Source organism: Solanum dulcamara, chromosome 10 (assembly GCF_947179165.1).
Source record: "Solanum dulcamara chromosome 10, daSolDulc1.2, whole genome shotgun sequence".
NCBI lineage: Eukaryota > Viridiplantae > Streptophyta > Magnoliopsida > Solanales > Solanaceae > Solanum > Solanum dulcamara.
In genome coordinates, this window is record NC_077246.1 from 44,972,844 (window position 1) to 45,117,022 (window position 144,179).

General features: G+C 36.9%; 1 protein-coding gene across 1 annotated transcript; it reads right to left on the minus strand.

The window, feature by feature from the left end:
* Positions 1 to 47,580: 47,580 nt before the first annotated feature.
* Positions 47,581 to 48,550, minus strand: LOC129869767 (uncharacterized). Its single transcript, XM_055944387.1, has 4 exons — positions 48,438 to 48,550; positions 48,259 to 48,374; positions 47,984 to 48,093; positions 47,581 to 47,931 (listed from the first exon to the last, which is right to left on the minus strand). The coding sequence occupies exons 1-4, from the start codon at positions 48,548 to 48,550 to the stop codon at positions 47,581 to 47,583; spliced, it is 690 nt and encodes a 229-aa protein (XP_055800362.1).
* Positions 48,551 to 144,179: the final 95,629 nt, after the last annotated feature.

The window sequence follows — 144,179 nt, forward strand, 5'->3', positions numbered from 1 at the left end:
TGCGATTGCGAAGGGTAATTTTGGCTGCACGAGATATCAGCTAGAAGATAAGTTTTTCACCCAGTTCAAACACTTTGACGGGCTGCTCGAAATTCATCCAGAATCCCTTGCGCTAAAAATTCAATGTTTTGGACTCAATGGCGCAGTCAAAATTTCCATATGAGGTTATTACGACTAAAAATAGCCATTTTGAGATATATATCACCACGGGCTTCCAAATTAGATCAGAAGCTTAGGAAAGAGAATGAAGGTTCATTCAAGAACAAATTTGACATTTCATAATTAATCGTGCTGTCAAAATTTTCATCCGATCATATTTTATAAGAATGTTGACCAAAGTCAATTATAGGACAAATGTAGAGGCAAAAGTGCCAAATGGTCTTAAACTCATACCGATTACCTCAGTCCTCGTGCCGACTATGCTATTAGCCTAATTTTGCCACTCTGGAGATGATGAAACTGTCAGAATTTTATTCTAAGGTTGTTTTCCTGAATTTATGACCAAAGTAACCTTTTTAAGTTACAAAAGATCCAAAACAAGGAATCGGGCCTTAAACCCAAACTAACGACCAGGTGACCGAACAGTTGGTGCCAGCAAATCATAAATGACTTAGGGTCACTACAGGAATGCTCTAAACAATGGAATGAATGCTTAAATTCAAAAATGACTTGGAGGGTTATTACAACATCCACTACTATGAGAAATTTCATCTGCGAAAGTAAGAGTCAAGAAGTACCTAAAGTCTCAAATAAGCTAGAGAATTGTGCTCGTATCTCATGCTCGATTTCTAAGTAGCCTCCTCGACTAGACAATGCCTCCAACGGACCTTAACAACAGGAATAGCTCTGGAACACAACCGTCAGACATCTCTTGCCAAAATAGAAATTAGATCCTCAATATAGGTCGAACGATCATCAAAGTCAACCACATCATACTGAAGCACATGGGACTCGATTGGAACATACCGGTGCAATATCGAAACATAAAAAACTAGGTGAATAGCTTAGAAGTCTGGGGGAAAAGCTAAATGATATGCGACCTCACCAACTGTCCTCAATATCTCAAAATGACCAATATTCCTAGGGCTAAGCTTTGTTCACTTCCTATGTCACATCACACCCTTCATGGGCAACACACAAAGGAATACTCTATCACCCATGTCAAATCTCAATGGTCAATGTCTATGATTTGCATAACTTTGGTGTCTACTTTGAGTTGTGATGAGTCTATCCTAAATAACCCTCACATGATCTAAGGCCTCATGTCTCAAGTACATACCCCATGGATAGGGCTCCTAAACTCAAACTAACAAACTAGAATATGATAAGGCCTACCATATAAGGCCTTAACGGGGCCATATGAATACTAAAGTGGTAGCTTTTGTTATATGCAAACTCCACCAAAGGAAATAAATGATCCCACTGACCCCTAAAATCTATAACACAAGCCCACAACATGTCCTCGAGAACCTGTATAGTTCTCTCGCACTTATTATCAGTCTGTGGGTAAAAAGTTGTGCTAAGGTTGACATGAGTACCTAACTCCTCCTGAAAAGTCCTCCAAAAGATAGATGTGAACTATGAACCCTGGTCTGAGATGATAGAAACAGGCATACTATGAAGGCAAACCACTTCCAAAATATAAATACAATAAAACCTCTAACCACTATAGGAAGTATAAATATGAAGAAAGTGTTCTGACTTGGTCAATCGATCCACAATGACTTAAATACTATCAAGACCATAGGAACTGTGAGCCAACCCCACAATAAAATCCATAGTGATCCGCTCCTATTTCCACTTGGGAATGGGTAATCCCTAAAGCTCACCACCAAGCCTAAAATGCTCATCCTTAACCTGCCGACAACTCAAATAATGCAACATATAATCCATAATATCTCTCCTCATGCTACTCCACCAATAGTTCTACTGAGGATCATTGGCCTCGCTAAGGATCATCTAAATCGAACCCCCAACTCTCAGATAACAAAGTCGAGCACCAAACCTCAAAACTCCATCATAATATAAGGTAGCCAGTCAATCTTCACTTCTAAAAACACAATCTCGAATTGCAACTAACTCCTCATCCTCAAACCTATAGCTATAAATATGGTCCAACAGAGATGATTGAGCTTCTACATAAGCTAACACACATTAAGAATCAGAAATATCAAGTTGAAACATTCAGTTAGCTAAGGACTGGATATCCCAAGCTAAGGGTCTCCCCACAGTAGAAAGGAAGGCTAGACTACCCATACTTATCGCCTTTCGACTCAAGGCATCTACTACTATATTTATCTTGCCCGGATGGTAGAGAATAGAGAGGTAATAGTTCTTTAGGAGCTTAATCTAGCATCGCTACATCGAATTAAGATCCCTCTGGCTCATTATATACTAAAGGCTCTTATGATTAGTGTAAATCTTGCATCGAATTCCTTATAGGTAGCTCCTCCAAATCTTATATACAAAAACTACCGCCGCCAACTCTAAGTCATGAGTGGGTAGTTGCACTTATGCAGCTTAAGTTGCCTCGATGTATAAGCAATAACCCAATTCTATTACATCTGTACAAAACCCAAACCAATGCCGAATGCATCACAATATATGGTGAATCCCTTGCCCTCAACTGGAAGAGTCAATATAGGAGCGGTGGCCAGCAACTCCTTGAGCCTCAGAAATCTCCTCTCACAATCCTTTGACTACACAAATGGGATATTCTGGTGCGTCATCTAAGTTAGCGGCAATGCTATAATATAAAACCCCTCAATAAAATATCTGTAGTACCATGCCAACTTGATGAAGTTACAAATCTCAGTTACAGAGGTAGGGTCTATCCCAATCACGAATAGCCTCAATCTTTGTTGTATCTACCATAATGCTATCGTTGGACATCTTATGCCCCAAGAATGCTACAAACTCAAGCCAAAACTGGCACTTTGAGAACTTAGCATAAAGCCACTGACCTCTCAAAGTCTAGAGCACTATACGCAAATGTTGTTCATGTTTTTCCTGGCTCCGCGAGTATACCAGAATTTCATCGATGAAGACTACGACAAATGAAACCCAGTATGGCCTTAACAACTGGGTCATTAAATCTATAAAAATGGCATGGGATTTAGTCAACCCAAAAAGACATCACTAGGAACTTATAGTTGTCGTAATGAGTACTGAACGCAGTCTTAGGGATATTCGCTACCCTAACCCTCAATTGGTGGTAGGTGGATCTCAAATAGATCCTAGAAAATACCACAACACCTTAAAACTAGTAGAATAGGTTATCAATCCTAGGCATGGGGTAATGGCACTTCACCATCACCTTTTTTAACTGCCTGTAATCAATACACATCTGCATAGTACCGTCCTTATTCTTAATGAATAAGACTGGGGCACCCCAAGGTGATATACTAGGCCTAATAAATCCCTTATCCAAGAGATCCTGAAGCTGAATGTTGAGCTCCTTTATTTCTTCACGGCTATACGGTACGATGGGAATGAAATAAGATGAGTACCTAGCTCTAAATCAATAATGAAGTCAATATCACAGTTAGGAGGGAGGCCAGGCAGATTGAAAGGAAACACATCTGCAAACTCTCGGACTATAGGTACTAAATCAACTATAGCGCCCTCCCTACTCACAATTCTAACACAATCCAAGTATGCCAACCACCCACTAGCCACTAAGCTCCAGGCTCGAACAAAAAAGATCACCCTAACCGATGTGTGATTAATAGATCCCTATCATACCACTGGCGGGATACCAGGCATGAATAAGTTAATGGTCTTGGCATAGCAATCCAAGATCATACGGTGAGTGGATAACCATTCCATGCTAGAATCAAATAAAAATACACCATATTAAGAAAAATAAGATCAACTCCATTGCCATGCTCCTGAATAGTCAGTACACAGGATCTAAAAACCTAATCCACTACTAAAGAATCACCTACCAGGGTGGAAACACACAAGGGATCAACTAATGGCTCTGGGATTATACTCAACCGAGGGGTAGAATAAATAGATATATAAGAATATGTGGATCCTCGATCAAATAACGTAGATGTGGGCTGATGTCACAACCATGCCTTTGATCACATCGTCTGAGGCCTCAGCCTCTCCTCTAGCTAGATTATCATATATATAGGCCTAGGCTCCTCTACCCTGCACATCGACTCTACCTCCTGACCTGCCTTCCCAGGGAACACTTAGTGCAACCTGATTACCACCTCTATGGTATTGGCCCTATTCTCTACCTCTAATTAGAGTTGTTGGTGTTGGTGCGGGTCTACCTGCCTGTATAGTTGGTAAGTCTATCCTGCATTAAGGGAACTCCTGGGACAAATATTCTATCTCCATGCACTCATAGCAACCCTATGCATGTCGGCTGAAAGTTGGTGGTCGGCCAGCTCGACTTGAAGAACTCGTCTACGAACCACCTCAGTCTTAACTCAGATTGACACTAAAACCAATCTAACGGTGCTGATCATCCGCCGATATCAAAAGAGAGGGTTGGAAGGGGTGACTGGAGTAACCTGACTAAAAGTTATGGTGAGATCTATCATTGGACTCTCAGGGTCTAAAACGATGCCCATTATGGCTATCCTTTTGCCTTGCTCTTTTTCTACTTCCATTTTAGGCCTCGCGATGGATCTACTCAAGCATGCGGGCATGGTCTACCACCTCCAAAAAAGAGTGTCCTACTGAGACTAAAGCCTGAGTCTGAATCCATAGCTAGAGCCTCAACCCCCTGATGAAGCATTGAACTCTCTCCACTTAATAGGTAATATCATAGAGGCATTCCTGAAGAGCTTGGTGAATCGGGCCTCGTACTATGATACTTTCATGGAGCCCTGCTCCAACTATTTGAAATGATCCTAGAGTTGATATCTGACATTCTTGGGATAAATCAAGCCAAAAAGGCCTCTTAAAACTTAGCCCATAGGATCGGTGGAGACCCAGCTGGCCTAGTCTCTAAGTATGTATGACACCACTCCCTGGCATGACCTTCTAGCTAATAAGTAGTGAAATTTTATCCCTAGTTTATGCTGCAGCCCTGGCATGACCTCATGGTCGGCCTTTACCTCCAGCGCCCGTGTGAGCCATCCTGTAAAAGACTGGATCAAATGAGATATCCAGAAACCCACAAGACACACACTACATGAAAATGATACAAAAGAGACACACTCCTAAAGACATCCTGTAGCTTCCCAAAGATAAGTCACAAATGTTTCTGTGCTGATTCGCAAGACTCTAGTAGATGTTAGCTCTGTACAAGCGAGCTCGGTGAACCTAGGCTCTAATACAAACTTGTCACAACCCAATTTCTCAGGTCATGATGGTGTCTAAAATGACCCACCAGTAGGCAACATGACCCATAACCCAAAATTATAAGTAATGGGATGTAAGGGTACATGACCAATAATTTAATCTAAAATGGTAAGGAAAATAACAAAAGCATACATGAACAAGCTAAAACAACTAAATATATACAAACCAAAAAGAATCCATCTGAGAACATGGAAGTCACCTATACAGAGCTTCTAGTGAAAGAGTACAAGTGCCAAAAGTAGACCACGGAATCAAAGTTGTCTCAAAAAGAAAACCACAGACAAAATGTAAATACATAAGGAGATGGGTAAGTCCAGGACCCTATGTACTCACCCTCGCCTCCGCTTATAAGTACAACTGGCTTGAATCAACACTGATAGCTAGTACTTAGACCTGCTCACGAAAAAAGATTCAGAGTGTAGTGTGAGTACCCAAACAATAGTTACCCAGTAGGCATCATAGGCTGAATGAGCAGGATAAACAAAAGTAAACTTAAATGTGAGTGAGTAATCACAACCAAAGACAGGGCAAGAAATAAAGGCGGATATGTACATGAGCATACTAGAAAACAAAGAGAAATAATCTAACTAACTCCGTCGAGGTCCGATAAACCCGACAAGTATGCTCATGCATAAATAAAAAGTAACCACCTGTACGGACTCCTATAAGCCCAAAAGATGCAAGAATAGCTAAAAGAAACTAAACAGAACCAAAAGGATTTAACCTATTTCCAAAGTCTAACACCTCAACCCACAACTGAGAGTAGATGAAGACTTAACCGAATGTTTATCAGGGAATCAAAAATTTAACATGAGTAGGATTGACCACAGTAATTCAACAAAAATTGAATCATTATCTTGTTTGGCCTTAACGTCTGCCGCAAGTGACGATTTCGAACTATTATGTATAAGAATGTCTGCATCACTGGAATCAACCAAACACACACCTAAACATGCCAATCTATGGACCTTTTTAACCAATTCCCTTTTACCTTCTTCAACATGTTCAACACTACCCATAGACAACCGACTAAAAGCATCAGCGACAATATTTCTCATACCCGGATGGTACAATACGCTCATGTCATAGTCTTTTAGGAGTTCAAGCCACAACCTTTGCCTAAGGTTCAAGTCACTTTGAATAAACATATATTGCAAGCTTGCGTGGTTGGTAAATACATCAACATGCACCCCATAAAGATAATAGAGCCAAATTTTTAACGCAAACACAACCGCCGCAAATTCAAGGATAGTTCTTTTTATGCACTTTAAGTTGTCTAGAGGCATAGGCTATAACCTTACCATGATGCATCAAGACACAACCCAAACTAATATTCAAACCATAAAAATAAACAAAAAACCCATCAGAACATTCAGGAAATATCAAAATAGGAGCCGACGTAAGACGATCCTTCAATATTTGGAATTTTTTCTCACATTCTTCTGATCATTGGAATTTTTCCTTCTTTTATGTCAACTTAGTTAAAGGTGAAGCAATAGATGAGAACCCTTCAACAAACCTTTTGTAGTATCCGGTTAAGCCCAATAAGTTTCTAATGTCCGAAGGAGATAATGATCTAGGCAAATTCTTAACCGCCTCTGTTTTCTTTGGATCTACTTTAATCTCATCACCGAAAACCACATGGACAAGAAATACAACCTCCCTCAGCCGAAATTCGCACTTACAAAATTTAGCAAATAATTTCCTTTCTCTCAATGTTTGCAACACAATCCTTAAGTGACCCATATGATCTTCTTCATTTTGAAAATAAATCAAGATATCATCAGTGAATACAACTACAAACATGTCCAAATAGGGATTGAAAATACGATTCATCAATTCCATGAATATAGATGGGGCATTAGTCAAACCAAACGACATTAATACAAATTCAAAATGACCATACCTTGTCCGAAAAGCCAATTTTGGAATATCACACTCCCTTTCCCTTAATTGATGATAACTGGAACGAAGATCAATCTTAGAAAAGTAGCTTGCTCCTTGTAATTTATCAAACAAGTCATCTATCCCTTGAATTGGATATTTGTTCTTTATGGTGACCTTATTCAATTGTCTATAATCTATACATATTCAGAGTGACCCATCTTTCTTAATAATATATAACACAGGAGCACCCCATGCTGAAATACTCGGTCGTATAAAACCCTTATCCAATAAATCCTTCAATTGTTCTTTCAACTCTTTAAGTTCCACCGGAGCCATATGGTAAGGAGAAATAGAAATAAGTTAGGTATCAGGAAGGAGATCTAGGCCATAGTTAATTTCTCTTTCGGGAGGAATATCGGAACATCATTGGAAAACACATCAAAGAACTTATTCACTATAGCGACTGACTCAAGAGTAGGAGTTTTGGAAATGATGTCCCTAACTCGCACAATATGATAAATGTACCCTTTGGAAATCATTTTTTGGGCCTTAATATATGAGATGATCGACCCTTAACCACTGAATCATTGCCCTTCCATTTAAGAATAGGTTCATTAGGAAAGTGAAACTTTACCACACTAGTCCTACAACATATAGATGGTAAGGGGCATGTAACCAATCCATACCAAGAATGATGTGAAAATCAGTCATATCAAGTTTAATAAGATCACATGGAATAACTCTATGCAATATCCATACGGGATAATTTCTATAAGCTCTCTTGGTTAATACCGAATCACCAAAGGGAGTGTAAACCGAAAAGGTTTCTATTAACACTTTGGGGAACACATCAAATCTCATAAAAATGTAAGGAGTAACAAAAGACAAGTTGTCATCCGGATCAAACAATGCATACATATCAAAGTTAAAGACTCATAATATATCCGTAACCAAATTGGGAGCCTCATCAACCTCTTTTCTGGCATGAAGAGAATAGAATCAGTTATTGCATTAGCTACCCTTAGGTTGAGCTTGGGCGCCTTATTGCACTTGGCCTCTTAGAGAAAGACCTTTTCCACCGTTGTTGTCAATAAGAGGTCAGTCGGATCGCTTATGGCCTATCTTCCCACATCCATAGAAAGCACCCATTCCCATAAAACAATTTTCTCCATGATTCTTTCCACACTTTGCACACTTAGGAAAGGAAGGGTTACTAGCATTTATACGTCCTTCTCCTTGAGATTTAGGGTATGGTAACCTATTCTTAGCAAACTTCTTCCTCGAGATTTGGCCTTGTTGAGAGCGTCCACTACTACCAACGGTCCTAGCATTGGAAATCCCACCTTATTTCCTTGAGCTTTTCTCATTCAATTTGTTCGGCAAAAGTCATGAGCCAAGATATGTCCATCTCCTTAACAAGCATAGCGGTGCGACATTTATTAGCAACCAAGTCAGACACCTCTAATATGAATTTACTCATTTGGGCATGCGTATCGGTAACAAATAAATGAGCATACTTGGATAGCTTAGTAAACTTGAGGGCATAGTCCCTCATCCCCATATTGCCATGTCGAAGATTTATGAACTCCAACACTTTAGCCTCCCTTAACTCAAGAGGGAAAAAGTCATCAAGAAAAGTAAGTTTGAAAACTTCCCATTCAATAGGACCTTCATCCACCCTCTCTTACCTCCATTGAGTGTACAAAACTTAGGCAAAACCCTTAAGTTGGTAAGCTGCCAACTCTGGTTTTTTCTTTTAATGTCACCCCCATAATACGCACAATACTATAGACCTCATAAATGAACTCTTGAGGATCCTTATCAACTTTTGAGCCATGAAACTCCAGAGGATTCATTCTTGCAAAGTCCCTTTCTCTTAAGGCCAGAGTAGGAATATTAGAAGGAGTCACAATACCTTGATTGGTTACCACTCAGGCTAGCATAGTAATGGCGGTTCGAAACTCTACAATAGTCATTTGGTATGGCATGGGACCATTATCTTGAGGATCTGGGGGAGATTGGGCTTCATTAGCATTATTTCCCCATGGAAATGGTAGTCTTCTTGGAGCCATATTTTTGAAAATCACAAAGACAGACCATTAGGAAAAAAATATCTTATGGTAAACTCTATAGCACGACATGGATCATGAAGAAAGTGAGAATTCCTAAAACACCTTATAGCCACATACTCATAAGTGTGTCATTCTTTAAACCAATGAATAAGACTCTACTTAACGTGGTATGTTGGACACCCTAGGATACTTGAAAATAATAACATAGGGCTCCGGTACCAAGTTTTTCAAGACCCAACCTAGGGTCTAGTCGTAAGATGAAGATTGAAATCCCGAAAGGCTCCAACCAAGCCTCTTGTAGATATCATAAACATATATAAGGTAAAGAAAAAAAGGAAACATCATAAGAGAGTCTAAACTATTAATAGAAATTTAAGAACGTCACATTACAATATAAACTCGAAACATTTATCCAACTAGATGACTCTAATCATAAATATGGGCAAGGGACTAAGACATGTCCCTAGCTCACCCTCAATATGAAACATAGAGAAAGACTTTGAAAATAATAACCAAATTGATAACTAGTCCCCGATAAATGAGGACTCACAACAAACACCTCTGGATAGGAAAGCTTAACTAGCCACGTAGATAAGTATGATCTTAAACCTCAACCCCTACATTATGAGACAATGTAGGCAAAAAGTATGCATTAGTACATTAGAATATTCTAAGTATCAGAGAATGACATACAACGTAAATCATGGAATTCAAAAGTCAAGTAAATCACATGATAAGATGAGGTAAGTAAAGTCATGAGAAAATCATATTGACCAAAGCATTTAAAAAGCATAATTTAAAATCATAGCATACATAAGAGATCATACATATGTGAGATAGAAACCATAACCGACAATAAGACCATGCGAGCTATAAAACAGAATTCCATTATCTCCCCATACAACAAAGAAAAAGGGGAATCTACTTGCCAAGGTAGACTCTACCCCACTAGGCGGATAATACATACGCTATTTGTGGATCCAATATCTAGGCCATGAAGGCAACCTACAGTGACACGTAGTTTATAGGACATGAGGCTGCTACTAAGGCTTTTGGTAGGCCCCCCACCTCAAGTCCACTCAATGCTAAGTCAAATCCCAAGAAATACATGCATACCATAGAAATCATAATTTCATTTATCATAGTCCTGATCATAGGATTGAAATCGTAGAGTATCTTATTTTTATAACATACTTGTAATGTAAGAATTGTCAAATATAATTACAATTACATTTGAATAATTCACACCGTTAGGCCTTAGGTCACCACATAAGGCCCTAAGTCACCTTTTTGTGCCTTAGGTCACCACATAGGGATCTAAGTCACCTTAGTTCATAACTTGCATGAAATTCATACCTTGAACTTAGAGTAAAACTCAATTGCATAAGCAATTGACTTTGAAAATCATGTAATTGACTTTCAAACATGCATGATCATAAACTTTATATTAGCTCATACACAATTCATATAGATAATATTTCTTAGAAGTATAATTCAAAATACTCATAATTCAAATCATGAACCCTAGAGATCAAAATAGGCGAATTCATGGAAAAACTCTTCAATTTAATGTAATAACCATTAATTTATATCAAAATAGATTCATGATCATACTTTGAATCATAATTCATGCAATAGGAATGGAGATCATAAAACCCCTAAAATACCATATTTTAATTTGATAGAAACCTTGAGAAATTTATTGGGCTTTCTTGATGAAAGGATCCATGAATCAATACCAATATACCTTAAGTGAAAACGTCAAATAATTTGGAAGAACTTGAGAGTTTTGATGGAGAGCTTGAGTGAATTTACTTGAAGTCTTTAATGGAGCCCTTGAGAGTCTTTTGTAGAGAGATATATATTTGAGTAGGTCTTACGACTCATGATTACAATTAGGGAAAAGTCTAAAGTGTCCTTACTAAAACTAAATTACGCTAGAAAACCATTGGAAGGTCCGTGGAGCGGAGGCAAGAAAGTCATGATGCAGACTTGCAGCACACCTTACTGGTTTGCGCAATTTCTTTGAAAAAATATCTTTCGATCTACGGGTCCTAAAAATCCACCGAGACTATTTTCCATAGGTTTTAACCCCATAATCAATATTTCAAACTCGTATTTTTAAAAAGATTAAGAATAATGCATTACATGAGTGGCCTATTCCCAAGAATTCTTAAGACACTTATCAGCATTTTGAGAGATATTATACTCTACGACTCGTAAACAGTCCTACAACTAGTAGGAACGACTCGTGGAATGACCCTTAGCAACTGGATTATGACCAAACTCAAATAAAGGTCTTACGACTCATGATTACAACCCGTAATCTTCTTGATGACCCATAGACACAACCCGCAGGAAGAGCTCTGAGGCTAAGTTTCACGAGTTCCACAAAGTCAAGTATACCACTTGACAGGATGAGCCGTAGAAGTTGTTACAAATCGTAGGAATGACTAGTAACAAAACTTCAGAGACTCTTAGAAGTTGTAGGTTTTGGAACCTGCGAGACGAATCTAAATAACCCCTCATAGACAAGTTGATGGGTCATAGAAATGACCCATTTGTAAACTTCAAAGACTTCAAAAATAAGACTTTTTCTCAAAGCTACAAAACTAGTCATCATGATGATTCATCCTCTCTTTTACGACTCGTAGAGTTGATCCGTATGGTTTAAAGTTTGGATTTAATGAAGGTTAATTATGTCTTTTCCCATGTTTTTTTCTCAATAAACCTAGACACAGTTAGGGCCAAGTTCAACCCAATAAATATCCAATTCTTTGAAATTTCCTCATTCACAAGTTATTCTTCTAAAATTTTTGTAAGGCAAGGAACTCAATTCTATCAAGGGTTCTTCTACAAGCTACAAGCTAGGGTTTAAGATTTCTTCCAAGGTTCCTTCTCAATTCTAAGTGAAATCAATCAAGATATGTTGGGATTGATTCATGGGACTTTTTTACCCATGGAGTCCTAAGATTTTCTCAATGTTTCATTCATTTTCAATTGATTTTGAACCCTAGTTTTGATGAATTATATTGGGTTGATTAAATTCTATTTTTAGATGTTATCAATGATCACTATAATTATGTTTTTGTATGAATTGCATGATTTTAAGTTGAGTTGTGAATGCACATGCATAAATCTATTTTCAAGTTATGATTATGAAGGTTAATGATTATTTAATGAGTTGATAATTAGTTTAATGATTTTCAACGAAAGTTCTATTATTTAAAGTTGAAATTATGATTTTTATGATGAAAGTTATGACGATGATCAAAGTTAAGATCAAAGAAGTTATTATAGTGTGATAAGTCTAATTCTCATACAATCATGTAATCATAGTGATAACTACAATTCTCACTGAAGTTATGAATTCTTATGAATCACTAAAGTTAAAGAGCTATTCCTAGTATGTTTTTAAGAGGGATTGATTGGCAGTTATTATCTTTCCCTATTATGTTCTGATCATGTTTTATGAGTTTTCGTTGGAATATTAACTAAGCACCGAGAGGGCTTCTAGGTAGGGTTTGGTCCTATAACATAGTTAGTTACCCAAAAGAATCCTAGTAGCAATCTAAAGTCCCAAACTATGTTGCCCGCATAGGATTGCCTTCATGGCCTAGCTAATGGATCCACATATAGCACAGTTGAGTTGAGCTGAGATGAGTACCATGACAGAGTATACCCTGGTAAGGTAGCCTCCCTCTTCCCGATATGGAGAGCATTGAATTCCATGTAATAGCTCTCATGGTCATAGATATTTGTTAAAGTTTGTTATCCCACACAAGTCAAGTTTCAAAGCTATGAGTTTATGATGAAGTTTATGATATGCATTGACCATGAGTTTCATATGTTTTCAATATTTAAAGCCTTACTCATGCACATTATAAATGGTCATGCATCTTATGGAATATTGTTCACGTACCTTTACTTGTTAATGCATAACTCACATATTTGATACATTCAAAGTACTAATGCATATTTTTCCTACATTATCTTATAATATAGGGGAGACAATACTCATGGCCATCCTATTTATGGCTAAAGTTTCTCTATATTCTTAAAGGAGGTGATTCCTCATTCATTGAGAATGTGAATTTTATTGTTGTTGCTTACTTGAGTTTTTCATATGTTCGGGTGAACTAGGAGCTTGTCCTAAGTCCCTATTAAAACTAGACTAGAGGCATATTTAGATGATATTAAGATGTAGTCTGGTTGGACATCTTTGAGTTGTTATCCCTAAGACCCATTACGTTTAGTTGATTAATTTCTCTTATTTGTTATATGTTTCTTTACATTATGAACATGATGTTTTCTTATATGGCCTGGTTGGGGTCCCTCACACCCCGATCACCGTGTTGCTACTTGACCCTTGTTCAGCTTGTGACAAACACAGTATCAGAGCACAAAGTTTAGAAGATTCATACAAAGTCTAACATGTTATGTTACCTAGAGTCTTTTTCATTGGTGTGAAGAGCGCCACATCCATGAATAAGGGGCTATGAAATGTTATAGGAAAGTTTTACTTCTTTCATAATCTATGCCGTACGTTAGAGTGGTCATTATGTCTTTTCCCTCTAACACTTTTTATTTTGGATTTTGAGAATATTCCTCCATGAAGATACCCCACTATAAGGAATATGGTTGAAGAGGTGAAACAATCTCTGAATAACACTTTGAATGATCAAGTGTCCAATGCTGAGTTTTGAGCAGTTTTTCAAGTACTTCCACTAGCCGCAATGTCTTAAGCTAATCGTTAGGTGGTTTCTCTCGTGAAACCAAATATGGGTAAGATGACAAAAAGAGTTCATGATTTCATGAGGATGAATCCTCCAGAGTTTTGGGTTCTAAAGTTGATGAGGATTCACAAGAGTTTGTTGATAGCATCCATAATATTGTTGATATCCTAGGGATTAGCCTAGTTGAAAGGCCGGTGTTAGCCACTTACTAATTCAAGGGTGTCCCTCAAATTTTGTATGATCAATGCAAGAGTGAGAGGCGTAAAGAGGTGGATCCCATGACTTGGGATGAGTTCAAAAGGTATTTCTAGATTGATTTTTCCCAAACGAATTTAGGGAAGCCAAAGTGAATGAGTTCATCAACCTTAAGCATGGTGGTATGAGTGTGATGGAGTATACCCTCAAGTTTACTAAATTGTCAAAATATGCTCCATTCATGGTTGCCGACTCAAGAGACTGTATGAGTAAGTTTGTGTCGGTTGTATTAGATATGGTCTCAAAGGAGTGCAAGACGTCTATGTTGATTTGGTAGATGGACATATCTATACTTATTACCTATGCAGAGAAAATAGAGGGTAAAAAGCTAAAGGAGAAGTATAGGGAGTCAAAGAGGCCATGGACCGTTGGAGTTGATTTCTCTCATGGTAAGTCCGAAGGTGATAGACATCCTTATTTTTTCCAAAGGTATTCTGGTCAAGGTTCTTCCAATGCCACTACTCCAAGGTTTGACAAGGATAGGGTGACTAACCCTAATCCTCAAGGAGGTGCTCCTATTATCCAAGTTACTCCCGCATGCAAGAAGTATAGTAGGAACCACATGGGTGAATGTCTAGCCTATATTAATGTTTGTTACCAATGTGGTAAGCTGAGTCATCATGCTAAGGAATGCATGGTAAAAGATTATTATGACCCAGCCTAGGGCCTAGACATAACACGGCAATCGAGAACCCAAAGAGATCAAACAAAGCCTCTTGTACATATCATAAGCATACATAAGGTAAAATATAAAAGCTGAAACATCATAAGAGAGTCTAAAACATGAATAGAAATCTAAAAATGTTTTATGAGAACATAAACCCAAATATATGTCCAACTAGATGCCTCTAAACATGAGTATGGGCGGGTGCTAAGACATTTCCCTATATCACCCTCAATATACAACGTAAACAAAAGTATTTTGAAAAGAAAACAGTAACCAACTTAAAACAAGTCTCCGGTCAATGAGGACTCACCACAACACAGTCTGATAGAGAACACTCAGTAGTTACGTGGATGATTAGGATCTTTAACCTCAGCCCCTACATTATAAGACAATGTAGGCAAAAAGTATGCATTAGTACTAAGTATGTAGGTAATGCAATGCATGAAAAACCATATTTGTAAAAATGACCATTTAAAATAACATGTTATGAGAAATAGTGGAAAATCATAAATAGTGTTTAAGAAAGATCAATGCATAATAACCATAAGAGTATCATGTAAAATAAAAGATAGGATTAGTCATTTAAAACATAAAGAAATGTACATATGTGGGATAGGAACCATAATCGACAATAAGACCATGCGAGTTATAACATGGAATCTGATGATCCCTACATAGAGAATGAGGAGGTTACTTTGCCAAGGTAGACTCCTGGCCATGAACATGTGCTATTTGTGTATCCATTAGCTAGGCCATAAAGGCAATCTACGGTGGCACGTAGTTTATGGGACATACGGCTGCTACTAAGGCATTTGGTAGGCCCCCCACCTTAAGTCCACTCGGTGCTAAGTCAAATCTCATGGAATACATACATAACATAAGATCATGATTTCATATATTATAGTCATAATCATAGGTTTGAAATCATAGAGTAGCTCATTTTCATAACATTTTTGTAATGTGAGGATTGTCCTTTCATCATTACAATCATATGTTTATAATTCATATCATTAGGCCTTAGGTCACCACATAGGGCCCTAAGTCACCTTACTTCATACCTTGCATGAAATTCATACCTTGAACATAGAGTAAAACTCAATTTCATAATCAATTGACTTTGAAAATCATGTAATTCACGTGAAAATAGGCATGATCATCAACTATAGATTAGCCCATACATAATTCATATAGATAATATCCTTTGGCAGTATAATTCAAAATACTCATAATTTACATCATGAACCCTAAAGATCAAAATAGGAGAATTCATGGGAAAACGCTGCCAAAAAAGATTATCCTCCTTTGGGCTGGAAGCTTCAATTCAATGCAATAACCATCAATTTATATCAAAATAGACTAATAATCATACTTTAAATCATAATTCAAGCAATAGGAATAGAGATCATAAAACCCATAAAATACCATACTTTAATTTAATAGAAAACCTTGAAAAATTGACTGGGCTTCATAGATGAAATAATCCATAAATCAATACCCACATACCTTGAGTGAGGAAACCAAATAATTGGAAGAACTTGAGAGTTTGATGGAGAAATTGAGTAGATTACTTGAATTATTTAATGGAAACCCTTGAAAGCCTTTTTTGTAGAGAGAGAATTATTTGATAGATGAATTATAAGAGAATGAATAGAATTAGGGGCTTAGGTGAATTTATAAAATCGTATTAGGCCTTAAAAACATTAAATTTCATTGACAAATAATTTGGAAAAAGTCTAAATTGCTCTTAAAAAACTTCACTCGGCTAGAAAACTCTCCCAATTTTATGATGTGGACCTGTCGCAGACCCTACTATTTCATGAGTTTCTTCAAAAATCTATCCTCTCATATACGGGTCCTAAAAATTCACCGAGACTATTTTCCCGCAGGTTTTGGCCCCTTGATTGATATTTCGAACTCAGATTTTCCAAAAAGATTAAGGATAATGCATTACATGAGAGGCCTATTCCCAAGGCATTCTTAAGGTATTTGTGATAATTTTTTGAGAGATGTTACAAAGCTACTTATCCTCAAGGACAAGTTACACAAGGTTCTCAAGTGCAACCAAAGTGTGGTCAACACAATAATATGTTTTATGCTCTCCATGGTAGGAAAGAGGTGGACGAGACTCTAGATATTATAACGAGTATGTTACGGGTCTTTCACTATGATGTTTATGCCTTACTTGATCCTGGTGTAATTTTTTCTTTTGTTTCCCTTTATGTGGCCATGATATTTATTTTGAGTCCTGAAATATTGTTAGAGCCCTTTTCCTTTAATACTCCCACAGGTGAGTTAGGTGTGGCTAAAAGAGTTTATAGAAGTTATTCAGTTTTGATTTTCCATAAAGTTACCCTATGTGATCTAGTTGAGGTTGAGATGACCGATTTTAATGTTATTTTTGTTATGGATTCTCTATATGTGTGTTATGCTTCTATTCATTGTAGGACCTAAGTGGTTAAGTTCCAATTCCCAAATGAGCCGATCCTAGATTGGGAGGGTAGTAATTCTGTGTTCAAAGGTCAATTTACTTCGTACATTAAAGCTTGGAAAATAATTTCCAAGGGTTGTATTTACCATCATATTCTAGAGTTGGTCCCTATTGTTAATGAGTTTTTGGATATAATTCCCGATGATTTATCCGGTGTCCCTCCCAAAAGATAAATTGATTTTTGTATAGACCTTCTTTTGAGTACTCAATATATTTCTATTCCTGCTTACCTAATGGCCCCAACAAAATTAAAAGAGCTAAAAGATCAATTGAAAGATTTGTTAGACAAAGATTTTAATTAGACCAAGTATATCCCCATGGGGTGCTCCTACTTTGTTGTTAGAAAGAAGGATGGTTCACTAGGTATGTGCATTGACTACCGATAATTGAAAAAAGTAACCATCAAGAATAAATACCCAATTTTTGAGGATAGATAATTTATTGGATCGATTGCAAGGGGCAAGTTACTTCTCTAAGTTAATCTTCGTTCTAGTTATCACCAATTGAGGGTGAGGGAGTGTGATATTCCCAAGACAGCATTTCAGACAAGGTATAGCCATTATAAGTTCCTAGTTATGTTATTTGGTTTGACCAATGCCCAAACAACATTCATGGAATTGATAAATAGGGTTTCAGACATTATTTCAACATTTTTGTAATTATATTTATTGATGATATATTGGTTTACTTTCAGAATGAGGAAGAACATGCAAATCATATGAGGAATGTGTTACAAACTCTAAGAGACAAGTAGTTATTAGCGAAGATCAACAAATGTGAGTTTTGGTTAAGGGTTGTGTCTTTTCTTGGTCGCATTGTGTCCGGTGAAGGGATTATGGTTGATTCTAAGAAAACCAAAGCTTTTAGTAATTGACCTAGACCATTAACTCCTTTGGATATTAGATATTTCTATGGCCTACTCAGACACTATATGATATTTATGGAAAGATTTTCATCGATCTCATCACCTTTGACTAAGTTGACTCAAAAGAAGGTGAAGTTTCAATGGTCGGATGCTTGAAAAAAGAGTTTTTAAGAGTTGAAAGATCGTGTCACTACTGCTCCTATTTTGACTCTCTCAGAAGTGTAAGATGGTTTTGTGGTGTATTTTTATGCATCAAGGGTTGGTCTTGGTTGTGTTTTGATGAAATATTGGAAAGTAATAGCCTATTCTTCTAGGCAACTTAAAGTGCATAAATAGAATTATCCGATCCATGATCTTGAACTATCAATGGTTGTAACTTGAACCTTCAGCAAAAGAGATGACTTGAATTATTGAATGACTATGAGATGAGTGTGTTTTACCATCCGAGCAAAGCTAATGTGGTTGCCGACGCATAAAGTAGGTTGTCCATAAGTAGTGTTGCACATGTTAAGGAAGATAAGAAAGAAATGATCAAGGATGTTCATAGATCTATATGTTTAGGTGTCAGTCTGGTTGATTCTAATGATAGAGGTGTTCTTGTGCATAATAGGTTGGAATCATCTCTTGTAGAGGATGTTAAGTCTAAGAAATATCATGATCCGGTGTTAGTTGAGTTGAAGAAGTTGGTTTTCGAAAAAGCCATTGAGGCTTTCTCCCAAGAGGGAGATGGGGTGCTACGTTAACAAGGTCATTTATGTGTACCTTATGTGGATACGTTAATAGAGTTGATAATGAATAAGGCACATTATTCTTAATATTCAATTCATCTGGGTTCAACCAAAATGTATCGTGATTTGAGGAAAGTGTATTAGTGGAATTGAATGAAGAAGTAAATAGCGAGGTTTGTATCTAAGTGTCCAACTTGGCAACACATTAAAGTTGAACATCAAAGGCCAGGACGTCTAGCCCAAGACATTGAAATTCCTACTTGGAAGTGGGAAAATGTGAACATGGACTTTGTAATGGGTTTTCCTCATACTAACAAAAAACAAGATTCCATTTGGGTTGTTATAGGTTAGATGACTAAGTCGGCTTATTTTCTATCAATTAAGAATTCCTATGGCATCGAAGATTATGGTAAGTTATATGTTCGTGAGTCGGTAACACTGCATGGTGTGATGTTGTCCTTCATATCAGATCGAGGTAAACAATTTACTTTACACCTTTGGAAGTCATTTCAAAAGGGTCTCGGTTCAAAGGTTAAATTAAATACCGCCTTCCATCTTCAAACCGACGGTCAAGCTGAAAGAATAATCCAAACTTTAGAAGATATGTAGAGGGCGTGTGTTATTGATTTTAAAGGAAGTTCAGATGAATATTTGTTATTTATTGAGTTTGCCTATAATATTAGTTATCACTCTAGAATCCAAATGGCTCCTTTTGAAGCATTGTATGGGAGAAGATGTAGGTCCCTATTGGGATTGTTTGAAGTAGGTGAGATGGCCTAGATTGGTCCCGATTTGGTGATAGGTTCAATAGAGAAGGTAAGACTCATAAAGGAGAGGTTGGAGATTCAAAAAAGTCATCTGAAGTCCTATTCTGATGTTAGGAAAATGGACCTTGAATTTGAGGTGGATGATTGAGTCTATTTGAAGGTTTCACCCATGAAGGGTGTCATGCATTTTGGCAAGAAAGAGAAATTGATCCCTAGGTATGTTGGACCTTATAAGATATTGAGACGTACTTTCCAAGTGGCTTATGATTTAGATTTTCCACTTGAGATCGCTATGGTTCACTCAGTATTTCATGTATCTATGTTGAGAAAGTTTGTGAAGGGTCCAAACTCCATTTTACCATTGTAGAATATAAGTGTTGAAGAGAATTTGACTTACAAAGAGGTTACAGTAAAAATCTTAGACCAAAAATTTAAGAAGTTAAGGAACAGAGAAGTTGTGTCCGTTAAAGTGTTATGGAGGAATCCACAAGTAGAAAGTGCTACTTGGGAGGCGGAGGCGGATATGATGAAATGATACCCGTACCTCTTTCCCTCTACCCAAGTCTGAAGTAGTAAGTAATCCTTTTTCAAAGTTAATTGAACACTTACATATTCAGTTCCTTCTATGTCATTCATATGTTCATGAAAAAATGATTTTAAAGTAATAATTCATTCTGTATATGATTGGGTTGATAGTTATCTTTCTGTTTCCTTCCTATCATAAGTTAATCTCTTTTCAGGATGAATTTTCCCAAGGGGAAGATATTGTAAGACCCCAAAAGCCAGAGAATTGGGAACCAAAGAGAAATCTTTAAAATGATGATTGTACCCAAGTTTACTACTGTCTCTAGAGTCGTAAAGGTTTCTATGACCCGTAGAAACAAGTCTTTGAAGGAGTCTTAGTAGTTGATCATAAAAAACCTCAAAGAAAGGTCCCACGACCCAAGTTGATGATCCATAGTCCCTCAGACGACTCGTAGAAACAAGTCGTAAGCCAACATTAGAAGCTAAGTCCCAGAGGTCCCTTAAGGTCAAGTCTAGAAATGGCTCATAACCAAAGTCCTAAGGGTCTCAAAGTTATAGGTTTTAGAACCTACAAGACGGACCAAGTCTAGGACCCGTAGATGAGTTGATGAGTTTTAATAACGACCCGTTCTAAAACTTTAGAGACTAGAAAATAAAGACTTTTTTCAGACCTGCAGGATGAGTCATTTTGATGACTCATTAATACTTATACTACCCATAGAAAGGGCCCCGTAGGTCCAAAATATGAAGTTTAAAGAGAGGTAATTGTGTCTTTTCAAAAATTTGATTCAATGAACCTAAAAACTTTTATGGCCAAGTTGAAAACCTATATATGTTCAGTTCTTCAAATTTCCCTCGTATTCAATTCATTCTCCAAAAATTTCTCCAAGGAAAGAATAAACTCTCAAGGTTTTCTCTTAAAGTTCAAGCTAGGGTTCCATATTTGTTCAAGGTTTCTTCTTCAATTCTAAGTGAAATCAATCATGGTATGTGGAGATTGATTAATAGGTTCTTTTCATTCATGAAGTCCAAAGGTTTTCTCAAGTTTCTTTCAATTTCAATTGAATTATGAACCCTAGTTTTGATGAATTGCGTTGGGTCGATTAAATTCTATTTTTCGATGTTATCAATGATTATTATATGCATGTTTTCATATGCATTACATGATTTTAAGTTGAAATTTTAATGCCCATGCATGAAATTATTTATAAGTTAATAATATTAGGATAAAATAATTTTCATGAATAAATTATGAGTTCAATAATTTTCAAGTTAAGTTTTCATGATTTAAAGTTGAGATTATGATTTGTATGATAAAACTTATTATAATGATGAAAATTAAGACGAAAAAGTTATTATGATGTGATAAGTCCAATTCTCACATAATCATGTTATAAGATGGTGATAAGGACAATTCTCACCGAAGTAATGGATTCTTATTAATTACTAAGTTAATGAGTTATTCCTAATATATTTTATAAAGATTGATTGATAGGCAGTTGCTATCTTTCCCTATAATGTTATGATCATGTTTTATGAGTTTGCATTGGGATATTGACTAAGCACCTAGAGAACTTCTACAGTCCTAAACTACATTGTCCGCGTAGGATTTTCTTTATGGCCTAGCTAGTGGATCTACATATAGCACTGTTATGTTGAGTTGAGTATCATGACGAAGTATACCCTGGCAAGGTAGCCTTTTGCTTTCCGATAAGGTTTTCATCAGATTCCATATAATAGCTCGCATGGTCTAAGATGTCTGTGAAATTTCTCATCCTATAAAATTTGAAGTTAAGCTATGAGTTTATGATACACATTGACCATGAGTTACATATGTTTTCAAATTCTTTTGATCTCTATTCATGGTCATTATGATTGATCATGCATCCTATGTCATTCTGTTTACCTTTTTTTACTTGTTCAGGAACACCTTACATACTAAGTACATTCACACCTACTAACGCATATTTTGCCTACATTGTCTTATAATATAGGGGCGGACGACACTCACGACCATCCTATTCATGGCTAGAGTTGACTAGATATCAAGAGGGGTGAGTCCTCATCTTATTGAGGGAAATGACTTTGGTTCATGTAGCTATTATTTTTGACTTCTTCTTATTATTCGGGTGAGCTAGGAGGTTGTCCTATGACCCATCAAAGACTAGATTAGAGGCATGTTTAGATAGCTTATTATGTAGTCCGGTGTGGATATCTATTGAATTGTTTTCCATTAGTCCCTTTATCTTGAGTTGATTTCTTCTTCTTATTTGCTATGTTTCTTCACTTTATGTATGTGATAAATGCTAAGATGGTTTATGGTTGGGTTACCTCCCAACCCGATCTTCATATCACAGCTTGGACCTAGTTTGGGTTGTGATATGGATATGATGAAAAGATACCCACACCTCTTTCCCTCTACTTAATCCTAATGTAGTAAGTTGTTCTTGTAAAAATTTAATTGAGCTCTTACGTATTCATTCCCTCCTATGTCATTCATATGCATGCATGTTCATAAAAGTTGATTTTAAAAGTCATGATTTATGTTAAGTTGGAAGTTTTCATGTTCCATGCATTCTAAGATGTCATTATATTCATGTTAGGTTGCAAGTATTCTTTCCTTACCCTTCTTATTATAAGTTAACCTCATTCGAAGAAGAATGTTCCCAAGGGGGAGATATTCTAAGACCCCAGAAGTCGGAGAGTTGGAAACCAAAAGATATCATCAAAAATTTATCTGACTTCATCCTTATGAGTCACTCTACGACTAGTAGGAATGAGTTTTGGAATGACCCTTAGAAGTTTATCATGACCAAACTCAAAGGAAGGTGTTACGACTCGTGATTACAAATGGTAATTTTCCCGAAGTTATAGATTTTATGAATCACTAAAGTTAATGAGCTATTCCTAGTATGTTTTCAGGATGGATTGATAGGTTGCTACTATATTTCCCTATTATGTTATGGTTACGTTTTATGAGTTTCGGTTGGTATATTTTTTCACGAAACGACCTATGGCCTAGTCGTAACACAACGATTGAAACCCCAAAGGGTTTCAACCAAGCTGATTTAGTCATTTGGTCATTTGGTCCACAATGACCCTAATAGAATCATGTTATCTCCTAATACAAGTAGGAATCTCAAATTCTTGAACTAAACTTCCCAATTTTTTATGCTCAATTTTAACTTGTTGACAATTAGGAAACTTAGCCACAAACTCCGCTATGTCCTTCTTCATTTCATTCCACTAATACACTTCCCTCAAATTACGATACATAGTAAAGAAATGCCCAATATATCATACATTCACCCACATGTCATCAACACCACATTGAAGCCTAGTTCTATAACCATTCTAACACACTCACTTGAAGCCCTTTAACAAAAAATCATCAATATCCTACTACAATCACTCACATATTAACAACCACATAGTCAAAACTACAATTAGCATCTATACATCCGCATTTGCTTTACCTCCTACCAAAGGGCATACCAATATACTCTTTCCTATATATTGCACATAACAAGATCCCCTCTAGCTCCTCCTCCATATCTATAATCTTAAATGGAGTAATCATACTCCAATCATCACAATACGGGATACCCACTCTCTCCTCCTATCTTTTCTAACTCATTTGTCAAGAACTATGAGTTCCACTCAATACCATTTCTCTTATGAAATTTACATTTTAAACTCCTAATCAATCTTGGTAACAAAATACTCCATCTCCCCCTTGGGAGAAAGCTTCAATCTTCATATCAACCACAAATTTCTCATACACTACCAATCATAATTATGAATCATCTCAAACAAAAATACCACCTTCATTAGGATCACTCAATCTTACCCCTAAATACCAAATCACATTGTGGTATTTACCAAAAAAGTCCCTAGAAAGATTTCAGGGAATACATCCAAATAAATAATACATTAGATCTTTAAATTCAACTTAAAATTGGCCCCATGAGCATGCATGCATATGAAATTATATGGAAGATCTAAAACATAGGGGTGCATGAGGATGAACGTAGAAGACTAGCATCTTTATTGATACTACCACTCAACCACCAAGGTTATCCAGTAAATCATGGCATAACGAATATAAAACTGACACTTACCAATCATTACCACAACCAAAGGAAACTCATAACATACTGAATGAAGAAGCTCAAGCCATCTCCCTTCCTCTTCTAGTAGCCATTGGATAATCCCTCATCTTGTTCCCTATATCACCACACTTATACCAACCCTCCTTACTGGACATGTATTCTCATTGATGAGTCCTACCACACCTTTCATAAGAGGAAAAGGGACGTCTTTCTTGGTTAGGCCTAGACACTTGGGCATTAGCAAAAGATGAACCACTATTGATTCGAGCCCTCTTGGACATCTCTTTCAACTTCTCTTCCTCTATTTGTTCGACATATGCCATAAGCCTAAATATATCCATTCCCTTTAATAGCATGGACGTCTTACATTCTTTGACAACCAAATCCAAAACCCCCAATATAAACTTACTCATTTGGGCTCCAGAGTCGGATACCAAGGTCGGAGCATATTTAGACAACTTCATGAACTTGAGGGCATACTCCCTCACACTCATATCACCTTTCTTGAGATTTATGAAATCCAATACTATCGCCTCCCTTTAATTAGAAAGTACCGATCAGGAAATGCAACCTTTAAATTCTCCCATCCTATGGGGCCTCCTTCAATCCTTTTGTTCTTCCATTGGTCAAACCACACTCGAGCAACACCCCTAAGTTGATAGGATGCTATCTCCACCTTCTCCTCCAAATACATCCCCATAATGTCCATAATCTTATATACCTCATAAAAAAAGTCTTAGGGATCCTCGTCAGCCTCTGAACCATGGAACTCGACAGAGTTCATCCTTGTGAAGTCTCTAACTTGTAAAGATGGTGTGATCACATTTGGAGGATTTATTACTCCTTGGTTGGTAATCACCTGAGCTATCCTAGTGATAGTGATCCAAAACTCCTCACTAATTACTTGATCGAGAAGAGGACCATTTTATTGAGAGACTTGTTTCCTTGGAGACATTAACTGGAAATCGCAGAGAATAATCATTAAGAGGGAAGGAAATCTTAGAACCTACTCTACCGCGCAACATAGATCATGAAAGAAGTGAGAATTCCTAAAATGTATCATAGCCTCCTATTCATCGATGTGGTGTGCTTCATAACCATGAATAAGACTCTACTCTATGCGGCATGTTGGACACCCTAGGACACTTGAACCTTGTGCTCTGATACCATATTTGTCATGACTTGACCTAGGGCCTAGTCGTAACACGGTGATTGAAATCCCAAAGGACTCCAACCAACCCGTTTGTTAATATCATAAGCATACATAAGGTAAAGTAAAAGTGAAAACATCATAAGAGAGTCTAAACCATGAATTGTAAATGAAGAATTTCACATGACTACAGGTAGAGTTAGAGGTAGATTCTCAACTACTAATCAGGTGGTTACAACAAGAAGCAAAACCCCCTTGGTCAATAAAGGAGCTGCTGGACAATTTAAACAACATCATCAACCAATTCCAAACTTTCAGCTGTAAACATATCCTTAGAGAAGCAAATTACACAGCTGATGTCTTATCCAAACACAGCCACAAATGCAAATCTCCTGAACTCTATTTCACTATGCATGATCTCCCCAAACAAGCAAAGACATACCTTGAGATGGACAAGCTGGAAATGCCTTCTTTCAGAAGAAAGAAACTAAGGAGACTAAAGAAACCTCCCTAACTCATTCCACTTTTGGTTCTAGCTCAAACTTCAACATGCTTTTATCTATGCATAGCTATAAATACCTTGAAGATCTCACAGTTAGAACTCTTGACAAAAGGAAAATCTCCCTTCCTTATTACTATCTTTATTATTTTCTTAGAATAACCAGTCTAACCTTAGAGGTAAGAAGTAGAATAGTTTGTATTTTGTCTTCTCTTCCTTCTTGGCTTAACAGGTATAGGAATTCAAATGTTAGCAGACTTTGTACAAGCCACATTACAGAAGTAGAAGTGGCTCCAATTGATAAACAACAATAGCTTTCTAACAGCAGCACAAGAGACCAAAAGCAACCAGCAGTACTTAACAAATACATCAGGCATTACCAAAATGCCTCCATATTGTGCAGGATTACTGCAAATACACTTCTTGAAGATCCCATGGAGTTTCAACTCAAATGGATAATTGGAGACGTTAGTCGAGCAACCTTGAAAAAGTTATCAGACTTAAGTCCCCAAATGGAGCTTTTCACAACTTGGAGCCTCCAGCCTATCCAAATGACCTCCAAATGTTGCAAGAATACAGAAAATATAGTATTTGCTAATCCCAAGAAGTTTCACCTCCAACGGATAATTGGAGACGTTAGTCGAGCGACCTTGAAAAAGTTAGTCGACTTAAGTCTCCAACTGATGTACTTCACAACTTGGAGTCCCCATCTTGTACAAAAGACCCCCAAATGTTGCAGGAATACAACAAATATAGTAATTGCAAAGCCCAAGAAGTTTCACCTCAATCGGATAATTGGAGACGTTAGTCGAGCGGCCTTAAAAAAGTTAGCCGATTTAAAGCTAACAAGCTCCAAAACACTCTTTGTGGTCTGTTACTTTCAATGCTTTGTGTTTGTTTGTATGTGCAGGTGCTCTAAGGAACTGAGGAAAGGTCTTCTTCTGAAGGTAAATTGCAACAACAAACAACTGAGTTTTTCCACTATGGAGGCACCAGGAAGCTGGCTACAGGTTTGCAGCAGACTATACCCCCCCCCCCACATTCCTTTATTTCTTTGGTTACTTATTTGTGCAGGTATACAGAGATCCAAACAAAGGGAGACAAATTCTAGAGATGCAGGAGCATCACCAGCTTTCACCAACAATCCAACCATGCCAGATTCCATCCTTTACTACCTACATCAACACCATTACATCCAAGCTACTTGGAACTCCTTGTTTGATTATTTATTGGAGTGCAGACACATAATACAGCAGCAATGGAACCTTCCAAAAGGCAAGACTCCATTAGTTAAACACTCAAACCAAGGCTACTTCTCCTACAGGTTGCAATATACAACAGCAAAAGCATGGTGCAACAGGTACAACTGTTTTAACAACAATAACAACATGAGGAGCTACATCCACAGCAATTGGTCCATCCACAGCAGTTCTGTTTGTGGATCTTTTTTTTTGGTCTTGTTAGCTTGGTGTTATGTAGTTGCAGGTAGCTGGAGAACATTTGGGGATACAAGCCTCAATACACAACATCTCCAGCAACATGCAGCATCTAAGAAGCTTGCAGAACTGCAGCATAAATCAGCAGAATTGCACCTCTTAATGTGCAATTCTACTGCAGGATACTACAGTTTAGAAAGGCAACAGGAAGTTGAAGCCTCCCTTAAACCTACTACAAGATTGCAGCTGGATCCCCAATCCACAACATCTCCAAACATGCTGACTAATACAGATCCAAAGCGGCTGACTGATACACTTCCTTCCATTTTTCATCCTCCATAACTGCTATAATCATGATATTAAAGTTGATGCATCTGTCCATTTGGACTTACTTGGTATGACAAGACTAAAAAGGGCAAGATGAATAGAACTTTCTCATCCCATACGAGATACAAGTTTCGTATACTTGTTCTGCTTCAGTTTAACTATGTGAATCGTCGTGTAGTTGAAGAGGACTAGTGTAGGTTACTTTCTTGTTTTTTCTCATGGAAGGGGAGAGTCTCCCTCATTTATGCTTACTTAGTCGACTTGTACCGGGAGGAGTCCTCCCATAGGTTTAATGCTTTCTAGTTTTAGTTAGCCTTTATTTTGTAATGGGAATGAGTTAGCCAACCTTAGTAGGTTAGCCGACTTATGAACCAACATAGGATCGGAGGTAAGGTTTATGTCCCCCTCCGTGTATTTTTACTTTATTTATTTATGTTAAGGCTTGGGGGTGTTGCTCAACCCCTGACTGTGCACGAGAGGTGGGAGCCTCGTGTATGGTATGTTCCCCCCCTAAAAAAAAAGAATTTCACATGACAATATAGACTCGAAATATTTGTCCAACTAGATGCCTCTACTCATGAATATGGGGGGAGGCTAAGAAATGTCCCTATCTCACCCTAAAAATAAAACATAACATAAGTCTTTGGAAATAATAACCAAGTCGATAAATAGTCCCCGATAAAGGAGGACTCACTACATCTTTTCCGTATAGGAAAAAACTCAACTAGCCACGTGGATGGTTATAATCCTCAACCTCATCAAAGCAAATAAAAGCGGCTGATTTGATGCTCTCTGGAAAGAGCCAAAATCGCCCCCTACATTATGTGATAATATAGGCAACAATATGCATTAGTACGTTTGAATTTACTAAGTATGAGGGCATGACTTGCAACGTAGATAATGAAATACAATGGTCAAGTAATATACGTGATAAGATGAAATAAGTAAAATATGAGAAAATCATAATGACCAAAGTATTTGAAAATCATACTTGACATCATGAAGATACATAAGAGATCATACATATGTTGGATAGGAATCATAACTGATAATAAGACCATGCGAGCTATAACATGAAATATCGATGTTACCCCTACATTGGAAAAAGGGGAATCTACTTGCCAAAGTAGACTCTACCCCACTTGGTGGGTCATCACGTACGCTACATGTGGATCCAATAGGTAGTCAATTAAGGGAACCTATGGTGGCACATAGTTCAAGAAACATGAGGTTGCTACTAGGGCTTTTGGTAGGGCCCCCACCTCAACTCCACTCGGTGTTAAGTCAAATCTCATGAAATACATACTGCATAGTAATCATAGTTAACATATATCATAGACATGATCATAGGTTTGAAATAATATAGTACCTCATTTTTATAGCATAAGTTTAATGAGGATATTGTTGTTCCACATTATAATTCATATCATTTCTTTGGGCACCTCATTGGGACCTAAGTTACCTTTTCCATGATTTGCATGAAAATCTTGATTTGAAACATCCTTATAATTCATTATGATAATTGAAATACATAATAATGATTCATACTTAGAAATTAAGGTAAAACATGAATGCATCATCAATTGATTTGAAAATCATGAAATTGACTTAGAAACTTGCACGATCATATACTTTCTATCAACCCATACATAATTCATAAAGATAATATCATTTGGAAGTATAATTGAAAATACTCATAATCCCTATCATAAATCATAGATATCAATATAGGAGAATTCATGGAAAAAATCTTCAATTTAATGCAATAACCATAAATTTACATTAAAATTGATTCATAATCATAATTAGAATAATAATTGATGCAATTAGAATAGAGATCATAAAACCCATAAAATTTTGTACTTGAATTTAATAGAAATTTGAGAAATTGATTGGGATTCATTGATGAAATCAATAATTCAATACCCATATACCTTGAGTGAGTAGACAAAATAATTTTGAAGAATTTGAGAGTTTTGATGGAGAGATTGAGTAAATTTCTTGGAAGTTTTCAATAGAGTCATTTAGAACCTTTTGTAGAGAGAAAAATTTTTGAGTTGGTGAATTGTAGAAGAATGAATAAAATTAGAGGTGTAGGTTAATTTATTGAGCTTAATTAGGTCTGAAAAACATCTAGGTTCGTTAATTAATACTTAAGGAAAAGTCTAAAGTGCCCTTCCTTAAAAACTAAATTCGGATGACAAATTATGCCTAGGTCCTCTATGCGGGGCTGCTCCTGCTAGGCCAATTTTTAGCGAATGAGTGTTTGGCCAGATTTTGACTCAGGGAAAATTTACACTGAATAAGAATAAGTGGACGACTTGGAGCTGCCCCGCACCTCACTATTTTTTGCAATTTCTTGAAAAAATTAACTTTTGATACACTATCCTAAAAATCAACTGAGACCATTTTACCTCAGGGTTTGACCCCCTCATCGATAATCTAGATTCGGATTTGACAAAATAAATAAGGATAATACATTATGCTAGTGGCCTACTCTCAAGGCATTTTTAAAGAACTTATGGGCATTTTGTGGAATGTTACATATTTATTAAGCACGTAGAGGGCTTCTAGGTTCGGTTCGATCTGGTTAAGTAGATAGTTACCCAAGATAATCCTTGTAGTAACCTAAAATCCCAAACTACATTGCTCACATAGGATTGCCTTCATGGACTAACTAGTGGATGCACATATAGCATAGTTGAGTTGAGTTGAGATGAGTACCATGATCGAGTATACCCTGTCAAGGTAGCCTCCCCTTCTTGATGTTAGGTTCATCAAATTCCATGTAATAGCTTGCATGGTCTTAGATGTTGGTTAACGGTATTATCCCACACAAGTTAAGTGTCAAAGCTATAAGTTTATGATGAAGTTTATGATATGCATTGACCATGAGTCATATGTTTTCAATGTTTAAAGCCTTACTCATGCATATTATGAATAGCCATGCATCTTATGGCATATTGTTCACATTCCTTTACTTGTTCATGCATACCTCACATACTTGGTATATTCAAACGTGCTAATGTATATTATGCCTACATTGTCTCATAATGTAGGGATAAAAGACACTCGCGACCATCCTATTCATGGCTAGAGTTGCTCTAGATTCTCAAAGGAGTTGGTGAGTACTCATTCTATCGAGCAAATAACTTTTATTCTTGTTGTTTACTTCACTTTCTTCATATGTTTAGGTGACGTAGGAGCTTCTCCTAAGACACCATCAAAACTAGACTAGAGGCATGTTTAAACGATATTATGATGTAGTCTGGTTAGACATCTTTGAGTTGTTGTCCCTTAGACCCATTCCCTTGAGTTGATTACTTCCGCTTATTTCTTATATATTTATTTACCTTATGAATATTATGTATGATAAGAAGGATTGGTTGGGGTCCCCCACTCCCCGATCGCCATATCGTAGCTTGACCCTATTTTGGGTCATGACAGAGATGAATTAACCCTTAAATACGGAGTTACAACCTTTCAATTCTAGGACTAGCTCATTAGGAAACCAAACGTTCATGGCACGGGTTCTACATTAATAAAAGCATAATATGCATGGAGCTAATACATACGAAGAGTAACTTCAAAATCGGTCATATCAAGCTCTACAAGATCAACTGAGGTGATTTTATTGAATAATATGACTATATAATTTCTATAGACTCTTTTAGACAAGAATGAACCACCAACAGTAGTATACACTAAAAAAGGCTCTAACATGAAATGACGACTAATATCAAATTTCATGGCAAGATAAGGAGTAACAAAATTTAGAGTAGAACACAAAGCTAATATTTCATAAACATCAAACACAATGATGCGTAACATATTAGTTACCACATTAGGAGAATCCTCCAACTCCTGACGAGATTGTAGAATATAGAATCTGTTTTTGCACTGACCACCACCAGAACCTGAAGTAGTACCATGATGAGCCTGTCGGCCGGTAGTAGTAGTTTGAGTCTAAGGAAAACCATATCCACTTCTAGTATCAACTAAAACACAATATTTCACTTGGTATCCCATATTGACACACCTAAAACATGTACTGAAATATGTCAAGCTCTCTCCTCTATGGATCTTCGCACACTTCTTGCATATGTGGATAGTCTGACCACTCGGAGCTTCTCCTTAGGGCTTAAGGTTAGACACCCTATCACTTTTAAACTTTAGAGCTGGAGTGTTAGAAGAATTATGATCAAGGAACTTTTGGCAAAAGTGATAACTACCAATATTTTTAGATTTACCATGAGAATAATTATCACCACTAGTTCTAGCCTCTTGGACTCTCTCCTCTCTCTTTAATTTTCTCCTCCTCAAATTACTCGACATATGTCATCAATCTCGATATTTCCATTTTTTGATCAATATGGTGGTTATACATTCTTTGACAAACAAGTTTGACACATGCGAGATAAATTTTCTCATACGAGCTCTAGAATCAGCAACTATTAATGGAGCATATTTGGATATTTATGTGAATTTTAGTTCATATTCTTTGAAATTAGGTTTCACCAACTCTAATGGAATGAAACGAAAAACAAAAGCACCCTAAAGTCTTCCCAATCAACCAAACCCGCATGTCTAGCTCTTTCAACCTTCCATTGTCCATACCAAATCTAAGCAACTCCCTTAAATTGATATGCAACCAAGTTTACCTTCTCCGCCAAAATAATTTTCATGATGTCAACAATCTTGCAAATACTTTAGATGAACTCTTGTTGATCCTCATCCATCTTCGAACCATGAAACTTCGTAGGGTTCATAAGGGTGAAATCACGAACTCTTGTCACCACCGTACCCACATAAGGGTTTAGGGGAGAAACCACTTCTAGGTTGGCTTGTGCCACCGTATCTTGGGCAAGGACCTGAAAAATGCACTATAAACTTGGTATGAGATACTTGATCGACTAGAGGATCATTGGGAACCTATGGAGCTTCTTGCTCCTCATTTACATTAACGTTGGCATTCCTTCAGACATATGCTCTTTGTGGAGGCATGATTCTATAATCATAAAGAACAAGTGTTAGAAGGAATATTTAGAGAGTTTAACTCTACCACACGACAATTGAATGATGAAAGAAGTGAAACTTCATAATTTCCTCTGTAGTACCCCCCTTGGGAGAATGCCACTTATGAAATAAAAGGTAGTTTTTTTATTTTTTTAAATCATAAATAGTCAACACCATTGCGGGTCTATAAAATACATAAAACTCAAACTAGCAGTTATTACAAAACTATTATCTTTCTTTGTGCAAAACGACAAGCCAACATATAAACACAGTACAGGCATGACTTGATTTAAAAGCACACTCGAAAATAACAAAACTAGTCACCATGTTCAAGTTACAAGCATACAGTTTTGTTTCTACAAGCCTTCAAAATATCATGCATAAGTGCTACATGTATCCTGTACAAGTCACAAAATAATTTATAAAACTAGATGGATATCTAGATGTGATCTTCACAAGGGCTCCAAAAGTGTACTCTAAATGGACATCTTCACATCTTGTCCCACACATTACCTATGATAGAAAATAACTATCGCTAAGCATAAAAATTAGTGATGTATACACTTTGGACTTGGAGCCATTAAATTCTCCAACTCTCTGGTTCATCGCAGGTGGCTTAATAAGGTAAAAGTAAGCTCAAGTGAACAAGTATATCAAAGTATCAAATACAAACCTTGAAGAGTTTCAAAATCAACATCAATATTTGAAGGCTCAAGTATGAAGAAACTTATAATTCAATTCAAAGGAGTTGTAAAATAATCAAATTCCCCCAATAGGTATGCCATGTCTTCATAGTAAACACAATCAATATCATGATGGACCGAAGACCCAAAATCAAGAAGAACTAAAGCCCATATCAAGAAGGGTCGTCACCCAATATCAAGAGAATCAAGAACCATGTTGAAAATTGCTTTCCACTCATACTATAGAATTGGAGAAACTCCATCGTCAAGACAAAATATAAATCTAAAGTCAAGATGGGCAAGATCCAAATCGAGAGGCATGTCAATATTGATGACAAGTCACTTTTACAAGAAGGACAAAGTCCCATCAAGAATGCAAAATGATCAAGAAATTCGTACAAGTGGGCAGTTTAGCGACAGTTTTGCAATACTTGAGATAATAGTCATGCCAACATACAAAACAAGGAGCAACGAAACAACTCATCAAAATACTTCAAATTTCAAAAAATAAAATATTTTAAGTTCAAGTTTATACACAAATCTTGGTGTTTTAGCATACAATAGGTTCTACCACAACTCGAGGAGCTCAATTCCTCTCCGCCATAGACCAACCAAAATCCACTTCGTCAAATAGTTACTCTTAGCTTGTATAAGCACATATACAGCTTAAATATAAAATCAAATATCTAGTTAATTTTAAGAGTCTCATCATATCGAAACTAAATATGAAATTAATAAAAATGAGCCCTAACTATTCAAACTGGAATTCTGGACAACCTATTATGTTGTATTGTTGCTCAGTTTCGAAGGGGTAAATGGGGAAAATAGGCTTTACGACCTCAAAGAAAGTTAAAGACATGTATCTTAGGGTCGTATACAATTTCGAATCACTCCTACATAAATTCTGTACAAAACGATATGCCAAAAATATCAACAACTATCCATGTAGGATTTCCAAAACAAAATCTAGGAAGCACATCCCCTATACTTCATCACCCTTTTTTGAGCAGCTAAAATCAAAACTGGGTTTCCGAGCCTAAATGAAAGTTATATACCTATGAAATATCTTTGCAAAACATCTTGAATCACTTGAAATGAAGCTTAACACAAGGAGTTATACTAATATTACTAACAGTAGTCCCATTCAAAAACGGGTTTGTTACCTAGAAAAAGAACCTCCTCGCTGCCCCAACTATAAATTTTACGTTGCTAAACACCATTACTTAACCAAAGGATACCTTAGACAATTAATTTATGGAACAAAATCGAAGGACTTGCCCTATTTTTATTGCTGCCGTTGCTCTCTCTTGTTCTCTAAATTCTCTCAAAGTCTAAGTATAATTTGCTGAAGAAAATGACCTTTTAGTCATCTTAACATGTATATATTTGCTCCCTTAAATTATGACATGTGGCATCCCCTAGGGGTGATACATGTCCAGCCCCTAGGGCGTCACCTCATCCATGTGCCCAATCTAAAGCTGCCACGTGGCAGCATGGGATCCACCCCAAGTAGGTGCATCACCTACTTAGTCCAAGTAGGTGCTATGCCTCATTTTCCCTCTTCCATAGATTCGTAATCTCGTCTCACTTTAAGAACCTATGTAATCATTGCTACTTAAGTCGACGTGTACTCAAGTAGCTTTGTTATGTAAGACATCCCAATCAATAGCTTACGTAGAACTTCATCTTTAGTGTTGATCACCTAGCCATCCTTTAGAAAAACGATAACAAATGATTCCTCAAAACAAATGTGGATACTAAATTCGCATATCCTCTTCTCGCTCCCAGGTTGCTTCATTGTCAGAATGATTCCTCCAATGGACTTTTACTAAAGAAACTTTCTTGTTTCTAAGCTCTTTTGTCCCACGGGCCAAGATTTGGATAGGTTCCTCATTATATGTCAAGTTAGAACTTATCTCAATGGATTCGACAGGGAGAACATGAGATGGATCGGAGCGATATCTTCTAAGAATAGAAACATGGAAGACATTGTGGATTCTATCTAACTCTAGTGGAAGAACCAGTTTATATGCAAGTGGACCAACTCTCTCAAGTACTTCATATGGTCCAATAAATCGAGGACTAAGTTTTCCTTTTTGGCCAAATCTCATAATCTTCTTCCATGGAGAAACCTTTAGAAAGACCTTATCTCCTACTTGATATTCAATTTTACGCCTCTTAAGATCAGCATAAGACTTTTGTCTATCTGAAGCAATTTTTAGACGCTCCTTGATGACTTTTACCTTATCTTTCATTTATTGCACCATCTCAGGGCCAACCAGTTTCGTTCACCAACTTCACTCCAGCAAAGAGGAGTTCTACACTTTCTCCCATATAAGTCTTCATAGGAAGGCATGTCTATACTTTATTAGTAGCTATTATTATAAGCAAATTCTATCAAGGCTAGGTGTCTGTCCCAACTACCTTCAAATTCCATAATCCAAGCTCGAAGCATATCTTCCAATATTTGAATCACCCTCTCGGATTGACCATTTGTCTAAGGATGGAAAGATGTACTAAAGTTCAACCTAGTGCCCAAAGCTTCTTGCAATCTAGTCCAGAATCTAGATGTAAACCTTGGGTCTTAATCAAATATAATAGAAACAGAAACCCCATGTAACCTCATATTCTCCTCAACATACAATTCGGCTAGATATTCAAGTGGGTAGTCCACCTTGATGGCAAAGAAATGAGCATTTTTCATTAGCCTATCAACTATAACCCAAATTGCATCATGATTTCTTTGAGTGTGTGGAAGCCCAGAAACAAAGTCCATAGTTATTCTTTCCCATTTCCACTCAGTTATCGACAAGGGTTGTAACAAACTAGTCAGGACTTGATGCTCGACCTTTATCTATCGACAAACTAAGCATCTAGAAGTAAACTCCGCAATGTCCTTCTTCAAACCATTCTACCAGTAGTGTTCTTTAATGGTTTGGTACATTTTAGTACCTCCGGGATGCATTGCATATGGTGAAGTATGTACTTTATTCAAAATTTCCTTTCTCAAATTGTCATCTTTATGGACACATAACCTATTTTGATAAAGTAGGACACCATCCTCCCTTAATTTAAAATCAACCTTTTCTCCAATTTGAGCTTTTTTGATCAATTTCACTAGTTTCTCATCTAACTTCTATGCTTCTTTCACCTATCCAAGTAGAACTGGTTTGACTTGCAAACCGGCAGCAATATAGCCATCAAATTTAAATGCAAAACAAGCATTCATGGCTATTAATCTAAGAAACAAAGGAAAGTGGCTAAGCGATAAACTAGAAAGGGCTTTACAACTTAGCGCATCTGCTACCATATTGGCTTTACTCAGATGATAATCGATCATGCAATCATAATCTTTAATGACTTCAAACCATTATGTTGCGTCAAATTCAACTCTTTATGTGTACTCAAGTACTTCAAACTCTTGTAATCAGTAAATATGTGACACTTTTTGCCATATAAGTAATGCCTCTAAATTTTTAAGGCAAACACTATGGCACGGAGCTCAAGGTCATGAGTAGGATAGTTCAACTCATGTGGTTTCAATTTTCAAGAAGCGTACACAACCACTTTCCCTTCTTGCATAAAGACACAACCAAACCACGATGAGAGGCATCACTATATATCACATATTCCTTCTCTTCAGTTGGTGGAGTAAGTATAGGAGCTTGTGTTAATAAGGATTTGAGCTTCTCAAAACTCTCCTGGCATTTTTCATCCCATACAACCTTGACATCCTTCCTCAAGAGTTTAGTTAAAGAGGAGGCTATAATGGAGAAGCCTTTGACAAACCTTCTATAGTATCCCGCTACACCTAAGAAACTCCTTACTTCAGTTGGAATTTTAGGGGGTTTCCATTCAACAATAGCGTGAATTTTACTAGGATCCACTTTTACACCTGCCACCGACATAATATGTCCTAGAAAGGCCACTTCACCGAGCCAAAACTCACATTTAGAAAGCTTGGCATAAAGCTTCTTCCTGTAGAATTTGCAAACTAATTCAAAAATACTTTATATGATCTTTACTATCCTTGGAATATATTAAAATATCATCTATAAAAACCACTATAAATTGATCGAGATATGGTTTAAACACGTAATTCAGCAGATCCATAAATGCTGCAGAAGAATTTGTCAACCCAAATGGCATCACCAAAAATTTATAATGTCCATATCGAGTCCTAAAGGAAGTTTTAGGGATATCATTATCCTTTACCCTCAGTTGGTGATACCCATACCTAAAGTCAATTTTTGAGAACACACTAGCACTCTTTAACTGGTAAAATAAATCATCAATCCTATGAAGTGGGTGTTACACCCCACATTTTTGAGCTAGGAATGTCTCTTAAGTTCCTCAGACATTATTATGTGATTTGGATAAGCTACGACACTATCAAATGAATTTAAGGAAAGGAGAATGTGATACCCCATAATAGAGAAGGTTGGAAATAAAGTCATAAGAATCCAAAAGGAATTGGAGGCCAAGTAATGAGTCGTAGGACTCGATTTACCTATGTAAGCTACTAACTTAAAAGTCTTACATACTCAAGCTATTTGAGAACATACCAAGCTTACGTAGCACGGATTACATAGGCTCTTAAAATAGGATGAGATTACGAACCCACGAGGAAGAGGAGAAGACAACATGTGGTAGCCAATGGAGGAGCGAAACGCGGCAACACCTCAAGCAAGCAAGTGACCCACCAACTTAGGATCAAGTAGGTGACCCATTTACTTAGGGGTGGACCCCACTGCCATATGGCAGCATGTGATTGGTGGCATGTAATAACGTGGCTGCCTAAGATTGTGACATATGTCACCCTTAGAGGATGACATGTGTCACCTTCCAAAAGTGATATAAATACAAGTAATAAATAATCCATTACATATGCATCCATATTCACTTGGAAAACTTGAGAGAAAAACGTGAGGGAGCAAGAAAGGAGACTTATGGGTTTGCTTCAAAATGGTAAGCCTCCGACTTTTGATCCATAAATTAATTATTTGGGGTATACTATGGTTGTATAGAAGTGTTTAATAACATATAAATCCATTTTGGGGAAGCAATAATGAGCTACAAATAGTACGCAACTTCCAGCACGCGAAAGATGTTTTCGAGGCGCAATGTTTGCTAGTTTTGGCCAATTTTGGGTAAGGTAAGGTTTCCCCTTTAAATTTGGATTTTATAGGGTTTTTATGAAGGGTATTATGTACCTTGTATACTACTGGACGTATAAAAAAGTCGTGGATATTCTCAGTGAAAGAAACAATCTAAATTGAAGTTGTCGTACTTAAATTATAGTCGAAGTAAGCCATTGTGTTTTTGGAGGCGGCTGCTGGTTGTGTGGTGTGTGTTTCAGGGCCTATATGAGTTCTAAAAGATGTGTGGGAGATTCTGGTTTCATCCATACAACCCCCTCTTCATATGATTGAAGGTTTTGCAAAATGGAAACCAGAAACCTTATTTTGGTATCGTGGTTTCGAGCGAGTCGTTTGGAGTTTATGTAGTATAAGATTGATGTAAATTATATATATATATGTTGAAGGTTATTGTTGTTGGTTGGTTGTATCTATTAGGAGTATAATTTGAAATTGGCATATTATAGGGGAGATGCTGCCCAATTTTCGTTAACGCCTTAACTATCTAAAGGACTAGTTGAGAAGACGAGTGAGGAAATGAGTTCTATAAATACTCGTATGTATCTTAAGATGCTGGAAAGTCGAGGGCTGTTGTTTCTCGTTTTTCTTTCATGTTAAATAGGTTCAAGATACAATGAGGCAAACGTGTTAAGAGTAACCTGTAAGAGGTATGTAAAGCTAACGTTTCCTTTTTTTGGCATGTTTTGGCATATGTATGTAAGGCTTATACTTTCTATTAGCATGTCTTTGGCATAAGTATGTAAATATTATTACTTCTCTTAGCATGATTTGACATAAGTATATAAAGCTAATCTCCCTTTTTGTCTTGGTTTTTACGAAACAAGTATATGACTTTCATATGATTTCAAAGAAGTTCCTATACTTAAAGCCACTAGGATGGCCAATTTCTCGACTTTCAAAAGATATTTTGTTATGCCTTGATATGTGTATATGATTCTCAAAAGTTCTATTTTGATATAACTCATAGTGACTTTCAAAATGTACTTGATATGACTCTTGTCTCGATTTTGAACAAAAGCTCATTTTGATTATTCCGTCGAGTCTCAAATATGATTTAAATTGCATATAGTTTCTCACTACTCCATTCGTGGATACCTCAATGCTTCCTTCACCGAGCCCAGGCCAGGTTTTGTTATCATGCGTACTTCTTTGCATTGTTCGTCATACCCTACCGTGAAGGGGCATGTACGACCTATACATGGGAATTGTGGAGTTATGATGTTCCATGTACACATATAATATGATATGATCTGATATGACTATCTGATATGATATGATCTGTTACTGAGATATACTCTACTATGGAGTTATGATGTGCTGTGGTGCTAGTGACGGGGCGACGACCACGATTTATTCACCGAGTCCCATAATAGGGCCAGATATGACATATATTTTCTTGCATACCTTATCTGTGGTTATGATAAGCATGTTGATATTTCTGGATACTTTGCTCATTTTTGGACATTATTCTTTAGTAATGACTTTACTTATTACAGTCCAAGCTTTATATACTCAGTACATATATCGTACTAACCCCTCTTTCTTTGGGGGGCTGTGGTTCTTGCCCGCAGGTACAAATGTTCATTTTGGAGATCCGCCAGCTTAGGGTTTCCACTCAGCGATGTTGGAAGTGCTCAGTTGTTCTGGAGTCTAACTTTTGATACTAGTCATTTTATATATGTATATGTTTATTTATTCAAGGGTACGGTGGGGGCCCTTTCCCGCCATATGTTACCATTACTATTCTTAGGGGTTTTGTAGACATGTGTACATGGGTAATGTGTGAGTTTTGTGTGATTATGGTTGTATGATGAGTTGTAAATATTATTGTGCTATGGCAGCCTTGTCGGCTTTGTTTCCCTTTCATGACATGACGTAAATGAAAGAGGCTACACGTGCATGAAAATTTTATCACCTATTGGGGTTCATATGTATAGTTTTTATATTTGATAGATATGTATACGGGGTCCAAGTCGAACCCCAATCATCGCCCACGGGGTTGGGTCTTCAAAGAAGTGGAATTAGAGAAGTTCGTCCTTGGAGTATCTACAGACCGTGTCTAGTAGAATCTTGTCTATCGGTGTGTTGTGCACCACATATATAGACAGGACGCTACAGGACATTTAGGATGTTACTTTCTTTCAGATCTAAGATTGTGCGATAGAGCCAAGTCATAGGAAATAAAATTCATTATACTAACTTGTGATTTCAATAGGCGGACAATATCGATAGAAAAAGTGACTGACGATGTTGAAAGTTACAAAGCACACAGCTAAGCAAAGGAACGAAGGACGTATGTCAGGTAAGGTGTTGCAATACGATTGACTTATAAAGTTGAAAAATGAAAGGAAAAGTATACAAGAAAGTGCAACAGGTGCAGTTCGAGTGGACATACGAGGTAAGTCCATTTTTATTCTGCTAATTATGGGTGCCCTGTATGGCTGCGATATGAGATGATATGACTATATATGTGTGCCATGTGTGGATGTTATATGATATCATTTGAATATATATACATGCATGCCCTGTGAGGCACTGTTGGCTTTTTCTGCGTGCAGGTGTAGATATAGTAAGAAATACAGAGGAAACTATATCCAAATTCTCCTAGAAATAAGAAGAGAATGAGATACAGGGCTATAGTATGTCTTGAAAAGTTGTGCCCACAATAGTAATGAGATTTGATTAAACTACGATTATGGATGACCTCGAGAAATGAATTAATGGTTGAATTGATGGAAATAGAAACTAGGGGGTCGATATTGGTATAGTAGGACAAAGTTGGAAAAGACTTATAATCCAAAGAAGATGATTTAGAGAAGACTGACAGAGCTGGATAGAACGATATATTAAAGCACCGACGGAATTGATACACAGGGATAAACTATGATGAGTTATGGTTAAAAGAAGTAACAGTATGATTAAGACAAGAGTACAAGGCAAAATAATTGTGACAGATATAAAGTAGTAATAAGATAGCTTGTGAGACATTAAGGATAAGACTAACTAAGAAGGGTAAGTAGGCCATAGTAATGAAATAACTAAAAGTTATGGCGTGGTCCATTTGAATGGAATGTAAATATAGGTGTGAAACGGAAAAACAAGCTATGGATCAAATAAGGAAGATTTATCAAGTTCTGTAAGGAAAGTTTCGAATAAAAGGTATGTGACGATGAAAAAGATAGCTAGTGCAAGGAAATAAAGAGTAATATGGAATTCCTTGCGGACAACCAAAAATGGATATGAGCTAGAGGAATAATAGAGAAGTTCTATTAGAGGCACTCAAGATAGATGTGATTAATTAAGTATGAGTATCGAACAAAAAGGGAAATAGATAGTTACGAACTGAAGGTATAGTACGGTGAAAAGGTGATAAGACAAGGCCACTACTACAATGAAGTTTCTATGGCTTTAAGCAGGATTAGAAGTGAGCTTTAAGAACACGACAAAGATGAAAGCTCAGGGGGCATAAATAAGTATTGTGTATACGTGACTCCACCTTGATGATTAGTGAGATCTTGTAAGGAGGGAGAATGTCGATTTGCAGAACAACAACTGCATTACGAGGTTATTAGAAGAATAAGTGGTATCCACTGGAATAAGTCTAGTATAATGATGGAGCTTGAGACATAAATCATCAAAGTATAAGTGCTCCTGAGTGGAGAATTTGAACCAATTATGAGAACGAGCTAATCACTGATAGAGATGATTTAACAGAAAATGTAAATATGGTGCAGCACGTTAAGTATGTTTGAGTAGAACCATTCGTGTGTGAATAGCTGAAAATAAATGGAAGATTGACATGGGTACACCCTAAAAGGGGGGGAAGTGGACAAGAGAAGTACAAGCGTAAGAGAAAATCAACTGATGCTATCGTATGTAAATCAGAATGCTTAAACTTCAAACGAGACCCCATAAGGAATGGACGTGATCATATCCACACTAATGCACCGGATCTTATCAAAACACTAAAGTTAAGGGTGCTTAGGTGAGAGTAGCACTGAGATGGGTGACCCCTTGGGAAGTGAGAAAGGAAAAAAAACAAGTAGGACAAAAAGAGATTGTAAGCGCGTATTAGTACAATAACACATATAGAACAGAGTAACCCAAGAGAAGAAAAGATTATGATAAAATTGGAACGCACCTCGTGTAAATGGCACAAGAATAATTGTGCAGCCTACGAGCATTGGCATACTAAGAGTAAGATCAAGTGATTACTCGATAAAAAGAAGTCAGTAATAGCAATGTGATTGCCATATTCAGAATCTATTAAAGAAAAGTGTAAGATGGTTGGAGGAAGAACTATTAATACATAATTGGTATTAATGACAAAAGCCATAGTGGAGCCTGATCTCGACTGAAGAAGGTAAGAGACTAGTATAGCGACGCTAAGGCATTTTCTGAATTACTCAATGTACCTATACACGTTTGTGTAAGGATTACAATATAATGTATGGTAATAAAACTGGAAAGAAGATCTGAGTAAAGGCACAGTGGAATATACCTAGAGTATTACAAGTTGGCGTAAGAGAAATTATGAAATAACTTGAACAAGATAGAGTATCAGAAGTTGAATGACCAATTATAAGAGATAGAAATTTCGACTTGGAAATGGACAGGCCCAGATGTAATCCACTAAATTATCGATAAAGTGAAGCTTATTCAGGGATAAGCTATCGATTAGTAGCCTAGAGTCGACAAGAAGGGGATACATTGGTCCTTCTCAGGTCATTTGTAGGATAGATAAATCTGCCTAAGAGTCGGACCTACCGTCCGATTTAAAGCAATACATTGAGTTTTCACAGATCAATGCTCCGCGAATATATAAGCGACCCTCCCTGAATATTCTTTGTGGGTGAGGTCCACATGAAAGAAAAGTTATCCTATGAGGAGAAACCTATCGCCAACTTAGATCGGGAGAGTAAAAGGTTGCGAACTAAGGACGTAGCTTTTGTCAAGGTGCTGTGGTAGAATAAGAATCATGAAGAAATGACCTGGGAAGCTGAAGAGGACACGAAACACAGGTATCTGTACCTATCCCCGATGTCTACAGGTAACACCCACTCCTGGAACTCGTGTATTAATTACTTGGATGAAAATGTATGATATCGCAATAGAAAGGAATCTCCCTACAGTTTGTATAAAGTCTTAAGGGAAGTTTTATTCAACATTTGGGGACGAATGTTCTAAAGGGGGGAAGAATGTTACACCCCACACTCTCGAGCTTGGAATGTCTCTTAATTCCTTAGACACTATCATGTGAGCCGGATAAGCTACGACACTATCAAACGACTTTAAGAAAAGGAGAATGTAATACCCCATAGTAGAGAAGGTTGGAAATAAAGTCATAAGAATCCGAAAGGAATTGGAGGCCAAGTAATGAGTCGTAGGACTTGATTTACCTACGTAATCTACTAACTTAGAAGTCTTACATACTCAATCTATTTAAGTACATACCAAGCTTACGTAGCACAGATTACATAGGCTCTTAAAATAGGACGAGATTACGAACCCACGAGGAAGAGGAGAAGATAATACGTGGCAGCCAATGGAGGAGCAACACGTGGCATCACCTCAATAAAGCAGGTTACATACCTACTTAGGGTCAAGTAGGTGACCCATCTACTTGGGGGTGGACCCCACTTCCACATGGCAGCATGTGATTGGTGGCATCTAATGATGTGGCTGCCTAAGATTGTGACACGTGTCACCCTTAGATGATGACACGTGTCACCTTCCAGAAGGGATATATATATATATACAATTAATGACTAATCCATTACATATTCATCCATATTCACTTGGAAAACGCGAGAGAAAAATGTGAGGGAGCAAGAAAGGAGACCTACGACTTTGCTTCAAAAAGGTAAGCCTCCAACTTTCACTCTGTAAATTAATTATTTGGGGTATCATATGGTTGTATAGAAGTTTTTAATAACATATAAATCAATTTTGAGGCAGCAATAATGAGCTACAAACAGTCCGCAACTTCCAATACGCTAAAGAGGTTTCCGAGGCACAATTTTGGCTAGTTTTGGCCAATTTCGGGTAAGGTAAGGTTTCTCCTTTAAATTTGTAATTTATTGGGTTGTTATTAAGGGTATTATGTACCCTTTATACTTCTGTAAGTATAAAAAATTTGTGGAGATGCTCAGCGAAAGAAACAATCTAAATTGAAGTCGTTGTAGTTAAATTGTAGTCGAAGTAAGGCGTTATGTGTTTGGAGGCGGCTTCTGGTTGTGTGGTGTGTGTTTCAGGGAATAAATGTGTTCTAATAGATTTGGGGAGCTTCTGGTTGCATCCAAACGACCCCCGCTTCATACAGTTAAAGGTTTTGCAAAACGGAAACTAGAAACCTTATTTTGGTATCGTGGTTTCGAGCGAGTCGTTTGGAGTTTATGTAGTATAAGATTGATGTAAATTGTATATATATATATGCTTAAGTTTATTTTTGTTGGTTGGCTATATCTATTAGAAGTATAATTGGAAATTCGGATAGGTCTCATTATAGGGGAGATGCTACCCAATTTTCGTTAACGCCTTAGCTAAAGGACTAGTTGAGAAGACGAGCGAGAAAATGAGTTCTATGAATACTCATATGTAACTTAAGATGCTGGAAAGTCGAGGGTTTTTTATGCTCATATTACTTTCATGTTAAATAGGTTCAAGAGACAATGAGGTGAACAAGTTAAGAGTAACCTGTAAGAGGTATATAAAGCTAACGTTTCCCTCTTTTTGCATGTTTTGGCATACGTATGTAAGGCTTATACTTTCTGTTAGCATGTCTTTGACATAAGTATGTAAATATTATTCCTTCTCTTAGCATGATTTGACATAATTATATAAAGCTAATCTCCCTTTTTGGCTTGGTTTTTACGAAACAAGTATATGACTTTCATAAGATTCCAAAGAAGTTCCTATACTTAAAGCCACTAGGATGGCCAAATTATTGACTTCCAAAAGATATTTTGTTATGCCTTGATATGTGTATATGATTCTCAGAAGTTCTATTTTGATACAACTCATAGTGACTTTCAAAAGGTACTTGATATGACTCTTATCTTGATTTTGAACGAAAGCTCATTTTGATTATTCCGTCGAGTCTCAGATATGATTTAAATTGCATATAATTTCTCACTACTCCATTCGTGGATGCCTCAATGCTTCCTTTAACGAGCTTGGGCTAGGTTTTGTTATCATGCGTACTTCTCTGCATTATTCGTTGTGCCCCAACGTGAGGGGGCAGGTACGACCTGTACATAGGAATTGTGGAGTTATGATGTGACATTTACACATATGATATGATATGATCTGATATGACCATCTAATATGATATGATCTATTACAGAGATATTCTCTACTCTGGAGTTATGATGTGATGTGGCGCCAGTGATGGGGTGGCGACCACGATTTGTTCACTGAGTCGCATAATGGGTCTGATATGGCATATGTTTTTCTGCATACCTTATCTATGGTTATGATAAGCATTTTGATATTTCTAGATACTTTTCTCATTTTTGCACATTCTGCTCTGGTAATGACTTTACTTATTACAGTTCATGCTTTATATACTCAGTACATATATCATACTGACTCCTCTTTCTTCGGGGGACTGCATTTCATGCCTGCATGTACAGATGTTCATTTTAGAGATCTGCCAGCTTAGGGTTTCCACTCAGCAATATTGAAAGTGCTCCGTTGTTCCGGAGACTAATTTTTGATATTGGTCATTTATATATATATATATATATATATTTGTTTATTTAGGGGTACGGCGGGGGCCCTGTCCCTCCATATATTATCATTACTATTTTTAGGGGTCTGTAGACATGTGTACGCGGGTAATTGTGAGTTTTGTGCGATTATGGTTGTACGATGAGTTGTAAATATTATTGTGCCATGGAAGCCTTTTCGGCTTGCATGTCCTTTTATGACATGACGCAAATGAAAGAGGCTACACATGTATGAAAATGTTATCACCCGTTGGGGTTCATAAATATAGTTCTTATATCTGATAGATACGTATACGGAGGTCCAGGTTGGACCCTAGTTATGGCCCACGGGGTTGGGTCATGATAGTGGGTATTTATTCTTAATGGTTACCTTGTTCAGTTGCTGATAATCAACACAAAGCCTAGAAGTCCCATCTTTCTTTTTCACAAATAGCACAAGAGCTCCCAGGGAGAAACACTCAGGAAAATAAAACCTTTCTCAAGGAGTTCTTGCAATTGATTTTTCAACACTTTCAGTTCTGCTGGAGCCATTCGATAAGGCGTTATAGAGATAGAGGTGGTTCCAGGAACAACCTCTATGGGAAATTCAACCTCCCTTTTCTGGGGGCAGTCCAAAAATATTTTCAGGGAAGACATCAGGAAATTCACACACCACGGGTATATATTTAAGGCTTGGACCTTCCAGGCGTATATCAAATATATGAGCAAGATATACTTCACAACCTTGTTTAACAATCTTCCTTCCCACTACCACAGAGATGATATTAGACGTCAATGATCTTTCACGTTGAACAATGATGTGTGAAACTGGAGGAGCTCTAAAGTCACATGCTTTGACCTACAATCATTAACCGCATGGTATTTATAAAGCCAATCCATACCGATAATGACATCATAGTCTTGGAAAGGCATTTTAATTCAGGGAAGACTAGATTTTGAATCACCAAGGGACAACCTCAATAGATTTGATTACAAACAACTTTTTTCCCCAAAGGACTTTGGAAAAGCACCCCACAATCGAGTCTCACAGATTACATATTTTCAGGAAAATCCTATGATGAGCAAAATACGAATGTGTAGAACCAGGATTAAATAATGTAACAACACATAAGTCGAATAAGTGAAATTTACCAACAACCACATCAGCACCATCCTACTCATCCCTCTGTATCATCGCATAAGCTCGTGCTATAGCTCTTGACCCACCAGCTGGATTGGCTACACCTGCACCTGTTTCTTGTGTGTTTCTAGATCTTGCACCTCTATTCCCTTGAGAGGGAGTGGTAAAAGGTTTTTGAACCGAGCCTTCAGTACGCAGAGAACAAGTGGGATTAGGATTAGGATAATCCCTCACCTTACGATCGAAGCAACCATAATTAAAACAAGCACCAGAAGCTCTTCTACAAGTACCAAAGTGATTCCTTCCACATTGTGCACAAGTGGTTATATGAGTCTTGCCTTGTCTAGAGCTTGGAGTGCTAGCAGTAAAGGAACTTGATCTATTCTGCATATGTTGGGCTAACTTGCGAAAAATATTAGCTTAGGAACTGTCAAACCTCCCCCTTTTTTGATGGACCTCCCGAATCTGCATAAGCTTTCCTAAACTTATGTTCATTTCTACCAGATTGTTCCTTATCGATCCTTTCCCATGTAAGAGCAGCTGAAACTAATTTACAAAAGTTTTAATGTTGTAGGACCGCTATAGATTTTCTAATAGAATTATTCAAACCATCTTTGAATCTCCTACACTTATCTTTTTCGTTATTAATAATACCCCCAGCATAGCGGGACAACCTGAGAAACTTCTACTGATATTCAGCGATAGACATACTTCCTTGCTCTAAATTTAAGAACTGTTTTTTCTTTGCATCATGATAAGATGGTGGGACATACTTCTTATGAAATTCTTTCACAAAATTATTCCAAGTAAGAACAGGAGGTTTTGCCCTGGCATTTGGTAAACTTACCTACCAATCATAGGCATCTTTTTGTAATAATGAGACAACATACTTAAATTTGGCATCATCAGAACACTCTAACTGCTCGAACACTCTTTCAATTTGTTCCAACCAATGCTCGGCATATGTAGGGTCAACAATGCCTTCAAACTCAACTCCACCCATTTTTCTCATTTTTTGAAAATTCATTTCATCAGGGTTAGCCACTCTTCTATCCATGTGATGAAAGAAATTGGCCATTTGTTGAAAAGGGGGATCAACAACAGAAGCACTATGAATCATTTGCGGGTGTGGACCAACTCTTGTACTCTGATTACTTCCCGCTTTAGACCCCTTTGTACTAGGAGGATTAGAATTAAAATAATATCCTCCAACCCCTTCTTGTAGGTGAAGTTGGGCATTAGAGGAACTTAAATCCTCATGAGCGACTTCCATAAGTCTACTAGAAGTAGAAGATGCCACGACTTAATTCCTTCATAAGAGAAGATCACATTGCATTAGGGATATGTACATGATGCATATGTACTATATATAAAAACAACATGTAACAAAAACAAACAGTATACAAACAAGTTACAACAAAAGTCCTAGAATCAGAAACCTAGGCTTTGATACCAACACTTGTAGAACCCCCTTTCAGAGAATGCCACTTACAAAACAAAAGGTAGTTTTTTTATTTTTTTAAATCACAAATAGTCAACACCATTCAGGTCCATAAAATACATAAAACTCAAACCAACAGTTATTACAAAACTATTATCTTCCTTTGTGAAAAATAACAAGCCAACATATAAACACAATATAGGCATGACTTGAGTAAAAAGCACACTACAAAATAGCAAAACTAGTCACCCTATTCAAGTTACAAATATACAGTTTTGTTTCCACAAGCCTTCAAAATATAATGCATAAGTGCTACATGTATCCTGTACAAGTCCCCAAAATATTTACAAAACTAGATGTATATGTAGATGTGATATTTACAAGGGCTCCAAAAGTCTACTCAAATGGCCATCTTAACATCTCATCCCACACATTACCTACGATATAAAACAACTATCGATAAGCATAAAGCATAGTGATGTATATACTTTGGGCTTGGAGCCATTAAATTCTTCAACTCTATGGTTCGTCGCAGATGGCTCAATAAGGTAAAAGTAAGTCCAAGTGAACAATTATATCAAAGTATCGAATACAAACCTTGATGAGTTTCAAAATCATTATCAATATTCGAAGACTCAAGTATGAAGAAACTTATAATTCAATTCAAAAGAGTTGTAAAATAATCAAATTTGCCCAATAGGTATGTCATGCCTTCACACTAAACACAATCAATATCAAGATGGACTGAATCCCTTAAATCAATAAGGAACGAAGCCCATATCAAAAAGGGTCGTCACCCAATATCAAGAAAATCAAGAACCATGTTGAAAGTGGCTTTCCAATCATACTCGAGAATGGGCAAAACTCTATCGTCAAGATGAAATGTAAATACAAAGTCAAGATGGACAATATCTGAATCTAGAAGCATGCCAATATCGATGACAATTCACTATAACAAGAAGGACAAAGTCCCATCAAGAATGCAAAATGATCAAGCAATTCATACAAGTGGGCGGTTTAGCGGCAGTTTTGCAATACTTGAGTTAATAGTCATACCAACATACAAAACAAGGAGCAAGAAAACAACCCATCAAAATACTTCAAATTCCAAAAAAGAAAATATTTTAAGTTCAAGTTTATACACAAACCTTGGCGTTTTAGCATACAACAGGTTCTACCACAACTCGAGGAGCTCAATTCCTCTCCGACATTGACTAACCAAAATCCACTTCGTCAAATAGTTCCTCTTAGCTTGTATAAACACATATACACCTTAAATACACACTCAAATATATACTTAAGTTTAAGAGTCTCATCATATCAAAACTAAACATGAAATTAATAAAAATCAGCCCAAACTATTCTAACCGGAATTTTGGACAGCCTACTATCTTGTATTATTTCTCAGTTTCGAAGGGGTAAATGGAGAAAATAGGCTTTGTAGCCTTAATAAAAGTTATATACATATGTCGTAGGGTCATATACAATTTATAATTACCCCTAAAGAAATTATGTACAAAAGGATATGCCTAAAATACAAACAGATGTCCATATAGGATTTCCAAAACAAAATCTGAGCAGCACCTCCCTTATACTTCATCACCTTTTTTCGAGTAGCAAAAAGCAAAACTGGGTTTTCGATCCTAAATAAAAGTTACATCTCTATGAAATAACTTTCCAAAACATCTTGAATTACTCAAAACGAAGCTTTACACAAGGAGTTATACTAATATTACTAATAGTAGTCTCATTCAGAACCGGATTTGTTAACAAGAAAAAGAACTTCCTCATTGCCCCAACTATAAATTTTACGTTGCTAAACACCGTTACTTATCGAAGGATACCTTAGACAATTAATTTATGTTACAAAATTGGAGGACTTACCTTGTGCCGTCCTCGTTGCCCCAACTATAAATTATACGTTGCTAAACACCATTACTTATCGAAGGATACCTTAGACAATTAATTTATGTTACAAAATTGGAGGACTTACCTTGTTCTTGTTGCTGCCGTTAAATTCTTTCAAAGTCTATGTATAATTTGCTGAAGAAAATGACCTCTTAGTCATCTTAACATGTATATATATGCTCCCTTAAAGTGTGACACATGGCATCCCCTAGGGGTGATATATGTCCAGTCCCTAGGGTGCCACCTCATCCATGCGCCCAATCCAAAGCTGCCATGTGGCAGCATGAGGTCCACCCCAAGTAGGTGTGTCAACTACTTGGTCCAAGTAGGTGCGTCAACTAGTTGGTCCAAGTAGGTGCATCACCTACTTAGTCCAAGTAGGTGCATCACCTACTTAGTCTAAGTAGGTGCATCACCTACTTGTTTCAAGTAGGTGCTACGCCTCCTTTTCCCTCTTTCATGGGTTCCTAATCTCATCTCACTTTAAGAACCTATGTAATCCTTGCTGCTTAAGCTAGACATGTACTCAAGTAGCTTTACTAAGTAAGACATCCCAATCAATAGCTTACATAGAACTTCATAGATAAAGTGGATCACCTCGTAATCCTTTAGAAACACCATAAAAAGAAAATTGGGGTGTTACATCCTCATAGCCTCATATTCATAAATATGGAATACTTCACACCCATGAATAAGTATTTACTAGATGTAGGTTGTTAGATAACCTAAGACTCTTGAACCGTACTCTCATACCAAGTTTGTCATGACCCCATATAAGCCCTAGATGTGACATGATGAATAGAATCTTGATTGACTCCAACGAAGCCTTTTAGCATACATAGCATGACAATTCAAAGCTTAAGATAAATGATAAAATTAGATGTAGAATATAGGTCTCAGAACATAGAATCGCGAATATAAGAGAATTCAACATAAATCCAAATAACATAAACATGCTCATGTAGTCTAGACATGGCTCTACTAAAATTATGTGGGGCACATAACAATCTCCTAACTCATCAAAACAGAAGGAAAGAACACTAATATCATGAGACAATACAGGGAAAAGTATGCATTCATACATGGAATGTATTAAGTATGTGAGAAATATGCATAATCATGAATAAACGGACATAATAAGAAAGAATATGAGATTCATGACCAAGTATGATGAAAATTTTGAAGTAAAACATGAAAATATTTAATGAGGTCAATGAATAATAAAAAAAATCACTTAAGAGCTTATAGGAAACATAGTCATTTATGGGCAATTAACCTTAACCGACATGTAACACCATGTGAGCGATAACATGGAATCTGATGTAACTCTCACTTTTGGAAGAGAGAGGCTACTTTCCAAGGTAGACTCCATATCATAATCATCATCATGTGCTATATATGGATCTACTAGCTAGGCCAATTAATATAGCCTACAAGGGCAACATAGTTTGGAACTAGGGGCTTCTACTACAGACTTTGTTACCAAGTCTCCAGCACGAAGTCCTCTCCATGCTAAGTTAATCCCAAGATAATAGTAAATAATTAACATTAGGAAAGTAAAACATGTACCAATCCACATTCATAAAATATATCATAAGAATAACTCCTTAAAAATTATGATCATATTATATTCATATAGACACTTACCATTCTACACATCTAAATCATGATTTATTCATATTATGAGAAAACATTTCACAAATCATTCATCCTTACTTGAAAACATACTTTAAACCTAGTTCCATAACTTTTCATAAATCATTCGTAAATCATTAATAACTTCGTGATCATAAATTCATAGTTTGTATATGAAAATCATAGAATTAGGTATGTGTCAAAGTGAAATCCTTGTAAAATCATGTAGGAGTGTGAATTGATGCATAATCAAGTGGAAAAAATCAATTGAATTGAAGTAGAAAGGACCTACATGTTGCCTTTGATGAACTTGAGGAGAATGAAAGGGAATGGGGTTTGTTGAAAGGGTTTGGGTAGTTTTCAGTTTTCCAAAAATAGTTCCAAAATGATGTTGTTTCAATATTAAAAGAATGGGAAATATCCAGAGTACCCCTGAAATTAACTGCCTGCTAAGGTCTACGACTCCCTCTACGGACCTTAGAAATTTATATGGCCCATAGAGGCCATTCGTAGAAATGTTCATGGGTTTATGGGATTTGGGGTCCAAGGTCAATAGGTCCTTTCTACGGCTCGTAGAACCCTATATGACCCATAAAGGTCATTCATAGAAATTTTTTCACAGAAATGAGGCTATTTGAATTGGCTTAAATCCCTACGGGCTAGGTCTACGGATCGTAGAAAACTATATAGATGGTGGACCCATTCGTCATGTACAACCCTCCAAATCTACCCTCTAAATCTCCTTCTACGATTACTCCCATGGGCCGTAGGACCTCCTATGATCTATAAGTGGTCCCTTACAAAGACACTTCAACCCTGATTTCGTTAAAAATCTTAGAACCCTTTCCACGAGACTCTTCTACAGACATTGAAACTTTATACGGCCAATAGAGGGTCCCATATAAAACACTAATGACAAATTTTTCTATGTCTTGATTTCCGTTGTTTCCACGATTGCTTTTTATGGTCCGTATATTTTTGTATGGAATTTAAAAAGGCTCACACAACCTGGGACCAACAAATTTTTTTGAGATTTTTCTTTTGTTTGACTTTCCAACTTCTAAGGTCTTTACAAACCCATAGAATAATTTAAACAAGTCCTCAATATTGAGTGTTACCCAACTCCATTTTACTATCCCAAGACAAAATGAAATTAGCGAGCTTATTCAATGTTTGGAATAACTTATTTTAGATTAAAACTTTAGGACACTAATAGGTCTTTTAATATAATCAATTTTAAGGTTGATTAATCAAAACTTCTTCGGGTTTTACACCCCATAAAAACCCCTAGCTAATTATTTAACTACTCATAAAAAAACAAATAGAGACAATACCCATGTAGAAAATCTCCATCTTAAACTAATTTAATGAACAAAATTTGAAATCCAATATATGAGTGTTACAAATCTAAGGTTTTTTCCTCTACAAGATAAGAAGTTTTTCACTATTCTTTATGAATGTGTATTCACCAAAAAGAGGTATCTCCTCTCTATCCCTAACTGGGAAAATGATAAAGTTATATAATTGTAAAAATCTCCATTTGGTCATTCAAACTTTTCAAAAGGGAGAACTAATTTCCATAATTGCATTTTTCCCAACAACTTCTACTTTGAGAGTTGCGTTGGACCAGTAGAATACTGAAATGATATTTGTAGAGCACCAATAATTTTATAGGCTTGACCTTCAATTCTAATTAGGGATCCTGCATTGGGACTGGTGAACCACCGATCAGTCATTGTACCATGCTTATTGTAGCACCTATACTAACATAGCGTTGCCCTATTCAAGTCGATATTTAGTCCATGAGATGCATGTTGCTTCCTACGGGACACCAGTTCCTTTGTGGGCATACTTCAATGGTTTTCTACTTTAAATCCATTAAACTTGCTTTTCTAAGAAATGTCTGTATATAAGAGAACTAGTGTCACTCCCCGAGTCTACACACTAGGTGTGACCAATACTCAGAAATCATTAATGGTTTCAAAAAAAAACCTTAGACTGGATAACTACTTAGTGGAAGACTCAAATCAATAAATTTTAGTTTAATAAGGACGAGCATGAAAAAGAAAATAAATGCGACTTCTTAAATTTAGTCTGAAATACTAAGAATTTAGATAAAGGAATGGCTTAAAATATAGTCTCTAAAATGAGTCTGTCAATATCTAGTCTATGAAGCCTCTAACTGACTCTGAGTAGGTACCGAGACAGGCCCAACGCTACATCATAGGGCTAATAAGTATAAATGAAATAACGAAACTGATGGAGTTTCTTTGAATGTAAGGAGGTCTCACCAAAAGTTGGATGGAAATTGATCTTCAACGATGCGCTTGTTAAGGATCTCTAATACCTTTATCTACATCATTAAACTATACAGTGCTGAATGGCATCAATACATGTAATGTACGGTGTGTAAAATAGCTAAAGAGAAACTTACACAAGAATACTCAGTTAAACACAATACTGAAATAACTCAACTCAATTAAGCATGCAATATAAGAATAAGACAGTGCTTTGTGACATATAAATAATGAATGCAACTCAATATATAAATAATATTTTACTCTTTGGGGCATTTCTCTAACCAATAACTATCTCTATTATTCTTGTGATTATATAACGAACTATTATTGTTGCCAAAACCATCCAATGCCTTGCCAGGTTTAGGGATGTAAACTCATCTCATAGATCCAATAAAAGTCCGTATCAAGAACGGAAGTTAGGAGTCGCCTGAACCTATGGTATGATCCTATCATACGATGGCTATGTAGTTCATGGGGTTTGAGTTACCTAAACTTTTACCCAAGTAGATTTTCAATGCTACTCCCAAAATATATTATTATGCTCATGAACACAAGTGAGCGAAAATACTAAAAGTAATATCTCATTAGTCTCATTGGACTTTACTCAGTTTACTCAACTCTTCTCAAAACTCAAACTCCTGCTCAAACTTCTTTCTAAATTTAAGACATGAAATACATCATTCATTTATTTTAAGATAATGTATAGAAATAAGAAATTTCAACACTAAACTAGGAATCAAGTGAATGTTAGCATGGACCACACTTTCAGGATCTCAAAATATGGGAACTATCACAATAGACTTAAATACACAAAGAACTCAATAAGGAATTATATAGCTAACTCAAGAACTTAATTTAAAAGGATTGAAACTCAAATTGAATTCTTTAAATATGGAATTGAGATGTAGGGTGCGTGCCTTACATACTTGAAAGACCAATAATCTGAGTAAAACTTGAAGAACTTGGCTGAAACGCTCAAACCCTAGATTTTCACCTATTCAATCCTTGCTTTTAAATAATTTGAAGTGTTAATGGGAGAAAAGCATCGTTGGTTACAGATAAGGGAAATATTTTTGTCCAAAAAATCAATATTTTGGCTTGGAAAAAGATGATTTCACCCTTCACTCAAAACTAAACAAGGATGTCTGCGGGTTTTTTTACAGACCGCAAATCTTTCTACGGACCATAGAAGATCCTTCATAAAATCTGGGTTTGAATAATGGACATCACTATAGATTGGAATCTCTTTAGGTTAGTCTATTTTAGTATAGCTCAATCTAGATTAGTGATGTGTGGATTCTCATTGTTGATTTAGAACTTCTTAAGCTTGATTTCACTTGAGATTGCTCAATTGTGGTTAGAATTGAATTGTTTCTTTTTATGAATTCAAGTGTCTCTTCCCCAATTAGCCCTTCTTTATTCCTTTCTCATCCCTTATTTCTCATCTATCTTACTTTGTATTGTTTAAATTTTGCATTTGATTTTAATTGTCTTTATCCCTAATTGGAATCTTGTCATTTGGTATCAGAGCCTAGATTTAGGTTTGTTTTCACAAATCTAAGTCTTGGAATTTTATCTATTCAAAAATCCAAAAAAAAAGAAATCCAAAAATTCGTCAAAAAAGCAATCCAAAAATTAATTTGTTTTGATTTGTTTTTTTTGACACTAGATTCTTGTTACCTAGTGTTTTTTGAATCTAGGTTTCAAATTTCGTTCTATTTAGCATTGTAGAAGTTGATTTTCCATTGAAGAAATTTGAGCTTTTGAAACTTTTCAAAAATTGAAAGTGGGTCTTTTGTTTGAGGAGGAATTGTAGGTGGGCTTCCATATCAGCAAAAGCTTGCAAACGCAGCTGCCACGCATGTGCTAAGTCAGCACCACATCAGCACCCCATGCCTAGTCAGCTCTATCCCTCCAGATGCATGCCACATGGCGCGTGCTCGGCAGTTTAAGAGAGTCAAAAAGTGTGCAAGTTTTAGGGGCTTAAAAATAACTAAGTATGGAAAGTGTTTTAGACCTAAAAAATTTTCTGAGTGTCCAAAGTTCATGATTTTTTTTCTATACTCTTTCTCCTTCAATTTCTCAACTATTTAATAATTAATTAACATATTTAATTACTTGTTAACTAGTTTTAATCATCAAATCATTAAATCAAACTCTTTCAAGTGATGAACTTCTTTGAGGCTTCAAATTTTTCTAAGTGTTCGAATTCACTTTTTTCTTCTTCTACACTCATGTTTCTTCCACTTCTCAACTATTTAAAAACTAATTAACATATTTAAATAATTATTAAATAGTTTATAAATATGAAATCATCTCTTTGATTCTTCAAATTAAGTAACAACAAGTAATTTCTTCTACTTTTGTTACTTACTTTTTTTAGTCCATTTTTTCCCCTTATTTCTTCTACTTTTTTTCTATTAATTCAAATTCTTAAGCTTTATTTGATTCATTTTCTTATAAGAAACACAAAAATCCACTCCACCAAAAATAATTAGTGATCTTGTGAATTGATTGGGCAAAGGTAGTTCTCTATTAACTTTGGAAAGACATTCTAGGAAGGTGAGTTCTGAGTTCAAATATGAGATGCGTGAGGACTTTTTCCACTAACCTTGTTTGCTAAGTTTTGTAGGTTGGTAAAAGTTTATAACAAGGAATAATGTCATCCATAACTTCTGAATATTATGGAGATGACATTAGTGAATGCGCTTGTAGTACTGTGAGTTATGAACATGGTGAAAATGAGTATTTCAGGTCTATGATGGTACTTATGAGCATAGTGATGGTCCATGGGATAATAAAAAATATAGTGGGCAGAACAACTACTCCATAGACGATTATGAGTTGAATGGAGCATTTGACTCTTGTGATGATGTTGAATGGGTAGAAGGACCTTATTGTATATATCATTATGAAGATGAATATTCTCAAACTTCACACCATGGTTATGATGGATATGTGAGGTACAATACTTTCTCCCATAGATCTTATGAATACTTTGAGTGGAATCTAAATGAAAATTGACGTTGTTAGGTTGAATTCCCTTGCTCATCTTGTGCTACTCCCTATCCTAAGAAAGAAGGCATAGATGTATGGGCGGGACCATTTAAAAATCACTGTGTGGACCATAAAAGAGGTACATTCCCTACTTCTCAGAATATGATAACTTATTTTCTTCTTATCCTAGTTCCAATGTTTCTGGTTCTCCATATGGTGATGAGGTTGGAGGTAGAGTGGGAGGAACTCTAAGCCATGAAGTAGTAAAGTTAAGAGAATCCTATACCACATTAAGGGAAGATTTTGATGAATGATTGAAAATGATTGAAAGGGTCAAGTTCATGGTACAAGAGAGATAAGCTACTAATCATGAAGTTGAGCCTAAGGAGTTTCTATTGGAAACAAAGCAAGCCACTCCTTATGAAGATGAACCGAAGGAGTTGTGCATGGAAGTCAAAACCTCCACTTCTTGTGAATCAAAGTTGAAGCTAGACTTCAAGGGATTTTTTAACCCTTCACAAGGAATCCTTGGCATTTGTTGACAAAATATTGAGAGGAGTAAGTGTGTGAAAAGTGACAACTCTAGAGTGGAAAATGAGAGGTTGGGTGGAGTGATGTGAGAGGGTTGTCACAACCTTATCCTAACTCATGTAACTTTTCTGTCTCTAGTTATTTTAATGGTTTTGTAAGTGATAACATCGATGGAAGCTCAACAATATTTAAGAAAGCTTTGGAGTTTCTAAAAGGCCCCATGACAAGATTCCAAATAAGGAAATTTCAAAAAAATCTTGATAGGCTAGAATTAGCAATTAAAAATTGTTTTGTTGGGGAAGAAGAGCTAAAGCCCAAGGAAAATGAATTCTCCAAATGATACAACTATTTGGTGGCCAAAATTCATATCCAAGAGGATGAATATTAGGGCCAAATTTCGTGAAAACTAGGCCTAAATTAAAGTCCTAGATGAGAGGAAATATGGCCCTAATCAGCCCACAAATGAAGAGAAAATTTCAACACTTATTTAGTCTTTTATCTAGTTTCTAGAACTAGAATTTAATATTATTTTTCTTCTATGTTGACCTTATGGTAGCTATGTGTGTGGGGAGCCTTCTTGGACTTTAGGAGGTGTTATATTTTCTTATATTTTGACATTATAAGTCATATATGTGGGCAACCCACTAAGACTTTAGGAGCTATCATATTTTTCTTCTATTTTGACATTTTGTGTCATATGTGTGGGCAGCCATATAGGACTCTAGAAAATACAATTTTTTATTATTATTTTTTAATCTTGAACAACCCCTTCTTACAATAATATGAAGGGGAGCATTGTTACTTCAAAAGGTATATTTTGAAGAATAATATATTGAGCATTCTTTAGACCTTTGTGGCAAATTGCTTTTGAATTTATCTTTCAATCTAACTAGTTCATAGTTCAAGGTAGTAAAATAACTTCTTATTTGAAAACTTTGGTTTCTTCTTGGTATTTTTTAGAAGGCGGTTAGTACTTTTTCTAATTGTTGTCTAGCATTACTCACAAAGCGGTCAAGATCCGATTCTAAAACTTGATTATCTTCTCAAGTAAAGGCATTTGGTTCAACTATTAACCAATTTATTGTTACTTGGATCATGTCAAATCCATATTTTTAATTCTTGTTTAGTTTCTTTAATTAGTTTCCAGTTTTGCATTTTTTGGTTTTGGTACCGCACTTGTTTTAGTTAATACTCTCATTTGTTTCGGATACCATCCTTAGTATTATCAAGTAGTAGCAGAGCAGCTCTATCAAGATTTCGTTCTTGATGATCTTGAGAACTTTTTGAAGAAAGAGCAAACAAAAAAAAATCTCTGTAGCTGTAAATAGTACCACAAAATAAAAAAAAAGAATTGTTTCTCTTCAAGAAATCTTCTTCATCTAATTTTTTTTTTTTTTGGGAACAGACCCTACACGAGGTTCCCACCTCTCGTGCACAGTTAGGGGTTGAGCAGCACCCCCAAGCCTTAACATAAATAAAATAAAGTAAAAATACACGGAGGGGGACATAAACCTTACCTCCGATCCTATGTTGGTTCATAAGTCGGCTAACCTACTAAGGTCGGCTAACTCATTCCCGTTACAAAAAAGGCTAACTAAAACTAGAAAGCATTAAACCTATGGGAGGACTCCTCCCGGTACAAGTCGACTAAGTAAGCATAAATGAGGGAGACTCTACCCTTCCATGAGAAAACAAGAAAGTAACCTACACTAGTCCTATTCAACTACGCGACGAATCACATAGCTAAATTGAAGCAGAACAAGTATACGAAACTTCTATCTCGCATGGGATGAGAAAGTTCTATTCCTCTTTGCCCTTTTTAGTCTTGTCATACCAAATAAGTCTAAATGGAGAGATGCATCAACTTCAATATCATGATTATAGTAGCTATGGAGGATGAAAAATGGAAAAAAGTATATCAGTCAGCCGATTTGGAGCTGTATTAGTCAGCAGCTTTGGAGATGTTGTGGAGGATGACCTGGTCCTGAGCTGCTGTATGTTGCAGATGTAAGTGATGTAGCTGTGACTGAACTGCTGCTTGGAGATCCAGCTGCAATCTTGTAGGAGGTTTAAAGGAGGCTTCAACTTCCTGTTGCCTTTCTTTAGTGTGCAGCTGTGTAGAGTATCATGATTGTGCAAGCTGTAGTATCCTGCAGTAGAAATGCACATTAAGAGGTGCAATTCTGCTGATTCATGTTGTAGTTCTGCAAGCTTCTTGGATGCTGCATATTGTTGGAGGTGTTGTGTATTGAGGCTTGTATCCCTAAATATTACTTGATTTAGTGTATCTCCAGCTACCTGCAAATGCATAAAACTAAGCCAACAAGACCAAAAACAAGATCCACAAACAGAACTGGAAGTCCCCAAGTTGTTGTGGTTACTGTAGAATTGTTGTGGATGGACCAATTGCTATGACTGTAGCTCCTCATGTTGTTATTGTTGTTGAAGCAGTTGTACCTGTTGCACCATGCTTTTTCTGTTGTATATTGCAACCTGTAGGAGAAGTAGCCTTGGCTTGAGTGTTTAAATGATGGAGCCTTGCATTTTGGAAGGTTCCATTGCTGCTGTATTATGTGTCTGCACACCAATAAATAAACAAATAAGAAATTCCAAGTAGCTTGGATGTAATGGGGTTGATGCAGGTAATAAAGGATGGAATCTGGCATGGTTGGATTGTTGGTGAGGGCTGGTGATGCTCCTGCATCTCTAGCATTTGTCTCCCTTTGTTTGGATCTCTGTGGACCTGCACAAACAAGTAGCCAAAGAACCAAACGAATGTGGGAGAAGTATAGGCTGCTGCAAACCTGTAGCCAGCTTCCTGGTGCCTCCATAGTGGAAGTGCTCAGTTGTTTGTTATTGCAAGTTACCTTCAGGAGGAGACCTTTCCTCATGATCAGCTCCTTAGAGCACCTGAATATACAAACAAAAACAAAGCAAAGAAAGGAAAAGACCTCAAAGAGTGCTTTGGAGCTTGTTAGCTTTAAATCGGCTAACTTTTTCAAGGCCTCTCGACTAATGTCTCCAATTATCCGATTGAGGTGAAACTTCTTGGGCTTTGCAACTACTATATTTGCTATATTCCTGCAAAATTTGGGGGTCTTTTGGACAAGATGGAAACTCCAAGTTGTGAAGTGCACCAGTTGGAGACTTAAGTCGACTAACTTTTTCAAGGTCGCTCGACTAACGTCTCCAATTATCCGTTGGAGGTGAAACTTCTTGGGATTTGCAAATACTGTATTTTCTGTATTCTTGCAACATTTGGAGGTCATTTGGACAAGCTGGAGGCTCCAAGTTGTGAAATGCTCCATTTGGGGACTTAAGTCTGATAACGTTTTCAAGGTCGCTCAACTAACGTCACCAATTATTCATTTGAGCTGAAACTCTATGGAATCTTCAGGAATTGTATTCGCAGTAATCCTGCACAATATGGAGGCATTTTGGTGATGCAAGATGTATTTGTTAAGTACTGCTGGTTGCTTTTGGTCTCTGGTACTGCTGTTAGAATGCTGTTGTTTTTTATCAATTGGAGTCATTGCTGCTTCTGTAATGTGGCTTATGCAAAGTCTGCTAACATTTGAAGGCTTTCAATATTTGAAGGCTTTTTGCCCAAGTTGGAGCTTCCAAATAGCAAATTTCTCTATCTTTAGGCTTAAGACAGCTGATTGTGTCCCATGTGTGATCAGCCTGGGCTTCCAATCAAGATTTCTATTCCTGTTAAGACAAGAAGGAAGAGAAGACAAAATACAAACTACTCTACTCCTTACCTCTAAGGTTAGACTGGTTATTCTAAGAAAATAATAAATATAGTAATAAGGAAGGGAGATTTTCCTTTTGCCAGGAGTTCTAACTGTGAGATCTTCAAGGTATTTATAGCTATGCATAGACAAAACCCTGTTGAAGTTTTAGTTAGAACCAAAAATGGAATGAGTTAGGGATGTTTCTTTATTCTCCTGAGTTTCTTTCTTCTGAAAGAAGGCATTTCCAGCTTGTCCATCTCAAGGTATGCCTTAGCTTGTTTGGGGAGATCATGCACAGTGAAATAGAGTTCAGGAGATTTGCATTTGTGGCTGTGTTTGGATAAGACATCAGCTGTGTAGTTTGCTTCTCTAAGGATGTGTTTACAGCTGAAAGTTTGGAATTGGTTGATGATGTTGTTTAAATTGTCCAGTAGCTCCTTTATTGACCAAGGGGGTTTTGCTTCTTGTTGTAACCACCTGATTAGGAGTTGAGAATCTACCTCTAACTCTACCTGTAAATAACCAAGATGAATACACCAAGATAGACCAAAGATAGCAGCCCTGATTTCTGCTTGGTTGTTAGTTCCTTCCCCCAATGGAACTGCATAGGCAAAGATAAGGTCACTATGAGTATTTCTAAGTATTCCTCCTCCACCAATGTTGCCTGGGTTATTAAGAGCACTACCATCTGTATTTAGCTTTACCATGTGATCAGCTGGTTTGATCCAGTATACAGGGGTAATTTTGGTGTCATGGTAGCATTGTTCCACTGAAATGACTAGATCCTTCCAGTTATTTGTCCATTCAATATAAGGAAAAGCTGTGATGAGCAGGTTAGAGATGCCTTTGTAGACAAAAAATTTGACTCTTGAAAGGTTAGATTTCTTCCCACCATATTTGGAAGCACATCTATTCTTCCATAAGTTCCAATAAATGAAGATAGGGATTGCTTGTAACAGGAGTTTATGTGCTGCATTCTTGTATTTAGATGTCTACCATCTCATAAGCATATTTCTAAGAGGTGTGTAATCCTTTTTATGCCCAAAGAATCAGCAAACACCCTCCAAGTATTCTTGGCAAAGGTTCCTGCAACAAAGGTGTGATCAATGGTATCTTGGCCAGGTCTATCACAACAATGGCACTGAGAGGGGGCTTTGCCAAAGCTGGTTATTTTCTCATTGGTAGGTAATTTCCTTCTAAGAGCTCTCTAAACAAGAAAGAAGCATTTGAAAGGTATTAGTTGGTGCCAAGTACATGCATTCAGCATAGTATTTGTCCTCTTGTCTCTAATGAGCTCCCAGGCAGAAGAACAACTGAACTCCCCATTGGTGTTAGGAATCCAGCATGAATGGTCCTGTTTGAGGGGATGGTAGCTGAATTGAGTTGCTAAAATGTTAGGAACAAACTGAGGAGGGGCTTTTTGGATAATGAGATCAACATTCCATTGGCCATTAGTTAGAAAAGCTGAAACTTGGGTGTGGTTAAACCTACAGCTATTAGCAGAAAAATGAGCTAAAGGGCCAACACCTAGCCAGTTATCCCACCAAAAAAGGCAAGAGCCAGACTTAATTTGCCACTGAATGTGAGGCTCAATGTTGTGTTTGTTGTTCATGAGGTGCTTCCAAATTAAGGACTGACCAGTGTCCCACTTTTTTGTAATAATATTGGCCCTCTGACAGTATTTGGATTTAAGGAATTCTCCCCACAAGGTGTTCTTGGTTCTAAGGGTCCACCACTACTTATATTGAAAAGATTTGACCACATCAGTGATTTGTCTAAACCCTATGCCCCCTTCATCATAAGGATAGCTAAGGTTCTTCCATGAGGACCAATGGTACTTCCTCTTGTCATTTTTCCATCCCTAGAAGAAGTTAGCAGTGATGCTCTGAATCTGCTTAATGATGGTTGAGGAAGGGATGCTGGCTGAAAGCAAATGTATTGGCATGGCTTGAATAACATGCTTCACAGGAATAGCTCTACCCCCATAGCTCAGGATTTAAGCATGCCAACCAGTTATCCTGCTTACAACTTTTGCAATAAGATCAGAGTAGTAAATAACTCTTTGCCTACCAATATAAATAGGACATCCCAAGTATGTTATAGGACTACTCTTTTGGTTGAAACCAGTGATACTCTTGATTCTCAGTAGACTTGAAAGCATTGGAGGGAACCATGAAATGACTTTTTTGCTTGTTAATCAATTGTCCAGAAACTCTTTCATAGGTAGTTAATGTTTCCATAATGAGAGCTAAGGTGTGCCTTCTTCCAGAAGTAAAGATGATGATATCATCTGCAAAACTCAGATGATTGATCTGAGGTCTCTTTTTTGCCATAAAGAAACCATGGAATTAGGGATGCTGATGAAGATTATTCAGTAGTCTGGACAGCACTTTAGCACCTAGGACAAATAAAGCAGGGGAGAGAGAATCACCTTGTTTGAGACCCCTTGTGGAGTGAAAGAAACCATGTCTTAAACCATTGACTATAACATAGTACCAGTTATCAGCCATGATTCTCCAAACCATGTCAATGAAAGTTTCTTTAAACCCCATTCTTCTCATCACAAGACAAGTGTAATTCCAAGAGACCCTATCATAAGCCTTGGTCATGTCAAGTTTTATCACAACATTGCCTCCAACATTTGGTTTTTTGATCTGGTGGATTATTTCCTGGGCAAGCATTATATTTTCAGAGATGTTTCTATTCTTGACAAAGCCAGATTGGTTCAAGGAAATGAGGTTGGGGAGAATAGGAGCAAGTCTTAGGTAGAGGAGTTTGGAAATGATTTTGTTAGTGAAGTTGCTAAGGCTTATGGGTCTGAACTTAGAGATTTTTGTAGGATGGTTTACTTTTGGGAGTAGAACCAAACAAGTATGGGTGAAATATTTAGGCATAGTTTGTCCAAAAAAGAAGGATGTGATCACTTTAAGGAGGTCTTCTTTGATGATGTCCCAGCACACCTGAAAGAAAGTTCCATTCATCCCATCATGGCCAGCAGCAGAGTGAGGATTCATAGTAAAAACAACAGTTTTCACTTCTTCCATAGTAGGCATGGCTTGTAGATCATCATTGTCTTTGTCAGTCACTATTGTAGGGAAGCAATGGAGTGTCTGCTGTTGGATGTGCTCCTCCTTTCCAGTAAAAAATTGTTGGAAATATTCACAAGCAGCATCAGCTATCTCTTTATCACCTTGCACCCAAGAGCCTTCTTCATTTTGGATTCTGTGGATGTAAAGCTTTCTTTTCCTGCCTCTGATGAGAGCATGAAAGTAGCTAGAATTCCTATCACCTTCTTTGAACCGAGAAAGAAATGATTTTACTTTAAAAGTCATGCATCAATAATTTGAAAGATAGAATTTGCAGTTTCAAGAGATAAAGGATGCAATTGCTGAACAGAGACAATAGCTAAACTTAGGAGGAACCAACTTATTGTACCATCTTGAAATAATCCTAGGAATCATAATAGGACAAATGTACCTCATATTGCTGTTGTAAATCAAGAAAATTATATAAATTATTTTGTTGATGATCTTGATGTCAATCTAGATAGGATTTGGAGATATAGGACTGGACAACGAGGTAACTTAGAAGATGACAACATTAAGAGCATAAAGATGAAGATACCATCATTCAAGGGCATGAGATATCCATATTTGTACCTTAATTGGGAACGAAGAGTTGAGGCTATTTGTTATTGTCATAATTATTCAGAAAGTAAGAATGTTAGGCTTGTTGTTGTTGAATTATTTGACTACACTTCTATTTTATGGAAAAAGCTTACAAGGGATAGACAAAAAGATGGAGAACCACCCATTGCAACCTGTGCTGAGATCAAGAGAGTCATGAAGAAGAGGTTTGTGCATTCCTATTTTCAAAAAGATCTACAATGGCATCTTCACTTATTAGAGCAAGGATCCATAACTGTTGATGAATACTTTAATATTTGGATATGTCTATGATTCATGCTAATTGCAAGGAAGAAGAAGAAGCTACTATGGCTAGATTTCTTAATGGTCTAAATAGACAAATAACTGATGTAGTAGAAATACAACCATATGTAACTTTTGATGAATTGGTAGATTTAGCTATAAAAGTAGAAAAACAAATAATAAATAGGCAGCAAGCTAGCTCATGGAAGGGTAGACGTAACACCATCTCTAAGAAATGATGGTCAAAAGAAGAAGCAGCTTCTAAACCTCAGGAAGTCTAAGGCAAAGGGCAAAGGTAAAGTTGATGAAAAAGAGGGAGGTAAATCTTTTTTCCATAAGATTTATAAGCCTTCTAGTTCTATTCAATGTCATAAACGTCATGAAATAGATCATATAATGCATGAATGCTCAACTAGGAGGAACATTATCATGAGAGAAGATGGTAACTATGAGAGGGAAAAATGTGAGAAAGAAAAATAAGAGGGAGGTTGAGTGAAGATGATGTAGAGTTACCTAATAGTGGTTTTATTAGGGTAGCTAAGAGGGTACTTAACACAAGATCTGAAAGTGAAACAGTGAGAAAGAGGAAGAAGAAGGAGATGAGAGTGTAGATAATATAGAACTTCCCTTTAGTGATGGTTTGGTTGCTGTAATTAGGTGGCTTATATCTATCAATTTAGGAATCGATATTAAAAACAAAGGGAGAATATATTTCATACTAGGTGTAGGATAAAGGGGAGAACTTCTTCTATGATTATTGATAGTGTTAGTTGTTCGATTGTGGTGAGTTCACACTTGGTAGAGATTTTAGGACTTGATTGCATGAAACACCCTAAGCCTTAGAGACTCCAATGGTTAAATGATAGTGGTGAACTGAAAGTCAACAAATAATACATGATTTCATTCAATGTTAGTAGGTATGAGGATGATACCCTTTGTGATATGATTCCTATGCAAGCTTGCCATATCTTACTTGGTCATCCATGACAGTTGGATAGGCATACTTTTCATGATGGAAGAAAGAATAGATATTCTCTTGAGCTTAATGGAAAGAAGTATACTCTTGCACCTTTAACACCTTCTCAAGTGTTTAAAAATAAAAAGAGATTGAAGGAATCAATGGAAAAACAAAAAGGAGGAAAAAGTGAGCTTGAGGGAAAATAAAAGAGTTCTAGCCAAGAATTAGAAAAAAAGAGAGATGGCCAACAAAGACAAAAAGAGGGTTCGAGTGAAAAAAGAGAAAGTTGTGGTGAGAAGAAAGATGCTAAGAAAAAGAAAAAAGAGAGTTTCTTATAAAACCCAAAGAAATTTTGAGTGAAAGGAAAAAGGGACTGCCCATAATATTACTAACTTACAAAGACGTCTTGATTAGTTTTGAGCCATTAACATCTTCTTTGCCAAGTAGTGTTTCTTCTCTTTGATAAGATTTTAGTGATATATTTTCTAAGGATATTCCTAAAGGTCTACCACCTTTGCATGGCATGGAGTGTCAAATTAACTTTTAACCTAGTGCACAAATCCCAAATAGGCCAGCTAATAAGAGTAATCTTGAAGAGACAAAGGAGTTGGAAAAACAAGTTAAGATTTTCTTGAAAAGGGATTTGTGAGAGAGATCATGAGTCCTTGCTCTATTCCTGTTCTATTGGTCTCTAAAAAGGATAGATCTTAGAGGATGTGTGTAGATTGTCGAGCTATCAACAAAATTGTTGTAAAGTATCATCCTCCTGTTTCATGTCTTGATGATATGTTAGATCAATTGCATGGATCCAAAATATTTCTAAAATTGATCTTAAAAGTGGTTACCATCATATTCAAATAAATTTCGGAGATGAATGGAAAATTACTTTTAAGACCAAATTTGAGCTTTATGAGTTGTTAGTTGTTCCCTTTGGCTTGACTAATGCACCCATCACTTTCATTTGATTAATGAATCATATTTTTAAGGATTTTCATGGAAAATTTATTGTAGTTAATTTTAATGATATCTTGATCTATTCTAAGAATCTAGAAGAGCATATAGAACACCTAAAACAAGTTTTTACAGTTCTTAGAAAGCAAAACTATTTGCTAATCCCAAAAAGTGTCATTTTTATGTGGATCATGTGGTATTCTTGGGGTTTATGATCAGTTCTCAGGGATTTTATCTAGATGAAGAGAAAATCAAGGAAATTAAAAAGTGGCCTAAACCTAAGAGTGTAACTGGGATTACAAGTTTTCATGGCCTTTCTAGTTTTTACTAGAGATTTATGAGGGATTTTAGTACCATTGTTGCTCCTTTGCCTGAAGTTATTAAAAACGATAAGATTTTTATATGGGGAAAAGAACAAGATAATGTTTTTTTCTTTTTGAAAGACAAATTCTGTTCTGCTCCTCTTTTACAATTACCTGATTTTTCTAAGTCTTTTGAAGTTGAATGTGATGCTTCTAGTAGAGGAATAAGTAGGTGCTATTTTGATGCAAGATTCTAAGCCTATTGCATAATTTAGTGAAAAATTGATTGGAGCACCATTGAACTACTCCACTTATGACAAAGAGTTATATTCTTTGGTAAGAGCTTTAGCTACATGACAACATTATTTGTGGCCTAGAGAGTATATGGTTAACACTGACAATGAATCCTTGAGGTACTTGAACAGACAAGGTAAGCTTAATTGTAGACATGGAAAATGGGTTAAATTTATCGAATGTTTCCCATATGTGATTGCTTATAAGAAAGGAAAAGAGAATGTTGTTGAAGATGCACTTTCTAGAAAGTATGCCTTGATCTCTACTCTTACTTAAAAATTAATGGGTTTTGTTCAAATTAAAGACCTTTATGCTAAGGATCTTGATTTTGAAAAGGTTTTTGCAGAATGTATGATGGGACCTTGGGATAGGTTCAATCTGAATATTTCTTTTGGCCTGGCATGCAAAAGGATGTTGAGAAAGTGTGCTCTTGATGACTTGAATGTAAACAAGACAAATCAAGAGTATTACCACATGGTCTTTATACTCCTTTACTTGTTCCTACTTCTTCTTGGATTGATATTTCTATGGATTTTGTGTTAGGTATGCCTAGAACTAAACTTGGTAAGGATAGTATATTTATTGTGGTAGATAGATTTTCAAAAATGGCTTATTTCATTCTATGTTCAAAGATTAATGATGCATCACATGTGGCTCATTTGTTGGTGAAATAAGTGGTTAAATTTCATGGCATACCTAAAACTATTATTAGTGATAGGGATGCGAAGTTCTTAAGTCACTTTTGAAGAGTTGTTTGGGGAAAGTTAGGAAACAAACTGCTATTTTCTACCTCTTTTCACCCACAAACAGATGAGGAAACGGAAGTAGTAAGTAGGACTTTGGGAATAATATTGTGGGATGTTTTAAAAGGAAAATTAACTTGTTGGGAGGTATATTTTCCCATAATAGAGTTTGCATATAATAGAACTATCCACTCTTCTACTGGTAAGTCTCCTTTTGAAGTTGTTTATAGGTTTAACCCCCTCACTCCCCTTGATTTTCTACCTTTGCCAACTAATGATATTATTAATCCTGATGGTAGGATGAAGGCTGAAATGATGAAGAAGATACATGAACAAACAAGACTTGCAATTGAAAGGAAGAATGAACAAACTACCTTGAGGAGAAATAAGGGGCCAAAATCTATTATTTTTAAGCCTGGAGATATAGTGTGGGTACACTTTAGGAAGGAAAGATTTCCTACTAAAAGAAAATCCAAATTAGACCCAAAAGGAGATGGTCCATTCGTAGTCCTTGAAAGGATTGGAGACAATGCTTACAAACTTGATCTTCCTAGTGAATATCAAGTTAGTGCTACCTTTAATGTTTATGATCTTTCTTTATTTGATGCGGGATTAAATTCAAGGAAGAATTTTCTTGAAGAAGAGGGGAATGATAGCATCGATTGAAGCTCAACAATATTTAAGAAAGCTTTGGTGTTTCCAAAAGGCCCCAAGACAAGATCCCTAATAAGGAAATTTCAAGACAATCTTGATGGGCTAGAATTAGCAATTAAAAAGTTTTTTATTGGGGGAAGAAGAGCTAAATCCCATGGAAAATAAATTATCCAAATGCTACAACTATTTGTTGGCCCAAATTCAAGTCCAAGAGGCTGAATATTAGGGCCAAATTTTGTGAAAACTAGGCCTAAATTAAAGTCCAAGATGAGAGAAAATATGGCCAAAATCATCCCACAAATGAAGAGAAAATTTTAGCACTTATTTAGTCTTTTAACTACTTTCTAGAACTAGCATTTAATGTCATTTTTCTTCTATGTTGACCTTATGGTACGTATATGTGTAGGAAGCCTTCTCGGACTTTAGGAGGTGTCATATTTTCTTATATTTTGATATTATAAGTCATATAAGTGGGCAGTCCACTAACACTTTAGGAGGTGTCATGTTTTTGTTGTATATTGACATTATGTATCATCTATGTAGGCAGCTATCTAGGACTCTAGAAAATGCCATTTGTTAATTTTTTTATCTTAAAAAACCCCTTCATACTACTATATTAAAGGGAGATTTGTTACTTTAAAAGGTGGATTTGGAAGAATAATATATTGAGAGTTCTTTCAACCTTTGTGGAAAATTGCTTTTGAATTTATCTTTCAACCTAACTAGTTCATAGTTCAAGGTAGTAAGATAACTTCCTGTTTGATATCTTTGGTTTCTTCTTGGTATTCTTTATAAGGCAGTTAGTACTCTTACTAATTGTTGTCTAGCATTACTCATGCAGCGGTCAAAATTCGATTCTAAAACTTGATTAGTTTCTCAAGTAAAGACATTTGGTTCCACTATTAATTTGTTGTTACTTGGATCGTGTCAAACTCATATCTTCAATTCTTTTTTAGTTTATTTAATTAGTTACCGGTTTTGCTTTTTGTGATTTTGCTTTTGCACTTATTTTAGTTAATTCTCTAGTTTGTTTTATATTACCATCCGTAGTGTTATTAGTAGGTATCCTTGGAAGCAAGCCTAGCGAAGAACATGAAAATGTGAAGAATCATGAATTCCTTGAATGCTTCCAAAAGTAGAAAATGTTCTCTAATATAAGCTAAAAGGTAACAATGTTAACTCTTACACTTCGTTGAACTTGGAACATCATTCTGTGGCTAGTAACCAATTGAGTATAAATGAAAGCTTGTCTATATGTGAGCACAGTGAGTCTTTACCTTATGATGTTCTTGATAGCACCTTGTGGTGTGATGATAATATCCTTGTTGTGAGTGATCAAACACTAGTTGATCCTATCAATGACCGGATTGACTCTTCTAGTAATGTCGATTTGGGTCCATCTAGTGTTGGCACTTGTAGCTTGAATGAGGATACATTTTCATGTGGTAAAATTGATCCTATTGATCCTTTTGATGAACAAGTTGGTTCTTCTATTAAGATCAATTTGGGTCAACCTAGTGTTGGCACTTATGCTTTTAATGAATCCTTAATACCATTTCTTGTTTTTCTCATAAGAATCTTGAGGTAGGAAGTGTGTTTAGGGATAATATATTATTTTATTATTTCATGACTCTTCAGAGTTTGCATAGTGAAATGCCTTATCATATAGGAAATGTAGCCACTCTTGAAGGATACCAATTATTTGAAAATCCACTATGGTATGATTACACACTTTCCAAACATGAAAATAGCTTCTTTGAAGATAATATTACATTTATTGGAGAGGTTAGTGTTAAAAAGGAAGGTGATGATTATATTCCAATTGCTACTTCTTTCTTGTGTGTTCCAATCTTTTATGTGAGTCTTAATGCTTTTGTATATAATGTGTAGTCTAAATTTAGGAACACTTTGATTGAAATTTATTTATGTGACAACTTTCTTTGCTACTTGTTTGCATATGATGATGCTCATGCTTTTGAGTGGAGTATGTTGTTGGGAGATATGAGTGACAACTGGGTAGATAGGGTTGTACTTGACTTATGTTCATGGATTTCATTTTCATTTGACCCCGGTAATGAGTTAAATGGTGGCACTTGTGTGGTGATGCTTGGTCAAGATGAAAAAATCTATTTGGATGAATTTGTTAGCACCTTTCCCTATGATGAAAAGTCCTTCTTGAGGGTTTACAATCTACTTGAGGTGCCTACATTGTGTATGGGGAAGGGTAATTTTCTTACCCCCTTTCTTTACTACATTTTTAGTATGATCTTATTAATTGTGCATCTTATGTGGATAAGAGTTGTTTGTTATGAGAAGGTGAGGTTTCTCCTAAATTCATCATGTTGTATTTATGTGTTCTATCTTGTGTTGTAATGACTTCTAGGATTCTTGAACCTAGTTGTGATCTTGCATATAGGAACACCTTAGATGACCCCAATGTATGTAGTACCTTTCTCTACTATATCTTTGGATATGATGAGTCTCAAACTTTCCTTAGTTGTGCATTTTATATGGGTTGGGGCTTTATTGAGGTATACACTTGTTTGTATGACCCGATTATGTGGACCTTCTATCATTTTGACCCTGGTGAACATTTGGGATTATGTGAGCTTGTACTAGTACCATATTTTGGGTGGTATTATTAGTTTGATGTGAGGAATATCGAATTTGAGTCTCTTTGGTGTAATGATTTTTGTGCTAACCATTTTAATAACCCTCATGCTATGAAGATATATTTATTGTTTCTCCTTTTTATGGTTTTGCAAGGTTTGGATTCGAGGATGAATCCTTTTCAAGAAGGGAAGGATGATAATGACATAGATAGCATAGATCAAATGAAAGTTTTAATGGAGCTTGATAGACATAAAATAAAGACATATAATGTGTGGAAAGTCCATCAAAGTGAAGACAAAGAAGAAAGAAGATATGTGTGCAAATGACCATCTCATAAATTCAAGAATTCACAAAAGAAGGCAGCCAAACAAGGCCCTTATCTCATTAAGGGTATAATTAGAAAACAAAGTGTCTTTTTTATAGTATTCTTTTAATTTTGAAAGGGGAGTTTTGATGTTTAAGCAAGAAACTCTTAAAAGAGTGTAGTTCAAGGGTGGAATCCCTTTAGGTTAATCTAGTTTAGTGTAGCTAACCCTAGTTTAGTGATGGGTGGATTCTAGTTGTGGATTCTAGTTGTTGATTTAGAACTTCTTAACTTTGATTTCACTTGAGATTGCTCATTTAAGGTTTTAATTGAGTTGTTTCTTTTTATGAATTCAAGTTTCTATTCCACCTGGGTTAGTCGAAGAATTAAATTAGCCCTTCTTTCTTCCTTTCTCATCTCTTATTTCTCATCTATCATACTTCACATTGTTTAAATTCTACATTTGATTTCAATTGTCTTTATCCCTTATGCTTCCATAGATTATAGGACTCGTCAAGTCTAGTTTTAATTCCCAAATGAGTCTATCCTTGAATGGAAAGTTCATGATTTGATGGTGAAGGGTAAGTTTTTCTCTTGTCTTAAGGCCCGAAAGTTGATTTCTAAGGGTTGCATTTATCTTATTGAGAGGGTTAAGGATGTCGACTCCAAAAGTCCTCCTGTTTAGTGGGTTCCCATAGTAAATGAGTTTCCCGATATCTTTCTTGATAACCTTCTTGGTATTAGGAAAGTTGATTTTGGTATCAATCTCATCCCTGATACCCAAACCATCTCTATTCCTCCTTACCAAATGGGCCCGGCGGAATTGAAGGAATAGAAGGAATAATTTAAGCACTTGTTTGGAAAGGAGTTCATAAAGCCAAGTATTTCATCATGGGTTACTCCCGTGCTATTTTTAATGAAGAAGGATAGGACACTTGGAATGTTCGTAGACTATTGTCAATTGAACAAAATGACCCTTAAGAGTAAGTACCCAATCCCTAGAATAGATGACTTATTTGATCAATTACAAGTGGAAAGTCACTACAAGATCGACCTTTGGTCCAATTATCTCCAACTAAGGTGAGGGAGTGTGGCATTCTCAAGATGTCTTCTTGAACACGGTATGGATACTTCGAGTTTTTTGTAATAAGTTTTGGGTTGACGAATGCACCAACGGTGTTTATGGACCTAATGAATAGGGTGTTTAGGCCCTACCTTGATGTTTCTGTTGTGGGTATACTCTTGGACTTACGAAGAATATAAGAACCATTTTAGGGTTGTGCTTCAAACCTTGAGGGATAGACAATTGTTTGCAAAATTTAGTAAGTGCCAATTTTGGTTGAAAGAGGGACTTTTCTTGGTCACATAGTGTCTGGTGATGGGATCAAGATTGATCCTAAGAAAATGGAAGATTTCTCAAATTGGCCTAGACCATTGTCTCCTTCTGACATTAGGAGTTTCTTGGGTATAGACATGTATTATAGAAGGTTTGTTGAAGGGTTCCCTTCCATCTCATCTCATCACAACCCAAGCCTAGAGCCTAGACATCACACAAAGAATGAAACACCTGGAGGTACCTCACCAAAACCTCTTAGCATTCATTGAGTATTTCATTGGTAATAATAATAAAACAAGCAAAAATGTAAAAGATAATGGGACTTACCATATAAGGAGAGTCAAAGTCAACTCAACATCTTACGTTTATCCAACCATACCTTCTATTTTAAGACTTGGCGGAGTCTAAGATATGTCCCTAGCTCACCCTCAAGGTTTTAGTCAAAAATTCCAAATATAACTCAAGAGTCTATACATAATATAAGCTATAAATATAGGATTGTTATTTCCGAAATATGGGAACTCACCAAACAGTGGTAGCCTTTAACATAATAAACTTAGCCACGACAAGGAGAATGTGGAGCTGCATCGGTCGCTACATGGTGATATCATGTAAGCAAAAGTATGCATTAGTACTTTGAATATACTGAGAATGTGAGTATGCTAGACAACGAAGAACATAAGAGAGACATTTATAAGCGATATGCATAAGTGAATGCATGCATGAGAAATCACCGTATGAAGCCTTAAAACATTTATTTTATAGGAAGATAACCTTAACCAACATTTAAAACTATATGAGCTATTAAATGAAATCCAACATAACCCCCTACGTTGGCATGGAGAGACTACTTCCTGGGTAGAACTCTGTCAACTTAATCATTTCTTTAACTTTGACTTTAATGTCTAATAGTGGATCCACTAGCCTAAAATAGCCCACAAGGGCCCCTATATTGGCGCATAGTTAATGCAACATGAGTCTTTACTTAAACACCTCAGGTCGAGTCCACATCTACATGCTACATTTGGTGCTAGTTCAATCCCACATTATATCATTTAGACATCATAATGGCATAAGCATTTATATAATTTCGACATTAAATTATCATTCTGTGGAGTAGCTCATTAAATCCTTTCATTTGTTTCAATGCGAGAATTGTCCTTTCTCATTGAAACCTTACTTTGTCTAAGAAGCCCTTTTCATTAATCAATCATTCCATAAGACTCCCATTATGTAAAGATTTGCTTCACATCGTTCATTTTTTTTCAAGCTTTCATTTCAACTTTACTTTAACATAAGAAATTGGGTGGTTCATTTCATAAAACCTTCAAATACATTTAAATAATACTTGCATGCATGAGAGTGATGGAAATGCATCAAAATACACATCTTAAAAATACCCACCATATATGCCTTAATACGATTTTCAAGCCTTCATATAGGTACATTAGAAAATTATTCATTTGATGAAATTAAGAGTGAATATACATCAATATATGTAAATAAACCTAAAATACATCATAATCTATACATTTAGAGTCATTATGTAATAGTACATGAAAATTTATCATTAGAGTCAAAATATCAAGTTGAAAAGAACTCTTGGGCTCCATGGGTGGAAGGATGCATGGATGGAAACTCACAAACCATGGGGACAAAAAATCCCTATGAGAACTTAGGGAGACTTGAAATGCCTTCAATAGAAATACTAGCTTTGCCTTGGAGTCCTTGGGAGAGTTTGAGAGGAGGGGATTTGAGTGTATTCAGTTTAAGTATGGAGAATGAGGGTTTTAGAGGTTTCAGGGTCTTTAGATAGAAGGATTCAGCCTCCAACACGACACCATTTAGAATTAAAATGCAGAAAAAGATTAAAATACCCCTCTTTAAAATTGGGCCAGAATGGGTTTCACGGAGTGATAAAACTAAGGATCGTAATCCAAAACAAACCAGAGTATTAACTTAAGCAAGTGAGGAAGCAAAAATGGAAACTAATTAAAGAAACTAAACAACAATTAAAAGATATGATTTTGACACGATCCAAGTAACATTAAATAGGTTAATAGTTAAACAAGATGCCATTACTTGAGAAACTAATCGGGATCTTGATCACTTTGTGAGTAATACTAGACAACAATTAGTAAGAGTACTAACCGCTTTCTAAAGAATATCAAGAAGAAACAAAAAATATCAAACAAGAAGTTATCTTACTATCTTGAACTATGAATTAGTTAGGTTGAAAGATAAATTCAAAAGCAATTTGCCACAAAGGTTCAGAAGAACTCTCAATATATTATTCTTCCAAATCTACCTTTTAAAGTAACAAATCTCCCCTTTATATAGTAGTAAGAAGGGGTTGTTCTAGATAATAAAATAATTAAAAAATGGCATTTTCTAGAGTCCTAGACGACTGCCCACACACATGACACATAATGTCAAACTAGAGGAAAAACATGACACCACTTAAAGTTTTAGTGGGCTATCCAGCTATGACTTATAATGTCAAAGTATAAGAAAAAATGACACCTCCTAAAGTGAAAGAAGGTTTCCCACACACATAGGTACCATAAGGTCAACATAGAACAAATATGATATTAAGTGCTGAAATTGTCTTCATTTGTGGGTTGATTTGAACCATATTTCCTCTCATCTTGACTTTAATTTAGGCCTAGTTTGCACGAAATTAGGCCATAATATTCATCCTCTTGGAATTGAATTTGGTCCACCAAATAGTTGTAGCATTTGGATAATTTATTTTTCTTGAGCTTTAGCTCTTCTTCCCCCAACAAAACAATTTTTAATTGCTAATTCTACCCCATAAAGTTTGTCACGAAATTTTCTTATTTGGGATCTTGTCATAGGGCCTTTTGGAAACTCCAAAGCTTCCTTAAACATTGTTGATCTTCCATCGATGCTATAATTCCCCTCTTTTTCAAGAAAATGCATCCTCGAATTTAATCCTGCATCAAATAAAGAAAGATCAGACACATTAAAGGTAACACTAACTTGATATTCACTAGAAAGATCAAGTTCGTATGCATTGTCTTCAATCCTTTCAACAACTTTGAATGGACCATCTCCTCTTGGGTATAATTTGGATTTTCTTTTAGTAAAAAATCTTTCCTTCTTAAAGTGTACCCATACTAGATCTCCAGGCTTAAAAATAATAGATTTTCTCCCCTTATTTCTCCTCAAGGAAGTTTGTTCATTCTTTCTTTCAATTACAGGTCTTGTTTGTTCATGTATCTTCTTCATCATTTCAGCCTTCTTTGTACCATCAATATTAATAATATCATTAGTTGGAAAAGGAAGCAAAACAAGGGGAGTGAGGGGGTTAAACCCATAAACAACTTCAAAAGGAGACTTACCAATAGAAGAATGGATAGTTCTATTATATGCAAACTCTATTATGGGCAAATGTGCCTTCCAAGAAGTTAATTTTCCTTTTACAATAGCCCTCAACATATTTCCCAAAGTCCTATTTACTACTTTCGTTTGCCCATCTGTTTCTGGGTGACAAGAGGTAGAAAATAATAGTTTAGTTCCTAACTTTCCCCAAAGAACTGTCCAAACGTGACTTATGAATTTCACATCCCTATCACTAATAATAGTTTTAGGTAGAGAATGTAATTTAATCACTTCTTTCACAAACAAATTAGCCATATGTCATGCATTATTAGTCTTCAAAAATGGAAAGAAATAAGCCATTTTTGAAAATCTATGTACCACTATAAATATACTATGCTTACCAAGTTTAGTTCTAGACAGACCTAACATAAAATTCATTGAAATATCAATCCAAAGAGAAGTAGGAATAGGTAAAGGGGTATAAAGACCATGTGCTAATACTCTTGATTTGTCTTGTTTACATTCAATACATTGAGATCACACTTTCTCAACATCCTTTTGCATGCTAGGCCAAATAAAATGTTCAACAAGTATATCCAAAGTATTAAGAACTCCAAAGTATCCCATGATTCCACCACAATATGCTTCCCTAACAAATAATTCACGCAAAGAGCAATTAGGGACATAACTTATTTTATTTAAAAAGAAATCCATCTTTCAGATTGAACCTATCACAAGGTCCCATCATACATTCTGTAAAAGCCTTTTAAAAATCAAGATCATGAACATAAAGTTCTCTGAATTTGATCAAAATCCATCAATTTTGAAGTAAGAGTAGAGATCAAGACATACCATCTTGAAAGTGCATCGGCAATAACATTCTCTTTTTCTTGATTATAAGCAATCACTATGGGAAAGTTTCGATAAATTCTACTCATTTTGCATGTCTACAATTAAGCTTACCTTGGATCTTCAAGTACCTCAAGGATTAATGGTTAGTTTTAACCACAAACTCTGTAGGCCACAAATAATGTTGCCATTTACATCAAGCTCTTACCAAATCATATAACTCTTTATCATAAGTGGAGTAGTTCAATGGTACTCCACTCAACTTTTCACCAAAGTATGCAATAGGCTTAGAATCTTGTATCAAAACATCACCTCTTCCTCTACCTGAGGCATCACATTCAACTTCAAAACACTAGGTACAAAGTCAATTTGGTGCTCAATGCCACATAAAGGTGGTAGACCTTTAGGAATATCCTCAGGAAAGATATAACTAAAATCCTACAAAAGATAAAAAACACTACTTGGCGAATAAGATGTTAATGACTCAGAATTAATCAAGACTTCTTTGTAAGTTAGTAATATTATGGGCAGTCTCTCTTTCCTTACGCTCAAACATTCTTTGAGTTTTATAAAAAAACTCTCTTTTTTCATTTCCTTTGCCTCTTTCCTCTTACCACAACTTTCTCTTTTTTCTCTCGAACCCTCTTTTGGTATCTCTTGGCCACCTCTCCTTTTTTTAATTCTTGGCTAGAACTCTTTTCTTTTCCCTCAAGCTCACTTTTTTCCTCCTTTTTGTTTTTCCATTGATTCCCTCAATCTGTTTTGATCTTTAAATACTTAAAAGGTGAAAAAGGTGTAAGAGTATACTTCTTTCCATTAAGCTCAAGAGAATATCTATTCTCTCTTCCATCATGAAAAGTATGCATATAAAACAGCAATGGACGACCAAATAAGATATGGAAAGCTTGCATAGGAATCTCCTCACAAAGGGTATCATCATCATACCTACTAATATTGAATGAAATCATTGATTGTTTGTTGACTTTCCGTTCACCACTATAATTTAACCATTGGAGTTTATAAAGATGAGGGTTTTTCATGCACACAATCCCTAACATATCTACCAAGTGTGACCTCACCACATTCGCAAAACTACCTTTATCAATAATCATAGAACAAGTTCTTCCCTTTATCCCACACCATGGAATATATTCTCCCTTTGTTCTTCATTATTTGTTCCTAAATTGATAGACATAAGCCTCCTAACAAAAGCAACCAAACCATCATTAAAGGGAAATTCTATAGTATTTACACTCGTATATCCCTCTTCTTCCTCTTTCTCACTTTTTTTACTCACAGATCCTATGTTAAGAACCCTCCTAGATACCCCAATAAAACCATCATTAGGTAATTCTACATCATCTTCACTCATACCTCCCTCTTCTTTTTCTTCCTTACTTTTTTTACTCTCATAGTTTCCATCTTCTGTCATGATAATGTTCCTCTTAGTTGTGCATTCATGCATCATATCGGTGATATTTATGACATTGAATGGAACTAGAAAGCTCATAAACATTAGGGAAAAATGATTTAATGCCCTCTTTTTCATTCACTTTACCTTTGCCCTTGACTTTATGAAGTTTAGAAGCCACTTCTTTTTTTTACCATATTTTCGTAGAGATGGTGTTAGGTATACTCTTCCATGAGCTAGCTTGTTGCCTTCTTTTTATTTATTTTTCTACTTTTACAGCTAAATCTACCAACTCATCTAAAGTTACATATGGTTGTATTTCTACTACATCAGTTATTTGTCTATTTAGACCATTAAAAAATCTAGCCATAGTAGCTTCTTCTTCATCCTTGCAATTTACTTGAATCATAGCCATATCCATAGACTTAAAGTATTCATCAACAGTCATGGCTCCTTGCTCCAATGATTGAAGACGCAGTTGTAGATCTATTTGAAAATAGAAAGGCACAAACCTCCTCTTCATGACTCTCTTCATCTCAGCCCAGGTTGCAATTGGTGGTTCTCCATCTAGTTGTCTATCCCTTGTAAGCTATTTCCACCAAATAGAAGCATAGTGAGAAAATTCAACAACAACAAGCCTAACCTTCTTACCTTCTGAATAACTGTGAGAATAAAAAATAGCTTCAAACCTTCGCCCCCAATCAAGGTACAAATATGGATCTCTTGTTCCCTTGAATGATAGTATCTTCATCTTTATGCTATTAATATTTTCAACTTCTAAGTTACCTCGCTGTCCCCTCATATCTCTCCATATCCTATCTAGATTGACATCAAAATCATCTATATAATTTTCTTAATTTACAATAGTGGCATGGGAAACATTTCTCCTATTATGATTCCTAGGATTATTTCGAGGTAGTACAACATGTTGATTTCTCTTAAATTCAACTATTGTCTCATTCTTCCCAATAATTGCATCATTTATCTCTTGGAGCTGCAAGTCCTATCTTTCAAATTTTTGGTGCATGGCTTGTAAAATGAAATCATTTCTTTCTCAGATCTCGTCCTCTTGTAAATCCCCCCTTTCATCATTACTACCTACATTTGATAATTATTTTTTAAATATGGTGTATCACTCACACTTTGACTTTTTTCCTTACTTGTTCTCCCCCACTCTTGCATTTTTTTCTCTCAAATTACCTTTATGAATTTACAGTTAAACTCAACTTGTATCAAGTCCTTAGTAGTAAGATAAGGGTTTTCTTTTGGCACAACAAGAAAAATAAATGAAGAACAAACCCTAGAAAGAATAGGATTTAGTATGGACAAGAATCGAATAAAAAGAAAAGATTTTTAGAACAAGATAAAGATCTAGGATCCCCTCTTCTTGTGTTCTACCAAAACCTTATTTCTTTAAAAAAATATATATATATTCACTACTACAAAGTTTTTAAATGTTTTTTTTCTTTTGCTCTTTCTTCAAGAAGTTTTTTAGATTATCAAGAACGGAATCTTGATAGAACGACTCTAATAGAACTTGATAAAACTAGGGATGGTAATCCAAAACAAACTAGAGTATTAAAAAAGTGCAGATGCAAAAATGGAAAATAATTAAAGAAACTAACCAAAAATTAAAAGATATGGGTTTGACACGATCCAAGTAAAAATAAATAGGTTAATTGTTGAACGAAATGCCTTTACTTGAGAAACTAATCCGGATCTTGAGCGCTTCGTGAGTAATACTAGACAACAATTAGTAAGAGTACTAACCGCCTTTTAAAAAATACCAAGAAGAAACCAAAGATATCAAACAATAATTTATCTTACTACCTCAAACTATGAATTAGTTAGGTTGAAAGATAAATTCAAAAGCAATTTTCCAAAAAGGTTCAAATGAACTCTCAATATATTTTCTTCCAATTCTACCTTTTAAAGTAACAAATCTCCCCTTTATATAATAGTAAGAAGGGGGTTGTTCAAGATAAACAAATAATAAAAAATGGCATTTTCTAGAGTATTAGATGCTTTCCCACACATATGACACATAATGTCAAATTAGAAGAAAAACATGACATCTCCTAAAGTTTTATTGGTCTACCCATATATATGACTTATAATGTCAGAATATAAGAAATATTTGCACCTCCTAAAGTCCAAAAAGGTTGCCCACACAGATAGGTACCATAAGGTCAACATAGAAAAAATGATATTAAATGCTAGTTCTAGAAACTAGTTAAAAGACTAAATAAGTGCTGAAATTTTCTCTTCATTTGTGGGCTGATTTTGGCCATATTTCCTCTCATCTTGGACTTTAATTTAGACCTAGTTTGCACGAAATTGGGACATAATATTCATCCTCTTGGACTTGAATTTGGGCCACTAAATAGTTATAGCATTTGGACAATTCATTTTCCTTAGGCTTTAGCTCTTTCTCCCCAACAAAACACTTTTTAATTGCTAATTCTAGCCCATCAAGATTGTTTTGAAATTTTCTTATTTGGGATCTTGTCATGGGGCCTATTGGAAACTCCAAATATTCCTTAAATATAGTTGAGCTTCCATTGATGCTATCAACAGGGACCCTTCATGGTCTGTGGTGCTCCCTACGGTCCATGGTAGGATCCTGTGGTGAGGGACTTAGAAATATCTTTGAAAAGGGCTTGTAGGGCAGTCTCTCATGATTCACAACGGGACCTCTTCACGGTCTGTGAAGGAAATTATAGGCCATGAAAGGTGGCCATGGTGTAAGTCTTGCAGGTGGACTTTCTGGGGTTTACCACGAGGGCACACCATGGTCCGTGATGGTTGCACAATCTGTGGTGGTCTTCCGTAGACCCTACCTTGGGAAGATTCCAGAGGTTCTTGGGGAGGGACCACCCTAGAGGGCTTCATGGCCCGTGATTCTTACCACGGTCCATGGTCCTCCTTCGTGGTTCCTTCCCTACAATTGCTGACTCTCTGAATCTCTACCACTATTGCTCACGATGGTCCCTGGTGGATTTCGTTGTCGGCTCTTTGTGCCATATTCTACAACTTTCTATGAATACATCTTTGGTTCCTCGACTTTGGACCTTTCATATTTTCTGGGTCTTAGAATATCTCCCTCTTGGGAACATTCTTCCTCGATTGAGAATCATAAGCATAGAAAAGGAGATGGCACGAGGACTGGCAAACCATCATCTATACAATGACCTTGAAATGCATCAAACATGAAATGTTTAAGATTTTAGCATAAATATAACTTTAAAATTCAACTTCATGAACATGCATGCATATGAAGACCGGGAAAACTAAAGCATAAGAGTCTTAAATACTTGAGCATGAATGATTTATTACCTTAGGCTTGAGTAGAATGAAAAAGATGGGGTAACGCTACATCAGATCTACTCTACTTACTATGTAGCACTTTCAACTTTTTATTCCTCCAAAGGACTTTAACGGATACAACTTTCTTGTTCCTCAATCTCTTGACTTGCCAATCCAAAATTTTAATCGAAACCTCTTCATAGGTCAAAGTTTCTTCAACGTTCATTATCTCCAAAGGCACAATGGAACTAGGATCTTCCACACCTTTTTACAACATGGATACATGGAACACCGAATAAACCATGGACACTTTTGAAGGTAAGTCCAACTCATAAGCGACTTTTCCATCATGCTTCAAGATCTTATAAGGCCCTACATACCTAGGGCTCAATTTTCCTTTCTTACCAAATCGAACCACGCCCTTCATGGGTGAAACCTTCAAATACACCCAATCCTCTATATTAAACTCAAGATCTCTTCTCTTAATATCAAAATAACACTTTTGACGACTCTGGGCCATCTTTAACCTTTCTCTAATAACTTTCACCTTCTCTAAAGCATCAGGCACCAATTCGGGGCCTAAAAATCTCATCTCACCTACTTCGAACCAAAAATCAGAGATCTACATCATTTCCCAAACAAAGACTCAAATGGCGCAATACCAATTCTTGAGTAATAACAATTATTATAGGCAAACTCGATAACCAATAAATGATCATCCCAACTCTCTATGAATTCTAACTGTCACGACCCAATCTCATAGGTCGCGACTCATGCTCGAGTTGGACACCCATACATCCCCTTAGTCTCAATTAGCATATTAGCAGAATAAATAAATATAGAAAGAAAATAAGGCCGCTGGATAGCACATGAATGTAGATGTAGCGCACAAAGGCTGTTTAGGCCGTCTTGAAACACCAAAGCCCCAAAAGACATATATAGACCCCATAGAACATATACAGAACCTACAATACAAGTCTACAGATGTCTAAAGAATGATAGCCTAATTATATGACAGGACAAGGCCCCATCATACCCCTGACCAATGTGTACAAATATGCAACAGAAAAGTTAGTACCAAAATAGGGCTCTGAATAAAGCAGCACTATCAAACAGTAGAGTAGATGTCCTAGGCAAGCGGATCAGCAAACCGAGCATCTGTAACTGTGGATATATAACACAGCTCCTAAAGAAAAGGGGTCAGTACAGAAAATGTATTGAGCATGTAAAGCATGGACTGTAATAAATAAAGTCATAACTAGAGAAGAATGTGCAGAAAATGAGCAAAATACCCAGAATATCAAAATGTTTATCACAAAAACAGATAATGTATGCGGAAAAAACATATGTCATATCCGGCCCCATTACGAGATGCGGTGAACAAAACGTGGTCGCCATACTTTCATCGATGCCACATTACAGCATAACTCTATAATAAGGAATATCTCTGTAATAGATCATATCATATCATATGGCCATATCATAACATCAAACACCAGCATATGTGTATATGGCATAACATAACTCCACAACCCATGTACAGGGCATACCTTTCCCATCATGTTGGGGCATGATGAATAAGGAAGAGAAGTACGCACGATCATATATATCCTGGCTCGGGCTCAGTGGAAGAAGCATTGAGGCATCCACGAGTGGAGTAGTGAGAAACTAAATATAATTTAAAACATTGACAAAGACTCAATAAAGTAGTAAAGATGAATTATCATTTGAAAATCCAGACGATAGTCATATCAGTATTGATCATATTAAAAGAGCCTTAGAAATCATACACATGAATCAAGACGATACAAAATAACTTATAAAAGTTAAGGACATTAGCTACCGGAGAATCTCTAAGAACAGGAATCATGAATCACCCTTGAGACTTATGAATGGAATTACCCCCAAAGCTTATATTATTCCTTACTTAATTTTAATGCATGCCAATATAAAGAAGGTAGCTTAACATACTTATGTCAAAAACATGCCAAGAGAAAGAAGATAACTTTACATACCTCTTACGGATTACCCTTCATCACGTTCGCCTCGTCGTCTTTTGAACCTATTTAATATGAAAGAAATACTAAGGTTAATAAACTTTCATTTTCCCATTTCCAACTTTACACCCAAGTATTCATAGGATCATTCCCTTTTCCCTTTCCCTCGACTAGTGTATTACTAGTTTCGAAGTTACTGGAAATCGGGCAACATCTCCCTTGTAACTTGCCCAATCCAACTAGTAATCTTAGCTACCATATTACCAACAACAACCAGAAGCTATATATAAAATCAAATCACTTCAAAATTACTCAATACAACTCCAAATAACTAGCTCAAAACTATGATACCAAAATAGAGTTTTTAACCTTTATTGCGTAAAACCTTTAACAATACGAAATGGAGGGTTGTGTGGCTGCAACAAGCATTACCCAAACCAATTTTAGAACATTTTCCATCCCTGCAACATGCCATCAAACAAGCTGCAACCGCAGCATCACAATCACAACACACTACTCGACTTCGATTTAACTATAACGACTTCAATTTAGTTTATTTCTAACATCAAGCATCCTTATACACGTTTTCCACTTCCATCCTCTTTTAAGGCATGTAATATACTTTATAAAAACATCATAAACTCCAATTTGAAAGGGAAAACCTTACCTTGCCCGAAATTCGCCAAAACTTGCAAAAACTCACCTCGAAAATTCTGGTAGCGCGGCTAAAACTCTGTGGTTATTTGTTAACCTTTTGGTGCTTCTCCAAACCATCAATTTACATTACTATCACCTTCTGTCATGAACCAACCCCTAGGCCACGACTGGGGTCCGACCTAGACCCCTGTCTACATGTTTATCAGTTGTGGCCAAGTCAAACCGTAAATAACACAATACTATGCAACATAACCCTATTGGGTGATAATATTTTCATAAACCTGTAGCCTTTTTTATTTGTATCACATCATGAAAGGGCAAGACGACAAGGCTGTTATAATATAATAACATATACCATACATCATGTAGACCCAGCTGAACCAAGCTGATATATACAACTTATATATACATGTCTGCAGACCTCTAAAAATATTAACGACAACATATGGCGGGACAGGGCCCCCGCCATACCCCTAAATAGATAAAACAATTTTATACATCAGTGTTCAGTACCAAAAACTAGGCTTCGATACAATGGAGTCTCTTCAAGTTGAGCTGAATGGGATCCTAAGCTGATGGACTCCCAAAACCTGTATCTGTACCTACGAGCATAAAACGCAACCCCCCCGAAGAAAGGGGGGTCAGTACGACATATGTAATGAGTATGTAAAACATAACATAGCATAACTGGGACAGGGAAGCAGGGGACAAATATATCGTAAAAGAAACATCGATACCTGCACTCTGTAAATCATAAAAACATGCATGTTCAAATTATACCATATAGCCAGCCCTAGCAGGGATCCGGTGAATATATCTGTAAAACCATTATAGACCCAGTGCCATCACCACGTTATTACAATACATCATCATATATATACATACGTAACCCAACCCTCCAATAAGGGGCGGTGGACAATGCAATAGAATTGAGCATGAATATGATAACCTGCCCGGGACTCGGAGAAGAAGTGTTCTAGTATACACGAGTAGAGTAGTGAATAACCATATGCAATTTAAATCATTATCATAGACTCGACAGAATAAGAAAGTTAAGCTTTTGCTTGAGGACCCGAGTAGTAGTGTAGTTATCTCGACTGTCCTCCAAATGCCATTATGGGCTATATCAATTATAATCTCGGGGACCCTATACATGTATTAACATATGGCCAAATCGTTTATAGAATCAGAAACACCTAGTACCATATAGTTTTTAAGGCTTGGAGCCTGTACATTCATTATCTCCTTAATACATAGAAGTTTCCAGGGAGATAGCTCAACTACTATAAGAGTTAGGTATTCAGAAGTAAATAAGAGATGCTTAAGAATGGAATTACCCCAGAGCTCATATCATATCTAACCTACAACTAAGACATGCCAAAAAGAAAGAGAATAAGATCTGTGTAGTTTGTACTTTCCTTCAAGTGATCATCACACATATATTTTGTATCCGACCCACCATTGTGATCGCAATCTTATTTTCATACCAATTACCTATCAAGAGAAATGAGAGTTAGATTTCCACACAATACTTTTTAACACGTAGAATACCTAACAGGTAACACTCAATTCTTGCAGGAGTTCCAATACTAAGCAGTGGACAGGGATTATAAGGCGTACTTGGAGTTCTTGGAATGGAATTATCCCCTCAATTCACATAAAATTCACTTAAGGCTAAGACATTCCAAAAGGAATGAACAATAGCTTTACATACTTATTTCAAAACATGCCAAGAGGAAGCTTCACATACCTCTTATGAGTTACTCTTTATCCCTTTTGCCTCGTCGTCCTTTGAACCTATTCAACACAGAAGTAACAAGAATATCAACCACTCTTGAGTTTCCAGCATCTTAATTTTCACCTTAGTATTCATGGAATCTAATTCCTTGTTCGTCTCCTCGACTAGTTCTTTAATTAGTTAAGACGTTAACGAAAATCGGGCAACATCTCCACTATAATGTGCCCTATCCGAATTTCCAATTACACCCCTATTACCTACATCCAACCAACAACAATAACCTGCAGCATATGTTTAATCAATTCACACCAACAATATACAACATAAACTCCAAATGACTCGCTCGAAACTACAATACCAAAATAGGGTTTCTAGACTTTATTTACAATACCTTTAATTATACGAAATGAGGGTTCATGTCTATGAAACCAGAAGCACCCACATCCCTTTTAGAACAAATTTAGTCCTGCAAAAAAACCCCACACACCTGCAATAGTATACCACAAGCACAATACTTTACTTCGACAACAATTCAACTATATGGACTCCAATTTAGTTTGTTTTGAACATCAAGCATTTCTATGACATTTTCACCTTTCCAGTCACCTATAGGGCGTGTAACACACTCCATAACAATACCATAAAGTCAAAATTGAAAGGAGAAACCTTACCTTACGCGAAATTGGCCAAAACTGCCAAATTGTGACTCGAAACTTCTCTAAACGTGCTAAAATTTGAGCGGACTATTTGTACCACTTCCTTGATATCCCAAATTGAAATTTCTTGTTATTAAACACCATCATATCACCATGGGATAACTTAAATAATTAATTCATGGAACAGAACTCAGGCCTTACCTTTCTTGGCCTCAAACCCGTAACCCTCTCTTCTTGCTCTTAAAGCTTTTGCTTCAACTTTCTCTTATTTTTTCCAAGTATAAAGCTGAAAAAATGATTCTGTAGACCTCATAAGATACATATATACATCTCCACGTGATTAAGGAAAACGTAGGTAAGTAATTCACGGAGAGCAACTTGGAAACTTACCATAATTTTCTCTAAACCATGGTTGCCTCCTTTCTTTTCTACGTTTGTCACAACCCAAGCCTAGGGCCTAGATGTGACATGGCAAATGAGGAACCCAAAAATACCTCAAATAAGCCTCTTAGCATTCTTTTAGCCTTTCATAGGTAATGATGATAATTAAACAAGCGGAAATCATAATAGTAAATCTTCAACTTATATATGTCCAACAATACCTCTAACTTTTAGATTTAATGGGGCTAAGACAAGTCCCTATCTCACCCTCAATCATAATAGAAGAAATTTCATAGTAAAATATCTAACATATCATAAGCTAGAAAGATAAAGGAGTATTGTTCCCGGAACATGGGAACTCAGCAAATGTAGTCTTCAACGGATTCTCAACTAGCCACGTAGAGGAGAACGAGGAGGAGCACTGGTCCCTATGTGGTGATATCGTGTATACAAAAGAGATGCGTTAGTACTTTGAATATACTAAGTATGTAAGGATGCATGAATATTGAGGAAACATTATAGCATTTATGTAACATGGAACATAATGTAATGCATGCATAATAAATTATATACATATCCTTTAAAACATTCATTTTATGGGAAAATAACTATAACCGACATTTAAGACCATGCGAGCTATTACATGGAATCCAACATAACCCCCTACGTTGGCCGGGGAGACTACTTGCCAGGTAAAACTTCGTCAACTTCATTTATTTCTTTAACTTTAACTTTAAGGGCTATTTATGGATCCATTAGCCTAAGCCTACAACGGCTCCTATGTTGGCACATAGCCGATGAGACAAGGGGTTGCTACTAGGATTTCCTTACCGAATCCCACCTCAATGCCCCATTCGGTGCTAAGTCAATCCCACAGAATAGTTTAATACTTTAAAATATTCATAGCATATAACTTGAGAATTCAAACATCATATTTGGAAGAATAGCTCATTAAAATATTTGATAATTCAAATATGCAAGAATTTTCCTTATTGCATAAAGAATCCATCATTCATATCATTTCATCATTTTTTCATTTCATAAGACTCCCTTTTGATCATAGATATTCCTTTCATAAACATTCATTTGGAGTCAAAGATTTTAAGTCAAAGTTTATTAAAAACATAGTAAGACTAGGTGAGTTCAAATCACTTCAACTTGTAAATATATATATGTAAATAAATATATATAAATACTTTAAAATCCATTAATTAAAAATTATGCTTTAAACAACCTACCATGAATTTCAAGAATATTTAAATAGATAAATAGAAAAATTATTTAAAAACCATCAATTCATACATATGAAATTATGTTGCATCACAATAGACCAATAATCATTAGTTTAACTATGATTAATACTATTAATTAAAAACAAGAATTACCATAAGAAAATATTACTTGAAATTAAGAGACTTAATTGAAAGAGTTTTGGACAAATGGATGAAAGAACCCATGGATAAACACCCACATAACTTAGAGTAAAGCTTAAAGAAAATAAACATAATTTATCATATAATCAAAATAATTTAGACATGAGAGTGAAAGGAATACTCTCATTGAAATCTTACATACCTGGAATCTGAAGCTTTATTTGGAACCGAAGGACTTAATGAACACTCTTGAGTCCTAGCTTTTCTCCTCGCTGGAACATTTTATTTACTACCTTGAGTATATGAATTAACGGAGTAGTATTTCTTCACTACTAAGAACTAAAACTATATTTGAGAATGAGTAAAGAAGTGTATAGAGAGAAGAGCTGCTTGAGAAAGCTTGATGAATAAAATAAGGAAATAAGGTGGGTATTTATAGGAGTAGAAGAGGGTGATCTTGAAAATTCAATTGAGGATTTTGATGTCATGGATGATGTCAAAGGGTTCTAGATCTTTCCTTGGTAGGTGAGATGAGTTCTTTATAACATAATACTCTTTGTCAAAGCTGTGTTTAAATAAGATAAATTCCTTATTAGGATTTTGTGACTTCATAAGAATTGTAGATATAGAAGTCTAGTTTCATGTAATTTAAGAATCAACCAATTTGGAGCATCGTACAGTGAGATATGATTTTGCTTCTATAAATACTCTATTCCATCACAGCATCCTGTCTTACAACAATTAATTTATTTGACCTACTTAACCTCCGAAACATAAAATATAATCTTCACAAAAGTTGTAGGTAATGATATTGTGGTTACCCAGAAATTTTAATCACCTAATATGGACCATCCTATGAAAAGTTATGACCAAATTACAGAGACTGTATCATTTTTTGGCGAGAATTGAAACATGGTATACAACGTTTTTAGGGAATGTTACATTATCTCCCCCATGGGAATATTATCCTTGAGTGATCAAAGTCTTAGCTTGAGTAGAGTAGAGTGTAAACCAACAACCCATCCTTAATGCAATAGTGTAATTTAAAACATCATTTGAAACATATTTCATAATTTTGAAAACATATGACAAGAAAAGTTGAGATACAAAGATTTCAAGTAATTGAGCAAGGACAACTTAATATCTTAAGTTTGTGTAGAGGGAAAAAGATAAGGGTATCAGTTAATCATATCCGCTTCCACTTCCCATGTTGCACTTTTTATTTATTGATTCCTCCAAAGGACTTTAACAGATGCAACTTCTTTGTTCCTCAATCTCTTAACTTGCCGGTCCAAAATTTTGACAGGAAATTCATCATAGGTCAAGTTTTCTTTAATATTCACTACTCCCATAAGTACAATGGAACTAGGATCACCCATACTTTTTTTCAACATAGACACATGAAACACCGGATGAACCATGGCTATTTCCAATGGTAATTCCAACTCATATGCAACCTTGCCAACACGTCACACGATTCTATAAGGCCTTATATACCTAGGGCTCAATTTCCCCTTTTTACCAAATCGAACCACACCCTTCATGGGTGAATCCTTCAGATACACCCAATCATCCACATTAAACTTAAGATCCCTTCTTCTAGTGTTGGAATAGGACTTTTGATGACTTTGAGCCATATTCAACCTTTCTCTAATGATCTTCAGCTTCTTTAAATCATCAACTACCAAATTGGGGCCCTACAAGTTCATCTCGCCTACTTCGAACCAACCAACCGGTAATCTACATCGTCTCGCATACAAAGCCTCAAACGGCGCCATCTCAATACTTGAGTGGTAACTATTATTATAGGAAAACTCGATGAGCGGTAGATAATCATCCCAATTTCCTTTAAAATCTAACACACAAGCCCTTAACATATCCTTTAGTGTTTGAATCGTCCTTTCGGCTTGCCCATCCGTTTAAGGATGGAATGCTATGCTCAATTTACTTTAGTGCTGAGGCCTTTCTGAAATGATCTCCAGAAGTGAGAAGTTAATTGGGTACCATGATAAAAAATAATGGATAATGGCACATCATGCAACCTCACTAACTCCTGAATATACAACTTGGCATAGTTTTCGGCCCTATAGGAAGTCTTAACCGGTAGAAAGTGAGCTGACTTAATCATTCTATCAATAATTACCCAAATCTAGTCATGATGCTTCCGAGTATGAGGCAAACCTACTACAAAATCCATATTCACATCTTCCCACTTCCAAATAGGGATTTCAATGTCTTGGGCTAGGCCACCCGGCCTTTTATGTTCGGCCTTCACTTATTGGTAATTCATACATTCGGACACAAACCTTGCTATGTCCTTTTTCATACCACCCCACCAATACAACTCTTTTAAGTCTCGGTACATTTTCGTTGAATCGGGATGAATAGAGTATGTAGAATTATACGCCTCCATCAAGATCAAACTCCTTAGGCCATCAACATCTGGAACACATATCCGACCTTGGTAGTATATCACCCCATCTCTCCATTGGGAAAAGAACTCTATCTTTTTTTTCTTTACCAACTTATTTAACTCGATAAACTTCGGGTCAAGATCTTGCTTTGATTTAACATCCACCACCAAAGAGGATTCAAACCTATTTTGAACAACCATACCACCATCATTAGTACCACACAACTTCACCCTTAATCTAGCCAACTGGTGAACATCTTTCACCAACTCCCTCTTCCTTTCATCCACATGGGCTACACTTCCCATAGACACTCTACTAAGTGCATCAACAACCATATTATCTTTACCCGGATGATAGTGCACACTAATGTCATAGTCCTTAAGGAGTTCTAACCACCTCCTTTGCCTTAGATTAAGGTTCTTTTGGGTGAACAAATATTGAAGACTTTTATGATTAGTATATACATCCACATGCACCCATAGAGGTAATGCCTCCAAATCTTCAAAGCAAAAACAATGGTTGCCAATTCAAGGTCATGTGTAGGGTCGTTACGCTCATGCACCTTTAATTGCCTAGAAGAATAGGCTATGACCTTGCAGTTTTGCATTAAGACACAACCTAAACCAATTTTTGAAGCATCACAATAAACTACAAACCCTTCTAATCCTTTTGGGAGAGTCAAAATAGAAGCAAAGGTAAGTCGATCTTTCAAGGTGTAGAAACTCTTTTCACACTCATCCGTCCATATAAATTTGGCTTTCTTTCGGGTCAATTTTATCATAGGAGATGAGATGGAAGAAAAGCCTTCGATGAACCTTCTATAGTACCCGGCTAGACCCAAGAAGCTCCTAATATCTGAAGGAGACAACGGTCTAGGCCAATTCTTGACTTTCTTTGTTTTCTTAGCATCAACCTTGATTCCATCACCTGACACTACGTGACCAAGAAATTCCACCTCCTTTAACCAAAATTCACACTTACTAAATTTTGCAAATAATTGCTTATACCTCAACGTTTGAAGAACAACTCTCAAGTGATTTTTATGTTCTTCCTCACTGTGAGAGTAAATCAAAATATCATCAATGAAGACCACCACAAAAGTATCAAGGTAAGGTTTGAACACCCTATTCATAAAGTCAATGAATATCGCCGGTGCATTCGTCAACCCAAAACTCATCACCACAAACTCAAAGTGACCATACCTTGTTCGGAAGGCCATTTTGGGAATGTCACACTCCTTCACCTATAGTTGGTGATAGACGGACCGAAGGTCGATCTTGGAGAAGTGACTTGCCCCTTGCAATTGATCAAATAAGTCATCTATTCTAGGGAGTGGGTACTTGTTCTTAATGGTCATATTATTTAATTACCGATAGTCTATGCACATTTGAAGTGACCTATCCTTCTTTCTCATAAATAGAATGGGAGCACTCTATGGCGAAATACTTGGTCTTATGCACCCCTTCTCTAATAAGTCCTTTAATTGTTCCTTCAACTCTTTCAATTCTGCTGGGTCCATATGGTAAGAAGGAATAGATATAGATTAGGTATCATGGAGGAGATTTATACCAAAATCAACTTCCCTTTAGGGAGGGACACTAGGAAGGTCATTAGGAAAGACATCGAGGAATTCATTGACTATACGAACTGACTCAAGAGGAGGAATTTTGGAGTCGACATCTCTAACCCTCACAATGTGGTAAATACAACCCTTAGAAATCATTTTTTGGGCCTTAAGATAAGAAATGAACTTACCCTTTACCCACAAATCACGACCCTCCCATTCAATAACAGGCTCGTTTGGAAATTGGAACTTGACTCGATGAGTCTTATAATCTATGGACGTATAAGATGCATGTAACCAATCCACCCCCTATAGACCTTTATAGTATGTCAAGCTCAATGAGATCACAAGGAATAACTTTATGCAAGATGGACACAAGGCAACCCCTATAGACCTTTCTAACAATAATTGACTCACCAATAGGGGTGGACACGAAATAGGGTTGTAATAACATTTCAGGTAAAACATCAAATATATTAGCAAGGAATGGAGTAACAAAAGATAAATTTGCACTCGGATCTAATAGTGCATACACATCAAAAGAAAAGACCTTTAACATACCGGTAATGACATTGGGTGCATCCTTAACCTCTCGTCTCCCATGTAAGGTGTAAAAGTGGTTGGTGCGTTAGATACCTTCTTGGACTTATTGACCATGAGCAATTTGGACTTGAGGCCTACAACCACCATCTCTACAATCCTTAGCATGGTGGCCTAGCTTGCCATACTTAAAGCATGCATTAGAGCCGGCTAAGCATTCCCCTTTGTGATTCCTTCCACACTTCTTGTAAGCGGTGAAAGTTTAGTAGCAACATTCTCTCTTGAAACCATTGGTTTACCACTCTTGTCCTTTTTGAACCTTGGAGGAGGATTATTGGGGGAACCTTATCCCACAAATTGTTGTCCACCTTGGCCTTTGCCATTGTTACCATAATCGGACCTTTGAGGGTTAAACCCTCCATCATCCACTCTAGCCTTTTTGAACCTCCTTGATCTCTCCCTAAGATTCTCTTCTTCAATTTGTTCTGCATAAGTCATTAACCGAGAGATGTCCATCTCCTTGACCAACATGGCTATTTAGCATTTCTTGGATACCAAGCTTAAGATACCAGAAATAAACTTGCTCATCCTAGCTCTTGGGTCGGAGACCATGAAGGGAGCATACTTTGACAACTTAGTGAATTTGACAGCATCCTCCCTCACGCTCATACTCCCTTGACGGAGGTTGATGAACTCTTGGATTTTGGCCTCCCTTAGCTCCAATAGGAAGAAGCGGTCTAGGAAGGCACCTTTGAACTCATCCCATCCTATTGGCCCTATTTCTTCATCCCTGTCAACAACCCATTATTCGTACCACACTTGCGCCACACCTTTGAGTTGATAGGCCACTAGCTCAGCCTTCTGATTTGGTGGCACACCCATGATAGCCACAATCCAGTATACCTCATTAATGAACTCTATAGGGTCCTCATCTAGTTCAGAACCATCGAACTCGATTGGATTCATTCTTTCAAAATATTGAATCCTAGAGGCGGGATTTTGCATTTGGGGAGGAGGAACACCTAAATGCCCTTAGTTGGCTATGACTTGAGCTAACAAAGTAATAACACTACAAAACTTGGCATGGGTTACCCCATTCTCATGATGTGAGGCAGTGGGAACCGGAGGAGTTTGGTCCTCATCGTCAACCCTTGCCCTTCGAGGTGCGCTTCCACGAGTCATTATATAGAGAATATGAAATGGGTCATTAGTTAAAGGAAAGCTTAGGAAACTCTAAGGCACAACATGAATTTTAAAAAAGTGAACATTTTCCAAAATGCCTCATAGTCTCATATTAATAATTGTTGTGCGCTTCACAACTATGAACAAGAACCTATTCGACGTGGTATGTTGGACTCCAAGGACCATTTAAAACTCGGGCTTTGATACCAAGTTTCTCACGACCCAAGCCTAGGGTCTAGACGTGACAAGGCTATTGAGGAACCCAAAAGTACCTCAAACAAGCCTCTTAGCATTCTTTTAGCCTTTCATAGGTAATGATGATAATTAAACAAGCGGAAATCATAATAGTAAATCTTCAACTTATATATGTCCAACAATACCTCTAATTTTTAGATTTAACGGGGCTAAGACAAGTCCCTAGCTCACCCTCAATCATAATAGAAGAAATGTCATAGTAAAATATCTCAACATAGCATAAGCTAGAAAGATAAAGGAGTATTGTTCCTAGAACATGAGAACTAATCAAAAGTATTCTTCAACAGAATCTCAACTAGCCATGTGGAGGAGAACGAGGAGGAGCACTGGTCCCTACATAGTTATATCATGTAGGCAAAAGAGTATGCTTTAGTACTTTGAATGTAGTAAGTATGTAAGGATGCATGAATATTGAAGAAACATTAAAGCATTTATGTAAGATGGAACATAATGTAATGCATGCATAATAAATCATATAAATATCCTTTAAAACATTCATTTTGTAGGAAAATAACCATACCCGACATTTAAGACCATGTGAGCTATTACATGGAATCCAACATAACCCTCTACATTGGCCGGGGAGACTACTTGTTAGGTAGAACTCTGTCAACTTCATTCATTTCTTTAACTTTAACTTTAAGGGCTATTTATGGTTCCATTAGCCTAAGCCTACAAGGGCTCCTATATTGACACATAGTTAATGAGACAAGGGGTTGCAACTAGGATTTCCTTACCGAATCCCACCTCAAAGCCCCATTCGGTGCTAAGTCAATCCCATGGAATAGTTTAATACTTCAAAATATTTATAGAATATAACTTGAGAATTCAAACATTATATTCGGTAGAATAGCTCATTAAAACATTTGATAATTCAAATATGAAAGAATTATCCTTATTGCATAAAGAATCCATCATTCATATCATTTTATCATTCTTTCATTTCATAAGACTTCCTTTTGATCATAGATATTGCTTTCATAAACATTCATTTGGAGTCAAAGCTTTCACGTCAAACATTATTAAAAATATAGTAAGACTAGGTGAGTTCAAATCACTTCAACTTACAAATATGTAGGTAAATAAATATACATAAATACTTTGAAATATATTAATTAAAAATCATGCTTTAAACAACCCACCATGAATTTCAACAACCTTTAAATAGATAAATAGAATAATTACTTGCAAACAATCAATTCATACATATGAAATTATGTTGCATCAAAATAGATCAATAATCATTAGTTTAACTATGATTAATATTATTAAGTAAAAATAAGAATTACCATAAGAAAATATTATTTAAAATCAAGAGACTTAATTGAAAGAGTTTTTGGACAAATGGATGGAAGAACCCATGGATAAACACCCACATAACTTAGAATAAAGCTTAAAGAAAATAAACATAATTTATAAAATAATAAAAATAATTTAGACATAAAAGTGGAAGGATTACTATCATTGAAGCCTTACATACCTGGAATCCGAAGCTTTAGTCGGAACCGAATTACTTAATGAACACTCTTGAGTCCTAGCTTTTCTCCTCGCCGAAATGTTTTGTGTACTATCTGGAGTATATGAAGCACCTGAATAGTATATATTCACTACAAAGAACTAAAACTATATTTGAGAATGAGTAAAGAAGTGTATAGAGAGAAAAGTTGCTTGAGAAAGCTTGATGAATAAAATAAGGAAATAAGGTGGGTATTTATAAGAGTAGAAGAAGGACCTAACAATAAATAAAAATAATTACAAAGGATGATCTTGAAAATTCAATTGAGAATTTTGATGTCATGGATGATGTCAAAGTGTTTTAGATCTTTCCATGGTAGGTGAGATGTGTTCTTTCTAACAGAATACATTTTTTCGGAGCTGTGTTTGAACAAGATAAAATCCTTATTAGGATTTTGTGTATTTATAAGAATTGTAGATATGGAATATAGTTTTATGTCGTTTAAGAATCAATCAATTTTGAGAATCCTACAGTGAGATATGATTTTTCCTCTATAAACACTCCATTCCATCACAGCATCTTACAATAATTAATTTATTTGACCTACTTAACCTCCGAAACATAAAATACAATCTCCACAAGAGTTATAGGTAATTATATTTTGGTTACCTGATATTTGAATCACCTAATTTGGATAATTCTATGAAAAGTTATGCCCAAAATATAGAGGCGGTATTATTGTTTTGGCGAGAATTGAAATATCGTATACAATATTTTAGGGGATGTTACAACGTTTTTCTCTCTTCTTTTGGCTGAAATTTTAGCCCAAAAATGTGATAAGTAATAAATTAAGAGTCATATATATGTCTCCTTAAAAGGTGACACATGTCAGCCCCTAAGGGTGACATGTGTGTAGCCCCTATTGGGCCAACACATTCATGCAACCAATCCATGGCTGCCACATGTCCTTTATGGGGCCCACCCCTAAGTAAGTGGGTCACCTACTTGACCCCAAGCAGGTGGGTCACCTGCTGCCACATGGCACTTCCCTAGGCTGCCACGTGTCATCTTCTCCTCTTTCCCGTGGGTGCGTAATCTTATCTTATTTTAAGAACCCGTGTAATCCCTGCTACGTAAGCTTGGTATGTACTCAAGTGGCTTGGGTTCGTAAGATTTCTAAGTTAGTAGTTTATGTAGGTAAATTGAGTCCTATGACTCATTTCTTGGCTTGTAACTCTTCTCGGATTCTCATGACTCTATTTCCAACCTTCCCTCTCATGGGGTATCGCATTCTTCTTTCCTTAGAGTTGTTTGATGTGTGTGGACAGTAGGTGTCTCATGGCCACTTTTAAGAAGACTAGGAACATGTTTCAAGATTCAAAAGTGCAGGGTGTAACACCTTCATACTATCATGGTATACCTTAAATACTTAATTCACAGAACAAAATCGGAAAACTTACCTTTTTCTCCCCTTGGCCGCCACTACTTTCCCTCTAGCTCTAGGGTTTCTTCTCTTCCTTTTTCCTTTTGAATTTTCTAGAGAAATACGGAACTTATGGGATAAGGATGAAGCTAAAAGTCATAAAACATATATATATAGTCTACTTTATGGGTGACATGTGTCAACACCTAAGTGGTGACACATGTCAAGCCCCCATTGGGCCAACACACCACCTACTCCAACCATGATCTGCCACATGGCATGTGGGTGGCCCACCCCTTGCTCCAGCTACTACCACATGGCACTTCCAGCTTCTACCACATGTCACTCTCTCATGCTGCTATGTGTCACCTTCTTTTACCCTTTTGGGTTCGTAATCTCGTCTTACTTTACGTACCTATGTAATTCTTGCTACATAAAATTGGAATGTAATCAAGTAGCTTTAGTATGTAAGACTTCCAAGTTGGTACCTTAAGTAAGTAAGTCGAGTCCTACGACTCATTATTTGGTCTCCAACTTCTTCCGAATTCTTTTAACCCTATTTCCAATCTTCTCTATTAAGGGGTATCTCATTTCCCTTCCTTAGAGTTGTTTGATAGGGTTATAGATTATCCGACTCACATGGTAACTTTTAAGAAGCTCAAGAAGCTTTAAGAAGCTAAAAGAAACTTAAGAACCCTTTCAGAAACTTAAGAACCTTTCAAGGATTAAGAATCTTAAGAAGCGTTCCAAGGTACAAAAGTAGGGGGTATAATACTAACACACAAGCCCTTAACATATCCTCTAGTGTTTGAATCGTTCTTTCTGCTTACCATCGGTTTGAGGAGGGAATGGGTGCTAACTTTACCTTAGGTCCGAGGCCCCTCTAAAATGATTTCCAAATATGAGAAGTGAATGGAGTACCTCGATCGGAAATAATGGACACCGGCACACCATGCAACCTCACCACCTTTCGAATATACAAATTAGCATAATCTTCGTCTCTATAGGAGTTCTTGACTGGTGGGAAGTGAGCCAACTTAGTCATTCTATGAAAATTTACCCAAATCAAATCTTGAAGCTTCCATATATGAGGCAAACCCATTACGAAATCCATATTCACCTCTTTCCACTTCTAAGTAGGTATTTATAAAACTTGTGCTAGGCCACCTAGCCTTTGGTGTTCGGTATTCACTTTTTCGGAATTCGGGAATTCAAACACAAACCTTTCTATGTCTTTTTTCATGCCACCCCACCAATAAAACATTTTTTAAGTCTCGGTATATTTTTGTTGAATCAGGATGAATAGAGTATAAATAATTATGAGCCTCCATCAAGATTAAACTATTTAGTTTATCCATATTTAAAACACATAACCGACCTTGGTAGTATAGCACCCCATCTTCCCCTTGTGAAAGACCTCCACCTTGTTTTCCTTGACAAACCTCTTTAATTTAACAATGGTTGGTTCAAGGGGTTGTTTTGATTTGACATCCGCCACCAAAGAGGATTTGGACCCATTATCATACCACCACCATCGGTGCCACTCAACTTCACCCCTAATCTATCCAACGGGTGAACATCTTTCACCAACTCCCTCTTTCCTTCATCTACATGAGCCACACTTCTCATAGGCACTATACTAAGTGCATCGACAACCATATGTTCTTTACCCGAATGGTAATGCAAACTCATGTCATTGTCCTTGAGGAGTTCTAGCCATCTATTTTCCCTTAGATTAAGGTACTTTTGGATGAACACATATTGGAGACTTTTATGATCGGTATACACATCCTTATTTAGTGCCGCCAAATTTTAAAAGCAAAAACAATAGTCGCCAACTCAAGATCATGGGTAGGGTAGTTATGCTTATGCACTTTTAATTGTCTAGAAGCATACGCTACAACGTTGCCATTTTGCATCAAGACACAACCCAACCCGATCTTTGAAGCATCACAATAAACCACAAACCCTTCTAATCCTTATGGTAGGGTCAAAATAGGAGAGAAAGTAAGTCAATCTTTCAAGGTTTGAAAACTCTTCTCACACTCGTCCTTCCATATAAACTTTTTCTTCTTTTGGGTCAATTTTTTCATTGGAGATGAGATTGAAGAGAACCTTTCAACTAAATTTATGTAATAATTGAGTAAACCCAAGACCCTCATAATGTCTGAAGGAGACAATGGACTAGGCAAATTCTTAACCACCTCTGTTTTCTTAAGATCAACCTTGATCCCATATCCGGGAATTATATGACCAAGAAATGTCACCTACTTCAACCAAAATTTACACTTACTAAATTTTGCAAACAATTGCCTATCCCTCAATATTTGAAGTACAACCTTCAAGTGATTCTTCTTCTCTTCCTCACCCCGAGAGTAGCTTAAAATATCATCAATGAATGTCACAACAAAAGCATCAAGGTAGGGTTTTAACACTCTATTCATTAGGTCCATAAACACTGTCGGTGCATTAGCCAACCCAAAACTCATCACTATGAACTCAAAGTGACCATAGATTGTACAAAAATCCATCTTGGGAATGTCACACTCCCTCACCCTTAGTTTATCATATCCGAGCCTATGGTTGATCTTAGAAAAGTGACTTGCCCCTACAATTGATCAAACAAATCATATATCCTAGGGATTGGGTACTTTTTCTTCATGGTCACCTTATTAAATTATTGATAGTCCATCCACATTCGAAGTGACCCATCCTTCTTTCTTACAAAAAGCACAGGAGCACCCCATGGAGAAATAATTGGCCTTATAAGCCCCTTTTCTAACAAGTTCTTTAATTGTTCGTTTAACTCCTTCAATTCTATTGGGGCTATTTAGTAAGGAGAAATAGAAATAGGTTGGGTATCAGGGAGGAAATAGATACCAAAATTGACATCCCTTTGGGAGGGATACTAGGAAGGTCATCGGTAAACTAATTGAGTATAGGGACCGACTTAAGAGGAGGACTTTCAGAGTCGACATCCTTAACCCTCACAATATGTTAAATACAAACCTTAGCAATCAACTTTCGAACCTTAAAATGAGAAATGAACTCACCCTTCTCCACTAAATCACGACCCTCCCATTCAAGAATGGACTCATTTAGAAATTGGAATTTGACTCGATGAGTACTACAATCTATTGAAGCATAAGATGCATGTAACCAATTCATCCCAAGTATAACATCGAAATCTACCATTTTAGGCTCTATAAGATCACAAGCGACAACATTATGCAAGATAGACACGGGACAACACTTATAGATGTTTCCAGCCACAACCAACTCACCCATAGAGGTAGATACCAAATAAGGCTCTTCTATCATTTTGGGAAATATTTCAAACTTATTAGCTAAGAATGGAGTCACAAATAAAAAATTTGCACCCAGGTCCAATAATATATATACATCAAAATTAAAGATCTTTAAGATACCGATGATAATATTTGGTGCTTCCTCATCCTCTTGCCTACCATGTTGGGCATAAAAATGGTTTGTGCGTTGACCACATCATTGAGCTTATTGGACATGAGCAACTTGTCCTTCAGGCCTACAACCACAACAAACTCTACATGATGACTTGGTTTGCCTCATTTCAAGAACACATTCGAGCCCGCTAAGAACTCCTTTTTATAGGTACTTCAACACTTCTTACATGGGGGAAAACCTTAGGCACCAATATTATATCATGGGACCATTGTATTAAGACCCTTATCATTGTTGAACTTGGGAAGAGCAGTATTTGTTGAACCTTGTACCATAAACCACTATCTACCTTGGCTTTTTCCATTCTTACCACCCTCCACCATCCACTCTAGATTTCTTGAACCCTCTAGACCTCTCACTCAACTTCAATTCTTTGATTTGTTTAACATAATTCATTAACCAGAAGATGTCCATATCCATAACCAACATGGCCATTTTGCACTCTTTATACACTAAGATTGAGACACCAAAACTAAACTTGCTCATCCTTGCCTGGAGGTCAGAGATAATAAAGGGAGCATACTTGGATAATTTCGTGAATTTGAGGGCATACTCCCTCATACTCATACTACCTTGACAATGTCAGATGAAATCCTGGATTTTGGTGTCTCATAGCTCCAATGGGAAGAAATGGTCTAGGAAGTCCCTTTTGAAATCTTCCTCTCCTATCAACAGTCCTCATCCCTCTCAACAACCTATTTTTCGTACCAAACACATTTCACACCCTTGAGTTGATAGACCACTAGCTCGTACTTTTTATTTAGAAGCACACCTATAATAGCCACAATCCGGTATACCTCATCAATGAATTCTATAGGGTCCTCATCTATTTTGGAACCATCAAACTTCGGCCAATTCATCCTTTGGAAATCCTGAATCCTAGAAGCCAGATTTTGCACTTGAGGAGGAGGAACACTTGATTCCTTTGGTTGGTTATGGCTTGACCCTACAGTGTAATGATATTGTGAAACTCAACATAGGTTACCCCTTCCTCATGATGTGGGGTATCGAGAACCGAAGGAGCTTGATCCTCATCCTCAATCCTTGATCTTGGAGGTGCTCTTCCTTAAGGGATTATCTAGAGAACACAAAATAGGTCATTAGTTAGAGGAACGATTATGACACTCTAAGGCACGACATGAATTTAAAAGAAGTGAAAACTTTCCTAAACAACTCATTATCTCTTATTCATAGTTATAGTGTGATTCACATCCATTACCAACCCTATTTGACATGGTATGTTGGACTATGAGGACTATTTCAAAACCTTGAGCTCTGATACCAAGTTTTTCATGACATAAGGCTTTGTCCTAGACATGACACAACGAATGAAGCAACTAGAGATACCTCACCCAAGCTTCTTAGCATACATTAAGAATTTTATCTGTAATAATATAAAAAAGTGAAAACGTAAGGGATAACGGGACTAAAGTACTTATCATACAAGGAGATTCAAAGTAAATTCAACATCTTACATTTGTCCAACCATACCTTCTACTTTAAGACTTGGAGGGGACTAAGACATATTCCTAGCTCACCCTCAATGTTTTAGTCAAAAATGCCAAAATGTAACTCAAGAGTCTATACATAACATAATCTAGAAAGATAGGAGTGTTGTTCCTGATACATGGAAACTCACCAAACAATGGTAGCCTTCAACATAATCAACTTAGCCACAGAGAGGATAGTGTGGAGCAGTGTCGGGCCCTACATGGTGATATCATGTACGCAAAAGTATGTCTTAGTACTTTAACGTACTAAGAATGTGAGTATGATATTCAATGAAGAATATAAGAGAGACATTTATAAGCAATATGCATAAGTGAATGCATGCATGAGAAATCTACTATGAATATAATGAGGATCGTTATAGAAATAAGGAAAGCCCAGTAAGAAATTGGCCGAAGATATGACATGAGGCATGTGATTGGAATATAAAGATAGGTGTGAAATGGAAAAGCGAGCTATGGAACAAACAAGGAGGACTTATCAAGTTCTTTACAGAAAGTTTAGAATAAAGGAAGGCATAGATATAGTGCAATATACCAAATGTGTTAGAAAAGAATTATACGTATTTGAAAATTTTGAAATAAAGGTGTAAGGTAGGACACAAACAGATAGTGTTATGGGTACACCCTAAAGGGGGGAAGTGGCGTCATGTGAGATCCCATACTGGCATGAATTAACAACTATTGGTATGCTAAGGATGAGATCAGGTGGTTACTTGGTAAAAACAATAAGAATTCAATAACAACAGGGTGAGTGCAATATTTTGGATATATGAAGGAAAAGTATATGATGTCTTGAGGCAAAACTAGTGCGACATGACTAGTATTGAGGGCAAAAGCCATAGTGAGCCCTAATATCAATCGAATGAGGTAAGAGATAATATAGAATCTGCATGAAGACTAGTGTGGCAATGCTAAGGCATTTGTTAGGCTGATCTAAGTACCTACTCAAGTTCGTGTAAAGATAGCAATATGATGTGCGGCAAGAGAACTAGAAACAAGATCTGAATGGAAGCACGATAAATATGCCTAGAATATTGCAAGTTGGGGTAAGAGAAATTCCATGATAACGTAAATAGAAATGCGCATCAGAAGCCAAGTAGCCTATTACAGGAAATGGAAATCCCGACTTTGAAATGAAAAGCAGTTAATATGGATTATAGTACAGGCTGACGTTGTATCCTACAGAAGTGTGAGTTCAGATGGATTATGGTAGATAGGCTGACAGAATCAACCCATTTTCTTCCAATTAGGAAGACATATTCAGCTGAGGGTGATGATATATTAAGGAAACAGTAAGATTTCATGAAGTTCCCACATCTGTTATCTCGAATAGGGAAGTTCAATTTGTGGCTAACTTCTGAAGATTATTCCAGAAGGGATTGGGAATATAGGTGAACCTTGGTACATCATTTCACCCCTAGACTAATAGATAGGACGACCGTACTATCCAGATGCTAGAAGGTATATTGCAGGCCTACATTACTGACTACATGAGTAGTTGGGATGGCTATTTTCCACTTAGTAAATTTGCTTAGTGAAACACAATTGACAGGCCCATATATGCCTTAACAGATTTTTGAATTGACATAAGTCATACACAGATAATCGATGTCGATATTTAAGGTTTGAAGTTGAGGATTGAGCATATTTGAAAGAGGCACCGATGAAAGGTATAACAAAAATTGAAAAGAAAGGGAAACTTGGCCCGAGATATGTGGGTCCTTATCAGACTATTTATAGGATAGGTAGAGTAGCCTATGAGTTGGATCTACCATCGTATTTGGAAGCGGTACACCCAGTCCCTTAGGTGTCAAGGCTTCACAAAGGTATAGGTGACCCTTTCAAAATAGTTCCTATAGAGCAGATCAACGCAACAAGGGGTTATCATATGAGGAGCAACCTATCGCCATTAGGGATTGACAGATTAGAAGGTTGTGAACTAGGGACATGGCTTCCATCAAAGTCTTGTGACGAAATAAGACTAAAGAATAGTTGACCTAGGAGGCCGAAAAGAAGATAGAAAAGAGATATTTGTAGATGTTCCCTAGGTCTACAGGAAGTCTAAACTCCTAGATTAGTTGAGTTGATGAATAAAAGGACTACAGGTGACAACCATTATAGAGATTCCCTGAAATTCTCATGAGACCTTATGAGACTAATTAACATTTGAGGATGAATGTTCTAAAGGGGGGAAGGATGTTATACCCCATGCTTTCACACCTTGGTACATTATCTTATATCTCTTGAAAGGTGCCACGTGATCTAGATTATCTACCACTTTATCAAATAATTTTAAGAAAAGGAGAATGAGATACACCATAGGAAGGAAGGTTGGAAATAGGTCTAGAGGGGATTGGAAGGAGTTGGAAGCTGAATAATAAGTCGTGGTACTTGACTTACTTGCATAAGCTACCAACTTGGACGTCTTACATAACTAAGCTACTTGAGTACACATAGAGCTTAAGCAAGGAATACATAGGCTCTTAAAGTGAGATGAGATTACGAACCTATAGAAGAGAAATAAGGAGATGACGCACCTACTTAAAGCAAGTAAGTGATGCACCTACTTGAAGCAAGTAGGTAACTCACCTGCTTGGGGTGGACCCCACTACCACATGGCAGCATATGGGTGGCTACATGGCGTGAGGTGGCACCCTAGGGGATACCACGTGTCACCTCTAAGGGGATTCCACGTGTCACCTCCTAAGTGTATATATGGGTTATATTCTGGAGCATATCTCATTTTCAGCATGGTTGTCCTTGGAAAAAAGAAGAGAAAAACCTTAGAAAACTAGAGAGTGATCTATGGCTTTGGCTAGAGGAAGGTAAGTCCTCCATTTTTTATCCATAAATTAATAATTTAAGGTATCCTACGGTGATATAATGATGATTTATGGCGTAAAATTTATATTTGGGCAGCAAAAATGTGACACAAATAGTCCACTATGTTTCAGCATGTTAAGAGGACTTCCGAGGTAAGCTTTGGCAAGTTTTGGACAAGGTATGGTCTTCCCTTTTAAATTGGAGTTAATAATATTGTTATGGAGTGTATTAAATGTCTTTAACGAAGATGGAAATAAGAGAATTGCACAAGTATGCTTGGCGTTAGAAACAAACTAAATTGAAGTCGTTCTAGCCGAGTTATAGTTGTTAAGAATGAATAGTGTTGTTGCGATTGTGGCATTGTCTTTGGAGATGATTTTATTACATGTTGCAGGTCTGGAACGTGGGTTAAAATAGGTGTGGGTTCTGCTGGTTTCAGCCACCTAACCCTCCGTTCTGCGTGGATAGAGATTTTATGTATTAACGATTGAAAACCTTATTTTGGTATCGTGATTTTGGGTGAATTGCTTGGAGTTTGTATTGTGTAATATTGAAGTAATTTACTTTGATATATTCTTCTTATTGTTTTTGTTGGTTGGCTGCTAAGGTTTGAGGGTTAAATTGAAAGTACGGATAGGGCAAGTTATAGAGGAGATGCTGTCCGAATTATGTTAACTTCTAACTTACTAATAGACTAGTCAAGACACGTCAAGAAATGCGAATACAGAATTGGTCACTATGGGTAGTTGGTGGTGGAATTACAAGATGGAAGGTTGAAGGTCAGTAACTTTAGTATTATTTAGTGTTAAATAGGTTAAAGAAGAAACGAAGCAAGCTTGGATGCAAGTAGTCCATAACAAGTATGTGAAGCTACCCTTTCTTCTCTTTTGCCATATCTTATGTATAAGTGAAAAATGTTTTGTGTATGAAGCTTGGGGTAATTCTATTCATGAGCTCTGAACATGATGTATGACTCATAATTCCGGTTCACTTCTAAATGACAAGGATATTAAGGTAGTTGAGTTATCACCCTCGAGCCTTCAATATGTGTGAAATAGTAATGGGATGCATAGGAAGCATGTACCGTAATTCTTATGCACTTCTTGATTTTAAAGTTCTTAAAGTAGTTGAACTACTACCTTCGAGTATCCTATTTGATGAATAATAATTGAATACACAAGCTCCCCTCCCTAAAGGCTCTAAAATGATCAATGTCTCTGATTGCATAAATTGTTCCTCTGATTCCATAAGTTGAGTCTCTGACCACGTACATTATGTTTCTGATTGCATAAATTGTGTGGCATTATCTTGATGCATGTCTGTGATCTCTGAGGCCCCACCTGCTGTGAGCCTAATGACATCTAAAGTGGAACCTTAGATAATTACTCCCCGAGTCTTTAGGTGAAAGTTCACTTGACTATTTCATTAAGTCTCAAATGATGACTTAGATGCATATGATTTTTCACTACTCTACTCGTGCACACTGTAACCTATTTTCCTTCGAGTCCCATAAGGGGGCCGGGAATGCAGTCGTGCCTAGCTTTACTATTCATTTACCGAGTCCTAGGCCGGCTATATAAATATGTATGAAGTATACGAGGATGAGATGTCATGTACAATGAAGTGAATCATACAATGATTCCATATATGATGATGCTCATCACCGAGTACCGGGCCGGATATATATATGATGAGATAATGAAAAATATGGATTAGGCCGTACGTTCCTCGGCATTGTTTTAAAATATAGACTGAGCCATATATTCCTCAGCATTATTATTAATTATGGATCAGGCCAAACATTTCTCGACATATTTTACTATGTGATAATGGCACTGAGTCCCATAGTGGGTCGGGTGCGGTATGACATGTACACTACTCTTTCAACGAGACCCTTACTAAAGGGCCGAATATGATAGACAGGCATACATATGAGAACATAGTGAGGTACTTGTAATATATGAAATAATGTCATATATGATGGTATGATGTTGTATATGATGATATGGCAACACCGAGTCCTACAACGGGCCGGGAGTGATATGTGAGAATGATATACATACCCTCTTTTCATAAGATGTAGGTTTAGCAAATTATTAACTGTCATAGTTGTTTCCTGCATTCCTATTTCAGTTGTTATCTCAATTATGTTTTGCTATACTTATATACTCAGTACATATATCGTACTGACCCCCTATTCTCTAGGGGGGCTGCATTTCATTCTCGCAGGTACAACTGTTCATTTTGGAGATCCGCCAACTTGGGATTTACACTCAGTTATGTTGGAAGTGCTCCACTGTTTTGTGGCCTAACTTTTTATGCTAGCCATTCGATGTATATATTTGTTTATTTAGAGGTACGACGGGGGCCCTGTCCCACTATATGATATAGTTAATACTCGTAGAGGTTTGTAGACAAATGTATGTGGGTTGTTTATAAGTTGTTTCAATTTTGCCTATGCGAGTGATGTTAATATTATTATGTTTTGACAGCCTTATCGGCTTACGTGTCCTTTAATGAGATGATGCAAATGAAAGAGGCTAAATATATTTGAAACTGTTATCACCCACTAAGGGTTCTTGTATATAGCACTTATAACTGATAGTTAGGTATACGGGAGCCCAGGTTGGACCCTAGGCGTGGCCTATGGGTTAGACTCGTTGAAAGAAGGGTTCCTTTCTTATATCACCATATAATGTACCTGGCCTATTTTATCTCGCCTGAAAAGGGGTGAATACTCGTATCATTGTCGCATCATTATATCATCACATCATCATATCATCATATATAGCATCTCTTCCTTGTACGTGGTATCACCCATCACGTCACGGTATTATATTACATCCAGCCTAGGACTCGGTGAAAGAAGTAGTAAAGTTATGCATGATATTAGGCCCAACCCTGCGTGAGACTCGTTGAAAGAAGGGTTATCTTATCCATGAGTAGAGTAGTAAGAAACCATATACAACTAAATCATCTCCTGAGACTCAATAAAACAGTCAAGTAAACCATTACTTGAAAACCAGGAAAGTAATTCTCCGAGGTACCCTTTAGATGTTATTAGGGACTACATCAATTAGGGCCTCAGGAACCATAGGCATGTAGCAAGATAATACCACACAATTTATGCAATCAAAGACACAACTTATGCAATCATACACTTAGCTTATGCAATCAGAGATAAAACTTATGCAATCAGAGAAATTTATCCTCTCATATCCTTTCAGAATAGGAGCGTATATCTTCACTTACTATTCAACATATAGATGGCTCTAGAGTAGTAATTTAACTACTTTAGGACCCTTAGTATTTAGAAGTGCCTACGAGTCACAAATTATATCCGTAACCTATAAATGAAATAACCTATAAACTCATATCAGACATCATTTCACATACCTTAAGCGATTTCAATGAAAGAAGGAGATAGGCCTTATATGTACTACTCTTCATCCTACAGAAGACTTGAAAGGCGATGAGTCCACTAAGTGCAGGAGTTCTAACATACAAAAGTGAACAAGGGTCTTGACTCATACTCAGAGCTTTATGAATGGAATGACTCCCAAGTTTTGTATATATATAACTTAAGGCTAAGACATGCCAAAAGAAAGAAAGGGTAAGCTTCACATACATTTTATTGATTAACTGTAACCCAACTCGCCTCGTTATCTCCTTGACCTATTAACATGAGAGTAATACTAAGGTTAATAACCTTTAACTTTCCAATTTCCAACTCTACATCAAGTACCTATAGGACTCATTTCCTTATCCAATACCCTCGACTAGTTTGTTACTAGTTCAGAAGTTACCAAAAATTGGGCAACATTTCCTCTATAACTTTAACATTCCCGAGATTTTAACTTGGCCACTGTGTCAACAAACATACAAAAAACAACAACCATCAGCATATACACAAGTGAATTACTTCACCATTACACAATACAAACTCCAAACAACTCGCCCGAAGCTACGATATCAAAATAGAGTTTTTAATCTTTATTTCGAAAAACCTTTAACAATACGAAATGGAGGGTCATGTGGATGAAAACAGAAGTACCCACACACATTTTAGAAAACTTTACAGCCCTGAAAGATGCAATCCAACCAGCTGCAACTGCAGCACCACAATCGCAACACACTACTCAACTTCGATTTAACTACGACAACTTCAATTTAGTTTGTTCCTAACGTCAAACATCCTTATACAATTTTTCCACTTCAAAACTTTTTTAAGACATTTAATATACCTCATAATCACATAATAAACTTTAATTTCAAAGGGAAAGCCTTACCTTGCCTAAAACTTACAAAAACTCACCTCAAAAGTTCTTTTATCGTTGCTGAAACTTCGTGGCTGTTTGTTGTCCATTTGGTGCTGATCCAAGCCATAAATTTATATTACTAAAACTTTAATACCTTAAAGGTATAATGTAGATAACTAATTCATGCAACGAAATTAGAGAACTTACCTCTTTTTTCCTCCCAAAACTGTGGCTCTCTTTCTCTTCTAGGTAGAGTTTCTTCTCTTCTTTTTTTTCTCTAGAGTTTTCAAGAATTTTAAAGACAAGAATGAATTGTTGGATAAGGATGATAATAAAAATTATATATATATGCTACTTTAGGGTGTGACATGTGTCAACCCCTAAGTGGTGACATGTGTCAAGCCTTTATAGGGCCAAGGCACCCCTTCCTCCAACTAGGGGCTTCCACATGGTAGGTGGGGCCCACCCCTTGCTTCAGTTGCTTCCATGTGGCACTCCCAGCTGCTTCTACGTGGCACTCCCTTTTCCTTCTTATGGGTTCGTAATCTCGTCTTACTTTATGAATCTACGTAATCTTTGCTATGTAAGCTTGGTATGCACTCAAGTAGCTTGAGTATGTAAGATTTTGAAGTAGGTAGCTTATGTACATAACTCGAGTCCTACGAGTAATTACTTGGCCTCCAACTTCTTCCGAATTCTTCTAACCATTTTTCCAATCTTCCCTATTATGCGGTGTCACATTCTTCTTTCCTTAGAGTTGTTTGGTAGCGTTATAGATTATCCATCTCACACGTAACTTCTGAGAATCTTACAAACCTTTCAAGAAACTTAAAAAGCTTAAGTAGCTTAAGAAACTTAAAAATTTTAAGAACCTTCTAAGGTACAAGCGTACAGGGTATAATAGTAGATATGGCCCCTCCCACATAATGATTGAGTTTATGTTTTTATGGTTTGCTTATTACGTTGAGAGTTTACATAGCACTGAGTGAACCTTAGGATAAACATTCTCTCTCTAGCAAAGGCAAGAAACTCGTAGAAAGATCCTATTGTCCCATAACTATGTGCCACCATGGGATAAAGGATCACCAAAAGGAGAGGCTTGATTCCTTAGAGTATCACCAATAGTTGAGGCTTGATCTTCATGTAGCTTAGTGGATCTACTTAGGAATACAGGAGTCTACCTTGGCAAGTAGTCTCCTCCTTTCTTTCGATGTATGGGTAAACATTGGGACTCCATGTTATGGCTCACTTGGTTTATGTCGGTTAATGGTCACTCTTATGAAGTTACAAGGTCCTTCTCTCGATGTTTAAGGTATTTGTTAGTATGACTACTAATATCTTTCATATTTCTATGATCTCTTATAAGGTTAAAGGTCCTATCTCACAAGTTATATGACATGAAGTAAGTGTTACTTTGAAGTTTTATGATATGCATTGACCAAGGATTTCTTATTTTGAAATATTGCTTTTAATCTATACTCATGCTAATTATGATTGGTCATGCATCTTATGACATAGTAATTATGTTCTCTTACTTGTTCATGCATATATCACATACTTAGTACATTCAAAGTACTACCGTATACTCTTTTGCATACATGATATCACCATTTAGGGATGGGTGTTCCTCCTCCATGTGGTTATTTGGATCATTTGAAGGCCTCTTTTGGTGATTTCCCATTGTTTCAAGGACAATACTTCTCCCCTTTCTAGCATATATTGTCTTGAGGCATTAAGACACCTATTTTGGTTCTTTATTGTTAGTTTATTTGAGTGCGATCTAGGAACATGTCTTAGCTCCCGTCAAGTCTATTAGTAGAGATATATTTTGACATAAATGTATGATGATCTAAGATGGATGATGACTCTTATTTTACGATGTTCTTCCGTAGTCATGCTTTCCCCTTTTTCTTACGCTTGATATTTATTTTCATTATTGATGAAAGGGTAAATGAATGCTAAGAGGTTTGGGTGATGTACCTCTGGGTTCCTCATTTGCAGTGTCATGTCTAGGACCTAGGCTTGAGTCATGAAAAGCATCCTCCTAAAATCCAAAGTGCCATACAGGCACGTGAAGGTAGTTTTCTCTTGGTCCTCAAGAATAATGAAAATCTGATTGTATTCTAAATACCTATCCCAAAAACTAATACGAATCCCAACCCACAAGACGATCTAACATTTGGTCAATATAAGACATAGGAAAATGGTCTTTTTCTATGCAAGCATTCAGTTTTCGATAATCTATGCATACCTTCTAACCGATCATCGGTCGCATCAATAAAAGCTCATTCTTTTCATTTGGATCAACCATCATGCATCTTTTTTAGGAATACATTATACTGGCTCTCAAATTTACTATCGACAATGGGGTATACAACACCCGAATTGAGCCACTTGTGGATTTTCTTCTATACTACCTCTTTCATAGGAAGATTTAACCTCCATTGGTGCTCAATACTTGGTTTTGTATCAACATTAGTTGTATTTTATTTGTGCACACAACGAGAGGAATGCCCACAATATCGGAAATTGTCCCCCCAATGGCCTTGATGAATTTTCTCAATACGCTCACAAGATCCTTGCACATCAACTAAATTGGCTATTATAATAACGGGCACTATATTATTGCCCCCCAAGAAACCATATTTAAGGTGAGATGGAAGTACCTTGAATTCAAGCTTAGGAGGCTCATCTATAAATAATTTGACAGGTGGCGTGTCTCTATTTTTCAAGTCAATCTCTAGACTTACCAGTTTCTTAGGGTTGGACCCAATGCCCAAAAGTTCAGCCACCACTTCATCATAGTTGGGAATTTCTTCCCCATCAAGGTTCAATAGCTTTCACGACCTAACCTCATAGGCTGCAACTGAGGTCCGACCTGGACCCCTATATACATACCTATCTACTGTAGTTAAATTGAGCTATGCACAAAGTGATACTACTTAGAAAATCCTAATGAGTTAAAACCTTTTTTGTGTACGTGTGGCCCCTTCCATTCGAACCATATCATAAAAGGGCACGCAAGCCGACGAGGCTTCTATAACATAAAAATATTTACAACATGTCGTATAGGAACAATTGAAACAAACACACAAATAACTCACATACATATGTCTACAGACATCTAAGAATAGTAACAGCAACATATGGAAGGACAGGGCTCCTGTTGTACCCCTAAATATACAAATATATACATAGAAGGTCTAATACCCAAAGGCTTGGCTCCGATTCAATGAAGCTTCTCCCAAATTTACCGGGTGGAACCCTAAGTTGGTGGATCCCCAAAGCGTGCATCTGCACTTGCGGGTATAAAATGCAGCCCCCCGAAGAAAGGGGGGTCAGTACAATATATGTACTGAGTATATAAAGCATAATAACACATAACTGAGATAACAACTTAAATAGGGATGCAGGAAACAAATATTACAGTTAAGAGTTCACTATACCTACATCCTATGAAAAGAGGAAATATATATCACCTTCATATATCACTCCTAGCCTACCGTAGGACTCGGTGTTACCAACTTAACGTATATGGCATCATACCATCGTATACAACATCATTTTACACCTTACCAGTACATTACTATGTTTTCATGTCTATGCTTACTATTATACCTGGCCCTTTAGTGAGGGACTCGTTGAAGGGAGTAGTGCAAATGTATATCATACCATTACCCTCTCATACCATCATATCTTATCATACCATACCCGGCCCATTATGGGTCTCGATGTTTTAATCATATCATCATATACCATACCCGGCCTACAAGGGGACTCAATGTCATAATCATCATATACCGTACCTAGCCCTTTATGGGACTCGGTGTCATTATCATATACTTTACCCAGCCCTTTATAGGACTCGATGTCAATATCATGTACCATACCTTGCCCTTTATGGGACTCGATATCATTATCATATACTGTACTCGGCCTTTTATGGGATTCGGTGTCATTCAACCACGCACAGGTGGATTATTATCTGAAACTTAATAAGGTAGTCATACAGACTATCGTTCATGGATTAGGATAATAATCATCTCAGGTGCCCTTTGAGTGCCCTTAGGTCTACATTAAGTGAAGTCTCAGGAGTTGTAGACACATTTTAGGGTAATGCCAACCCGCTTAAGGAAATCAGGGACATCTGTCATCACAGATTCCCTAGGAATTGGAGCTTATATCCCAACTACTAATCAACATATAGACAGTTTAGGGAAGGTATCTTAACTACGATGAGAGTTTTCCCGCCAACAAGTGAATCAGAGACATATAGCATATTCAGAACTTGGGAATAGGAGCTTCAGCATCAAGAAGTGAATAAGAGTTATAGTTCCTTTTTCCTGTGTGTCTAATTACTATCTCACGTATAGCAGGTTCGAGGGTGATAGCTCAGCTACCTGAAGAGCCTTAGCATTTAAGAGTGAACTCGAGTCATGAGTTATACTTGGAACTTACAACTGGAACTACCTCTACACTCATATCATATCTCATTTCATTTACAGTTAAGACATCCCAAAAGAAACAAGCAATAGACTCTACATATATTACCTTTTATCATATAGAAGCCTAAAAGGGCAATAACTCAACTATTTCAGGAGTTCTACCATCACAAAGTGGATGAGAACTACAAACTATACTCAGAGCTTTATGAATGGAAATATCCCCATGTTTCATATATAAACCATTTATAACTTATATCTAAGACATGCCAAAAGAAAGAAGAATTGCCTTACATACCTCTTACGGATATCCCTTAATCACGTCCACGTCGTCCTCCTCCAAACCCATTTAACATGGAAGAGATGCAAGTATCAAAAACCTTAGTCTTTTTAGATCCTTATATTACCTACGAGTATTCATAGAACTCATTTCCTCGCTTGCCTTCTCGACTATTTCCTTAACTATTTAAAGAGTTAGCGAAAATCGGGCAGTATCTCCCCTATAATGTGCCCTATCCGAATTTCCAATTATACTCCTAATAGATACAGTCAACCAACAACAATAACCTGAATCATATATATATATATACAATTCACATCAATCCTATACCACATAAACTCCAAATGACTCGCTCAAAATTACGATACCAAAATAAGGTTTCTAGTTTCCGTTTTGCAAAACCTTTAACCGTACGAAGAGGGTGGGGTCTTATGGATGCAACCAGAAGATTCCCCAACTATTTTAGGATACATTTAGGCTCTTAAACACACACCATAGAACCAGCAGCAGCCTCCACACACACAATGCCTTATTTTGACTATAATTTAACTACGACGACTTCAATTTCGATCATTTTTATCGTCGAGCATTTCCATGACATTTTTTATACTTAAATCAGTATAAAAGGGATATAATACACTACATAACAACCCCATAAAGTCCAAATTTAAAGGACAAGCCTTACTTTACCCAAAATTGGCCAAAGCTAGCCAAAATTGCGCCTCAGACTTCTTTAGTTGCGCTGAAACTATGTGGACTGTTTGCTGTCCGTTTTGGCTGTACCAAGCCATGCTTTTATACATCTAATACCTCCATATCATCGTGGTATACACTGGATAATTAATTTACAGAACGAAATTGGGACTTACCTATTTTTTTCCTCCTAGCCGCCACAAATTTCTCTCCAAGTTTAGGGTTTGTTCTTGACTTTTGTTTGCTGAAGTTTAAGAGTATGAACTGCAGTATAAGTCACATATACATGTATATATGTAGTCCTAGGAGGTGACACGTGTCATCCCCTAGGGGCTGACATGTGTCCAACCCCTATTGGCCACCGTATCCATGCATTGAAGGAGGAGCTACCATATGGCAGTGGGGCCCACCTCCCCTAAGAAGGTGGGTCACCTGCTTGCTTGAGGTGCTTTCAGGTATTGCTCCTTCATTAGTTTCCACGTATCATCTTTTCTCCTTTCTCGTGGGTTCGTAATCTCGTCTTATTTTAAGAAACTATGTAATCCGTGCTATGGAAGCTTGGTATGTCCTCAAGTAGCTCAAGTATGTAAGACTTCAAAGTTAGTATCTTACATAGGAAAATCAAGTCCTACAACTCATTACTTGGCCTCCAATTCCTTACGGATTCTTATGACTCTATTTCCAACCTTCTGTACTATGGGGTATCACATTCTCCCTTCCTTAGAGTCGTTTCATAGTGTCGTAGCTTATCCGGATCACATGGTAATGTCCAAGAAACTTAAGAGACATTCCGAGCTCAAGAGTTTGGGGTGATGTGATGATGTGTTTTAATAAGGAGGTGATGGTTCTATAGATATGATTCACCAGATACCTAATAATGCCGACTTTATTGAAAAATTTAAGCATGCATGATTTTACTTTCTCAGGTATAGGTTGTTGATTTGATAATTTACCCCCTGCTTCTCTATTTTATATATACATCAAGTTGTGTTATGCTATATTTTACATACTTAGTACATACGTTGTATTGACCCACTTTTCTCGGGGGGCTGTATTTCCTGCCCGCAAGTACAGATACAGGTTTTGGGAGTCCATCAGCTTAGAATTTTGCTCAGCTCAGCTGGAAGAGGCTCTATTGTACTGGAGCCTAGTTTTTGGTATTGACGACCGATGTATAAAATGGTTTTTCCTATTCAGGGGTAAGGTGGGGGCCTGTCCTACCATATGTTGTCATTAATATATTTAGAGGTCTGCCGATATGTATATGTAGGTTGTGTATGCCAGTTTTGTTCAGCTGAGTCTACATGATGTATGATATATGTTATTATGTTATGGAAGCCTCGTCGGCTTGCATGCCCTTTCATGATGTAATACAAATGAAAGAGGCTACCAGTTTATGGAAATATTATCACCTAATAGGATTTGTTGTATGGTATTATCTTATTTACAGTTCGACTTGACCACAGCTGATAGACATATGTACGGAGGTTCAAACCGTACCCCAGTTGCAATCTATGGGGTTGGGTCGTGACAATGCAGACCCTACATTGCCTCTTACCCCCTTCGATTGATATCAGGTCTCACTATGGCTTTTGCCCTCAATACTAACCATATATCAATAGTTCTGTGCCTGGCCCTCTAGGGAACTCGATGTTATAAGCATTTTCTCATATTCACATATCCTCGTATCATCACGTATTTTATTTTATCATCTCATCGTATACGGTATCATATCATCGTATATGGTATAATCTTATCATGTATATCATCGTATTATACCCGGTTCTCTACGGGGCTCAGGGTCATAATGTATCACTTTAATCTCATATGCATGCCTACATAAAGTATCCGGTCCTTTAGAGAGGGACTCGGTGAATGGAGTGGTGTACGTCTATAGAGTACCATCATAATATACATATGTACCCGGCCCTCTAAGGAGGGACTCGGTGTTCCTTCCTTATTTCGCCACATGTACTATCATATTACAGCCGTCTTGGGACTCGGTGAATAATCATATCGTCATAACATATAACATATATCACACCTCACGTACGGCATCATCTCCTCGTGTGTGGAACTATACATATCCGTCCCAGGATGCGGTGAAAGAAGTAGTAAAGTTGCGCCCAACATAATATCCAGCCCATCATGGGACGCGAAGAAACAAGGGTTACAGTATGCACGAGTAGAGTAATGAGAAACTATATGCAACTAAGTCACCCTCTGAGACTCAATGAAAAACTCAAGTGAACCATCACCTGAAGACAAAGAAGGTACTCATCCGAAGTGCCATTTAGATGTCATTAGGGGTTACATCAATTGGGGCATCAGGAATCACAGACATGCATCAAGACAATGCTACATAGCTTATACAATCAGAAATATTGCTTATGCAATCAGAGACATGGTTATCCAATCAGAGACATAGTTATGCAATCAGAGACATTGATCGTTTCAGAGCCTTCAAGAAAAGGACCTTGTATCTCCACTTACTATTCACTATATAGCAGGCTCGAGAATAATAGTTTGACTACTTTTAGGCTTTTAATGGTCAGAAGTGACTACAAGTCACGAATTATACTCAGATCTCATAATTGGAATTTTCTCTGAATCTATATCATGTATCATTTCACTTAAAATTAAGCCATTCCAAAGGAAAGAAGAGATAGGCTTTACATGTACTACTTTTCATCACATAAAAGACTTAAAGGCAACAACCTGGCTATTATAAGAGTTCTAACATCAAAAAGTAAACGAGAGTTCGACTTATATTCAGGGCTTTATGAATGGATTGAATCCCAAATATCATATACATATCATTTATAGCCTATATCTAATACATGCCAAAAGAAAAGAAGAATAGCTCTACATACTTATTCCAGAAACACTCCAAAAGAAAGCTTCACATACCTCGTATGGACTTCTCTTAATCACGTCCACGTCATTATCCTCGAAACCTATTTAACATGTAAGTAATGCAAGTATTAACAACCTTGGAATTTTCAGCAACTTACACTACCCATGAGTATTCATAACATTCATCCCTTCGCTCGCCTCCTCCACTAGTTCCTTAACTAGTAAAGGCGTTAACGGAAATCGGACAGCACCTACCCTATAATGTGCCCTATACGAATTCCCAACCATGTACTTAGCACCTGCAGACAAACAACAATACAACCATCAGCCCATACATATACATATTACGATAACATTACACAATATAAAACCCCAATAATTCACTCGAAACTAAGATACCAAAATTAGAGTTTTTAATCTTTCTTTCGCGAATCCTTTAATTGCAAAGTGGAGGGTCATGTGGATGAAACCAACATCTCCCCCACCTCATTAATAGATATTTTATACCCTTCAACACACGACAACACAACCAGCAGCATCCCCCATGCGCACAACACCTTATTTCGACAACAATTTAACTATAGCGATTCCAAATTCATTTATTTCGAACGCCGAACTTTTCAAACCTTTTACCCAACTTACATCATCCCCTAAGGTGTGTAATACACCCTAATGTATCATCATAAACTTCAAATTATAGGGGAAGACCTTACCTTTCCAGAAATCGGCTAGAACGTGCCGAAATTGCGCCTCGGAACTTTTTTTCAGTGTGCTGTAACGTCGTGGCAGCTTGCTGTCCGTTTTTTGCTGCACCAAACTGTAATTTTATACTAATAATACTTCCATATCATCACTTTATACTCTATATAATTAATTTACGGAATGAAATCGGGACTTACCTTATTTTTCTCCCAAAGCCGTCACCCTTTTCTCTCTTAGCTTAGGGTTTGTTTTTAACTTCCTTTGCTGAAGATTTTCTGATAAGGAACTGAACCTATGAGTCATTTTAACATGTATATAAGGTCATACTTTGATGTGACACGTGTCATCCCCTTAGGGTGACACGTGTCAAGCCATGATTGGGCACCGTGTCATCTCTTATGGCCCTATCTTACCGCCTTGGCTGTAGAGCTTGAGGCTCAGTCACTAGAGCTTCAGGATTGGTAGTTGCTGCTGTTCTAAGCTCCTCTAGAGGTGGAAGCATAGTAGGGATCGCCGATTACAGCAAAATCTCTGGCATAGACTTGGCACGAGCCCTAGTAACCCTTGGGATTTGACTACTTCCCCCACTATGGACTTGTCCTTTTGGGCAGTTGTTGCTTCTCTTAGAGACATCACTATAAACATAATAATATTTTAATGAGAGATCATCCTAACAATATATCTCTATCGCACGATGTAATATAGAAAAGAGGGACAGCATCCTAAATGCCCTCTATCCTCCTATTTATAGATGTGGTGCACAACACACTGATAAACAAGATTCTACTAGACACGGTCTGTACACACTTCAAGGATGAACTGCTCTAATATAACTTCTATCATGACCTAACCCCGTAGGCCGCGACTGGGGTCCGACTTAGACCCCATATACATACCTATCCACTGTAGTCAAATCGAGTTATGCACAAAGTGATACTACTTACAAAATCCCAATGAGTTAAAACTTTTTGTCTATGTGTGGCCCTTTCCATTCAAACCATATCATAAAAGGGCACACAAGCCAACAAGGCTACTCTATAGTAAAAACATTTACAACATGTCATATAGGCATAATAAAAATAAACTCACAAAAAACCCACATATATATGTCTACAGACCTCTAAGAATAGCAACAGCAACATATGGAAGGACAGGGCCCCCACCGTACCCCTGAATATATAAATATATACATAGAAGGTGTAATACCCAAAGTCTTGCCTCTGATTCAATAGAGTTTCTCCCAATTTGTCGGGTGGAACCCTAAGCTGGCAGATCCCCAAAGCGTATGTGTTCACCTGCGGGCATGAAATGCATCCCCTCGAAGAAAGGGGGTCAGTACAATATTTGTACTGAGTATATAAAGCATAACAACACATAACTGAGATAACAACTGAAATAGGGATGCATTAACAAGTATGACAGTTAAGAGTTCACTATACCTGCATCCTATGCAAAGAGGGCATGTATATCACCCTCACATATTACTCCCAGCGCGTCGTGGGACTTGGTGTTACCAGACCAATGTATACGACATCATACCATCATATACGACATTGTTTCATACCTTACTAGTTCATTACTATATTGTCATATGTATGCTTGTCTATTATACCTGGCCCTTTAGTGAGAGACTCGGTGAAGGGAGTAGTGCACATCTATATCATATTGTTACCCTGTCATAGCATCATATCTTATCATCATATATGTATCATATCGTACCCAGCCCATTATAGGACTTGGTGTTATAATTATATAATCATATACCATACCCATCCTATTATGGGACTCGGTGTCATAATTATATCATCATCTACCATACTCGGCCCATTAGGGGACTCGATTTCATCATTATATCATCATACACCATACTCGGTCGATTATGGGACTCGGTGTTATAATCATATTATCTTATATCGTACCCGTCCCATTAAGGGACTCGATGTCATCATTATATCATCATATACTATACCCAGCCCATTAGGGGACTCGGAGTTATAGGCAACCACACATAGGTAGATCCTTATCTGAAACTTTTTAAGGTAGTCATATAGAACTATCATTCGTGGATCAGGATAATAATTATCTCGGTGCCCTTTAAATACCACTAGGGCTACATTAAGTGAAGTCTCAGGAATTATAGATATATTTTAGGGTAATTCCAATCAACTTAAGGAAATCAGGGACGTTTGTCATCACAGACTCCTTAGGAATAGGAGCTTTACATCCTACTATTAATCGACATATAGACGGTTCAGGGAAGGTGGCTCAACTACAATGAGAGTTTTCCCACCAATGAGTGAATAGGAGATATATAGTATATTCAGAGCTTAAGAATGAAATTACCCTAGAGCTCGTATCATGTATTATCTATCTTTAAGACATGTCAAATGAAAGGAAGGGTAGGCTTTACCTGTTTATCATTTCCCATCCCAAAGGAGTTTAAGAGAAAATAACTCAACTACCATAAGCATTCTAATATTCAGAAGAGCATAATAATTAGGAGGTATGCTCGAGGCTTTATGCATGGGATTATCCCAACTTGAATACATAGATATACACACTGCACTTCTATCCAGGATATGCCAAGAGGAAGGAAATAGCTTTACGTACCCTCTACTTCTCATTATCTAGGGGACAGTGAGAGGCCCTAACTCAATTAGTATGTGAGCTCTCACTTGCAGAAGTAGGTAGGGGTCGTGAATCATATTTGGAAATTCATGAGTAGATTCGTCCCCATATTTTATATACAAATCATACTGAAGACTAAGACGTGCCAAGAGAAAGGAAGGATAGCTTTACATACTCATCACTTCCTAACATATGGAAGGCTTGAGAAGCCCTAGTTCAATTACTGTAAGAGTGCTTTCATCAAGAAGTAAATGAGGACCATGAATTACTCTTAGAATTTATGAGTAGATTTACCCTCAAGCTCATATCATTCATTACTTAACTTGAAGACATGCCAAAAGAAATGAAAGGGTAGCATCACATACCTGTTATGGGTTAATCGCATCCAGACTCGCTTCGTTACTCCTTTAACCTATTTAAGACAAAAGTAATATTAAATTTAGTTACCTTCGACCTTTCAGCTTATAATTCAACCACCAATTACCCATAGGAACCAATTCCTTATTCTTGTTTCTTGACGAGTCTCGATTAGTCTATTAGTTAATTAGAAGTTAACGAAATTCGGGCAGTATCTCATCTATAACTTGCCCTATCCAAACTTTTAATTTAACCCTTAAACCTTAGAATCCAACCAAAAAAAACAATCAGAAGCATATATATAAGTAAACCACTTCAACATTACATAACACAAACTCCAAAGAACTCGCTTAAAACTACGATTCCAAAATAGGATTTTTCATCTCTATTTCATAAAATCTTTAACCGCACGAACCGGGGTGTCATGTGGCTGCAACCAGCAGCATATACAGTCATTTTTAGTCATGTTCCAGACCTGCAACACTATAAAAAAAATGCCCAACACAACACCATAATAACAACGACTCTAGCCAAACTTTAACCCGTTAAAATTGCGTCAAATCAGTCCCTACATGACCTGCAGTGTTCTTTAGTCGTAACATGTATATTTTCATGTTTCCAACCTGTATTTATACCTTCATAACATATTGAAACCCTTAACAAAACGTGGGATAAGAGAACCAAGCCATACCTTGCTAAAACTCGCTAAAACTTGCCTATGAAGTTCTCTTAACATGCTGAAAATTGACGGGCTGTTCGCGTCCCTTATTCGCTTCCCCTAATAGTAATTTTACGCTATTAAACACCATCATGTAGCTGTGGGATACCTTAAATATATAATTCATGGAATGAAAGTCCGAGAGCTTACCTTGGCAGCCATAGCCGTAGCTTTCCCTCCTCCTCTCCAACGTTTTCTCTCAATTGTTTTAAGCCTAAGATGCTGAAAAGTGATGTTGATCAAGCAATACATATGTATATATATGTGTCCTTAAGATGGGACACGTGGCATCCCCAAGGGGTGACACATGGCAGCCCTTAGGGTGCCACCTCATCCATGCACCCATTCACATGCTGCCACATGGCAGTGTGGGGTCCACCCTAAGTAGGTGAGTCACCTACTTGGTCCAAGTAGGTGCATCACCTACTTGCATCCGAGTAGGTGCTACGCGTCCTTCCACCTTTTTTGTGGGTTCGTTATCTCGTCTTACTTTAAGAACCTATGTAATCCTTTTTACGTAAGCTTGACATGCCCTCAAGTAGCTTAGTTATGTAAAACATCCTAGTCAGTAGCTGACGCAAGTAAGTCGAGTCCTACGACTCATTACTTGGCCTCCAACTCCGTCCGGATTCTTATAACCCTATTTCCAATCTTCTTTATTATGGTGTATCTCATTTTACTTTCCTTTGGGTTATTTGATAGCGTGGTCGATAATCTAGGTCACGTGGAAAATTTTAAGAAGCTTAAGAAAGCGTTCAAAAGTACAAAAGTACGAGGCATAACACAGAGTTTCCTCTGTATTTCATACTATCTCAAACCTGCATGTAGAAAATACCAAAAATGCCTCACAAGGCCAACATTTATATTGATATCATATCATATCACAGACACATAGGGCTTCTAATATGAACAACAATTTAAAAATAATGGACTTACCTCATATGTCCAACCCAAACCACACTTGCTACACTTTCCTGTCTACCTTTTCCTTTCAATTTTCAACTTTACATTGCAATTATATTTCAATATTCTCATGCCTCTTTCATACCGTTACTTACCCATGTAATATGTAGCATCCAATATGATCAATCACCTTCTTCTATCGGTATCATTTTTCCACTGCAATTAAAGGTTAGTATAAGGAATATCATATCCTATAGCTCGGATCTATCGCATGATCTTAGATATAAAAGAAAGGTAACATCCTAAATATCCTATAGCCTCCTATCTATGGATATGGTGCACAACACACCAATAAACAAGACTCTACTTGACACGGTCTATAGACACTCTCACTGCTCTGATACCACTTTTGTCACAACCCAACCCCATAGGCCATGACTGGGGTCTGACTTGGACTCCCGTATACATATCTATCAGCTGTAGTTAAGTCGAATTATGAAAAATGTGGTACTATACGTAAGAACCCCAATGGGTCATATATTTTCATATACATATAGCCTCTTTTGTTTGTCTCCTTAGAAGTTACGTTAATCATATCATTAAAGGGAACGCAAGTCGACAAGGCTTCCATAACATATTAATATTTACAACACATCATATGGACACAGCAGAACAAAACTTACATATAACCCACATACATATGTCTACAGAACTCTAAGAGTATCAACGGTATCATATAGAGGGATAGGTCCCCCGCTATACCCCTAAATCAATGAATATATACATCAAAAGTACAATACCAACAGTTTAGGCTCTGGTAGAATGGAGATCTTCCAACATCGCTGAATGGAAATCCTAAGCTGGTAGATCCCTAAAATGCGTGTTTGTACCTGCGGACATGAAATGCAGCCCCTTTGAAGAGAGGGGGTCAGTACAACATATATATTGAGTATATAATGCATAAAATATCATAAATAGGATCACCTCTAAAATAAGGATTCAGGAGACAAGTATAATAACCAATAAATTACTATACCTATATCTTGTGCAGTGAAATGATGCATATCTTGGGTTGTTGTTGTATACCAGGCCTATTTGGGGACTCAGTGTTACCATTATTTCATGATTTCATCCTATTTCTATATACCGTACCAGTCCCATTATGAGATTCAGTGTTGCAACTGTATCACTATATTTTCATATACATGTCTATCTACTGTATCTAGCCCTTTAGAGAGGGACTTAGTGAAGAGAGTAGTGTACATTTATATCGTCGCCGGCCTATCATGCGACTTGGTACCATCATCGTATCATCATGTCATCATATCTTATCATTATGTATATCATACCGTACCCGACCCTCTATTGAGGGATTCGGTGCCATCATCATATCATCATATTCATATATCATACCCGGCCTGAGACTTGGTGAATAATCATATCATCATATCATCATATCATCTCATCATATCATTGCCTATATATATCATACCCGTCTCGTGACTCGGTGAAGATGTAGTAAAGTTGTGCCCAATATCATTCCCGGCCCATTATGGGACTCGGTGAAAGATGTGTTACAGTAGGCACAAGTAGAGTAGTAAGAAACCATATGCAAATTAAATCATCATCTGAGACTCAATGAAACAGTCAAGTGAACCGTCACTTGAAAACCAGGGTAGTAATCATCTCAAGTACCCTCTAAATATCATTAGGGATCACATTAATTGGGGCCTCAAGAATTATAGACGTGCATCAAGATAATGCTACATAGCTTATGAAATAAGAGACCTTTGTCATCATAGATACCTTAGGAATAAGAGCTTACACATCCAATTACTACTCAACATATAGAAGGCTCGAGGGTAGTAGTTCAACTACTTTAAGAAATTTAACATTCGGAAGTGAGTAAGAGTCACAAGTTATGCGCGGAGCTTATGAATAGAATCACCTCTAAGATCATATCATATATCATTCACTTACATTTAAGTCATTCCAAAGGAAAGAAGAGATAGGCTTTACATGTACTACTTTTCATAATAAAGATGACTTGAAAGGCAATAACTCAATTATTATAGGAGTTTTAACATCAAGAAGTGGCTAAGAATTATGAATCATACTTGGAGTTTTATGAATGGAATTATCCCCACATTTCATATATCAACCCCTTATGGCTAAGAAATTCCAAGAGAAAAGAAGGATAGCTTCACATACCTCTTGTGGATCAACCGTAACCAAGCTTGCCTTATTACCTCTTCACCCTATTTGACACGAAAGTAATATTATTATGAATAGACTTCAACTTTCCAGCTTGTAAATCTATAAGCAATTATCTATAGCAATCATTTTCTCGCTCATATTTCTCGACTAATATATTGACTAGCTAAGAAGTTAACGGAAATCGGATAGTATCTCCCCTATAAGTTGCCCTATCCAAACTTCCAATTTAATCTCAAATTGTTACAGCCATACCAACAACAATAACCAGCAGCCATATACAATTAAACCACTTCAACATTATACAATACAAGCTCCAAACAGCTCGCCTAAAGCCACAATATCAAAATGCAGTTTTCAATCTTTATTTCGTAAAATCTTAACCATACAGAAAGAAGTATGATGTGGCTGCAATCACAGGACCTATATTCATTCTTAAGCACATTTCCATCCCTACAATTTACTTTTAAATACAACACCACAATAACAAAGACACTAGTTAAACTTTACGCTAACTAGAATAACGTCAAAACAACCCCTACATGATGTGCATATTTTCACATTTCCAACCAATATTTACACATCCATAACATGCTTAAACCATTACTCAAACGTTTGAAAAGAGAATCAAGCCATACCTTAACAACTAAGATTCTGAAACTTGCCGACAGTTGTAGGTTCGAGTCGACTTCCTTTCTGCCCCAATAATTTATTTACGTTATTAAACACCTCCACTTAGTTGAAGAATACCTTAGATAATTAATTCACAGAGCAAAACTCGAAGGCTTACCTTTGAGGAGCAACCCGCAAGTCTCCTTTCTTTTTCTCTCAATTTCTCTCGTTGTTTTTTTCTAAGTTAGAGATGAAGAATGAAGTCTTAATCATCAATACAAGTATATATACTCTTTTTTAGAGAGTGACACATGTCATCCCCTAAGGGTGACATGTTTCCATCCCTTAGGCAGCTACTTTATTCTATGCAGCCACTCATATGCTGCCACATGGCATGATGGCGTCCACCCAAGCAGGTGTGTCACCTACTTGGTCCAAGTAGGTGCATCACCTACTTAGTCTAAGAAGGTGCATCACGTACTTGTCCAAGTAGGTGCGTCGTCTCCTTATTCCTATTTTGTTGGTTCAAAATATTATCTCACTTTAAGAACCTATGTAATCCTCGCTACTTAAGCTCAACACACACTCACGTCTCTTAATTATGTACAATATCCAAATCGGTAATTTATGCAAGTAGGTTGATTACCATGATTCATTACTTGTCCTCCAAATCCTTTTAAATCTTTCCAACCCTATTTTCAACCATAACTACTCACATAGAGCTAGCTTATGCACACTTTGGGATATTGCATCCTCCTTTCTTCCTTAGACTTATTTGACAACGTTATGGGTAACACGGTTAACATGGTAGCTTTAGAAAAGATAAAAAAATGTTCCCATGTACCAAAAGTGTGGGTTATAATACATATATATCCTAATGATCATTCTTTTCGAGAATTGAAAGATCACTATCATTAATCAGATAGTTAAAAAAATCTTTATTCAACCGTATCTTTTAATGAATTTCAAGAAATGGGATAACATGTGAATTTTAAGCTTACCATCCCTCCTTGCAAGCACATCAAATGACAAAGGTGTCTTAGTCAAGTTATAAGTTCCAACACTAGGTGGTCTCAAATCAACCTTACTAGAAGTCAATCCGGTCATCTATAGGATCAACTAGTGTTTTCAAACTCACAACAAGGATATGCTCATCATGAAACAAAGTTTTATCAAGAGTATCACAAGATAAAGGTTCATTATGTTCAAATAAACACAAGACATCACTCACACTTGTTTGGTCACTAGCCACACCATGACTTTTTAAGTTTAAAAATGTGTAAGAGTTAGCATTTTTACCTTGATGTTCATAGGAGTGAGTCCCTTCACCTTTTTTATAAACATGGGAGTACATTTGCTCCCTTGGAAATGTTTTCTTATGATCTACATAAATTGGCACTGTGTACTCTCCTTCTTGAGGCCAAGCTTCTTCAATAGAGACCTTTCTCATCAAACCATTAGGGACGGTAATAACTTTTCAACATATGGGTCTTGTTCACCATCCTCATCAATTTTAAAAGCATCATCCCCTTTTTTTCTATACAACCCCTATCTTGTCCTCCTTCTCCTCTGAGATACAATTCCTCTTCTTGCACAAGAATATTAAAACAATTGGGTCACTCATGCATCACATGATGCCATCCTTGGCACTTATGAAATTGAATACTATTATGGAACTTGGTTTATCTTTGTTACGTCCCTTTCATAGTTTATACTTAGGAGTGTTCCTTTCAAAGGGTTTCTTTCCATAGGGCTTCTTGGAATCTTTATTGTTAATCTGACTCGGGGATGTTTAAGCTATCTCCTTGTCCTTAACCCAAGAATTTGGAGATGAATTACCTTTGTATTTGTAGCTCTTATCCTATTTGATTTCTCTCTCTATCTCAATGGCCACTTCGAAGATGTCACTCTAACTACCAAACTTGTGAATGATCAACTTTAAAGAGATGTCTTTGTTCAACTCCACCTTGAAGAGAATAATGGCATGTTCTTCATTTTCATGGTACTCAAGCTTCAAGATCATATTTTGGAACTCATATAAATAATCTGCAACAACTTTGCTTCCTTGCTTTTAGTTGTACAATTTGGCAAGCAAGTCTTCTCTACAACTCTCCGATACATATTTTACTCTCATAAGTGATTTCAATTCCGTCCATGGTAGAGGTAATCCACCTTGAAGGATTAGATGATACTTCTTCATGTATTTCCACCATGTTATCGCTTACCCTTCAAATTGAGCAATAGCAAAGAAACTTTTCTTGACTTCGGTCAAATCATTGACTAGGAATATCCTTTCAGAAAGTAACTCCTATTCTAGATATGCATCGGGATCATAATCTCCTTTGAAAGTGGGCAAACTAGTTTTGATTAAATTGATTCCCACATCTGATAGTCGTCTGATGTGTAACGGGCCATCACTTGTACCATTAGGAAAGGGTTCTGTAAACTGAGCTATTAGTTAAGGGTGACGGTGACCCTGATAGCCATCGGATGTGTGATGGTCCATCACTTCCATCGTCATTACCACCCTTCTGGACTCATCAAATTTTGCTAAAAAATTAATTTCCTTGGGCCCACTTCTCTTAATCCTTACCCTTTTGGGGGTCAAAAACACTTTTCCTCAAACTTGTTCTAAGGGCTTTGAATCAAATGTACATTTTCTAGCTTCTTCTTCTCTTGAACTTTATGAAGAACCTCAAGAACAACTTGGAAAATTCAAATTTGTAACTTCTTCATTGAGACCTAAATTTCAACTGTAGAAATAATGGTGGAAAGTCAGAAACCTTTCTCTAAACATGGTGAAATCTCAAACATAAACTATATTAACACTAGATAACGAAATTCTAGCATTAGAAACATCAAGCAAGACTCAAAAACACAATATTTTTTGGGTTTTCTTCAAAATCGAATTTGACATATTTTTTAATTTTCTTATAATACCACAACCCAAGACTAGAATTGTTAAAACGAATCTAAGCTCGGCTATGACACCAAATGATACGATTAAACCTAGGAAAACAAGAACAAATGCAAAATCGAAAAGACAAGAAAGTAAAAGATAAATAGATAGACAAAAATAGAAGAGTCGAAAGCAACTAAAGGGTATATTAAACCCAAAATCCTCAATCGATTGAAATCCTACAAGCACTTAACTCTTATGATGACCTCGAGGGAATTGAATTCATCTCACAACCAACATTTCTAATAAAAAAGACAACCAAAGCTTAACCAAGCTCTCAAACTCACACAGGGAGTATTTTTCATCAATATTCAAATTTATCTACCAAAGAATGAATACTAAGCTAGCTATTTATATTGTGTTCCCAAAAGTGGCCGAAAAGCTTTATGAAAATGGCCATATTCTGTCTGATGCTCAAGTGATGCCCAAAGTGATGGGCCATCACCCACATGATGAGGCATCAATGCCTCCATCACTCCTAGGCAGTGTTCTTCGAGAAACATTCCAAGCGACGCCCATGCTGATGGGCTGTCACCCCTTTGACGCCCAAGTTGATGGTCGCCACTCCTAAGTAGTGAACAACTTGCCTTATTTCTATCCTATCATTATGTTGTGGAACCATTTATATGGACTCAAAATATTCTCAAATAAGTCCAATATGGCCATCTTCAAAAATATGCTTTGAAGAACTTGTAGCTCTCGCACTTGGCTCCATGTAAATGGATTAGAGGCGGCTTGGGTTGCATCAACATCAAACCATCATTCAGTGGAATAGCTCCTTAAAACATTTCATTTAATTCAAATATGTGATAATTGTTCTTTCACATTAAATCCTTTCTTTGGCTAAGAAACCCTTTCATCATCATTCAATTATTTCATAAGACTCCCTTAAACAAAAATAAATGCTTCATAAACTTTCATTTGGAGTCAAGCTTTCAATGCAACTTCATTTCAACATAAGGAAACTAGGTGGTACATATCATATATCCTTCAAATACATTTAAAATAATACTTACGTGCATTAGAGTGATGGAAATGCATCAATTGAAATATCATAAAGCAACCCACCATTTATACTTGAAAACTACCTCTAAGCCATCATATAAGAACCTTGATAAAATATTCTTTCATGAAATTGGAAGCCAATACATATCAATAGAGGGAAATAAACTTCAAATAAGGCATAATCTATCCATTTAGAATCATTATGTAAAAACCCATAAGATTTCATCATTTAAGATTGAAATTCTAAGTTCAAAAAACATTTGGGCTCCATAGGTGGAAGAAACCATGGATGAAACACACAAACCATGGGAAAACAAAATCCTTAATGAAGACTTGAGAAGGAATGGAAACTTGAAGATGCCCTGAAATGAAATCATTGCTTGGCTTGATGTTCTTAGGAGAGCTTGAGAAAAGAGGATCTGAATATCTTGAGTCTGAGTTTTAAGAATGAGGGTTTTAGAGGGTTTAAGGTCTTTAGATGAGAGAATTCATCCCTAAAAATGACTCCATTTTTATTTAAAATGCTAGAAAAGATCAAAATATCCCTCTTAAAATCTAGCCAGAACTGGCTTTAAGAAGGACGTTCAGGGTCCGTGGTGCCCACCACGGCCTATGGTGAGGTCTCGTGGTAATCAACTTTGGTAAATATTTTGGAAAGCCTGTAGGATAGGTCTCTGAAGTTTTTCCATGGGGGCCTTTCACAGATCGTGAAGGGTATCACGGCCCATGAAACATTGCCATAGTGGTGGTATTGAAGGAGTCCTGCATAATGACCACCACAAAAACACACCACAGTTCGTGGAGGGTTCCACGATTCATGGTAGTCATCCATGGCCCTTACCTTGGAAAGTTTCTTGAGGGCCTTGTGAGGGGTCACCACAGAGGGCTTCATGGCCTGTGGTGCTCACCACGGTCCTTGGTCCTCCATCATTGTTCCTTCCCTGCAAAGTCTAACTCTATGAATCTCTACCAGAGTTTCTCATCATGGTCTATGGTGCTTACCACGGCCTGTAATGGCTTTCATGGTGAACTCCCAGTGCCAGTTTATGCAACTTTCTGAGATTTCCTCTTTTGTTCCTTGGTTTAGGACATTCCAAATTTCGAGGTTTTACAATACTAGTCATAAATCATAAGCTTTTCAGCATTATAATTCATAAGACTACTTCATAAGAATAGCTCATCACCATGTGATTTATTTAATGCTGGTGTAAGCCTTCTACCATTATGAATCCTTTTCTTTCATAAAAATTATCACTAGGGTCTTAACCCACCATCTTCATAAAAACTTAATTGAACACTTGAAATTCTATGATTATGACTTAAACTTGAAATTAAGGTGAAAACATAAATATATGATCAAAATGACTTGGAAATCATGAAATTGAATTGAAAACATGTGTGATCATATAATTTATATCAACCAATACATAATTCATTAAAATAATATCAGTTGGAAGTATAATTGAAAATATTCATCATCAATGTCATGAACCCTAAAAAGTATTGTAGGAAATTCATAGAAAACACCTCAATTCCATCCATAAATCATCAATCTATATTAAAATAGGATCATAATAATAATTTAAAATCATAATTAATGAAGTTAAAATAGAGATCATAGAACCCATAAAAATACATACCTGAATAGATTGAAAAAATGAATTTTTGTTGGGTTCCATACGTGAAAGGTATCCTTGGATGATTTTCCACATACCTTGAATGAAAAAAAAAGGGGCAGCCCAGTGCACTAAAGCTCTTGCTATGCGCAGGGTCCGGAGAAGGGCCTGACCACAAGGGTCTATTGTACACAGCCTTACCTTGTATTTCTACTAGAGGCTTTTTTCAAGGCTTGAACCCATGACCTTCTAGTCACATGGCAGCAACTTTACTAATTACTCCAAGGCTCCCCTTCCCATGTGTTGAATGAGAAGATAAAACAAATTGAAGAAATTTGGACTATTTATGAAGAAGTTGAGAGAATTCCTTGAATGTCTTCAATGGTGATTGGAGAGCTTTTGTAGAGAGAGAATTATTTGAAATAGATGAATTGTGGAAAAATTAATGAGAATGGGAGTTTAGGGTAGTTCATAGGATTGAATTAGGCCCTAAAAGGTTCCAGATTAATTAATTAATAGTTAGAGAAAAGTCTAAAGTATCCCTACTTAAAGACTGAATTCGGCAAAAAAATCTAACCCAAGTCCGCATCTGCATTCCCTGACAGGCAAATTTTGAGTAAGTGACATGTTGGCCAAATTTTTACTTGGGGAAAAATTGCATAGTGGGGGATCAAGTTGGCAACGCGGACCTGCCGTGCACCCTACTTGAAATATCATTTTTTTGAAAAAATTTTCTTCCAACATTCTTTACCTAAAACTCCACCTAGACCATTTTTGCAATGTTTAACCTTATTATATCATATTCCAACCTTCAAAGGCCTGGGATATTACATCATATCTCCCTAGGGAATATTCATCCTCGAATGAGGTAGAACTAGCTTGAGTAGAGTAGAGTGTATAGATAACAACCCAACATAAATGCAAAATTAGGTTCATAAGTATGCATGCATGTAATGAGACATATAGAGGTTGGAATATGAGAGTTTGGAGGATTCGATTATGAATAGCTAAAAACCTTAGGCAGGAATAAGAGAAAATAGATAAGGATATCATTTCATCATATCTTCTTCCGCTTCCCATGTAGCACTTTCATATTCTTGGTTTCTCCACAAGACATAACAATAACAATTTCCTTTCTACTCAACCTCTTAATTTGATGGTCCAAAATTTCAATAGGTGTCACGAAAAAACCCCATAGGCCATGACAGGTGCCCAAAATGGACACTCGCGTATACCCCTGCGAACTATAAGTGAACTTGTCCCCTGTTTGAGTTATAACGTATCAACAGGCATGATAACATATAAGCCGACGAGGCCATCATAACATATAGGAAGGACTATATACACATACATATGCAACCCACATACATGTCCACCGACCTCTAAGAGTAAGAACAGTAACATTAGGCGGTACAGGGCCCCCACCTTACCCGTAAACAAATAAATAGACATATCGAGAGTTGGTACCAAAATTGAGACTCCGATACAATAGAGCACTACTGAACTGCTAGGTGGGAGTAATATGCTGGCGGATCCCCGAAGTTTGTATATGTACCTGTGGGCATAAAACACAGCCCCCCAAAGAGAGGGGAAGTCAGTACGACATATGTATTGAGTATACAAAGCATAACTAGAAGCATATCCAAAATAGAGAGAGTCATGGGGATAAATTCATAATGTAAGAAAACATTGTACTTGTACCTTGTTAATCATAAAAATATGCATGCTCATATTATACAATATAGCTAGCCTGTTATAACCCGCACTTTGCACTTAAGGACATGTTGGGGATACTTGTAACAAGTCAAGGGTAAGACTATGCTTGGTCTTGCTATATACAAGTTTCTATTGATTAAGTTGGGAGGTGGAATTATTGGAAAAGTTAAAAGGTAAAATTGGAATTACTCATGTGGAAATACCATAAAAGGTTAGGGGTAAAATTGGAATTTCACATGCGGAAATACCATAAAAGGTTAGGGGTAAAGTTGGAATTTCACATGTGGAAATACCATAAAAGGTTAGGGGTAAAATTGGAATTTTACATATGGAAATACTATAAAAGGTTAAGGGCAAAGGTGGAATTTCAACTTGGAAATATTAGAAAAGGTGAGGGGGAAAATGGTAATTTGACATGGGAGCCTTTAATTCATCTAACTCCTAGAGATTTGTAGACATTTTGAGAGAGTTGGAAGCAAGAAAAAACTTAAGGAAAAATAAGAGACAAGTTCCGCCAAGAGAGGGAGTAAATTAACCCTTCAAATTTCATCCCCAAAAATTATAATTTCCTAGTATTCCTACTAAGTCAAGGGTGATCTACAACATGGTGTAGTTGTTTTGGAAGTTTGGAGACTTGTTTGGTTGATTTGGAGAGTTGGAGAAGTGAAAGAAAAGGTAAGAATCAATCTAATTTCTTTGTGTTATGAAGTTTTTGATGTTGTAGTAGGTGGAGGTGTGTGGAATTTATGGAAATATGAAAGTTTATATGGTAATATGGTGCCATGTATACATGTTCTTCTATGAGTAAGATGATTCAATTTTTGTGTAGTATTTTTTTTGTAGTATCTTTGTGTTGTATTTGAATGGTAGTTATGTTAATTATTTGATGTTGAAAATGAAAGTTGGATGAAATTAATTAAAGTTGGAAATATGAGTTAGGTGATGAGATGGAAAAAAATTAAGGTTGCATAGCTTGTTAGTTGTTGTTGTAATTCTTTGAATATAAGGAAACTTAAATGGTGTAAGTTGGTATTAAACTAGTTTGTAGGAATTATGTAATTTGAGTATGATATTATAAGAATATGGAGGTAAATTATTAAAAGTATGGAGTGTTGTTATTGGTTGTAAAGTTGAAAGAAGGAAATGAATTTGATTATGAAGTTGAAGGAAGAAAATGAATTATAATACTTTTGTTGTATTTATGGAATTTTTGAGTTAAAATATGGAATTGATAAAAATTGGATAGCTTACTTGGAATATTTTTCATTTATGTTGGAATGAGTTGAAATTAATTATGGATATGAGATATTCATATTTATTTGGAAATGCAAAGTTTGGTTGAAAGTTGTTGCACTAATTGGAAAATTACACCAATTTATGTTATGGTATGTTAAATTGATTATCGATGGAATTGGTGTTGTTGTTGTTGGCTTGGTTGTTAATATTGTGGCCGAGTTATAATCTCGGGGTGTCATATATATAGGGGAGATGCTGCCGAAATTTTTGTAGACAAGTATTGGAAAAATTAAATTCTTAAAGTCTTATGAATAGTAATTGGTAAATGTGACCAATTGTAGACTTTGGAGGAAACGGGAATTGAACTTGGACAACCGTAAAAGGCAAAAAAGGTATGTAAAGCTTTACATTTTCTTCTCTTGGCATGTCCTAGATGTAATAGGAGTGAATACGAACCTCGGGGATCACTCTACTCTTCGGAATCGATGTTCGAAAATTTTCCTTTTCTATTCAATAGAATTGAATTAGGTAATTATGAATAGTTTTGGAAAAAATTGTCTAAACTTCTAGATTTTGCACAAATGAATTCTGAATACCTTGAAACTCTTTGCTATGCTTCCTAATATTATATGAATAATTATTCCGTTAATTCCCATAATATATTGGAAGTACTTGTATTATTATTATTATTCAAGTTTCCTTTTATGATTTGTTATCGAAATTATGCCATCGAGTTTGTATAAATGTTTTGTAATTTAAATTGCATTTGATTTCTCACTACTCTATTCGTGTATACGGTAACCACTCTTTCGCTGAGCCTGGGCCAGGATATGTTTTCGTGCGTATTTCTCTGCATTGTTCGCCGTATCCCGACGTGAGGGGGCAGGTATGACATGTACATGGGGTGGTAAATGTTATGCCACAGAGTTATGCTGTGCCATGTACATATATGTTTGTGATATAATATGATATGATATGATTTGATAGGGCCATCTGATATGATATGATTTGTTACGGAGATATTCCCTACTCTGGTGTTATACTGTGCCGTGGTGCCGATGATGGGAGGGCGACCACACTTTGTTCACCGAGTCCATAATGGGGCTCGATATGGCATATGTCTGTGCATATATGGTTTGAGATTTTGAAAAGCATTTTGAAATTCTAAACGTTGATTTCATGTTTTGCACATACTATTCAAATTATGATTTTATATATTACAGTGCATGCTTTACATATTCGGTACATTTTCCGTACTGACCCCCTTTCTTCGGGGGCAGCGTTACATGCCCGCAGGTACCGACGTTCATTTTGCTGAGCCGCCTGTTTAGGAAATCTACTATTTATTGACAGTGCTCCCTTGTTCGGGGCTTATATTTCGGTATTTACTTTATCTCCGTGTGTTTGGATATGTTGGTCAGGGGTACGATGGGGCCCTGTCCTATCTTATGACTATGTTATCATCTATAGAGGTCTGTAGACAGAATTATATTGTATATATGGTTTGGGCTTGGTGTGTTTCGTGACGGCCTATCGGCCTTCGTGCGTTATATCTATTTTTGTGATCTATTTAGAGATTTCTTCTGATCATTATCTATGTTTATTCGATTAATATGCTAATTTGGGGATAAGGGTACATTTGGATGCCCAACTCGGGCACCGGTCACGGCCTACGGGGTTGGGTCGTGACAAAAGTGGTATCAGAGCGGTTTGGTCCTCGGAATGTCTACAGACCATGTCTAGTAGAGTCTTATTTATCGGTGTGTTGTGCACCACATCTATAAGCAGGAGGCTACAGGGCATTTAGGATGTTACTTTTTCTTTGTGTCTTAGATCGTGCGATAGAGCTATATTATTAGGATGATTCTCTCCTAATGAAACGATTATCATGATTTTCAGAAATGCCTCTGAGAAAAGCGACGACTGCCCAAAAGGGTAAATCAGTGGCACCAGGCGAGGTTAGTCAGGTCCATAGAGTTACCAGGGCCCGACCTCAGCCTGAGATGGAGACTGTGCCCCCGACAGCCAGTTCTGCGACACTGCCAGAAATTAGGGCATCCCCAGCTGAAGATCAGAGGGCGGATTCACCAGTATTTGGAGCCCCAACACCCGAGCCTCTAGCTCCATAGTCAGGAGCGGAAGGCAGGGCTATGCACGATGCGGTGCAGCTATTGACCAGGTTGGTGGCCGGACAGGAACATAGACGTGGTTTAAGCGGAGATCCGGTACACAGGTCTGATAGTTGAGGGCTCGTGAGTTTCTGACTTGTAACCCTCTAGAGTTCTTCGGGACAAAGCCTGAAGAGGACCCCCAGGAGTTCGTCAGAGAGATGCAGCGCACTTTAAGTCTGATTAAAGCTTCTGCAACCGAGTCGGTGAGTTGGCTTCGTATAGATTGCATGAGGTAGCTGCTAACTGGTTTGAGTCCTGGGAGTTGTCCAGGGGTAGACTAGCTTCTCCAGCGGTATGGGACGAGTTTACAGAGGCATTTATCAGTCATTTCCTGTCTCCTGAGATGCGTAGAGGCAGAGCGGACAGATTTTTACAGTTAAGGCAATGAGGCCGCAGTGTTCGCAAGTATAGTTTGGGGTTCGACTCGTTGGCTCGACATGCACCTGCTCTGGTAGCTGACATGACGGACACGATGCACAAATATATAATGGGCCTAGATCGTTACCTGGTGGATAGTTGTTTGGTGATGGCTGCTCAGCCAGGGATGGACATCGCCCGTATTCAGGCATATGCTCAGGGCATGGAGGACAGACATAGAGGACGCCAGCTCGATCGAGATTTTAGCAGAAGTCAGTCCAAGAGAGACAGGTCAGCTGGATATTTTGGAGAGTTCCGAAGTAGGCCATTCCAGCAGCAGGGTAGCAGACAGCCTACCCAGCTAGCACGGAGTATGCCTTTACTATTCTCAAGTCAAAGATCAGGTGGTACAGGATATTCGGGAGCTGGTTTGAGCTCTAGGGCTTCCGGTTCGCAGCTAGACAGAGGTTCTGGTCAGATGCGGCCACGCAGGCTCCCGTGTTCTTATTATGGTAGGTACCATCCGGGAAAGTGTTATTGTGCTATAGGAGCTTGTTTTGTTTGTGGTCGTCAAGGCCATACGATGAAGGATTGCCCAAATAAGGGTGATTCAGGTGGAGCAGCTCGGACTACAGGATTATTTGCTGGGTCATCATCTTCTTCGGTAGCTATGCGCCCTACGAGGCAGGGTGTGTCTACACCAGCAGGCCGTGGTAGAGGCCGGGGTGAAATTTCTGGTTCTAGCGGTCCTTCAAACCGCACCTATGCCTTGGCCACCCGACAGGATCAAGAGGCATCTCCAGATGTGATCACAGGTACATTATTAATCTTTTTCCAGATTGTATATGCATTAATAGATCGAGGCTCTACATTATCATATATTACCCCAATGATTGCTGATAAGATTGGTGTAAATCCCAAACCGATAGAACCGTTTGAGGTAGCTACTCCTATAGGAGATTCTATTATAGCAAGGCGAGTATATAAAAGTTGCTCAGTAATTATATATGATTGTTGCACTAAAGCAGACCTAATAGAATTAGAGATGACTGAATTTAATGTGATTATGGGAATGGATTGGCTATCTTCCTGTTATGCTAATGTTGACTGTCAACGGAAGGTAGTTTATTTTCAATTTCCAGGAGAACAAGTGATAGAATGGGCAGGTAATACAGCATCTCCGAGAGGGAAGTTTATTTCCTATCTTAAGGCGAGAAAGATGATCAGAAAAGGCTGTATTTATCACCGGTTCGCGTACAGAATTTGCAGGCTGAAGCACCAACTATTCAGTCAGTTCCAGTTGTTAATGAATTTACAAATGTATTCCTAGATGATCTTCCAGGCCTTCCTCCCGAACGGGAGATAGACTTTACCATAGATGTGCTGCCAGATATCCATCCGATATCTATTCCCCCATACAGAATGGCACCTACAGAATTAAAGGAACTGAAGGAGCAATTGAAATACTTGCTAGAAAAAGGCTTCATCAGACCCAATACTTCACCTTGGGGAGCTCCGGTATTATTTGTGAAGAAGAAAGATGGGTCACTACGGATGTGTATTGATTACAGGCAGCTGAATAAGGTAACTATAAAGAATAAATACCCCCTCCCTAGGATTGATGATTTGTTTGATCAGTTGCAGGGTGCCAAGTGGTTTTCAAAAATAGACTTGCAATCGGGTTATCATCAGGTACGGGTAAGAGAATTTGATATTCCAAAGACAGCATTCCGAACTCGATATGGCCATTACGAGTTCAGAGTGATGTCTTTTGGGTTAAAGAATGCTCCAGTGGTATTTATGGATTTGATGAATCGAGTATTCAGACCATTCCTGGATATATTCGTGATTGTGTTTATTGATGATATTCTAATTTATTCCCGATCAAAAGAAGAGCATCCAGATCATCTGAGAGCAGTACTTACAGTACTCCGACACCAGAAATTGTATGCTAAATTTTTTAAATGTGAATTTTGGTTGACTTCTGTAGCATTTTTGGGACATATTGTCGGTGTTGAAGGTATTCGGGTAGATACACAGAAGATCGAGGCTGTAAAGAACTGGCCTAGGCCGACGACACCTACCGAGGTACGTAGTTTCCTAGGATTAGCAGGTTATTACAGGAGATTTGTACAGAAATTTGCTTCTATGTCAGCACCACTGACAAGATTAACTCAGAAGGGAGCCAAATTCCAGTGGACTGAGGCCTATGAACGGAGCTTTCAGTTATTGAAAGAGAAGTTGACTACAGCTCCTGTTCTAACTCTTCCAGAAGGACTGGATGGGTATGTTATTTATTGTGATGCTTCAGGTGTGGGAATAGGTTGTGTATTGATGCAGCACGGGAAAGTTATAGCTTACGCTTCCCAACAGCTTAAAAAGCATGAAAGAAATTATCCTATTCATGATCTAAAACTAGCAGCAGTGATTCATGCTCTGAAGATATGGAGACACTATCTATATGGAGTTCATATTGATATCTATACAGATCACAAGAGTCTCCAGTATATTTTTAAACAGAAAGACTTGAATTTGCGGCAGAGGAGATGGCTGGAGTTCTTAAAAGACTATGATGTTGATATTCTATATCATCTAGGAAAGGCCAACGTCATAGCAGATGCACTCAGCCATAAGTCCTTGGGTAGCTTGATAGATGTTCCAGCAGAAAAGAAGGAAATAGTTCGTGAAATTGGTCAATTGGCCAGTCTTGGAGTTCGGTTGTCTGAATTGGGAGATAATGGGATTTCAGTTCGAGAGGTTGCTGAATCTTCCATTATAGAAGAAATAAAGCGACGTTAATATGAAGACCCTATTTTGGCACAGTATCGAGATACAGGTATGGACAAAGAGAAGACCCCTTTTGGTATTACATCTGATGGAGTATTATTATATAGGGACAAGTTGTGTGTACCTGATGTTGCTGGGCTATGGCAACAGGTTATGGGTAAGGCACATCATGCCCGATATTCTATTCATCCGGGTACAACAAAAATGTACCATGACCTTAGATGTTTATTCTGGTGGGATGGTATGAAAGGAGATATTGCTGAGTTCGTGGCCCAATGTCCAAACTGTCAGCAGGTCAAGATTGAACACCAGAAACCAGGTGGTTTATTACAGGAGATGGAAATTCCAACGTAGAAATAGGAGATGATTAATATGGATTTTATTACAGGTTTACCTCGCACTCCACGGAAGTACAATTCGATATGGGTTGTTGTTGATAGGTTGACTAAGTCAGCCCATTTCTTTCCGGTTCGGATCATATATTCAACTGAGGATTATGCCAGGTTATATATTAAGGAGATAGTAAAGCTCCACGGAGTTACTGTGTCCATTATCACTGACAGAGGTGCCCAGTTTATAGCAAATTTTTGGAGATCTTTTCAGGCGGGATTAGGGACCCAGGTAAGCCTTAGTACAACATTCCATCCTCAGACCGATGGGCAAGCCGAGCGCACTATCCAGACATTGGAAGATATGCTGTAGGCCTGTGTTATTGACTTCAAGGGTAGCTGGGATGACCATCTACCACTTCTTGAATTTGCTTATAATAATAGTTATCACTCTAGTATTCAGATGGCACCGTATGAGGCACTGTATAGCAGAAAATACAGGTCACCTATAGGCTAGTTCGATGTGGGTGAAACTAAGTTAATTGGCCCAGATCTGGTTCAGCAGGCAGTTGAGAAGGTAAGGCTTATTCAAGAACGATTATTGGCAGCTCAAAGTCGATAGAAAGCATATACAGACAACCGACGTCGACCTTTGGAGTTCCAAATGGATGATTGGGTATTCTTGAAAGTGTCACCTATGAAGGGCATCATGAGATTCGGCAGAAAAGGGAAGCTTAGTCTGAGATACATCGGACCTTACCAGATTGTCCATAAGGTGGGCAAGGTTTCTTATGAGTTGGACCTACCAGCTGATTTAAAAGAAGTACATCCGGTGTTTCACGTGTCTATGCTTCGTAAATTTATTGGCGATCCTTCCAGAGTATTTCTTGTATAGGACATTCAGGTGACCGAGGAGCGATCCTATGAGGAACAGCCGGTGGCTATTTTAGATCGTCAGGTAAGAAGGTTACGCACCAAAGATGTGGTCTCTTTCAAAGTATTGTGGTGCAACAACAACTGAGAAAAAATGACGTGGGAGGTTGAGGAAGAAATGAAGAAAAAGTATCCTCAGTTGTTTTCTGCACCCACAGGTAACTTAAGTTCCTTATTACCTATATTGGTTAGATAATAAATTATGTGAAACAGCCGTATTTATAAACCTATAAGATCAATTTAACATTCGAGGACAAATGTTCTAAAAGGGGGGAAGAATGTTATAATCCGCACTTTGCACCTAAGGACATGTTGGGAATACTTGTAACAAGTCAAGGGTAAGACTATGCTTGGTCTTGCTATATACAAGTTTCTATTGATTAAGTTGGGAGGTGGAATTATTGGAAAAGTTAAAAGGTAAAATTGGAATTACTCATGTGGAAATACCATAAAAGGTTAGGGGTAAAATTGGAATTTCACATGTGGAAATACCATAAAAGGTTAGGGGTAAAATTGGAATTTCACATGTGGAAATACCATAAAAGGTTAGGGGTAAAATTGGAATTTTACATATGGAAATACTATAAAAGGTAAAGGGCAAAGGTGGAATTTCAACTTGGAAATATTAGAAAAGGTGAGGGGGAAAATGGTAATTTGACATGGGAGCCTTTAAGTCATCTAACTCCTAGAGATTTCTAGACATTTTGAGAGAGTTGGAAGCAAGAAAAAACTTAAGGAAATAAGAGACAAGTTCCGCCAAGAGAGGGAGTAAATTAACCCTTCAAATTTCATCCCCAAAAATTATAATTTCCTAGTATTCCTACTAAGTCAAGGGTGATCTACAACATGGTGTAGTTGTTTTGGAAGTTTGGAGAGTTGTTTGGTTGATTTGGAGAGTTGGAGAAGTGAAGGAAAAGGTAAGAATTAATCTAATTTCTTTGTGTTATGAAGTTTTTGATGTTGTAGTAGGTGGAGGTGTGTGGAATTTATGGAAATATGAAAGTTTATATGGTAATATGGTGCCATGTATACATGTTCTTCTATGAGTAAGATGATTCAATTTTTGTGTAGTATTTTTTTTGTAGTATCTTTGTGTAGTATTTGAATGGTAGTTATGTTAATTATTTGATGTTGAAAATGAAAGTTGGATGAAATTAATTGAAGTTGGAAATATGAGTTAGGTGATGAGATGGAAAAAAATTAAGGTTGCATAGCTTGTTAGTTGTTGTTGTAATTCTTGGAATATAAGGAAACTTAAATGGTGTAAGTTGGTATTAAACTAGTTTGTAGGAATTATGTAATTTGAGTATGATATTATAAGAATATGGAGGTAAATTATTAAAAGTATGGAGTGTTGTTGTTGGTTGTAAAGTTGAAAGAAGGAAATGAATTTGATTATGAAGTTGAAGGAAGAAAATGAATTATAATACTTTTGTTGTATTTATGGAATTGTTGAGTGAAATATGGAATTGATAAAAATTGGATAGCTTACTTGAAATATTTTTCATTTATGTTGGAATGAGTTGAAATTAATTATGGATATGAGATATTCATATTTATTTGGAAATGCAAAGTTGATTGAAAGTTGTTGCACTAATTGGAAAATTACACCAATTTATGTTATGGTGTGTTAAATTGATTATCGATGGAATTGGTGGTGTTGTTGTTGGCTTGGTTGTTAATATTGTGGCTGAGTTGTAATCTCGGGGTGTCATATATATAGGGGAGATGCTGCCGAAATTTTTGTAGACAAGTGTTGGAAAAATTGAATTCTTAAAGTCTTATGAATAGTAATTGGTAAATGTGACCAATTGTAGATTTTGGAGGAAACGGGAATTGAACTTGGACAATCTTAAAAGGCCAAA

Excerpts from the sequence above, each read along its gene's own strand:
- LOC129869767 (XM_055944387.1), bottom strand. The coding sequence starts at position 48,550 with ATGGGTGGAGTTGAGTTTGAAGGCATTGTTGACCCTACATATGCCGAG. Across the intron at positions 48,375-48,437 it reads TCTGATGATGCCAAATTTAA|GGCAAAACCTCCTGTTCTTA; the intron begins GTATGTTGTCTC and ends ACCAAATGCCAG. Across the intron at positions 47,932-47,983 it reads GTCCATCAAAAAAGGGGGAG|AATAGATCAAGTTCCTTTAC; the intron begins GTTTGACAGTTC and ends CAACATATGCAG.